The 141,934-nt window shown below is 48.9% G+C and overlaps 11 protein-coding genes across 11 annotated transcripts; 10 read left to right on the top strand and 1 right to left on the bottom strand.

Annotated features, from left to right (window-relative positions):
- Positions 1-5,421: 5,421 nt before the first annotated feature.
- On the bottom strand, positions 5,422-6,369 carry LOC112544294 (olfactory receptor 52E8-like). The gene has a single exon (XM_025180231.2). It carries the CDS (start codon positions 6,367-6,369, stop codon positions 5,422-5,424), a length of 948 nt encoding a protein of 315 aa, XP_025036016.1.
- A 15,008-nt stretch (positions 6,370-21,377) lies between these two features.
- Positions 21,378-22,319, top strand: LOC102452036 (olfactory receptor 52K2-like). The gene has a single exon (XM_006114207.1). The coding sequence runs from the start codon at positions 21,378-21,380 to the stop codon at positions 22,317-22,319; it is 942 nt and encodes a 313-aa protein (XP_006114269.1).
- An 8,156-nt stretch (positions 22,320-30,475) lies between these two features.
- On the top strand, positions 30,476-31,417 carry LOC102451790 (olfactory receptor 52K2-like). The gene has a single exon (XM_006114206.2). It carries the CDS (start codon positions 30,476-30,478, stop codon positions 31,415-31,417), a length of 942 nt encoding a protein of 313 aa, XP_006114268.2.
- Positions 31,418-41,193: 9,776 nt separating this feature from the next.
- On the top strand, positions 41,194-42,135 carry LOC102451557 (olfactory receptor 52K2-like). Its single transcript, XM_006114205.4, has one exon. It carries the CDS (start codon positions 41,194-41,196, stop codon positions 42,133-42,135), a length of 942 nt encoding a protein of 313 aa, XP_006114267.4.
- A 9,365-nt stretch (positions 42,136-51,500) lies between these two features.
- Positions 51,501-52,439, top strand: LOC102451313 (olfactory receptor 52K2-like). The gene has a single exon (XM_006114204.2). It carries the CDS (start codon positions 51,501-51,503, stop codon positions 52,437-52,439), a length of 939 nt encoding a protein of 312 aa, XP_006114266.2.
- Positions 52,440-58,862: 6,423 nt separating this feature from the next.
- On the top strand, positions 58,863-59,804 carry LOC102451072 (olfactory receptor 52K2-like). The gene has a single exon (XM_025180230.2). The coding sequence runs from the start codon at positions 58,863-58,865 to the stop codon at positions 59,802-59,804; it is 942 nt and encodes a 313-aa protein (XP_025036015.2).
- A 10,082-nt stretch (positions 59,805-69,886) lies between these two features.
- On the top strand, positions 69,887-72,395 carry LOC102450832 (olfactory receptor 52K2-like). Its single transcript, XM_006114202.2, has 2 exons — positions 69,887-70,043; positions 71,403-72,395. The coding sequence occupies exon 2, from the start codon at positions 71,454-71,456 to the stop codon at positions 72,393-72,395; it is 942 nt and encodes a 313-aa protein (XP_006114264.2). The 5' UTR covers positions 69,887-70,043; positions 71,403-71,453.
- A 12,139-nt stretch (positions 72,396-84,534) lies between these two features.
- Positions 84,535-85,476, top strand: LOC102450597 (olfactory receptor 52K2-like). Its single transcript, XM_006114201.2, has one exon. The coding sequence runs from the start codon at positions 84,535-84,537 to the stop codon at positions 85,474-85,476; it is 942 nt and encodes a 313-aa protein (XP_006114263.1).
- Positions 85,477-98,882: 13,406 nt separating this feature from the next.
- Positions 98,883-99,824, top strand: LOC102450373 (olfactory receptor 52K2-like). The gene has a single exon (XM_014569065.2). The coding sequence runs from the start codon at positions 98,883-98,885 to the stop codon at positions 99,822-99,824; it is 942 nt and encodes a 313-aa protein (XP_014424551.2).
- Positions 99,825-114,834: 15,010 nt separating this feature from the next.
- LOC102450127 (olfactory receptor 52P1-like) lies at positions 114,835-115,782 on the top strand. The gene has a single exon (XM_006114199.4). The coding sequence runs from the start codon at positions 114,835-114,837 to the stop codon at positions 115,780-115,782; it is 948 nt and encodes a 315-aa protein (XP_006114261.4).
- A 13,464-nt stretch (positions 115,783-129,246) lies between these two features.
- Positions 129,247-129,828, top strand: LOC142818567 (olfactory receptor 52L1-like). Its single transcript, XM_075899131.1, has one exon. It carries the CDS (start codon positions 129,247-129,249, stop codon positions 129,826-129,828), a length of 582 nt encoding a protein of 193 aa, XP_075755246.1.
- The last annotated feature ends 12,106 nt before the right edge of the window (positions 129,829-141,934 follow it).

Here is a 141,934-nt window from a genome sequence, read left to right as displayed (position 1 = left end):
CATAAAGCCGGCGCCGCCATTTTTAAAAGCCGGCTAGTGCGAACCCCGTGCCACGCGTCTACACGCGGCACGGGCTAGATAGTTCGAACTAGCTAGCCATTCCGAACTATCTGTACGCCTCGTTCGAACTAGCGGGGTAATGTATGCATACCGAAGGCGTACAGATAGTTCAGAATGGCTAGCTAGTTCGAACTATCTAGCCCGTGCCGCGTGTAGCCGCGCGGCACGGGGTTCGCACTAGCCGGCTTTTAAAAATGGCGGCGCCGGCTTTATGCTAATGAAGCCCGGGAAATTCAAATCCCGGGCTTCATTAGCAAGTTCGGTATGCATACATTACCCCGCTAGTTCGAACTAGCGGGGTAGTGTAGACATACCCTTAGGTCCTTCAGGGCAGGGGCTGGCAGTGTGGGGAGTGCAGGAGTCAGGCCAGGGCCCTGAGGATGTGGGGGGACAAGGCAGGAGACTGGGGGTGTGGGGGTGCTGGAGTCAGGATGGGGGTTGAGGAGGGGCTTGGCAAGGGGCTGAGGATTTTGAGGGGTGCAAGAACAAGGGTGGTGGGGTGAGGAGGGATTTAGGCTGGGGGGTCCCATTGGGTGGGGCTTTATCTCCCCCAGTTGGTGGGGTCTTTTGCCCCATCTAGCTTCCCCAGCCAGTGGGGGCCTGCGAACCCCTCTATCCTCCGAGAGCAGCAATGGCCTTCCCTCCCCCCAGTCTCCTTGGCTAGCAGAGGCCTTCTCTCTCTCCCCCAGCCCCTCCATCCAGAAGTGGCCTTTCATGTCTCCCCAACTCCTGCAGCTAGCAGGGGTCTTTTCTCCCCCTAACTCCCTCCCCAACTAGCAGGGGCGTTTCTCTGTCCTCAGCCCCCTTCAGCTGGCAGGGGACTTTTCTCTCCCGCAAACCCTCCCCCCAGCTGGCAGGAGCCATACCGACCCTTTGGCTACAATTTTTTAACCAGTTACCAATCCATGAGAAGACCTTCCCTTTTATCCCATACCAGCTTAATTTGCATAAAAGCCTTTGCTGAGTGCTTTTGTCAAAGCCTTTCTCAACATCCATTGGATCCTTCTTGTTGTTGACTCCCTCAAAAATTCTGGTAGATTTGTGAAACGTGATTTTCCATTCCAAAAAACAGGTTTTATCTTCAATATAATCTGCAATATAATAGAGTACCGTATTTTAGCAAATATAAGTCATGGGTTATATTCATTTTTACAAACTCTGCATCCCCCTGCGGGATATACTCGGGTGCGGGATAGACAAAAATTATTTTACTCACCTGGTGCTGAGCAGCATGCTCACCCGCCCCTTCTGAAATGCAAGAGAAGGAAGGGACAATGGCTGTGTGACTGTATTATTGTGTTGCTTTGTGTGCTGTGTGTGGTTCCTACTGTCCTGGGAGCTGCAACATTGTCTGGAGGAGGGGGATGACTCGCTGCCCAGGGTGGCTGTGTGGACCAGTATATCTGGAGAGGCATGACTACAGGGAGACAGGAGAACTTTCTGCAGGCACAAGGGGCTGTTGCTAAGTGATCAGAGATCAGTTATTTTCACCTATAGCCGTCATCACCCCGTGCAGCACCTTTCCCTAAGACTCTCTGAAGTACCGAGCAACAGAAAGTCGCTATGAGCATGTCCCCGTCATACAAATGAGGCACAAGGGATGTCACTTGGCCAAGGTCACATAGCAAATGGCAGATACCACGCAGGAGTCCTGAGATCACTGGCGTAACCACGGTCTCTCTGTCAGTAGCTGGGTGCATGGCAAGCGGGAAATGGACTCATGGTGTTTCAGAGCCTCTTGGTGGGGCGGGTGTGATAGAATTAATTGGGACAGAACATGGGGGGGCCCCCGCTGTGCCCTCAGACATTCTAACCTTGTCTCCTTCTCATACTGTGAGGCTGTGACAAACTGCAGTCCTCCCCTGGTCATGCTCATGCAGGCAGGGACACACCCAGCTGTGGTCACGTGGATGCTTTCACTAGCCACTCATGAACGAACAATAAAGAGACTCCAGCCAGCTCCCACCAACTCCCCAGCCTAGGACCCCAGAGCTGTGGCACCTCGCCCTGGTCAGAAGCCTGGCCAAAGTAAGTGTATTCCCCAGTCTTTCCCTCCTTCAATGTGGAGAGGACAAAGCACCAGCTCTTGTTCTTCAGCAGATCTCTCTTCTGCACTTCAAGCAACACATGGCTTTGAGGGGGAAATAAAACAGATTTATTAAGTACAGAATGATTGATGTTAAGTAACTAAAAAGTAACAGCAAAAGGATCAAAGTTCATTTCCTAAGGGGATGGGGATCACAAAATCCCAAATTAAGTTCCACCTACTAGATAGGTACAAGCACCACCCCAGTGTTTCATGCACAGGCTAGAAATCCCTTCATCCTTCGACCCCATCCCCAGTTCAATCCTTGTTCCTCAAGGGTTTCCATTCCAGATGTTGTCGTGTGGGGAGCATGAGCCAAGCTGGTGATGTTCCTTCCCCCTGTCACAGCTCTGATTTGGAGGGAACTTTATTTTTCCAAGAAAAAGCCCCCAGCAGGGGAAAAGCACAGGTACAAGGTGCAGTCCAGTATCACATGACCTGGTCACATACCCATGGATGCTTCAGCGATTCGTAGTAAGGGTCATTGCCCCTATAACGACCAGAATGTTCACAGGAAGATCCACCAAACGGGGATACGACTGTTCTAATGATTCGAGTATTTCCTAATGAATGTTTCATCTACCACGTGGGTGTTTCTCAGAACCAAACACATCTGAAATACTGTGACATCGTCAATATTCCTAACTTTAGGTACACAGGTGATACATGCATGGACATAGATTAATCATGTTCAGCAATCACAACTCTTCCACCGATACCGTACACCCTACATTTTTATAAAACACAGCCTAATTATATCGCCATGGAAAATTTGGAGGTGCTGGGGTGATACTTTTGGGTACATAAAATCACATCTTCTCCCTTACTTTACTGCAGGAATATTTGTCATTGATTAAAGCAGAGGCAGTGTGCTCGGAGCCCTCTTAAGTTTGGCCCAACAACTCCCAAGCTTTGCAAACATTGCAGATTTATCTGCGGGTGTTCTTTTAATGTTCTGTGCTCCTCTGAACACTTTGACAATTGGCCTAGTGATAGGGAATGCCAGCAAGTGTGCCTTCTCTCAGTTGTTAGAAAACTCTCTCTGTGTCCATGCAACATAGTCAGCGATGGTATTTTCCCATCTGGTGACAACTCTATAGAGATATTCATCAATGGCATGAGATGGTGTGCCTCAGTTTCCCCTTTCACAGGGCAGACCAGGTTAATTATGGCTTCCATCCTGTGGCAAACTTTGAGCCTCTGTTGAGCTGTTAGCTGAAAAACAATGTCCCTAAAAGATTTCTTGTTCACTACTTCTAATATTTGTAGAAGCGTTTCCCAAAATCATGCGTATTATCCCTTTTCATAGGATTTACCATGAATACCTAATCCTTTCTCATAAGATTTTCAATTAGCAGCAAACTTTTCATCATGAGATTTAACCAATACACAAAAATCTTATACCCGAACTAGGAATTTCCCAGAGTTTTCGTAATACCAGACCTTCTCTTTTGACTTTTTGGTTTGTTCAATACACATTGTATCTTTCAATGCCTCCTTGAAGCTTATCATATGTTTAATTACTGGTTTTGCTTTCTCCTCAGTGTCCCTTTCAGTATGGGACCTCAGGTAAAATTTACGTGGGGTCCCTACTCTAAAGTATGGCCCTCCCCCTTCCCTGTTTGCCAGATGGATCGTTAGCATGTTCAGAAGAAACCTTTTTTTTTTCAGCAGGATCTACATACTCTCTTAATAGGTAGAGTTCCTTTTCAGAAGAAAGTCAGCAACAAAGTCATGAAAAGTCAGAACCAAGATTGGAGGACTCTCCAGCTCATCTCTACCTCCACAAAGTCAATTTACCTATTCCTTTTTCTAACTATGTTAGGGTATGTCTACACTACCCTCCTAATTCGAACTAGGAGGGTAATGTAGGCATACCGCACTTGCAAATGAAGCCCGGGATTTGAATTTCCCGGGCTTCATTTCAATAAGCCGGGCGCCACCATTTTTAAATCCCAGCTCGTTCGAACCCCGTGCCTCGCGGCTACACGCGGCACGGGGTTCGAACGAGCCGGGATTTAAAAATGGCGGCGCCTGGCTTATGCAAATGAAGCACGGGAAATTCAAATCCCGGGCTTCATTTGCAAGTGCGGTATGCCTACATTACTCTCCTAGTTCGAATTAGGAGGGTAGTGTAGACATACCCTTAAAGTCCTGGCCTTCACAACATCCTCTGGCAAGGAATTCCACAGGTTGACCATGCATTGCATGAAGAAGTACTTCCTTTTGGTTGTTTTAAACCTGCTACTGGGCTAGAAGGGCCATTGATCTTTCCCAGTATGATTATAGTGATCTTCTTATATAAATACCAGAAATATTTGCTCTCCACTGTAAAGCACTAGACCAGTGGTCCCCAACCATTTAAGGTTGCCGGGCACCAGGGGGTGTGGCTGTTCGCCCGCTGGGTGCCAGAGGGCGGGGCCCCCCCCATAGCCGCACGCCAGGGGGCGAGGCTCCCCCATACGCCCGGGGCCAGCGCCCCCCCCAAGCGCCGCGCGCCCGGGGCCAGCGTTCCCCCCATGCACCGCGGTACTCCTGGGGCCGGTGCTCACCGTGCGCCAAGTGCCTGGGGCCAGGCCAGCCCCGAGCACTTGGCGGGCACACACAAATGCCCCTGCGGGTGCTATGGCACCCGCGGACACCATGTTGGGGACCACTGCACTAGACCATTCCATGCTCCCAGATATAAAACTCAGAAGTCCTGATGGGTGTGTTTCTCCCTCTGCAGAGTTAGCAACTAAGTAAGAATATATATTAATTTTTAAAACAAAAACCTGTGTTTAAAGTGACTTGCCTCAAGATGTCAGACTATATTAGTAACAAAGCTGGGGATGTGTAATATTTATTTTTCTTTCATTTATATGGGAGTTAGATACAGTGCTCCTGTCAGCTAATTGCTAAGTAACCCACTAAATCAAAATCTGAAAGGGCAGCCTTCCATCTAGGCAGAGGAGGGACACAGAGATGATCCAGTGAGTGACAGGGTCAGGGAAGATAAAAGCAAGCACCACTGTCTGGGCCTTGTGGGGGGAGATGCAGAGCAGAAATAGGACATTGAGGGTCCCGTTACCAGCAATTAAACAGGTGTCAACTCAGTGAGTTGTACATTGACCGATTCCACAGTTTGTCCCACTAACACAGCACAGTTTGATCAGGAAAGAGTTTCATCTCTCCTTGACTGGCAGTCAGTGATTCAGAGAAGAGGGCCCAGCACCATGTCAGAAGTCAGCTCTGTACAGAACTCATTCTGAGAGCCAGAGCATCAGGGGAAATCTTTAGGTTCCTTTATTAGTAAAAAGTCGGAGGATCCTGTCCCGGATCTGTTTGGTCCTCACACCAAAAATGATGGGGTTTAACATGGGGGGCACCAGGAGGCACACATTGGCAAAGAGAACATGGAAATTCAGGGCCACATTATGGCCAAACCGATACGTGAAGACAGAGAATAGACCTGGGATATAAAAAGCTAATATGGCAAAGAGGTGGGAGCCACAGGTCCCAAAAGTCTTGAGCCGGGCATCCTTGGTGGGGAGGCTGAAGATGGCCCTGAGGATCCGAGTATAGGACACAGTGATAAAAAACACATCCAGACAAATCACCATGTTTGCCACAAAGAGGCCGTAGTAACTACTGAGGCGGATGTCGGCACAGGCCAGATTCACCACAGCGATGTGCTCACAGCAGGTGTGAGGGATGATGTTGGTTCTGCAATATGGCCACTGCCTGGCCAGCAAGGGACAGGGAAGTGCGAGTATGCTGCCACGCAGCAGTATGGCCAGTCCCATCTTCACAATGATGGGGTTTCTCAAAGTGGTGGAATGTCTCAGGGGATCGCAGATGGCCACATAGCGATCAAAAGCCATGGCCATGAAGATCCCAGACTCCATAGCAAAGAAGGTGTGAATGAAGAACATCTGGGTGAGGCAGGCATCAAAATCAATCTCCCTGGAATTGAACCAGAAGATGCTCAGCATTTTGGGTAGGGTGGATGTACACAGGATGAGGTCAGTGGCAGCCAGCATACAGAGGAAATAGTACATGGGCTCATGGAGGCTTGGATCTGTCTTCACAATGAACAGGATGACGAAGTTCCCCAAGAGGGCTATGATGAACATGGTGCAGAAGGGGATGGAGATCCAGATGTGGACCACTTCCAGGTCAGGGATGCCCAGCAGGATGAAGGTGGAGGGGTGGGTGAAGAAGGTTGTGTTGGAATCTGACATGGAGTATGGGAGCACGTTTCCAACTCTGAGTAACAATAGAATACTTCTATGTACCATAGGCTCCCCTGTGCTCCTGTACTTGCCCGGAGTCTAGAGTGATGGTCACAATACAAATGCCTGGATGGAGAGAAAATGTTAATATAAGACTCTGATTCCACAGTCAAGAAAGTAGAGAACTTTGGAAAAAAAACTTTTAGATCAATAGCTAAGTGAAGGCAGCAGCTGGTGACTGGAGGAAGCAAAGTATAGCTAAATGGGTTAGCAAGCAATACAAAATAGCAATACGGTAAATAGTTAGCAAGTAATACAAATGGGAAGTTATGAAAATTTGTAAGGGACGTTCAAAACATAAGGGAAAAAAATTCATGCTGGGTAGTGCGAAGGATACCAGAAAAGGAGGTTATTAAGTCTGGTAAGAAGTAATGGAATCCTAGAAAAGGATTAGGGTAATTGCTAGAGGGAGAAAGGAAACTTATTAAAGTCTCAAGAAAAGTCTCAAGGTATGTCTACACTAGCCCTCTAGTTTGATCTAAGGAGGCTAATGAGGGTGACCGAAATTGCAAATGAAGCAGGGGATTTAAAAATCCTGCACTTCATTAGCATGTTACCAGCCAGTTGCCATTTTAGAAATTGACTAGCCCGAAGTAACTGCCCGCATCTACACACGGCAATGAAATGGGATTCCGAATGAAAGCCCTAAATCGACTTAGCTGGTAAACCTCATTGCAGGAGGAATAACAGCTAATTTGATTTAGGGCTTTAATTCGTAATCCCGTTTCACTTCTGCGTGTAGAGGCGGGCAGTTACTTCGGGCTAGTCAATTTCTAAAATGGTGACTGGCCGGGAACATGCTAATGAAGCACAGGATATTTAAATTCTGCACTTCATTTGCAATTTCGGTCACCCTCATCTAGCCTCCCTAGATTGAACTAGGGGGCTAGTGTAGACATACGCTCAGAGGGGTAGCCATGTTAACCTGTAACTAACAAAAAACTAAAAACAAAAAACAAAAAACAAAAAAACAACAACAAATGGTCCTGCAGCACCTTAGGGCATGTCTACACGACATGGCTCCATCGACAGAGCCATGTAGATTATCTTTGTAGGCAAAGGGAAATGAAGCGGCAATTTAAATAATCGCCGCTTCATTTAAATCAAAATGGCTGTTGCGCTGTGCCGATCAGCTATTTGGTGGCACAGCACTGTAGTCTGGACACCTACGCGTATGAGAATATTTCCAAACTACCAATGAACATCAGTCTGAACAACCAGATCCCCCCTATCAACACCAAAAGAAAAATAATTCTATATGGACTCCTCCTGACGGTCGGAATTACAATCTGGATTTCTATATACAATGCTTCCGCAACAATGCACAGACTGACATTATTCACAAACGACAACAAATGACATACAATCTCAGCCTTGCTGAACACTATGCTATCCAGAGTCTCAAAAACAACCCGGACGTTATAGTCAAACCAGCTGACAAAGGGGGTGCTGTGGTCATTATGAATAAATCCGACTAAGACCAGGAGGCAACTAGAGAACTCTTCAACACCACATTTTACAGACCTCTCTCCTCTGCTCCCACTACAGAATTCCGAAAGAAACTACACTGTTTCTTTAAAGAACTCCCTACCTCTACTCGGGACCAAATCCACACAGAAACACCTTGTGAATCCCGACCAGGATTGTTCTATCTGCTTCCCTAAATCCATAAACCTGGACACCCTGGACGTCCCATCATCTCAGGTATCGGCACGCCACCACTGGATTATCCAGCTATGTAGATTTTCTTCTCAAACCCTATGCAACCAACACTCCCAGCTATCTCTGAGACACTACTGACTTCCTGAGAAAACTACAAAACATCGATAACCTCCCTGATAACACCATCCTTGCTACCATAGATGTAGAAGCTCTCTACACCAACATCCCACATGAAGACGGATTACAAGCAATTAGAAACACTATCCCAGAGAATACCATTGCCAATCTGGCAGCAAACCTATGTAACTTTGTTCTCACCCACAATTATTTCCAATTTGGGGACAACTTATACCTCCAGATCAGCATCACAGCCATGGGCACCTGCATGGCCCCACAATACAGTAACATCTTTATGGCTGATTTAGAACAACATTTCCTCAGATCCCATCCCCTTTTACCCCTTCTCTACTTCTGCTACATCTATGACATCTTTATGATCTGGACCCATGGCCAAGAAACACTGGATGCATTCCACAGAGACTTTAACAACCTATACCCTGCCATCAATCTCAGCCTGGACCATTCTACACAAGAGATCCATTTCCTGAATACCACAGGACAAATCACCAATGGTAAATTAGATACCACTCTCTACAGAAAACCCACTGACTCATACAGTTACCTACATGCCTCCAGCTCCCATCCAGAACACACCATACGATCCATCGTCTATAGCCAAGCCCTTAGATACAATCACATCTGCTCTAATCCTACTGACAGAGACCAGACACTTCAAGATCTCTACCAAGCATTTATAAACCTTAATTACCCACTCGGAGAAATAAAAAAATTAATTGAAAGAGCCAGACGAATACCTACAAACCATCTACTTCAAGACAGACCCAAGAAAACCAACAATAGAACACCACTTGTCATCACCTATAGCCCCCAACTTAAACCCGTCCAACACATTATCAATAAACTACAACCTATACTGGAAGAGGATACTACACTCCGAGAGGCTCTGGGAGACAGACCTATAGTCCCCTATAGACAACAACCTAACCTCAGGATGCTTCTTACCATCAACCACAGGACATACCACATTAATATCAACCCTGGAACTTTCCCTTGCAGCAAACCCCATTGCCAGCTTTGTCCAAATATTTACTCTGCTGACACTGTCATTGGACTGATCCATATTAGTTATAAGATCAAGAACACATATTCCTGTTCATCCAGAAATATAATTTATGCCATCATGTGCCAACAGTGTCCGTCTGCTATGTATATTGGACAAACTTCTCAGATACTTTGCCAAAGAATCAATGCACACAAAACAGACATCAGACAGTTTCACAAAGTAAAAACAGTTTCTTGCCATTTCAACCAGACTGGGCATCATCTCAATGACCTCACTACATGCATCCTGCTTCAAAGAGACTCTAACACCAAATTACAAAGGGAAGCCTCAGAACTGTCATTCATGCTTAAATTTGACACTTTACGAATTGACCTTAACAAAGATGCTAATTATCTTACCCATTACAAAGATAGCTTCCCCAATTATTACCCCAATATCATTATCTCATAGACACTAACCTCCCCTCCTCCCCCCGTTACTCCCCCTCTGTTCTAAAATCTGATTTGTCAATTTTATATTTTTTTACTGTTTGTTATTGTATCCCTTTGGTATATATGGTTGTGCCAATTTTCTTCCACAATTTGATCTGAGGAAGTGGGTCTGGCCCACGAAAGCTCATCCCCTAATAAACCGTCTTGATAGTCTTGAAAGTGCTGCATAGTCCTGTCTTTTGTTTCAGCAAGACCAGACTAACACAGCTACATCTCTATTACAACTCCAATGAATGGAGGCTGGAGAAAAGGCCTGGCTGTGAGAGTCTTAAAGAGCTTTATCCATTTTCTTATCGAAAAGACCATCATACTGAGACTTTTAAGGGGAAAATCTGTGGGTACTCATGGTCTCTGAACTCTAGCAGAGAAAGGCAGAGCCAGGGCCAATGGCTGAAAGATGAAACCAAAAACATTCCAGTTGCAAATAAGGGCCAAATGGTCAGCACTGAAGGTGAAGAGTCTTCGGAACACACTGGGAAGGGAAAAGCGGGATTCTCCAACTCCTCCCATCTGCAGATCGAGACTGGAGGCTTTCCTGGAAGAGCTGCTTTTGGGCTTGTTCACACTAAACACCCCTTCCATCATTCCCCAGTGTAGACCCTACTTCCACTGACAGCAGAGGTTCCCTCATCAGCATGGATCACCCACCTCCCTGCGATGCAATAAATAGGTAGAGGTAAGAATGTTTAAGGGGGATAAAGGATCTTTCAGAAAAGACTTTATTTTCCGAAAGATCCGCGTCTAGACTGGAGGCCATCAGCCAGGGTGGGCAGGAATGAAGGGAACAGAGTGAGGTTCTGTCCCATGACACTGGAGCAAACTCATCACATGTGAGAAGGGCCCTGGGATGTGCAGTGCCTGTGCAGCATAGAAAGCTCCGCAGACTGACTCTGTCCCCCCTCACACCCACGTCGCCCTGGGTTCCTTGAGCACGGGAGCTCCTCAGCCGGAGCTGGTACCTGTGAGCGCTGAGAGGGACTTGTCTTCCCTGGGAATCACCTCAGGTGGCCGAGTGCTGTGACACTCTCAGCCCCGCGTCTGCTGTATCATTCAACACGGGCAGCCGCGCAACATTTATAACGTAGCCCTGTGCAATCCCGGGGGGCTCACTCAGCGTCTTGTGGGGAAGAGGCATCTGGTAGCAAACAGGCTGGAGAAAAGCCCCTCTGGGCATATAGGCTAATTATGCAGCTTTCAGAGTAAACAGTAATTTAGGGGCCTTCCCAGAGAAAATGAGAATTAGTGCGTTCTATTGTGAGTCATGGGGGGATTGGCTGCTCTGAGCATGTGTGCATATTAAAAAAGTATAGTTAATTAATATACAAACTACAGTTCATGTGAGCTCTCCATAGGGCCTGATACCCTGTAAATGCCAGAGTGGATGGGTAGATTGTAGACAGTCAAATTTGGATAAAGCTGACTGTAATAAAGAAGTTCCGTGGGACACTTCTCAGAAGGTCTATTCAGAGTGAATTGCTTAGAGACAGGGCTACTTACAGTCCGAGACTGGGGCTCCTCCACTGTAAAGCAGCAAATCGGTCCCAAAGAGCACTTCCATTCACCACACAGGCTAGCAAGAAACTGTACAAGCAACAGACAGTACCCCCGTGTCCTCACCAGCACCCTTCTATATACAGAGGAGAGGTTGTGACAAACAACCCTACCAAATGAAAAGGTTCTTCTGCTCCCAAAAGACCTGCCACTTTCCAAGATAACAAAGATCTTACTCAGAAAAAAAAATATGCTGGGCCAGTCCTATAGAATCTAACATCGAAAGGTTTATTTGTAAAAAGAAAGAAAGAGATGATGAGAGTTAAAATAGTGAAAGGAATCAGGGTATGTCTACACTACCACCCTAGTTCGAACTAGGGTGGTTAATGTAGGCATTCGAAGTTGCAAATGTAGCCCGGGATTTAAATATCCCAGGCTTCATTTGCATCTTGCCAGGCACCGCCATTTTTAAATCCCCGTACGTGCAGACTCCGTGCCTGCGGCTACACACGGCACGGAATAGGTAGTTCGAATTAGGCTTTCTAATTCAAACTACCGTTACTCCTCGTGGAATGAGGTGTATCGGTAATTCGAATTAGAGAGCCTAATTTGAACTACCTACTCCGTGCCGCATGTAGCTGCGGGCACGGAGTCCGCACTAACGGGGATTTAAAAATGGCGGCGCCTGGCAACATGCAAATGAAGCCTGGGATATTTAAATCCCGGGCTACATTTGCAACTTCGAATGCCTACATTAACCACCCTAGTTCGAAACTAGGGTGGTAGTGTAGACATACCCTCAAATACTTACACCCATGGCAAAGCTCTGAGTGCAGGCTTGTAGCAATTTGGAATAAACGGCTGGCTTAAGTCAAGTCTCTGGAGCACATCCTCCATTAGGATGTGTTGTCAGTCCTGTAGTCACCCTTCATGTCATAGCAAAGGTCCCCTTAAGATGAGAAGCCAGACTGAAGACAATACGGAGGAACCTTCAGGGCCCGTTGTATTTCATAGGCCATGTGGAGGGAATCTTTTCATTCTCTGTGGAAAAGCACAGCGATAAAATGGAGTTTGTCACACGAGCAAGTCATCTGTCTACACATGACACAGTTCTTTACAGGTGGAGGACGCTGCTTTGTAGCCTGAGCTAAGATTTTGTGTTAATTCCTAATGACCACCTGTAATGGACTGGTCTCTTGCACCCCGCCCACGTTCGGGGGGGCAATAAAGTCCCCTCGTACCGAGGGACCACTGACCCGCCTTTTGGTATGGCGGCCGGGGCCAGTCGCACGGTGGGTCGCACGGGGGGACCGGGGAGGGGACTCGGGCCCTCCCTCTCTCCGAGTCCCAGCCCAGGGCCCTAAGGCAGGGGGAAGGTCTCCCTTGCCAATGGAGGGAGTGGAGACCCCTTAACCCTCCATTCACGGGGTCCACGGCCCTGCCCTGGGCCTTCTCTCCCCGGTTCGGGTCAGTCAACCTCCCCATCGCGGCGAGAGACTCACCGCATGCTGCCGCCTCCGAGCCTCCACAGGGGTTTTCGGCTTCTCCGGTTCTCCCCCCGACTCCTGTTCCTCCTGGCCCTTTTGAAAGGGCCGCCATTCCGCATCCCCCCTAGACTCCGCCCCCGGCTGCGTCACCCGGCTCCCCGGGAGTCCCGGGGTTACGTCACAGGTGATGTAATCTGAGTGCGCTGGTCTGGGCTGCGGCCCCACCGCCACGGCCGTATCCGCAGCGGGCGGAGCGATCTCGGGCTCCCCCGCGGCTCCCCCGCCGCTCCTGACAGTGTGGGGCAGCGGGATGGGACCGGCTGCCTCGTCACACACCTCCCCCCTTAAATCCTTTCCTAGTCCTGCTGCCCCCTCCTTCGCCCTTTCCGGTACCCGCAAAAAACAGTCTGCATTCGCATTAGCGGTGCCAGATCGGTGTTTTACTGTAAATTGGTATGGTTGCAGACTTAGATACCATCTTAATATCCGAGGGTTCGTATCCTTCATACTTCGGATCCATTGCAGGGGCGCATGGTCCGTTACCAAGGTGAATTTGCCGCCTAGAAGGAAATAGCGTAACGAGTCAACGGCCCATTTAAGGGCTAGGGCCTCTTTTTCTATTGTTGCGTATCCCCTTTCTTGGGGGAACAGCTTACGGCTCAAGTATAATATCGGGTGTTCCTCCCCTTCCTCCTCTTGGGCTAGCACTGCTCCCACCCCGAGGTCGGATGCGTCTGTTTGCAGAATAAACGGTTTGTTAAAGTCAGGCTGGATTAGTACCGGGGCGTGAGTTAGTGCGTATTTCAGTTTTTTAAAGGCCGCGTCACAGTGCTCCATCCACCTTACACGTTGTGGTTGCCCCTTGCCTGTCAGATCGGTCAGGGGGGCGGCTATTGAAGCAAAATTGTCCACGAACCGCCGATAGTAGCCGGCCAGCCCTAAGAATTGGCGTACTTGCTTTTTCGTGGTCAGGACAGGGTATTCCTGTACTGCTTGGACTTTACCCAGCAGGGGCTTAAGCTGCCCTCGTCCCACCGTATATCCCAGATAGGATACTTCTGTTTTCCCGAAGTGGCACTTTTTTGGGTTAGCTGTCAAGTTCGCTTGTTGGAGTGCCCCCAGTACGGCTGTTATGTGGCCCAAGTGCTGCTCCCAGGATCCGCTAAAGATAATAATGTCATTTATGTAAGCCACAGCATACTCTTGGTGGTCCCTCAGGATATGGTCCATCAGCCTTTGAAAGGTGGCCGTGGCCCCATGTAAGCTGAAGGGCATATTCACAAACTGATACAGCCCGAATGGAGTGGTGAAAGCCGTCTTGGCTTGGGCCCCGGGGGACAGGGGGATCTGCCAGTATCCCTTCGTAAGGTCTATGGTTGAAAGGTAGTGGGCCCTCCCCAATCGGTCTAGCAACTCATCTATGCGGGGCATGGGGTACGCGTCGAACCTGGAGATCGCGTTTACCTTGCAAAAGTCAATGCAGAATCGGGTGGATCCGTCTGCCTTCGGTACCAACACTATTGGGCTTCGCCATTCGCTTCGCGACTCCCGGATCACCCCCCACTTCAACATCGCTTGGAGCTCCTCCTTCACCACACCCCATAGCTTGCGCGGTAACGGTCGCAGGTGGTCACGCACCACCTTACCTGGCTCGGTTATGATGTCGTGGCATATCCCCTGGGCTCGTCCCGGCTGGCTGGTCAATACCCCCTGGAATTGTTGCAGCGTGTGTTTCACCTGTTCCCGCTGGGTCTCCGAAAGCGTCTCCTCAATCCTGGCCTGATCGCTGGCTATCTCGGGTTCTCCCCAGGGCCCGAATTCGATGTCGGTGGGCCGAGGGTCGATCAGGAGGGCTTCCCGGGGGTTCCACTTTTTCAGCAGATTTACATGATACACCTGCGTTTCCTTCCGGTTGCTATTGATCAAGACTTCGTAGTCGGCGGGACCTACCTGCCGCACTATTTTGAAAGGTCCCTGCCACCGGGCCAGTAATTTGGACTCCCCCTTTGGGAGTAATAGTAACACAGGGTCCCCTGGTGCGAATGTCCGGGCCTGGGCTCTACGGTTGTAATGGGCCCGCTGCCCCTCCTGGGCTTTTAGGAGATTTTCGCGTGCCCCTTCGGCCAGACCCCGGAGGCTCCTTCGTAATTTCTCTATATACTGCGCTACCCCAAGGGCCGGGGTTACTTGTTCTTCCCACCCCTCTCTTACCAGGTCGAGGATCCCCCGCGGGCGTCGCCTGTACAGTAGCTCAAAGGGGGAAAACCCGAGTGACGCTTGGGGTACCTCTCGGACCGCGAACATTAAAGCGGGCAACAGCTTATCCCAGTCCCGGGGATCGTCTGTGACGAACTTACGTAACATCCCTTTTAGTGTCCGGTTGAAATGTTCCACGACCCCGTCCGTCTGAGGATGGTAAACGGATGTTCGGAGCTTCCGCACCTGGAGGAGTCTACATAGTTCCGTCATTACTTTGGACATTAGGTTAGTCCCCTGGTCAGTCAACAACTCCTTTGGCAACCCCACTCGGGAGAATACCCTTACCAGTTCCTCTGCTATCGCGGTGGCTGTAGCCTTCCTCAGGGGGACCGCTTCGGGGTACCTGGTTGCGTAATCAATGATGACTAAAATATATGCATGCCCCGGCTCGACTTCTCTAGCGGCCCTACCAAATCCAACACGATGCGCTCGAATGGGGTCCCCACGATGGGGAGGGGAATGAGGGGGGAAGGAGGCACTTTGGACGTGGAAGTTTGCTGGCACTGGGGGCAAGAGGCACAGAAGTCTTTAACGTCTTGGTAGACCCCCGGCCAATAAAATCACTTGAGGATTCATTGCTGCGATTTTTCAATTCCCAAGTGGCCCGCCCAGGCGTGGTCGTGGGCTAACTCCATTACTTTCCACCTGTATGGCCAGGGTACGATCAGCTGCCGCCTTTCCTCCCCTCCTGCTTCCTCGGGGGTGACGCGGAACAGGCGGTCCTGGTGTACCTCAAAGTGGGGCCCTGGGGTCTTTTGCCCTCCCCTTCCCTCTGCCGCCCCTATCTGTGCCCACGCGTTCCGGAGGGTCGGGTCTTCCCGCTGTAGAGACACGAAGTCCCCTTCATCTAATCCCAGGTGGGGTGTTGTCGCCTGCGCGTCTAGCTGGGGTCCGGTCCCGGTCAATGGTCCTGCCACCTCCTCTCCGTGGGCCACTAGAACCTGCCCATCGTGTACTTTCCCCTTCGGGTTCCCCGGCGTCGGCCCCCAGTCACTCAGTAAGCGGGCTAACCTCAGCCAGTCTCTTCCTAGTAATGCGGGGTAGGCTAGTTTGGGCGTGATTGCCACCTCACAAGTGCCTTTCACCTGACCATCGTCAATCACCGCCCGTGTTGTGGGGTAAGAGTGGATGTCCCCGTGGACACACCGCATGTACACCCAGGGGCCCCGAGGTTTACGGGGCTTACGGACGTCGGCCCTTATTATCGTTTGGCCGCATCCTGAGTCTAGCACCACTCTCACCCGCCGTCCGTCCACCCGTATCCCATGTGTTATTTGTGCACTATCCCAGTTACCCCCCTTTACCTTCCCCGCGGGTCCTTGTCCGAACGTGCAGTCCATGAGTGGGCAGTCCTTTCTGTAGTGCCCTTCCTGACTGAACTGGAAACACACCCCGCGGGTTCCGGCCTCGGGCCTTGGGTTCCGCTCCGGCTCGGGGTGAGATCTGTCTGTACTGGGCATCGGCCCCTCCGGGTGGCTCCCCTCCCCTCTCCCACCATCATTCCTCCCTTCCCCCACCCCAGTTATGTGAAATAAACATACGTTTTTGTTTGAAAAACAGGAGTCTTTATTTGACAGTAGGTAGGGAGGGGAAAGGGGAAGGGGGGGAGGGTGGAAGAAGGCCCCAGTGGGGCATGCAAGGGAGAGGTCAGTCCTCCTTCACCTGGAAGCTCTCCCGCAGGGCTTCTTGGATCCGGACGGCCCCCCGCTGGGCTTCCAGGATGGCGGCGGTGCGGGGGCTGACCGTAGTGTCCAGGCTGGCAGGAAAGCCTCCCCCTTTCACTCACACAAATTGTGGAGCACACAACATGCTGCCACCACGGGAGGGATGTTGTGCTCGGCCAGGTCCAGACGGGTGAGGAGGCATCGAAAGCGGGCTTTCAGTCGCCCGAAGGCCCCCTCCACCACGATGCGGGCCCTGGTCAGCCTGGCATTGAAGTCCTGGTGGGAGGGATTGAGGTGCCCCGTGTAGGGCTTCATCAGCCACGGCTGCAGTGGGTAGGCGGCATCCCCCACCAGGCACACGGGCATGTCTACGTCCCCGACCCTGATGTGGCGGTCGGGGAAGAAGGTCCTGGCCTGCAGCCACTGGCACACGGAGGAGTTGCGGTACACCCGGGTGTCGTGTGCTTTGCCGGACCAGCCCACATTAATGTCCGTGAACTGGCCCCAGTGGTCACACACGGCCTGCAGGAGGATGGAGAAGTACCCCTTGCAGTTGACGTACCGGGACGCCTGGTGTTCCGGGGCACGGATGGGGATGTGCGTCCCGGCGATGGCCCCACCGCAGTTGGGGAAGCCGAGGGCGCCGAACCCCCGGATGATGGCGTCCAGGTCGGCGAGGCAGACCACCCTGTTGAGCAGCACCCGGTTGATGGCCTTGACCACCTGCGGAGAGAGACACAGCAAAGCGCCAATCAGTGGGGCGCCCGGGTGGCTGGGAGCGTTCGTGCCCTGGCAGTGCCCCGCACCCCACTCCCGGAAGCAACCCCCCTGGCGGTGTGTAGTACGGCAGGGACAGACCGACCCCTCCGGTGTGGGGCGCTTTCGCCTCTTCCCAGCCCTCCTTTGTCCCTGGGGCGGCCCATCCCCTTCTCGCAGCCCCCCTCCCCTCCCGGCGCAGTGGCCGACGAGTGCCGTACCTGCATGAGCACCGCTCCGACGGTGGATCTCCCCACGCCGAACTGGTTCCCGACGGATCGGTAGCTGTCCGGCGTGGAGAGCTTCCAGAGGGCGATGGCCACCTGCTTCTGGAGGGGGATGGCGGGCCTCATGCGAGTGTCCCTTCTGTGCAGGGCAGGGGCGAGCCACTCGCAGAGCTCCAGGAAGGTGTCCCTCCTCACCCTGAAGTTCTGGGTCCACTGTCGGTCCTCCCAGCGCTCCAGGACGATGCGGTCCCACCAGTCGGTGCTGGTGTCCAGACGCCTGACGCGGTGGGGCACGCCGGTGCCGGGGCGCCGCCGCGGCTCCTCCACGGCCCCCAGGGTGGCCAGGCGGAGAGGCAGGGGGCTGACGTGCACCAGGAGGTGCCAGGCAGCCTTGAGCCATTGGTGGCAGGCTTGCAGCAGCAAGTCCAGAAAGTGCACCAGAAGGTGCAGGGCGAGCTCTGGCTCCATGTTGCCACCTGCGGCGGCCCCCCCGAAGGGAAGCACCGACACAGACGGGCACAGAGACCAACGCTTTGCTGTCCCTCGGCGAGGTTGGCAAGCAAGCAGGAAAAGCTGAGAACCAGCTGTCCGGAGGGGTCCCTTTAAGCACGAACCTCAGATAGCCTCAGACAGCAGCCACACAAAGCAACTACTGACCTGATGCCCTGCCAGAACCAGTTTCAGCCGCCCTTAAATGCCCCCCTGCGTCCAATCAGTGTGGACGCGCTAGTTCGAATTAGCAAAACGCTAATTCAAACTAGTTTTTAGTTCTAGACGTGTTAGTTCGAATTAGTTTAGTACCACCTCCAGGAATTAGGTGATTTGACCTTGCCTCCCAGTTTTGCCCTGACCCTCCTTTCTCTCTGCCAGTATAGCCCACGCTCCCTCCCATTTCCGACTCATCTCCCAGGTCTCCATATTCTCCACTTTCCTGTGGTCTTTGCTTATCTGTCCCCATCGAACCTATTTTAAAGCCCTCCTCACCAGGTTAGCCAGTCTTTGTGCAAATAGGGTCTTCCCCTCCTTGAAAGGTGAATACCATCTCTGCCCAGCAGTCCTTCCTGGAATAGCATCCCGTGGTCAAGGAAGCCAAAGCCCTCCTGGCAACACCATCCTCGCAGCCAGGCATTACCTCCAGGATGCAGCTGTCTCTGCCCAGGCCCTTACCTTTGACGGAAAGGACCGAAGAGAATACCACCTGTGCTCCAAACTCCAATACTCCAAAGTTGGAGTACTGTGTCCAGTTCTGGGCACCGCATTTCAAGAAAGATGTGGAGAAATTGGAGAGGGTCCAGAGAAGAGCAACAAGAATGATTATAGGTCTAGACAAACTGACCTATGAAGGAAGATTGAAAGAATTGGGTTTGTTTAGTTTAGAAAAGAGAAGACTGATTCATTGGTTCTGTTAATCTTATTCCTATGTCTGTATCTTTTTTAATTAAACTTATACATCTTAGCCATGTACTTGTATTTCCAATGCTTGCTTCTGGGGGACGTCGACAGGTGGCTTGGACGGGCTATTCTCAAAGGATTGCTGGTTAAGGAGTGAATAGAGGCACTTGATTGACAAAAAGTCTTCGAGGGTACGTCTACCACTACAGCGCTAATTCGAATTAGCTTAGTCTACCACCTCCAGAAAATGAGCAATTTCCAAACAGCCCTGAAGAGATACCAGTAATGTCATCTGCTGCCAACCCGTGTCTGAGCTCCCCTTCCTAAGCCAGCTAATAGAGAAAGGTACTTCAGAACCAAGCCCTGGCCTCACCAGGATGGAGAGAGGGTCATGTAGGACTCAGGCCGCTGCACAGGCCAGGCCAAACCAGTAGATGGAGCTGGCTGGACCCAGGGGCAGTAAAGGGCATCGTCACCTGGCCTATGGGTCACAATGCCAGTCACATTTGCAGCAACTATCGGATGTTGTGGTTTTGGCCACAAAATAGCCATGTAAGATTTTCTTGAATCCACATCTGTGAGTGGCTCCAGGAAGGTGCAGGCTGCTACATTTCATCACCTTCAGCAAACCCAGCCTGGCTTTTAATTGGTTTGATAACAAGGAGCATTTTCTCTCTTGTCTCTGCTTGTCCCTGGCAGGTTGCATCCCCAGCTCCCACGGGGCACCATACACCCGAAAAGCAGAAGCCTGTTTGTTTATCTCACACTCTCTGCTGAGCTGTACCTGCTCAGGGGAGGCCCAAACCCTGCTGGGATTGCACAGCGATGGCTATAAACCTCCCTGCCCAGCTCTCCTCTGGCCCAGCACAGAGCCGCTCCGGACACTGCCCACTGCCACGTCAGCCCCTCTCTGCTGCGCAGGAGCTGGGTGAGTGCAGGGCTTGGCAGCCCAGAAATGACCCCGGTTAATGGTCACACAATAGCCCAAAAGAAGCAGAGAGCTGAGATGAGTGAGGGGGGACCCTGCAGGTTGTCACAAGTGAGGGAAGCTCAGAGCGGGTGGCTGAGAGCCACGTCCGCATGGCTGGTCTGCAGGAAAAGTACTTAGCCTGGGGACACTCACGGTTCCATTCCCCTTTAACTGCACAGAAGGTCAGGGCTGTGCATGGGGGCTTGGCAGAGAAATGTGAACGCAGGAGTGAATTTCTCTCTCTTTCATGGAGCCCAGCAGGCTTCCCAGCTCTCCTCCCTGTGGCAGAGTCCCCGGTATATTCAGGCAGGGCGGGTGGGGTCATATTTTGTGTCCAGATTGTTCCCTGTGAGGTCTGATTCCCCTCTCACAAAGTGGCTGCTCCCTTGGTCGCATTGGATTCAATGGCAACCGCTAGTATCTGGCTGAAGGCAGAATTTGGCTGGCAGCTTATTGTCAGCGTGATAGTTAATCCATCCATGTTAGGTTGAAATTGGTATGACGACGTCTGCAGGCATCTTCTGCCCTGAGACACAGCGGTGTCTTGAAATACGGGATTAGTTCAATGGGTTGACATTGGACTCTGTGCCTCGCCTTCTGTCTGCTAGGAGTCTGCTCTCCAGCAACGGGTGTGAGCAGTCCACATCCCCCGTGTGTGCGGCAGCAGGGATCACCCTGGGATGGTCTGTCATTTCTTGTCTGTAGAACAGCAGTACACAGACGCTGTAATAAGTAGCTCTCTGCCCAATTCTCTCTTGGTGTATCTAGACGAAGTTTCGAAAAAACTTCCCCTGCATCTAGACGGCTGCTGCATTCTTTTGAAAGTAAATCGAAAGGACGCGGCAGTTTTTTTAAAGGCGGAAAACCTCGTTTTACGAGGAATAATGCCTTTTTTTCGAAAGTGCTCTTTCGAAATAAAGGCGCTATGGAATGCAAACTGTGCTTTTTTGAAAGAGAGCATCCAAACTCCTTGGGTGTTCTCTTTCGAAAAAGTCTAGACGCTCTTTTTCGAAAGAGGCTTTTTTTGAAAGTATCTTCGAAAAAGCCTCTTTCAAAAGAGGCTTGAAGTCTAGAAGTAGCCTCGATGAGCTTCCTGCAAAAGGTAAAAGGTCTCAGAGTGCCATGCAGATGCTCCTATTTCACTTTCAGAAGGTACTTTCTGTACTTTGTAGTGATTTGAGTAAGAGAAGAGGACAGAAGAAACCCACCACCGAGCCCCCACTTACTGCTAAAACCTCTGTAATCAGACAGGAATGTCTGAACTGGAGAACTCAAGACGTGGTTACTATTGTAGCGTAGGATAGATGTAGAACTTGTCATGTTCACATCCACCAATTAATGACTGTGTAATGGTTAGTTACAGGGGCAGGAAGCAGTCATGCCAGCAAACTGAACATACCCAACTGGGCTCAGCATGGCCACTTCCAACTGGACCACACCTCACCCCTCCACCTTCATCCTCCTCGGCATCCCGGGGCTAGAGGAAGCCCATGTCTGGATCTCCATCCCCTTCTGCTCCGTCTACATCCTGTCTATCGTGGGGAACTGCCTCCTCCTGGCTGTGATCAAATCCGAGCCGATCCTCCACGAGCCCATGTACCTTTTCCTCGCCATGCTGGCATTTGCCGACCTGGTTATCTCAACTACCGCCGTGCCCAAAACCCTCTGCATTTTCTGGTTCAGGGACCAGGTTATTCATATTGATGCTTGCCTGGCGCAGGTGTTTTTGATTCACACACTTACTACCATGGAGTCCGGGTTCATGCTGGCCATGGCCTTTGATCGCTACATTGCCATCTGTAACCCACTGCGACACTCGGACATCCTGACCAGTCGGGTCATAGCCCAGATAGGGCTTGGTGTTGTGGTGAGAGGAGCCGTGTTACTTGGCCCACACCCGTTCATGCTCAAGCAGCTCCCGTATTGCACAACCAACGTCATTTCTCACACCTATTGTGAGTTCATGGCACTCGTAAAACTGGCCTGTGTGGATACCACAGCCATGAGAGCCTATAGCCTGCTTGTGGCGTTTCTAACAGCAGGGTTAGATTTTATCCTCATCATTCTGTCCTACATCTTGATCCTCCGGGCCGTCTTCCGCCTGCCCTCCAAGGAGGCCCGGCGCAAGTCCCTCAGCACCTGCAGCTCCCACGTGTGTGTCATGATAGCGTTCTACACCCCCGCCTTCTTCTCCTTCTTCTCCCACCGCTTTGGCCACGTGGCTCCTCATGTCCACATCCTCATCGCCAACATTTACCTGCTCTTCCCTCCCATGATGAACCCCCTCATCTATGGGGTGAGAACCCCGGGGATCCGCCAGAGATTGCTCTACATCCTGGGTCTCAAACGAGCCTAGAGTCCTACATGACAGGTCAGCAGCAGTGGAGCAAGGACCATGCAGCTGACTCTGGGCCCACAAGGCCAGGGATCCAAATAGTTCAGTCACCCCCTGCTATGGAAACCCACCTCATCTTGGGTGAGCAGCAGGGATAAGACACACATTCATCTGAGTTTGCAGGAAACCCCCTTTTCATTGTTCTGGTTCAGCATTTCCACCCGGCCCATAGAATCATACAATCCTAGGATGGCCTGGTGCTAAGGCCAGCAGAGCTCCAGCTGTTCACACCAGCTGTTGCATGGGCTCGGATGTGCTAAGGATTTGGCCAACAGGACTTCACAAAGAGCTGGTTCTGCAGCATGGAGGGCACTAGGAGTTTTGCCCCATTTCCTGCTGTTATGAATAGGAGCTGCAAGGGAGAGTTTGCCTTATCTGGAGAGCGAGGAAAGTGTTAAGCTAACTGTGGACATGTACGTGAGGGAAGGGGCTTTGGGCATTCTACCAATAAAATGCAGATAAGAAATTTCAAATGAGAGAGAGGTTGTTTTAGGACGGTGGGTTTTGGTTTTGGTTTTTTTGGTGCAAGCAGCAGTTTTTCCCCATGGAGTAGGAGAGATGGACTCTCCCAGAAACAGACTCCTTGAATTAATTGAAATGTGTAAGTAGGGGAAAAATTAGATAGTCCGCCAGGTTTTATTGTTTTCCTTGTTTGGGGGTTTGGAAATCATGTCTGAGCTCATTAATTGTTTTTTCTCTTCTCTTTTGTAACTAAGAATTACAGCCCAGAGAGAATCCCTGAGTCTATTTCAATCCATGGTTTTTAACGCCCAGTCATTTACTATGCTTTCAACAGCAATCTTGTTTTAATAATAAAAGTGTTTTCTTTTTGTTTTGGTCAACTGGTGTCGGTTGATTTTTGTGTCCTTAAACCTATGTGCCTAAGTGAAACCAGGTTACCCAGGAGAAGCAGAGTCCTACTGATCTCTGCCTATTATCCCAACTCCAAGCAAAATGGAAGTTGGGGCAGGCTGGAGAGCTTTGCCTCAGGACAGTGATTCCGAGTGGTTTCTTCTCTGGAAAAGAGTTTATTTTATATTTTTAGATAAACTTGGTGGTGTCAGATCAGAATATTTCTTTTTGGATCTCAGGGAAACTCAGGCCAGATAAGTTTGTTCCTGGGAATTACAGAGACAGGTTCTAATAGATTTTATTTCTTCTAGCGGGCCCCCATATCTACTCTTGAAGTGCCAGATTAGGGAACTGAGCCATGACACCTGCCTCACACAGGGGGCAGAAAATCCTAGAATCCAAGGGTCAGAAGAAACTTCAGAAGTCATCAAGTCCAGCCCCCTGTCCAAAGCAGGACCAACCCCAACTCAATCATCCCAGCCATGGCTTGGTCAAACCAGGACTTATAAACCTCGAGGGATAGAGATTCTACCCCCTCCCTAGGGAACCCATCCCAGTGCTTCCCCACCCTCCGAGTGAAATAGTTTTCCTAATAGCCAACCTAGACCTCCCCCACGGCAACTTGAGAACATTGCTGCCAGTGAGCTCAGAGACTTAACCTATAAGATGCTGGGCAATACACAGCTTCTCTGTCCCATGAGCTTCAATCTGAACAGACAAAATGGACTCCAGGCACTTTAATTTCCAGCTTTTCGACCCACTCCCTACCACACTCTCTCTCATGCCCAGCCCTCTGCACCTTTCCCTGCTGCCCTGCATCGACCTTATCTCAGAGCTGGCCTGGTTTCAACACAGGGTTTGGGTGGGTGTCTCCACACAGGTCCAGCTCCCCATTTTCTAGCAGTATGTGCAATTCCCTAGTCATCTGCTGTGCTAGCATAATGCCAACAGGCAGAACAGAACCTGGGATCTCTGGAACTCATGAGAATTCATGAGCTTCTGCCATCTGAGCTCAAATCCAGCTGGATTTGAGCTGAGGCTGTAGAGCAAACTCATTCTCTCTCTATGTGGTCTAGGTGCCAGTACATGGGACAGTGATCCACAACCAGCAGGTGTGTGGGTTACAGCAGCCTTCATGTCATCTGGAGCAGAAACGTCTTTTCCAAGCATGCCGGCACTTCTGTAACCCCAGAGTCTCTTTCAGGGCCAGGCTTTTTACTAACCTCTTCTGTTTGGCTCTCATGGTAGATGGGAATCCAGCCTGCTCCTGTACCCAGTTCTGGCCAAACGCAAAGTATCCTGGGAGTCAGTCTGCTCAGGGAAAGAATGGGAATTGTGGGCTACAGCAGAGAACGCTGGGAAGGTAGCAAGGAGCTAAATCATATCCCTGTTTTCACTAAGTTCCCTGGCAGACAGCAAGAGCTGTGCTGAAAACGGCCTGGGATCGTGCAGGCTGCTCTCTGGAGGATAAGAGAGAACTGGGATGGAGAAAGGATGGGGTCTCTCTGCAGCAAAGAGCTCTGGGAAGAAGACTATGGCCGGGGCTGGGTGGAAGCGTAATTACTGGCTTTTGGGAAGGGTGTGGAAGCAAGGATTGAGGAGGGGAGGAGTCTCCGCACACTGAGAGAAGAGGAGAACAGGGCTGGGGACTGGCAACAAGAGGGTTTCTGACTGGATGTGCAGGAGGCACCAAACATGGCCTGTAACCACAGAGGCAAGAGGAGACCACAAATCAGATTGATTCAGGGCCCCGGGCTCCATCACTGGGGGTTCCATTTTAGCAAGGGCAGAAATTCAACAGTACCCTGGGATAACAACAGGGGGCATTAGGGAAGCCGGGATTATTTCCTGTGTAGCCAGTGGCCAGACAGGCAGATGATTCTAGAAGAACAGCGGGTTGGAAAGTTTTCTAGGAAACAGGGGGTGTCTTTACTCTGGGCAGCCGGTGCCCAGACAGATGCTGGAGGAAGAATCACCTGTTGGCTTTGCTGACTCACCAGGTCAAAGCAATTCCCCTGGTATGGCCATGGGCAACCGAGTCATTGCATAATTACTCCCTTGTTGGACAATGGTTGTTGCTGGTTACTGGATCTCCACCTGGACATCTCCTTTGTTGTTATCATGGAAGTGATAATATCTGGGCAGTTCTCAACTCCCAGCATAGTTTAATGACAAACACACAACACTTATCTCATGCCATACACAATCATACATTAAGCTAAGACAGTGGATTTCAGCAGTCCATAATCTGGACAAGAAAGGGAATGTGAATGACATGCTTGAATTTGACACTTTACACCGGGGTCTTAACAAAGACACTAATTATCTTACCCGTTACAAAGATAGCTTTCCCAATTATCACCTCTAATATCATTAGCTCATAGACATTTACCTTCCCCGCTCCCATTTCCCCTCTGTTCTGAAATGTGATTTGTCATTTTTCTATGTGTTCACTTTTTTTTGATTGTATCCCTTTGGTATATATGGTCATGCCTATTTTCTTCCACAATTTGATCTGAGGAAGTGGGTCTGGCCCACAAAAACTCATCATCTAATAAACCATCTTGTTAGTCTTTAAAGTGCTACATAGTCCTGTCTTTTGTTTCAGCTAGACTAGACTAACACAGCTACATATCTATTACTATAAATAAAGAACAAGTTAAAAATCACTTAGAAAAGTTAGATGTCTGCAAGTCACCAGGGCCTGATGAAATGCATCCTACAATACTCAAGGGCTGTGTCTACACTGGCATGAATTTCCGGAAATGCTTAAAATGGAATGCTATTCCGTTTTCAGTTTTTCCAGAAAAGGAGCATCTACATTGGCAGGCTGCTTTTCCGGAAAAGCCCTTTTTCCGGAAAAGCATCTGTGGCCAATGTAGACGCGCTTTTCCGGAAAAGACTACTGGGCTGTCTACACTGGCCCTTTTCCGGAACAGTGTTCCGGAATAAGGACTTATGCCCGAGCGGGAGCAGAATAGTTTTTCCGGAAATGCGGCTGATTTTGTACAGTAGAGCATCGTTGCTTTTCCGGAAATTCAAGGGCCAGTGTAGACAGCTCGCAGCTTATTCCGGAAAAGCGGCTGATTTTCTGGAATAAGTTGCCCAGTGTAGACACAGCCAAGAAGCTGATAGAGGATGTATCTGAACCTGTAGCTATCATCTTTGAAAAGTCATGGAAGACAGGATAGATTCCAAAAGACTGGAAAAGGGCAAATCTAGTCCTCATCTATAAAAAGGGAAATAAGACCAACCCAGGAAACTACAGACCAGTCAGTTTAACTTCTATGCCAGGGAAGATAATGGAGCAAGTAATTAAGGAAATCATCAGCAAACACATGGAAGATAGTAAGGTGATAGGGAACAACCACCATGGATTTGTAAAGAACAATTCATGTCAAACCAATCTGATAGATTTCTTTGATAGGATAACGAGTCTTGTGGATAAAGGAGAAGCAGTGGACATAATATACCTAGACTTTAGTAAGGCATTTGATATGGTCTTGCATGATATTCTTATCAATAAACTAGATACAACTTAGATGGGGCTACTATAAGGTGGGTGCATAACTGGCTAGATAACCATTCTCAGAGAGTAGTTCTTAACGGTTCACAATCCTGCTGGAAGGGTATAACAAGTGGGGCTCTGAAGGGGTCTGTTTTGGGACCAGTTCTGTTCAATATCTTTATCAACAATTTAGATATTGGCATAGAGAGTACACTTATCAAATTTGCAGATGATACCAAGCTGGGAGGGGTTGCAACTGCTTTGGAGGACAGGGTCATAATTCAAAATGATTTGGACAAATTGGAGAAATGGTCTGAGATAAATAGGTTGAAGTTTAATAAAGGCAAATGCAAAGTGCTCCACTTAGGAAGGAGCAATCAGTTTCACACATACAAAATGGGAAGCGACTGTCTAGGAAGTACTGCAGAAAGGGATCTAGGGGTTATAGTGGACCAACAGATAAATATGAGTCAACACCGTGACACTGTTGCAAAAAAAGCAAACATGAATCTAGGGTGCATTTACAGGTGTATTGTGACTCAAGAAGTCATTCTTCCGCTCTACTTTTCATTGATTAGGCCTCAATTGGAGTATTGTGTCCAGTTCTGAGCACCACATTTCAAGGAAGATGTGGAGAAATTGGAGAAGGTTCAGAGAAGAGCAACAAGACTGATGAAAGTTCTAGAGAACATGACCTATGAAGGAAGGCTGAAAGAATTGGGTTTGTTTAGTTTAAAAAAGGGAAGATTGAGGGGGTGACATGAGAGCAGTTTTCAGGTATCTAAAAGGGTGTCACAAGGAGGAGGGAGAAAACTTGAACAAGAAGCAATGGGCTTAAACTGCAGCAAGGGAGGTTTCAGTTGGACAATAGGAAAAAAGTTCCTAACTGTCAGGGTTGTTAAACACTGGAATAAATTGCCCAGGGAGGTTGTAGAATCTCCATCTCTGGAGATATTTCAGTCCTAGTATTCTATCATAGTATTCTATGATACCCTAGAAAGTTTAGCTGAGACAGCAATGTTGGCTGGAGGTGATTGCTCGTGCATGTGTCGCTGATGTCACTTGCTTCCCATATAAGCTACATCTACACAAGGAGGGTTTGCCAGTAAAGCCGTCATGCCCTGATTGAATCTTAAAACTGTCATGGGGTGTGGGAACTAATCGCTTGTGTAGTCACTGAGCAGCTAGTGAGTTGGCAGCAGGATCCTGTACTTGCAATGAAGCTGCTGCTTTCCATGTTCCCCTGATCCCAGGCCTGGTAGAGTGGGACAGGCCTGACAACTGCACCCTGGAGCCAGCACCAGCTCAGAGACCATGGTGGCCCTATGGGAGACTCCAGTCCCAGCACAAGTCCTTCCTCCCTCCACTCACTAGGGACTCCCTGAAGCCAATCTCATGCATGGCCAGGCAGCCACAGCTCATGAAGACCTCCTACTGTTGGGTGGGCCCATCCCACACCTGAGTTAGCCAGAGCCGGGGCAGTGAGCAGCTGCGATGAATGGGGGAGGGGGATAATGCCCTTTTCTGAACGTGACAGCCATTCCGTTAACGAAACTGGCCTCACTAACTTGAGACGAACTCAAATTGTCTTGCCTGCAAGGGGTAAGCCACAGAGAGTGGGATCTCCAATTGGAAACCTTGACCTTCCTCTTCCAGTTGTGCGAGCAGAGCCGAGCCTGGAGGGTCATGAATGAAGCCAGTGAACCAGGCATGGAGAATCCAGACACATCCATGTCTAGGCAAGGTCTAACTCTTGAAGCAACAGATACGTGAGTAGAACAGGGAATATTTAGTCAGACGTGATTAGGGTATTTTTGTTATTTCTGGTTTGTTTCTCTGTGCTGAGCACATACAACTACCCCTCAGACTGAACTTTCCTAACTAATCCCCAGGGAAGCAAGTCTCTGAGTTTTAATTTTTTTCCAGTTGCTCTGGATCACCTAACAGCCAAGTAATGTTTCACCAAGTGTGTGAGGTTGGTGTCTGTTGTTGTCGTTGCTATTACAAATCACTCCTGTAAGACAATGATCTGGTTTCTGTGTCCTAGAAGGTGGGAGCTTCGGTGTGCTCAGGCCTACTGCAAAGCCAACCTAGCAAGAGAAATCACAGCTCTCAAGCTCCCTCCAGACGGGTTGAGGATGTCTCATGGGAGGGAATTCCCAAGTGCGCCTTCCTGGGCTTCAAAGAGGTGTTTGCAGTTGGGTGGCAGTGACAATACCAACCCAAAGCCAGGGAATGTGGCACAATGGAGAATAGTTAACACAAGCTTTTAGGGACAAGATGTTTTAAAGTCTCCTGGGACCCTCAACTTCAGCCACTGGAGTGCCAGAGTGGGGAACGGCCTTGAGAGAGGCCTTCTCACCTGGCGCATATGGTCACAATGCCACTCAAGTTAGTAGCAACAGTCAAATGTTGAGGTTTCTGCCACCAAATGGCAGACAGCGATTTCCTTGCAGCTGGATCTATGAATGACTCCAGGAACGTGCAGAACGTCAATCAGATCCTAGAGTTCAAGCCCCTTGGCAACCACTGGACTGCTTCTAATTGGCTTTATAATTAGGAGTGTTTTTCCTCTTATCTCTACTAGCCCTCAGCATGTTGTCTTCCCCTGACAACACCATATGTCCAGCAGGGGGAAAGCAGGGGCCTGTTTGTCTGTCTCACACTCTCTGCTGAGCTGCAGCTGCTCAGGGGAGGCCCAAACCCTGCTGGGATTGCACAGCGATGGCTATAAACCTCCCTTCCCAGCTCTCCTCTGGCCCAGCACAGAGCCGCACCAGACACCGCCCGCTGCCCACGGCAGCCCCTCTGCTGCACAGCTGGGTGAGTGCAGGGCTTGGCAGCCCAGAAATAACCTTCGTTAACAGCCCCTGCCTCACGTAAGAGCTCAGAAAATGCACAGAGCTGAGATGGGTGAGGAGGGACCCTGCAGGTTGTCACAAGGAAGTGAAGCTCAGAGAGGGGCAGGCTGGGAGCCACGTCTGTGCGGCAGGTCCGGGGAACACTCACGGTTCCATTCCCCTTTAATTGCACAGAAGGGCAGAGTGTCCAGTGTGGCTTGACTGGGAAATGTGAACTCGGGAGTGAATTTCCCTCTCCCCAGCAGGCTTCCAGCTCTCCCCCTTGCAGCAGTCACCTGTATGTTCCGGGCTGGATGGGAGGTCTGATAATATGTGTCCAGGCTGTTCCCTGTGAGATCTGGCTCCTGCCTAGGTCGCATTGGATCCAATGGCCACCAATTGCACTCGGCTGGAGGCAGAATTTGGCTGGCAGGTTCTTGTCAGTGTAACATCGAATCCATCCATGTTGGGTTGAAATTGTGATGACAATGTCTGCAGGAAGTTTCTGCAGACACTGAACATGGGATCAGTTCAATACGTTTACACTGGCCTCTGTGATTCAGCTTCTGTCTGCTGGGAGACAGCAAGGATCGCCCTCGGGGTTGTCTGTTGTTACTTGTCTGTAGAACAGCAGTACTCAGAAGCCGGAATTAGCAGCTCTCTGTCCAATTCTCTCTATGCCTTGCCTACAAAGGACACAAGGAAATGGAATACCGAGCCCTCGTTAACTGCTAAAACCTCTGTAACCAGAGAGGAATGTCTGAACTGGAGGACTCAAGACGTGGTTACTGTTGTCTCATAGGATGGAAGTAGAACTTGTCATGTTCACATCCACCAATTAATGATTGTGTAATGGTTAGTTACAGGGGCAAGAAGCAGTCATGCCAGCAAACTGAACACACCCAGCTGGCCTCAGCATGGCCACTTCCAACTGGACCACACCTCACCCCTCTACCTTCATCCTCCTCGGCATCCCGGGGCTAGAGGAAGCCCACGTCTGGATCTCCATCCCCTTCTGCTCCGTCTACATCCTGTCTGTCGTGGGGAACTGCCTCCTCCTGGCTGTGATCAAATCCGAGCCGAGTCTCCACGAGCCCATGTACCTTTTCCTCGCCATGCTGGCCTTCGCCGACCTGGTTATCTCAACGGCAGCTGTGCCCAAAACCCTCTGCATTTTCTGGTTCAGGGACCAGGCCATTCATATCAACGCTTGCCTGATCCAGGTGTTTTTGGTTCACGCGGTTGGTACCATAGAGTCCGGGTTCATGCTGGCCATGGCCTTTGATCGCTACGTCGCCATCTGTAACCCGCTGCGACACTCGGACATCCTGACCCGTTCAGCCATAGCCAAGATAGGGCTTGTCGTTGTGGTGAGGGGCGCCATGTTACTGTGCCCACACCCATTTCTACTGAAGCAGCTCCCGTATTGCACAACCAACATCGTTTCTCACACCTATTGTGAGTTCATGGCACTTGCGAAACTGGCCTGTGTGGATACCACAGCAATGAGAGCCTATAGCCTGCTTGTGGCATTTCTAACAGCAGGGTTAGATTTTATCCTCATCGTTCTGTCCTACATCCTGATCATCCGGGCCGTCTTCCGCCTGCCCTCCAAGGAGGCCCGGCGCAAGTCCCTCAGCACCTGCAGCTCCCACGTGTGTGTCATGATAGCGTTCTACACCCCCGCCTTCTTCTCCTTCTTCTCCCACCGCTTTGGTCACATAGCTCCCCACGTCCACATCCTCATCGCCAACATTTACCTGCTCTTCCCACCCATGATGAACCCCCTCATCTACGGTGTGAGAACCCCAGGAATCCGCCAGAGATTGCTCCACATCCTGGGCCTCAAACCAGCCTAAAGTTTCACAAGACGGCTCTGCAGCAATGGAGCAAGGTCCATGCAAATCACATCAGGAAGGCCAGGAATGCATGTGGGTTCGTCACCCCTGCTGCGGAAACCCACCTGAGCCTGGCTGGGCAGCAGGGCTAATAAACATGCTTGTTGGGTTTGGAGCAAAACCCAGCTCCCCCTTTTCAATGTTCCCACTCAGCATTTCCACCTGGCCCATAGACTCCTAGAATCCATGGGTGGCCTGGTGCTGAGACCATTGGGGCTCTGGACGTTCACACCAGCTGAGGCTCAGGCCCGGCTGTTGCTATAGTAACAGGATATTGCAAAGGGCTGGGCCTGCTGCATGGTGGCCACTAGGAGTTTTGCCCCTGTCTCCTGGCTCACAGCGAGGGCAGAACATCGTAGAATCCTACAATCCTGGGGTTAGGAGTCATCATGTCGAGCCCCCTGCCCAAAGCAGGACCAAATCAGGCCAGCCAGGGCTTGGTCAAACTGGGACTTCAGAACCTCTAGGGATGGAGATTCCACCCCCCTCCCTAGGGAACCCAGCCCAGTGTTTCCCCACCCGCCTAGGGAAATAGTTTTTCCAAATATCCAACCTGGACCTCCCCCACTGTAACTTGAGACCGTGTATTCAGTGTCTCAGCCTGTGAGATGCTGGGCAATACAAAACTAGAGACCTTCCCTCTTCCAGGTGCTTCAATCTGAACAGACAAGATGGACCCTGGGAACCTTCATTTCCAGCTGTTGGATCTCCCCCTGCGCCCCCCTCCGCACTCCGCCCTGCTTCCTCTGCTAGTGCCTTCTCTCAGATCTGGCCTGAGTCCAAGCCAGGCATTGGCTGGGTGTCCAGACATGGATCCAGCTCCCCATTTCCTAGCAGTATTTGCCATTCCCCAGTTATCGGCTGTGCTAGCCCTCATCCCACACGGAGCAGAAACTTCTTTAGCCAGCATGCCGGCACTTCTGGGGCAGGCTTTTTAACCACCTCTCCTGCTGACTCGTAATATAGACAACAATCCAGCCTGCCCTTTTGCCCAGTGCTGGCTGTGGGTGCGGCATTCTGGGGGTTGGTCTGCTCAGGGAAGGAATGGGAATCGCAGGCTGAAGCAGAGAATGCTGGGAAAGGTGCCAAGGAGCAGAGACCCCCGGCAGACAGTAAGAGCTGTGCTGAAAACCGCCTGGGCAGGAGCAGGCTGCTCTCTGGAGACTAAGGGAGGTCTGGGATGGAGAAAGGATGGGGTCTCTCTGCAGCAAAGAGCTCTGGGAAGAAGGCTATGGCTGGGCTGGGTGGAAGTGTAGTGACTGGCGGCTGGGCAGGGTGTGGAAAGGAAGGATCGCGGGACAATCTCCAAACAGGGAGAGCAGAGGAGAACCGGGCTGGGGACTGGCAACAAGAGGGCTTCCTGCAGGCTGTGCGGGAGGCGTCAGGCATGGCCAGTAACCACAGAGGACAGAGAAGACCACAAATCAGATTGATTCAGGGCACCGGACTCCAGTATTGGTGGAGGCATGTAAGCGGGGGCAGGATTTCCCCAGCACCCTGGGGTTGCAGCAGGGGGCGCTAGAGAAACCTGGGTGAAGCCAGTACCCAGAGAATGAGACTCTGGGTGGAGAACAGCGGGTTGGAAAGTTGCAGAGAAAACAGGGGAGTTGTTTGCTGAGGACAGCCAGTGCCCAGGCAGACGTACACTGGAGGAAATTCTGACAGGAAATCGGGGCTGTGGTGACGGAAGGCGGCTGGGATTGTTGGTGGGAGAAACAAGAGGAGCATCTGGTCATTACTGCCAAAGGCAGGCTGTGATTCCTGGAGGGATGGAGAGACACAGGGGCCATGATTGCAAGCTGCCTGCGGCTTCAGGCAATTTAAAGTGAGTGGAGACGGGCAGATTTTAACAAGGTCCAAGCTTCCCACGGTGGCTGCAGGAAGCAATGATGGCAAAGGCCGGCGGGAGGGTGCCAGACCTGGGATACAATGTCTGTTTCCCAGCTGTATTCCTCTGACAGGGGGTTTGTGGTAGCGGGCAGGTTAATTGCTTCTCTCCAATTCAAGCGCAAGAAGATATTGGTCCTTCCAGCCCAGTCTCTGGTCTCCCAGCAATCCAGAGGTTTCACGGGCAATGAACAGAACCATTTTCCAGTGGGATGGTTGTCCAATCCCAGCCTCTGGGAGGCAGAGATATGGGGGCGCCCAGAGTATAGGGCTGTGTCCCTGCCAGTCTGGCCAATTACCACTGATGAACTTGTGCTTTTTAAAACTGTTTTATAGTTCTATCTTCCGTATTATCCACTGGCAAAGAGTTCCACAGGTTGACGGTGTGCTGGGACAAGCAGGAACACCCTTTCATAACCTCACCTGGGAGACAGGGAATCTCCTCTGCCCTCCGGGCCAGAGGTGGGCTGTTCTGGGTGCTGGGTGCCAGGATGTTAATTAGAGGAAGGAAAATTCCTGGGTACCAGCCATCCTCAGGTGCAGGGAGCTAACCCTTGGTAGTGCTCAGCTTGCAGCCACTGATCAGCTGTGGTACCTTGGACCCCAATATAGAAGATGACACACTCTGAGCACCCTGGCTGCTCCCCGAGACTGCTGGCTGCCATTCACTCCGCAAGGATGGCGGGGTTACTGACTCATCAGGCCGACAGAAATGCCTCCTCCCTCCAAGAACCTTTACAAAGGGCCACCCAGGGCTGCTGGCCCATTACTGACACCAGTATACGAGCCTGCACGGGGAGAGCCCCTTGTCCTTTTTCCAGGGGCTGCCTATTTGTGCCGACACCTGGCTCCCTGGAGGACAGCCAGAGGGGGCAGAGTTCAGCTCTGGGAACTAAGACAGGCGCCCCCTGCAGGGATTCAGATCGATAAGGCGTAAGCGATCGGCAAAAGGGCAGAATAATTATCAAAGGAAAATAGAAGGAAGCATGCAGTCTGATTGGTCCCCCTTATTAGATTAGTCATGGGGTGGAGGAAGAAGAAAATCATATGGCCTATGTCAGGGGTGGGGACACTTTTATTGCCTTGAGGGCCAATGAACCACAGAAAACACCATCAGGGGCCACACACTAGAGAGAAGCAAAGGGACAAACCGCTCACCGAGAAGCCGCTCCCCTCGCACCGCAGAGCATGGGAGAGGGAGAGTCAGGCTAGAGGATTTTGTGTGCTCCAGCCCTGTGGGTGGGTAGCAGAGAGATTGGAGTGCCAGCACAGGGTGATCTCTGTGCTTTGGGGGATGGCTCCAGGCAAGCTGAGGGCTGCCTCTGAGGCTGAGGTTCCCCATCCCTGGCCTACGTCTTTTATTTTACAGCCTCAGCCCATGCCCTGAGGAAGCACACATCCAGGCATGTCTGGTAGGCTTTGCTGGCTCACGAGGCCAGGCCAAGCAATTCCCTTGGTATTGCCATGGGCAATCGAGTTGTGGCATTATTACTGCCCTGCCGGATGATGCTTGTTGTTAGTTATTGGACACCTACCTGGCTATTCGTTGCCTCCTTTGGTGTTGTCACGGAGGTGATCCTATCGGGGCTGTTCCTCCACTCCCAGAACAGTTTGATGACAAATCCACAACACTTCCCTCATGCCCACTGATGATACACCTATTTAGATAAGACCGTGGGATTCAGAAATTCATAATCTTTGCTAGGATACCTTACATGACATGCTATATGTGAAATATCATCAATATATGCAAGTGATGAATTTGATGTTCCAATGTCCGACCTATGGCCTATCGAGTAGCCAGTGCCAAGTGCTTCAGAGGGGATCAACAAAAGAGGTCATCTTGAAATGATCCATTCCTATCACCCATTCCCACGTTCTTACAATCAGGTGCATAGGGAGACAATCTCTGCCCATTCTGTCTAATAGCCATTGAAGGATTTATCCTCCCTGAATTTATCTAGCTCTTTCTGGAACTCTGATACAGTTTTGTCTTCATAACCACCTTCTGGCAAGGAGTTCCATAGATTGACTGTGTATTTTGTCTTAAACCTCCTGCCTTTTAATTTCAGTGGGTGATCTCTTGTTCTGGGATTATGAGGAAGAATAAATAACACTTTGATCAATTAAAGAACATGACCAACATCTTAAAAACAATAGCAAGGATTTTTTTAAGTATGCCAACCACAATGGAAATGACATTTATCCCAAAGAGAATTATGGAAACATTCATAGAGGACACGATATAAACTTCCATACAGTATTCCATACAGAACATAGAATTGAAGAGTAGCAGCATTATTAATATCCAACATCATTGTTTCTTAGAAAATAAGTCTTTTCAAACAAACTACATATTTTGTTTTGATGACATCACACATTCATCTTGACAAAGTGAATTGTGCTGAATAATATACTTATGCATTGAATCATTGGAGTTAGTTTGGTATAGAACTCTGCGATTTAAAAAGCACTATGACAGTCAATGTGGCCCAAATCAAATGAGCTATAAGTTGAATAACTGAGACTTTGCAAGGAGGACTTGTAAACTGGAAAGCATCAGCCAATCAGAGTGTGTCTAGTGAAGTGATGTGTCCATGGGCCAATGTTCATTTGTAAAATATTCAGGATAGACAAACGAAAAATGGTGGATTGGTAAACAACGATGAGAACAACGGAGTCAATGACCTGGATCACTGCCTCATTGATTAAAATGCCAGAAGGGATTGTAGTGCTAACCTAGGTGACCTCGTGTATATCAGAGGTCACAGGATTTCCCTATATCCAATTTTTGTGAGAATGGCAGTGTGGGTCCCTTGGAAGATGTGTTTTCACACAAATGTGAAGTTCCAATCTAGGAACAAAGACTGTAGGTGACGTTAGTAAGATAGAAGGTGTCCTGCCAAGGAGTGACTCTGAGCAGGACGGAGGAGGCACAGTAGCTACCCAAAGCAATGTGAGCTCCCAGGCTGCTGCAACAGCAAAAGCAGACAATCCACAGATGCACAAGAAGGAAAACCTGAAGTAGAAGTAGGGACATGGTACAGCTTCTCAATAGGGCCATTACTGTGAGCTGTTGGTGGAATACTGTCCCCAGTTCTGGTGGCTACAGTTCAGGAAGCAGGTTGAGAACTTGCAAAGGGATGTATCATAGCCTAGCATGTCCAGAAAATGAGCAATTGTCCAACCAGCTCTGAAGAAGTAGCAGTGATGTCATCAGCTGCCATCCAGTGTCTGAGCTCCCCTTCCTAAACCAGCTAATGGAGAAATGCCACCTCAGCGCCATGCCCTGGATGGACCATGACTGAGAGAGACCTAGGATGCCCCAGCATTCGGGCAGCTCTGCACATGGTTCAATAACATTGCCCGCAGAAAAGTGTTTGTGCATGTGTCGTGTATGCCACTTGCTTCCCATATAAGCTACATCTACACAAGGAGGGTTTGCCAGTAAAGCTGTCAAGCCCTGATTGCATCTGAAAACTGCCATGAGATGTGGGACCTAATCGCTTGTGTTGTCACTGAGCAGCTAGTGAGCTGGCAGCAGGATCCTGTACTTGCAATGGAGCTGCTGCTTTCCATGTTCCCCTGATCCCAGGCTTGGTAGAGTAGGACAGGCCTGACAACTGCACCCCGGAGCCCGCACCTGCTCAAAGACCATGGAGGCCCTATGGGAGATTCTGGTCCCAGCACAAGTCTTTCCTCCCTCCACTCACTAGGGACTTCCTGAAGCCAATCTCGGGCATGGCCAGGCAGAAACATCTTGGGAAGACCTCCTACTGTTGGGTGGGCCCGGCCCGCACCTGAGTTAGCCAGAGCCGGGGCAGTGAGTAGCTGCGATGAATGGGGGAGGGGGATAATGCCCTTTTCTGAATGTGACAGTCATTCCGTTAACGAAACTGGCCTCACTAACTTGAGACGAACCCAAATTGTCTTGCCTGCAAAGGGGAAGCCACCATGTGTAGGAGCTCCCATTGGAAACAGTGACCTTCTTGTTCTGGTTGTGTGAGCAGAGCAGAGCCTGGAAAGTCAAAATCAGGAATAAGGGATCTTCTGGAAAAGGCTTTATTTTCTGAAAGATCCCTGTCTAGACTGGCCCTTTTTTCTGGCAAAGCCCCGAGCTGGAAAAACGCAGCAGCCATGTTCATGCAAATGGAGCAGGGAAAATTCAAATCCCGTCTGCATTTGCAATTCCGATTTGTCTCTTCTGCATCCCTTTTCCGGAAAAGGGGTGCAGTGTAGACACAGCCTCTGTGTTTTACTTTTCTTCCCCAGTTGCTCTGTATCACCTAGCAACCAAGTAGTTTCACCAAGTGTGTGAGGTTGGTGTCTGTTGTTGTCGTTGCTATTACAAATCACCCCTGTAAGACAATGGACCGGTTCCTGTGTCCTAGAAGGTGGGATGTTCGGTGTGCACAGGCCTAAGACTGCAAAGCCAACATAGCAAGGGAAATTACCGTACTCAAGCTCCCTCAAGGGAGAGGATTAAAAGAGTGTGAGGGTCCTTCATGGGAGGGAATTCCCAAGTGCGCCTTCCTGGGCTTCAAAGGGGTGTTTGCATTTGGGTGATGGTGACAATACCAACCCAAAGCCAGGGAATGTGGCACAATGGAGAATAGTTAACACAAGCTTTTAGGGACAAGATGTTTTAAAGTCTCCTGGGACCCTCAACTTCAGCCACCAGAGTGCCAGAGTGGGGAACGGCCTTGAGAGTCCCCTTCTGACCTGGCGCATATGGTCACAACGCCACTCAAGTATAGTCGCACCAGGGAAATGTTGAGGTTTCTGCCACCGAATGGCAGACGGCAATTTTCTTGCAGCTGGGTCTATGAATGACTCCAGGAACATGCAGAACATTAATTGGATCCTACAGTTCATACTCCTTGGTAAGCCCAGCACAGCTTCTAATTTACTTTATAATTAGGACAAGTATCCGAGGGGTAGCCATGTCAATCTGAATCTGCATAACCGACGAGATGGCCCGTAGTGACTTATAGACTAACCGATTTATTGGAGGATAAGCTTTCATGGTCTTCGCCAAAAAAGCTTAAGCTCCAATCAATCTGTGACTCCGTCAGGTGCCACAGGACCTTCTCATTGTTTATAATTAGGAGTGGTTTACCTGTTGTCTTAACTAGCCCTTAGCATGTTGCAATCCCCAGCTCCCTTGGGGCTCTGTATGCCCAGCAGGGGAAAATCAGGGGCCTCTTTGTCTGTTTCACCCTCTCTGCTGAGGTTCAACTGCTCAGGGGAGGCCCAAACCCTGCCGGGATTGCACAGCGATGGCTATAAACCTCCCCGCCCAGCTCTCCTCCAGCCCAGCACAGAGCTGCTCCGGACACCGCCTGTTGCCACGTCAGAGCCTCTCTTCTGCGCAGGAGTTGGGTGAGTGCAGGGCCTGGCAGCCCAGAAATGACCCTGGTTAATGGTCACACAATAGCCAAGAAGAAACAGAGAGATGAGGTGGGTGAGGGGGGACCCTGCAGGTTGTCACAGGTGAGGGAAGCTCAGAGAGGGGCACGCTGAGAGTCATGTCTGCATGGCTGGCCTGCAGGACTGTGACGAGCCAGGTGGATCCTCGCGGTTCCTTCCCCTTTAACTGCAGACAAGGGCAGGGCTGTCCAGTGGGGATTGGCTGGGGAACATGAATTGAGCGAATTTTCCTTTCCCAGCTCCCCTCGTTGGGGCAGAGCGCCCTGTATATCCTGGGTGGGATGGGAGGTCTGAAATTCGGTGTCCAGGCTGTTCCCTGTGAGGTCTAATTCCTCCCTCACTTAGCGGCTGCTGCCTCCGTCTCATTAAATCCAACAGCCACCAACTGCACGGGGCTGGAGGCAGAATGTGGCTGGTAGGTTATTGTCAGCGTAGCCTTGAATCTATCTGCGTTGGGCTGAAATTGTGATGACGATGTCGACAGGCAGCTTCTGCCTCTGTAACTGGGATTAGCTCAATGCATGGACAATGGCCTCTGTGATTCTCCTGTGTGCTGGGAGTCTGCTCTCCGGCCAGGTGTATGAGCGGTCCTCATCTCATGTGTGTGCGGCAAGGGATCGCCCTGGGGGTTGTCTGTGGTTCCTTGCTTGTAGAGCAGCAGTAGTCAGAGGCCGGAATTAGCAGCTCTCTGCCAAATTCTCTCTGGGTGTGTCTAGACTACAGGGCTACATCTAGACTGGCCCCTTCTCCGGAAGAGGCATGCTAATTTCGACTTTGGAATAGGGAAATCCGCGGGGGATTTAAATATCCCCCGCCGGATTTAAATAAACATGGCCGCCGCTTTTTTTCCGGCTCGGGGAAAAGCCGGAAAAGAGCGTCTAGACTGGCGTGATCCTCCGGAATAAAGCCCTTTTCTGGAGGATCTCTTATTCCTACTTGCAAGAGAAGGGGCCAGTCTAGATGTAGCCCTGTAGTCTAGACACACCCAGAGAGAATTTGGCAAAGAGCTGCTAATTCCGGCCTCTGACTACTTGCAAGTAGGAATAAGAGATCCTCCAGAAAAGGGCTTTATTCTGGAGGATCGCGCCAGTCTAGACGCTCTTTTCCGGCTTTTCCCCGAGCCGGAAAAAGAGCGGCGGCCATGTTTATTTAAATCCTGCGGGGGATATTTAAATCCCCCGCGGATTTCCCTATTCCAAAGTTCGAAATTAGCATGCCTCTTCCGGAGAAGGGGCCAGTCTAGACGTAGCCCGGGGTTTTGTAGACAAAAGTGGACTTTTGTCGACAAAACTATACCTGCATCCACACTGCCTTTGAGTTATATCGACATAACATCGACAAAACTCCTGAGTTTTGTCGACGTATGTAAACCTCATTCTACGAGGAATAACGCCTTTTATCGACAGAGTTCTGTCGATAGAAGGCATTATTGCATCTACACTGTCCTTTGCATCCACACTGTTATGTCAACAAAGCGGCTTGCTTTTTCAACAGAACTGGATGTAGTCTAGACGCTCTATGTCGACATAAGTTTTGTCGACAGATTCTGTCGACAAAACTTATGTCAACGTAAGCCTATAGTCTAGACCAGGGGTGCCCAAACTTTTTTTCAAAGAGGGCCAGATTTGATGAAGTGAACAAGCGTGAGGGCTGACCATTTTGCCTGACATTCTTTGAACCATTAAAATTAAATGCAAATTAACTATTTTATGCAAAGTTTATTGCAAACAGCATACTTTCCATTTCGTCACATGGATGACAAATCTAAACAGGTGTTAAATCACTCTGCCTTTCATATCTGAAGGCCAGATGAAAAAAAAATCCAGGAAGCTGAAATATATGTCAGGAACATTGTAAAGTACATTACATATTATTGGTAACAAAGGTTGTCTGTCAACTTTTAAGTTCAAAAAATATGAACAGGAACATAACACCAAGTATACATGTTGTGTCCAAATATATTTATAACTGATTTAGACCAACTGACATTAACTGAGATTTTACAATGTATTCATCTCAATACATATGGATTCGTTGGGGGCCATAAAAGATAGATATTGCCAAATTACCTGTGGGGCCGTATTAAACCGGAACACGGGCCGCAATTGGCCCGCGGGCCGGACTTTGGACATGCCTGGTCTAGACATACCCTATATGCCCTGCTTGCCAAAGGTAAAAAAGTAGTGATTTGAATAAGAGGAGAGGAGAGAAAAAAAACACCACTGAGCCCTCACTTACTGATAAAACTGCTGTAAGCAGGGAGGAATGTCTGTACAGGAGGACTCAAGACCAGGTTAGTCGCATAGGATGGATGCAGAATTGTTGTATTCCTATCCGCCAATTAATGACTGTGTAATGGTCAGTTGCAGGTGCAGGAAGCAGTCATGCCAGCACACTGAACACATCCAACCGGCCTCACCATGGCAACTTCCAACTGGACCGCACCCCACCCCTCCACCTTCATCCTGCTCGGCATCCCAGGGCTGGAGGCGGCCCACGTCTGGATCTCCATCCCCTTCTGCTCTTTCTACATCCTGTCTGTCGTAGGGAACTGCCTCCTCCTGGCTGTGATCAAATCCGAGCCGAGCCTCCATGAGCCCATGTACCTTTTCCTCGCCATGCTGGCATTCGCCGACCTGGTCATCTCAACTACAGTCGTGCCCAAAACCCTCTGCATTTTCTGGTTCAAGGACCATGCCATTCATATTGACGCTTGCCTGGCCCAGGAGCTTTTGATTCACGGCGTTACTAACATGGAGTCCGGGTTCATGCTGGCCATGGCCTTCGATCGCTACGTCGCCATCTGTAACCCGCTGCGACACTCCAACATCCTGACCAGTTGGGCCATAGCCAAGATAGGGCTTGGCGTTGTGCTCAGGGGGATCATGGTGATAGGCCCACACCCATTCCTGCTCAAGCAGCTTCCATATTGCACAACCAACGTCATTTCTCACACCTATTGTGAGTTCATGGCCCTCGTGAAACTGGCCTGTGTGGATACGACAGCCATGAGAGCCTATAGCCTGCTTATTGTTTTTCTAACAGCAGGGTTAGATTTTATCCTCATTGTCCTGTCCTACATTCTGATCCTTCGGGCCATCTTCCACCTGCCCTCCAAGGAGGCCCGGGGCAAGTCCCTCAGCACCTGCACCTCTCACGTCTGTGTCATGACGGCGTTTTATACCCCCGCCTTCTTCTCCTTCTTCTCCCACCGCTTTGGCCACGTGGCTCCCCACGTCCACATCCTCATCGCCAACGTTTACCTGCTCTTGCCTCCCATGTTGAACCCCATCATCTACGGGGTGAGAACCCCAGGGATCCGCCTGAGATTGCTCCATATCCTGGGCCTCAAGCCAGCCTAAAATCCCACATGAGGGGTCAGCAGCAATGCAGCAAGATCTGAGGAGGCCACATCAGCAAGGCAGGGAATCCACATGGCTCAGTCACACCCTGCTGTGGCCTCCCACCTGGGCCTGGCTGGGCAGCAGGGCTAATAAACATGCTTGTTGCATTTGCAGCCAAACCCAACTTCCCCTTTTCATTTTTCTCACTCAGCATTTCCACCCGGCCCATAGAACAGGGTGGACAATAAAAAAAACGCCGGGTTAGTCCCTGTTGGGCCACCACCATTACGTTTACCTGTGCCTCAGCACGTATCAGAGGATCTCAGCTCTGGTTGGCCATGAATCACCATTCATGGACTATGCGAACTACAGGAAGCACCACAGACTGGGACGCTGCTTCCCGCTACTTGAATTGGCTGTGAACAGCAATTTGCGGCCAGTCAGACCTGAGAACGTCCGATACCCATGGAGGCTCAGGTAAACATGGAGGTGGGGGGCCACCAGGGACTAACCCTGCGGACCGAATCTGGCCCACAGGCCGGAATTTGCCTACCCCTTCCATAGAATCCCAAAATCCCAGAGTGGCCTGGCGCTGAGGTCAGTGCATCTCTGGCCGTTCACACCAGCTGAGGCGCTGGCCAGGCTGTTGCTATAGTAACAGTTGGGCCCACAGGACTTCACAAAGGGCTGGCCCTGAAGCACAGGGGGCCACTAGGAGTTTTCCCCCATTTCCTGGCTCACAGTGCAGGCAGCAGATCATGGAATCGCAGAATCCCAGGGCTGGCAGTGACCTCAGGAGTCATGAAGTTGAGCCCCCTGCCCAAAGCAGGGCCAACCCAACTCAACCATCTCAGCCAGTGCTTGGTCAAGCTGGGACTGAAACACCTCTAGGGATGGAGATTCCACCCCTACCCTAGGCAACCCATCCCAGTGCTTCACCTCCCTCCTAGAAAAGTTGGTTTTCCTATTATACAGCCTAGACCATCCCCACCGCAAGTTGAGACCATTGCTCCTGGTGAGCTCAGAATCTCAGCCGGTGAGAGGCTGGGCAATACACAGTGAGAGATCTTCCCTCTCCTATGAGCTTCAATCTGAACAGACCAGATGGTTTCTGAGCACCTGCATTTCTCGCTGTTTTGGGTCCCTACCACACGCTCGCTCTTCCGCAGCCATCTGGGCCTGTCCCTTTGCCCTGCACCCTATACTAGTGCCTTACGTCAGAGCTGGCCTGACTCCAACCCAGGCTTTGGGTGGGTGTCCAGACACAGATCCAGCTCTGCATTTCCTAGCAGCAACTGCTTGGGCTGTGCTAGCCCTTCCGCCACACGGACCAGAAACTTCTTGTTCTATCACTTCTGGGGCAGGCTTTTTAACCACCTCTCGTGCTGACCCTCATTGCAGACAACAATCCAGCCTGCCCTTTTGCCCAGTTCCGGCTGTGGGTGCGGCATTCTGGGTGTTGGTCTGCTCAGGGAAGGAATGGGAATCGCAGGCTGAAGCAGAGAATGCTGGGAAAGGTGCCAAGGAGCAGAGACCCCTGGCAGACAGTAAGAGCTGTGCTGAAAACAGCCTGGGCAGGAGCAGGCTGCTCTCTGGAGACTAAGGGAGGTCTGGCATGGAGAAAGGATGGGGTCTCTCTGCAGCAAAGAGCTCTGGGAAGAAGGCTATGGCTGGGCTGGGTGGAAGTGTAGTGACTGGCGGCTGGGCAGGGTGTGGAAAGCAAGGTTTGGGGGACAATCTCCAAACAGGGAGAGCAGAGGAGAACCGGGCTGGGGACTGGCAACAAGAGGGCTTCCTGCAGGCTGTGCGGGAGGCGTCAAGCATGGCCAGTAACCACAGAGGACAGAGGAGACCACAAATCAGATTGATTCAGGGCACCGGACTCCAGTATTGGTGGAGGCATGTAAGCGGGGGCAGGATTTCCCCAAAACCCCGGGGTAGCAGCAGGGGGCGCTAGAGAAACCTGGGTGAAGCCAGTACCCAGAGAGTGAGATTCTGGGTGGAGAACAGCGGGTTGGAAAGTTGCAGAGAAAACAGGGGAGTTGTTTGCTGAGGACAGCCAGTGCCCAGGCAGACGTACACTGGAGGAAATTCTGACAGGAAATCGGGGCTGTGGTGACGGAAGGTGGCTGGGATTGTTGGTGGGAGAAACAAGAGGAGCATCTGGTCATTACTGCCAAAGGCAGGCTGTGATTCCCGGAGGGATGGAGAGACACAGGGGCCATGATTGCAAGCTGCCTGCGGCTTCAGGCAATTTAAAGTGAGTGGAGACGGGCGGATTTTAACAAGGTCCAAGCTTCCCACGGTGGCTGCAGGAAGCAGGGACGGCAAAGGCCGGAGGGAGGGTGCCAGACCTGGGATACAATATCTGTGTCCCAGTTCCCACCCTCTGACAGGGGGTTTGTGGTACCAGGTAGATTACTTGCTTCTCTCCAAAGCACAAGATCAAGGGTCAATCTCTCAGCAATCCAGAGGTTTCACAGGCAATGTACAGAACCGTTTTCCAGTGGTACGGTCATCCAATCCCAGCCTCTGGGACGCAAAAATGTGGGGCACCCAGAGTATGGGGCTGTGTCCCTGCCAGTCCAGCCAATTAGCACTGCTGGACTTGGGCTTTTTTATAACTTTTGTATAGTGGGGTTGCAACTTTTGGGTGGGGTTGCAACTTCTTTGGAGGATAGGGACATAATTCAAAATGATCTTAGCAAGTTAGAGAAATGGTCAGAGGTAAACAGGATGAGGTTTAATAAAGAGAAATGCAAAGTGCTCCACTTAGGAAGGAACAATCAGTTCCATACATACAAGATGGGAAGCGACTGTCTAGGAAGGAGCATGGCGGAAAGGGATCTAGGGGTCATAGTGGACCACAAGTTGAATATGAGTCAACAGTGTGATGCTGTTGCAAAAAAAGCAAATATGATTCTAGGTTGTATCAACAGGTGTGTTGTAAGCAAAACTCGTGAAGTCATTCTGCCGCTCTACTCTGCACTAATTAGGCCTCAGCTGGAGTACTGTGTCCAGTTCTGGGCACCACATTTCAAGAAAGATGTGGAGAAATTGGAAAGGGTACAGAGAAGAGCAACAAGAATGATTAAAGGTCTAGAGAACATGACCTATGAAGCCAGGCTTCATGAACTGGGCTTGTTTAGTTTGGAAAAAAGAAGATTAAGGGGGGACATGATAGCGGTTTTCAAATATCTAAAAGGGTGTCACAAGGAGGAAGGAGAAAATTTGTTCCTCTTGGTTTCTGAGGACAGGACAAGGAGTAATGGGCTTAAAGTGCAGCAAGGGAGGTTTAGATTGGACATTAGGAAAAAATTCCTAACTGTCAGGATGGTCAAATATTGGAATAAATTGCCAAGGGAGGTGGTGGAATCTCCCTCTCTGGAGATATTTAAGAACAGGTTAGATAGACATCTGTCAGGGATGGTGTAGACGGAGCTTGGTCCTGCCTTGAGGGCGGGGGGCTGGACTCGATGACCTCTTGAGGTCCCTTCCAGTCCTATTATTCTATGATTCTATAGTTCTGGCTTCCCGATTAACCCCTGGCAAAGAGTTCCAGAGGTTGACGGTGTGCTGGGCCAAGCAGGTACAGCCCCCATACCCGCATCTGGGAGTCAGGGAATCTCCCCTGTCCCATGCCAGAGCTAGACTGTTCTAGGTGCTGGGTGCCAGCATGGGTTCCCATTCCCATCCATCCATTGCTAACTAGCTGAGGGACGATTCCTGGGTACCAGCCACCATCAGGTGCAAGGAGCAGGCCCTAGATAGTGCTCGGCCTGTAGCCACTGATCTGCTGTGTAATCATGGCCCTCAATGGAGCAGGAGACACAGTCTGGGCACCCTGGCTGCTTCCTGAGGCTGCCGGCTGCATCTCACTCTGCAGGGAAGGGGGGTTACTGACTCATCAGGCCGACAGAAAAGCCTCCTCCCTCCAAGAACCTTTACAAAGGGCCACTCAGGGCTGCCGGCCCATTACTGACACTAGTGTACAAGCCTCCTCAGGGGAGGGTCCCTTGCCCTTCCTTCAGGGGCTGGCTATTTGTGCAGACACCTGGCTCCCTGGAGGACAGCCAGAGGGGGCAGAGTTCTGCTCTGGGAACTAAGATAACTGCCCTCTGCAGGGATTCAGATCCATAAGGTATAAGTGATCGGCAAAAGGGCAGAACCAAAGGACAATAGAAGGAAGCATGCAGTCTGTATGGGTACATCTACACTAGCTCGTTAGTTCGAGCTAGGTAGGGTAATTAGGGCAATCGGAGTTGCAAATGAAGTCCAGGATATTTAAATCCCTGGCTTCATTTGCACGTTCCTGGGTGCCGCCATTTTTAAATCCCCCTTAGTCTGAACTCCATGCCCGCGGATACACACGGCACGGAGTAGGTAGTTTGAATTAAAGATCCTAATTTGAATTACCGTTACTCCTCGTACCCTGTGATTCCCCTTAAGAAACTAGGCAATATTGGGACTAAGCAGTTTTCTCTCAGCCTCCGGCCAATACAGGTTAATAAAGGGACCAGCATTTTCATTGCTGCCAGCTTGCATGGGGTGGAGGAAGAAGAAAGTCGGACGGTCTGTGTCAGGGCTGGAGACACTTTTTTTGCCTCGAGGGCCAATGAACCACAGAAAACACCATCGGGGGCCACACACTAGAAAGAAGCAAAGGGAGCAACCGCTCACTGAGAAGGAAAAGGGCCCTCCTCACATTCCTTTCACACAGCAGAGCCTGGAGGTGGGGGGGGGGGGGGGCAGGCTAGAGGATTTTGTGTGCTCCAGCCCTGTAGGTGGGTAGCATGGAGGCTGGAGTGCTAGCACGGAGGGATCTCTATGCTTTGGGGGATGGCTCCAGGCAAGCTGGGGGCCGCCTCTGAGCCTGACGTTCCCCACCCCTGGCCTACATCTTTTATTTTACAGCCTCAGCCCATGCCCTGGGGGAGCACACATCCCGGCATGTCTGGTAGGCTTTGCTTGCTCACTAGGCGAGGCTAAGCAATTCCCCGGGTATTGCCGTGGGCAAGCGAATCGTGGCATTATTACTGCCCTGCCGGATAATACTTGTTGTTGGTTATTGGACACTTACCTGGATATTGGTTGCCTCCTTTGGTGTTGTCACAGAGGTGCTAGTATCAGGGCAGTTCCTCCACTCCCAGCATAGTTTAAGGACAAACACACAACACTTCTCTCATGCCATACACACTAATGACACACCTATTTAGATAAGACAGTGAGCTTCAGAAATTCATAATCTGTGTTAGGATACCTTACATGACATGCTTTATGTGAAATATCCCCAATGTATGCAAGTGATTAATTTGATGTTCCAATGTCAGACCTATGGCCTATCAAGTAGCCAATGCCAGGTGCTTGAGAGAGAATGAACATAAGAGGTAATCTTGAAATTATCCATTCCTATCACCCATTCCCACGTTCTTACAATCAAGTGCAAAGGGACACGATCCCTGCCTATTCTGGCTAATAGCCTTTGAAGGATGCATCTTCCCTGAATTTATGTAGCTCTTTTTGGAATTCTGATACAGTTTTGGTCTTCACAACCATCCTCGGCAAGGAGTTTCATAGATTGACTGTGTATTGTGTGAAGAAATACTACTTTGTTTGTCTTAAAACTGCTGCTTTTTAATTTCAATGAGTGACCTCTAGTTCTCGTGGTTTGAGGAAGAATAATCAAACTTTAATCAATTAAAGAACATGACCATCATCTTAAAGAAAATAACAAGGATTTCTTTAAGCATACCAAGCACAATGGAAATGATATTTATTGCAAAGAAAATTATGGAAACTTCCACATAGGACACAATATAAATTTCCATATAATATAGAATTGAAGGGTAGCAGCATTATTAATATCCAACATCATTATTTCATAGAAAATACTTTTTTTCAAATAAACCTCATATTTTTTCTGAAGACATCACAGATTTGTCTTGAAAAAACTAATTGCCCTGAGCAATAGACTTATTCATTGAATCATTGCAGTTAATTTGGTATGGCACTCTGATTTTAAAATAGCACTATGTTGGTCAATGTAGCCCATGTCAAATGGGTTACAAGCTAGATAACTAAGACTTTGCGAGGAGGAATTGTAAATTGGAAAGCATCAGCCAATTGGAGTCTGTCTAGTGAAGTGATCCAGTGTTCAATGTCTTTTGTCCAATGTTTATTGGTAAAATTTTCAGAAAACACACAAAAAAAAATGGTGGATTGGTAAACAATGATGGGGACAATCGAGTCAATGACCTGGGTCACTATTTCATTGACTAAAATGCCAGAAGGGATTGTAATGATAACCTATGTGACCTCATGCATATCAGAGGTCACAGGATTTCGCTATATCCAGTTCTGTGGAAACAGTAGTGTGGGTCCCTTGGAAAATGTGTTTTCACACAAATGTGAAGTTCCAATCTAGGAACAAAGACTGTGGGTTACATTAGTGAGATGGGAGAAGACGTCCTGGCAAGGGGTGACTCTGAGCAGGACGGAGGAGGCCCCGTAGCTACCCAAATGAAAGTGAGCTCACAGTCTGATGCTATGGCAAAACCAGACAATCCTCAGACGCACAAGAAGGGGAACCTGAAGTCGAGGTAGGGACGTGGTACAATCTCTGGATTGAGCTATAACTGTGAACTCTTGATGAAATACCGTGCCCAGTTCTATTGGCCCCACAGCTGGAGGCAGGTTGACACCTTGCAGAGGGTTCATAGCATAGCCTAGCACATCCAGAAAATGAGCCATTTCCAACCAGCTCTGAAGAAATACCAGTGATGTCATCAGCTGCCCTGCAGTGACTGAGCTCCCCTGAGCTAATGTAGAAATGCCACCTCGGCACCAGGCCCTGGCCTGACCATGACGCAGAGAGACCCAGGATGTCACAGCTTTCAGGCCGCGCTGCAGACAGTTCTATAACGTGCTTCTCCGTTTAAGGTGTTTTGGGCAGGGGCTGCATGAGAAACTTTAGCTGGTGCAGCCCTTCTGAGTAACAGGGGAGTGTCTGTAACATTTCTAGATGCAGAAAGCCCTAGTGCAGACACGAGAACAGTTTAGCAGCACAGTTCTCCTGCCTGCGATGGAGGCTTTCAACTTACATAGGAGCCACACTGCGATTGTGTAAAAGGAACATACTCTGAGTGGGAAGCAGGGCCCTTTACCTTCCAACAGGGGCTACATGCTCCCCCTCATCCTCCCAGTTTCAGGCTGGAGGCGGCAGAAGGAATTGGTCAGCCCAAACTCAGAGAACCCTGGTGGATTTAAGGAGACACCGGAGGCGTAGCACAAGCCCTGCCCTGTCCACTGGGTACCTCCTAGGCCCAGCCTGTGACATGGCCTGGCAGCCACAGACTGAGAACTCCTCGTCACCCGGCCTGTGGGTCAAAATGCCGGTCACATTTCCAGCAACCATCAGATGTTCCGGTTTCGGCCACCAAACAGCCGTGTAAGATTTTCTTGCATCCAGACCTGTGAATGGCACCAGGAAGGTACAGCATTTCAATGGGCTGCTGCATTTCATCCCCTTCGACAAACCCAGCCTGGCTTTTAATTGGTTTGATAACAAGGAGCATTTTCTCTCTTGTCTCTGCTGGTCCCTGGCGTGTTGCAAACCCCAGCTCCCTCAGGGCGCCGTACGCTCAGGCCCTGGGAAAAGCAGGGGCCTGTTTGTCTCTCTCACCCTCTTTGCTGAGCTGCAGCTGCTCAGGGGAGGCCCAAACCCTGCTGGGATTGCACAGTGATGTCTATAAACCTCCCCGCCCAGCTCTCCTCTGGCCCAGCACAGAGTCGCTCCGGACACCGCCCACTGGCACATCAGCCCGTCTCTGCTGCACAGGAGCTGGGTGAGTGCAGCGCTATGGATCTGTTAAATAACCCTCGTTAATGGCCCACAAGAAGCAGAGAGCTGAGATGGGTGAGGGGGGACCCTGATGGTTGTCACAAGCGAGGGAAGCTCAGAGAGGGGCAGGCTGGCAGGTTGCAACCAAACAGGCATGTAACATTTTCTTGCATCCACACCTGTGAATGGCCGGACGTCGGGTCTGCAGGAAAGGTGTTTAGCCTAAGGGACATTCATGGTTCCATTCCCATTTAACTGCACAGAAGGGCAGGGCTGTCCAGCCGGGCTTGGCAGGGAAATAGGAACTCAGGAGTGAATTTTCCTCTCCTCAGCAGGCCTCTAGCTCTCCTCCTTGTGGCGGAGTCCCCTGTACATTCTGGGAGGGTGGATGGTCTGATATGCAGTGTCCAGACTCTTCCCTGTGAGGTCTGATTCTCCCCTCAAAAAGTAGCTGCTGCCTCGGTCGCATCGGATCCAACAGCCACCAATTGCACCGGGCTGGAGGAAGAATTTGACTGGCAGGTTATTGTCAGCGTAGCATTGGATCCACCCGTGTAGGGTGTAATTGTGATGATGATGTGCACAGAATCTGAGATCCTGCCTCAGACACTGAGGGTTCGTCTAAACTACATGCCTCTGTCGGCAGAGGCATGTAGATTTGTTTGTTTGGAAAAGGTAAATGAAGCCGCGATTTAAATGATCGCAGCTTCATTTACATTTACATGGCTGCCGCGCTCAGCTGACAAACAGCTGATCAGCTGTTTGTCGGCTCGCGCGCTAGTCTGGACGTTCCCCCTGTCGACATCAAAGCCCTTTGTCGGCAGCCCCGGTAAACCTCATTCCACGAGGAATAACGGGGCTACCAACAAAGGGATTTGATGTCGACAGGGGGAACGTCCAGACTAGCGCGCGAGCTGACAAACAGCTGATCAGCTGTTTGTCGGCTCAGCGCGGCAGCCATGTAAATGTAAATGAAGCCGCGATCATTTAAATCGCGGCTTCATTTACCTTTGCCTATGTGTCTAATCTACATGCCTCTGCCGACAGAGGCATGTAGTCTAGACACAGCCTGAATGTGGGATTAGTTCAAGGCATTGACACCGGCCTCTGTGCTTCACTTTCCGTCAGCTGGGACTCTGCTCTCCTGCTAGCGGCGTGAGTGGTCCACATCCCCTGTGTGTGCGGCTGCTGGGATTGCTCTGGGGTTCTCTGTTGTTTGTTGTTTGTAGAACAGCAGGACTCAGGGGCCGGAATTAGCAGCTCTCTGCCCCATTCTCTCTTGCCCTGCCTGGAATGGACACACGTTTTTAAAAAAAAACCCACTACAGAGCCCTCACTCACTGCCAAAAATTCTATAATAGGAGAGTAATTGTCTGTACTGGAGGACTCAAGTCCAGGTTATGTAATTAGCACACAATAGAATAGAACTTCTCCTGTTCCCACAGATGGTTAATTATTGTTTAATGGTTAGTTTCAGGGGCAGGAAGCAGATATGAACTGAGCTGAACACACAACAAATTAAACACACCCGACTAGCCTCAGCATGGCAGCTTCCAACTGGACCACACCCCACCCCTCCACCTTCATCCTCCTCGGCATCCCGGGGCTGGAGGCGGCCCACGTCTGGATCTCCATCCCCTTCTGCACCGTCTACATCCTGTCTGTCGTGGGGAACTGCCTCCTCCTGGCTGTGATCAAATCCGAGCCGAGCCTCCACGAGCCCATGTACCTTTTCCTCGCCATGCTGGCATTCGCCGACCTGCTCATCTGCACCACCACCGTGCCCAAAACCCTCTGCATTTTTTGGTTCAGGGACCAGGCCATTCATATCGATGCTTGCCTCATCCAGGTGTTTTTGATTCATTCACTCACCACCATGGAGTCCGGGTTCATGCTGGCCATGGCCTTCGATCGCTACGTTGCCATCTGTAACCCGCTGCGACACTCGGACATCCTGACCCATCAGGCCATAGCCAAGATCGGGCTGGGTGTTGTGCTGAGGGGGATCATGGTACTGGGCCCGTACCCATTCCTGCTGAAGCAGCTCCCGTATTGCACTAACATCATTTCTCACACCTATTGTGAGTTCATGGCACTTGTGAAATTGGCCTGTGTGGATACCACAGGCCTGAGAGCCTACGGTCTGGTTGTAGCATTTCTAACAGCAGGGTTAGATTTTATCCTCATCATCCTGTCCTACATCCTGATCCTCCGGGCCGTCTTCAGCTTGCAGTCAAAGGAGGCCCGGCGCAAGTCCCTCAGCACCTGCAGCTCCCACGTGTGTGTCATGATAGCGTTCTACACCCCCGCCTTCTTCTCCTTCTTCTCCCACCGCTTTGGCCACGTGGCTCCCCATGTCCACATCCTCATCGCCAACGTTTACCTGCTCTTGCCTCCCATGTTGAACCCCATCATCTACGGGGTGAGAACCCCGGGGATCCGCCAGAGATTGCTCTACATCCTGGGCCTCAAGCCAGCCTAAAATCCCACATGAGGAGTCAGCAGTAATGGAGCAAGGTCTGTGCAGGCTACATCAGCTAGTCCAGGGATGCACATGGGTCAGTCACTCCCTACTGTGGAAACCCACCTCAGCCTGGCTGGGCAGCAGGACTAATAAACATGCTTGCTGGATTTGCAGCAAAACTTGGCTTCCCCTTTTCATTGTTGTCACTCAGCATTTCCACCCGGCCAACAGTATCACAGAATCGCTGGGTGGCCTGGCGCTGAGGCCAATGGGGCTCTGGCTGTTCACACCAGCGGGGGTGTAGGCCTGCCTGTTGCTATAGTAACAGGGTATCACAAAGGCCTGGCCCTGCAGCATGTGGGGTACAAGGAGATTTGTCCCATTTCCTAGCTCACAGTGAGGGCAGCACGTTATAGAATCAGAGAAACCTAGGGCTGGAGGAGACTTCAGGAGCCATCCAGTCCAGCCCGCTTCCCAAATGAGGGCCAACTCCAACTCAATCATCCCAGCCAGGGCTTTGTCAAGCGAGGACTTAACTTCTAGGGATGGAGATTCCACCCCCTCCCTAGGGAACCCATCTCAGTGCTTCACCAGCCACCTAGGGAAATCGTTTTTCCTAATATCCAACCTAGATCTTCCGCACTGCAACCTGATCAGGGCCTCAGCCTGTGAGATGCTGGGCAATACACCTCTAGAGACCCACTCCCTACCACACGCTTTCTCATTCACCTCCAGCTAATTTATGCTATCATATGCCGAAAGTGTCCGTCTGCTATGTACATTGGACAAATGTCTCAGACACTTCGCCAAAGGATCAATGCCCACAAAACAGATATCAGACAGGATCACAAAGAAAAAACAGTTTCTTGCCATTTCAACCAGAAAGGACACTGTCTCAGTGACTTAACTATCTGCATCCTACTACAAAGACCTTTTAAATCTGCACTTGAAAGGGAATCCTCTGAACTGTCATTCATGCTAAAATTTGACACTTTGTGTCTGAGTCTTAACAAAGGATCTAGTTATCTTACCCATTACAAAGATAGCGTCCCTAATTATCACCTCTAATATCATTAGCCCACAGACATTCACTTTCCCTCCCCCCCATCCTCCTTCTGTACTGAAATGTGATTTGTCCTTTTCATATGTGTTCATTTTTTTAATTTGTATCCTTTGGTATATATGGTTGTGACTATTTTCTTCCACTATTTGATCTGAGGAAGTGGGTCTGGCCCTCGAAAGCTCATCACCTAATAAACCATCTTGTTAGTCTTTAAAGTGCTACATAGTCCTGTTTTTTGTTTCAGCTACACCAGACTAAGACGGCTACATTTCTATTACTGCCCTTTTAAGAGGCCCTTTTGTTGTTGTTGCTGTTGTTCAACAACTTTTTTCCCTCGGCTCTTTGCGCTGTATCCACCACTGTTTCGTCTATAACATGTTGGCCACCCCGTCCCAGGACATGGAATTTCCCTTCATCCATTTCTGTGGGAACGGTAGCGTTGGCTCCACAGAATGTGAAGTCCTAATCCATGAACAAGGACTGTGGGTTACATTAGTAAGATGAAAGAAGGTGTCCTGCCAAGTGGTGACTGTGAGCAGGACGGAGGAGGCACAGTAGCTACCCAAAGAAATGTGAGTTCCCTAGCCGATGCTACAGAAAAAACAAACAATCCTCAGATGCATAAGAAGGGCAACATCAGGTAGAAGTAGGGACATGGTACAACCTCTCAGTAGGGCCACTACTGTGAGCCATGGGTGGAATACTGTCCCCAGTTCTGGTGGCCACACTTCAGGAAGTAGGTTGACACCTTGCAAAGGGTTTGTATCATAATCTAGCATGACCAGAACATCAGCCATTTCCAACCAGCACAGGAGAAATACTAGTTATGTCATCAGCTACCATCCAATGACAGCTCCCCTTCCTAAGCCAGCTATTGGAGAAATGCCACTTCAGCACCATGCCCTGGCCTGACCAGGATGTCCCAGCTTTTGGGTAGCTCTGCAGACAGTTCTCTAAGGAGCTTCTCTGATAAAGCTGTTTCATGTCAGGGCAACACGAGAAACTTTAGCCAGGACAGCCGTGCTGAGTAAAGGGATTGTTTGCAACATTTCTACCTGGTGAAATCCGTAGTGCAGACACGAGGAGGCTTTACCAGTAAAGCTGTACTGCCTGCAGCGGAGGCTTAAAACCGACATGGGGTGTCAGAACCAAACTTCCCCTGAGTTTGCAGCAAGTCCTATTATCTTCCAACAGGGGCTACATGCTCCCCATATTCCCTCACTCCCAAGCTGGTGGGTGGGGAGCAGTGAGCAGGATGGAGCCAGCTCAGAGAAACCTGGAGCATTTATGGGAGACACCTGAAGCCCCGCACTGGTCCCAGGCTCTGGCATGGCCAGGCAGTCACAGACTGAGAACTCCTCAGGGTCATGCAGGACTCGGGCTGCTGTACAGGCCCAGGCCAAACCTGCAGCTGGAGTTGGCAGGACCCAGAGTCAGTGAGGTGCATCATGGGGTGTAATGGACAGGAGGAGCACTGACCAGCTCCTGGTGACTAAGGGGTTAAACTCAGCAAAATTGTTGGCCATGGGGGCGGGAGAACCAATCGAGACAGAGGGTTGAAATTTGAACTGGATAGAGATTCCTTGCCTACTTTCTTTGTATGAGAGAGAAAAACCAGGAGTTGCGAGACATAGAGGTTGTGTCTAGACTGGCCAGTTTTTATGGAAAATCAGCCGTTTTTCCGGAAAAACTTGCCAGCTGTCTACACTGCCCGCTTGAATTTCCGCAAAAGCACTGACTTCCTACTGTAAGAAATCAGTGCTTCTTGCGGAAATACTATGCTGCTCCCGTTCGGGCAAAAGTCTTTTGGCGCAAAAGGGCCAGTGTAGACAGCCCAGATTTGTTTTCCACAAAAAAGCCCCGATCACGAAAATGGCGATCTGGTCTTTTTTGCGCAAAAGTGCGTCTAGATTGGCACGGACACTTTTCCGCAAAAAGTGCTTTTGCGGAAAAGCGTCCGTGCCAATCTAGACGCTCTGTTCCGAAAATGCTTTTAACGAAAAACTTTTCAGTGAAAAGCATTTCTGGAAAATCATGCCAGTCTAGACGTAGCCAGAATGATTTAAACCCAGGCAGGACTACCATGCCTCCAAGGAATTCAGGGCATGGGAGTGGGAACAAGGAAAGATTGGAAGTAAATGAAAAGTGGACCTAGTCATGATCAGGGTATTTTTCTTGATTCTGTGGTTTGGTTTGAACTGCTCTGTGTCGATCTCTGCCTCCCCATTTGCCATCTTGCATTGTGTCCTGAGACTTTTCTCTTTGTTCTAATTCGTTTTCCTTAGATGCTCTATAACATCTCGCAACCACGTCTGCTTTCTCACGTTTACCTTTTGTTTTGTAATAAAAATCACTTGCCTTTGACTGAGGGGTCAGGTCCCAGAGACGGCAGCTTGTTTTCTCTTTTCCTTTTTTCAAGCTTTTTTGGGGGCAAAAGAGCTTGGGGGACCTCTGGGGGAAGGTTTAAGTGTTCGTCCTTCTTAGGGATAAAAAAATCACTTGATGGTGGCAGCGATTCCCCAAAATCTGTGACTCTGGGGGGACATTTTTGGTAACCAGTGCCAGGAGAGGCAAAGTTTTTGTTTTATTTTAAGCTCCCTTGCGGGAGCTCGCCTTCTGCCCTCAGAGTGCCAGAGCGGGGCACAGCCCTGACATGGGGTCACAGTGGCAAACACATTGGCAGCAACTCTCAGAAGTGGTTTCAACCCCCAAACAGCCGTGAATGATTTTCTTGCATCCAGAACCATAAATGGCTCCAGGAAGGTGCCCCACTTCGACTGGCTGCTACATTTTCTCCCCTTCAGCAAACCCAGCCTGGCTTTTTGGTTTGATACCAAGGAGCATTTTCTCTCTTGTCTCTGCTGGTCCCTGGCGTGTTGCAATCCCCAGCTCCCTCAGGGCTCGATAGGCCCGAAAAGCAGGGGCTGTTTGTCTGTCTCACACTCTCTGCTGAGCTGTACCTGCTCAGGGGAGGCCCAAACCCTGCTGGGATTGCACAGCGATGGCTATAAATCTCCCCGCCCAGCTCTCCTCTGGCCCAGCACAGAGTCGCTCCGGACACTGCCCGCTGCCACGTCAGCCCCTCTCTGCTGCACAGCTGGGTGAGTGCAGGGTTTGGCAGTCCAGAAATAACCCTCGTGAATGGCCCCTGCCTCACACAAGAGCCCAGAAGAAGTACAGCACGGCGATGGCTGTGGGGGGACCCCACAGGTTATCAGAAGGCAGGGAAGCTTAGAGAGGGGCAGGCTGAGTGCTTTGTCCGGGCAGCAGGTCTGCAGGAATGTTGTTAGCCTGGAGGACACTCACGGTTCCATTCCCCTTTAACTGCATGGAAGAGCAGGGAGATCCAGTGGGGCTCGGCTGGGAAATGTGAACTGAGTGGGACTTTCCTCACAGGCTTCCTAGCTCTCCTCCTTGCCACAGAGTCCCCTGTATATTCTGGTAGGGTGAGTGGGGTGATATTCGGGGTTCAGGCTGTTCCCTATGAGGTCTGATTCCGCCCTCACAAAGCAGCTGCTGACTCAGTCTCATTGGATCCAACAGCCACCAACTGCATGGGACCGGAGATGGAATTTGGCTGGCGGGTGACGGTCAGCGTGTCATTGAATCCACCTGTGTTGGGTGTAATTGTGATGACGATATCCGCAGGCAGCTCCTGCCTCAGACACTGAGCGTGGGTTTAGTTAATGCATTGACACCGGCCTCTGTGCTTCACTTTCTATGTGCTGGGTGTCTGCTCTCCAGCAAAGTCTGTGAACGGTCCACATCCCCTGTGTCTGCGGCAGCAGGGATCACCCTGGGGGCTGTCTTTTGCTACTTGTTTGTAGAGCAGCAGTACGCAGAGGCCGTAGTTAGCAGTTGTCTGCCCAATTCTTTCTCTGTCCTGCCTGTAAAGGACACAAGATCTCAGAGTGCCATGAAGATGCTCTTATGTCCCTTTCAGAAGGCTTACTGCTGTGTGTAGTGCATTAACTGAGAGGAGAGAAGACAGAAAACAACCACTACTGAGCCCTCACTTACTGCTAAAGCCCATGTAATCAGGGAGGAATGTCTGACCAGGAGAATTCAAGAGCAGGTTACTGTTTTAGCACAGAATAGATGTAGCTCTTGTCATAGAATCATAGAATCATAGAATAATAGGACTGGAAGGGACCTCGAGAGGTCATCGAGTCCAGCCCCCCGCCCTCAAGGCAGGATCAAGCTCCGTCTACACCATCCCTGACAGATGTCTATCTAACCTGTTCTTAAATATCTCCAGACAGGGAGATTCCACCACCTCCCTTGGCAATTTATTCCAATATTTGACCACCCTGACAGTTAGGAATTTTTTCCTAATGTCCAATCTAAACCTCCCCTGCTGCACTTTAAGCCCATTACTCCTTGTCCTGTCCTCAGAAACCAAGAAGAACAAATTTTCGCCTTCCTCCTTGTGACACCCTTTTAGATATTTGAAAACCGCTATCATGTCCCCCCCTTAATCTTCTTTTTTCCAAACTAAACAAGCCCAGTTCATGAAGCCTGGCTTCATAGGTCATGTTCTCTAAACCTTTAATCATTCTTGTTGCTCTTCTCTGTACCCTTTCCAATTTCTCCACATCTTTCTTGAAATGTGGTGCCCAGAACTGGACACAGTACTCCAGCTGAGGCCTAACTAGTGCAGCGTAGAGCGGCAGAATGACGTCACGAGTTTTGCTTACAACACACCTGTTGATACAACCTAGAATCATATTTGCTTTTTTTGCAACAGTATCACACTGTTGACTCATATTCAACTTGTGGTCCACTATGACCCCTAGATCCCTTTCCGCCATGCTCCTTCCTAGACAGTCGCTTCCCATCTTGTATGTATGGAACTGATTGTTCCTTTCTAAGTGGAGCACTTTGCATTTCTCTTTATTAAACCTCATCCTGTTTACCTCTGACCATTTCTCTAACTTGCTAAGGTCATTTTGAATTATGTCCCTATCCTCCAAAGAAGTCGCAACCCCACCCAGTTTGGTATCATCTGCAAACTTAATAAGCGTACTCTCTGTCCCAATATCTACATCATTGATGAAGATATTGAAAAGTACGGGTCCCAAAACAGACCCCTGAGGAACTCCACTTGTTATCCCTTTCCAGCAGGATTTAGAACCGTTAACAACAACTCTCTGACTACGGTTATCCAGCCAATTATGCACCCACCTTATCGTGGCCCTATCTAAGTTATATTTGCCTAGTTTATCAATAAGAATATCATGTGAGTCCGTATCAAATGCCTTACTAAAATCTAGGTAAAGTCTAGGTTCCCACCAGATACTTAACGATTGTGTAATGATTAGTTGCAGGGGCAGGAAACAGTCATGCCAGCAAACTGAACACATGCAACCAGCCTCACCATGGCAGCTTCCAACTGGACCACACCCCACCCCTCCACCTTCATCCTCCTCGGCATCCCAGGGCTAGAGGAAGCCCACGTCTGGATCTCCATCCCCTTCTGCTCCGTCTACATCCTGTCTGTCGTGGGGAACTGCGTCCTCCTGGCTGTGATCAAATCCGAGCCGAGTCTCCACGAGCCCATGTACCTTTTCCTCGCCATGCTGACGTTTGCCGACCTGGTCATCTGCACCACCACCGTGCCCAAAACCCTCTGCATTTTTTGGTTCAGGGACCAGGCCATTCATATTGACGCTTGCTTGACCCAGGTGTTTTTGGTTCATGCAGTTGGTACCATGGAGTCCGGGTTCATGCTGGCCATGGCCTTCGATCGCTACGTCGCCATCTGTAACCCGCTGCAACACTCAGACATCCTGACCCATCAGGCCATAGCCAAGATGGGGCTGGGTGTTGTGCTGAGGGGGATGATTGTACTGGGCCCATACCCATTCCTGCTGAAGCAGCTCCCGTATTGCACAACTAATGTCATTTCTCACACTTATTGTGAGTTCATGGCACTCGTGAAATTGGCCTGTGTGGATACCGCAGGCCTGAGAGTCTATGGTCTGCTTGTGGCGTTTCTAACAGCAGGGTTAGATTTTATCCTCATCATCCTGTCCTACGTCCTGATCCTCCGGGCCATCTTCAGCTTGCCATCCAAGGAGGCCCGGCGCAAGTCCCTCAGCACCTGCAGCTCCCACGTGTGTGTCATGATAGCGTTCTACACTCCCGCCTTCTTCTCCTTCTTCTCCCACCGCTTTGGCCACGTGGCTCCCCACGTCCACATCCTCATCGCCAACGTTTACCTGCTCTTTCCTCCCATGATGAACCCCATCATCTATGGGGTGAGAACCCCGGGGATCCGCCAAAGATTGCTCCACATCCTGGGCCTCAAACGAGCCTAGAGTCCCACATGTCGGGTCTGTGCAGTCACCCCCGCTGTGGATCCCGCCTCAGCCTGGCTGGGCTGCAGGGCTAATAAAGATGCTTGTTGTGTTTGCAGGAAAGCCCGGCTTCCCATCTTCATTGTTCTTGCTCAGCATTTCTACCTGGCGCAGTGAGCTCAGAGTCGCAGCCTGAGAGATGTTGGGCAATACCCAGCTAGAGACCTTCCCTGTCCCATGATCTTCAATCTGAACAGAGAAGATGGACCCTGGGCACCTTCATGCCCAGTTGTTTACCCCCGCTCTACCTACCCTGTGCTCTTTCGTGCCCAGCTGGTTGTACCTATCCCGCCTGTCGTTCAACCTTTCAGACCCTTCTGATTGTACTTTACCACTGAGCTGGCCTAGCTCCAGCCCAGTGTCTCCACACAGATCCTGCTCCACATTTTCTGGCAGTATTTGCAATTCCCTAGTTATCTGCTGTGCTAGTGTAATGCCAACAGGCGGAACCAAACCTGGGAGCTCAGGAACTCAGTCCACGATGGCACTCTACTACTCGAGCTAAAAACCAGCCGAGTCTCAGCTAAGGCTGCAGAAGAAACTTCTTCTCTGCATAAGTGATCTCGGTGCCAGTACATTGGACAATGCACCACAGCCAGCAGGTATGTGGGTTACACCAGCCCTCACGCCATATGGAGCAGAAACTTCTTTTCCACGTATGCCGGCACTTCTGCAATCTTGAGTCTCCTTTCAGGGGCAGGCTTTTCAATAAATGTTAAATAATTAAATATTTAATAATAATTAAAATTGTTCTCCTTGGCCTCTGAGGACAGGGCAAGAAGCAATGGACTTAAATTGCAGCAGGGGAGGTTTAGGTTGGACATTAGGAAAAACTTCCCACCTGTCAGGGTGGTGAAACACTGGAGCAAATTGCTTAGGGAAGTTGTGGAATCTCCATCTGTGGAGATGTTTAAGAGCAGGTTGGACAGACTCCTGTCAGGGATGATCTAGACAGTGCCCGGTCCTGCCATTAGGGCAGGGGACTGGACTCAATGACCTCTCCTGGTCAGCTTCCAGTTCTAGTATTCTATGATTCTATAACCTCTCATGTTGTCTCTCATTGTAGACAGCAATCCAGCCTGCTTCTCTCAGCTGTGCACTTATAACTAGCCCTTTCCCTGTTACTTTTGAAACTGATCCACAGGGAAGCAATGCTCTGTGGTTTACTCTTTTATTATCTTTTTTCAATTGCTTTATAACACCTAGCAACCAAGTAATGTTTCATCCACATTGCTGGCTCCTCACCTTCACCACCAACATTTACTTGCTCTTCCCTCCTGTGATGAACCCCATCATCTCTGGGGTGAGAAACCTAAGGACCCAGCAGACTGTGTTCCATATCTTGACTATCAAGCCAGCCTAAAGGGTCACGTCATGGGTCAGAAGATGAGGAGCAAGGTCCATGCAGGCAAAGTTAAGGCCATCAAGTCTGGGGATCCAGGCAATTCACTCACCCCCTACTGCTGAAATTAACTTTAGTTTACTAGACGAGCAGGCCTAATAAGCATAAGAACATAAGAATGGCTAGACTGGGTCAGACCAAAGGTCCAACTAGCCCAGTGTCCTTTCTTCTGACAGTGGCCAGTGCCAGGTGCCCCCAGCAGGAATGAACAGAATAGAGAATCATTAAGGGTACGTCTAGACTACAGGCTTTTGTCGACAGAAGTTTTGTCGACAGATACTGTCGACAAAACTTCTGTCGACAAAGAGCGTCTACACTACATTCAGTTCTGTTGACAAAGCAAGCTGCTTTGTCGACATGGTAGTGTAGACGCAAAGGACAGTTTACATGCAATAACACCTTCTGTCGACAGAAACACTGTCGACAGAAGGCGTTATTTCTCGTAAAATGAGGTTTACCAGCGTCGACAAAACTGCTGAGTTCTGTTGACGTTATGTCGACAGAACTCAGCGGTAGTGTAGACGCAGTTATAGTTTTGTCGACAAAAGTCCACTTTTTTCGACAAAACTCTGTAGTCTAGACACACCCTGATCCCACCCATGCCCAGCCTCTAACAAACAACATTCCTAACCATCCTGGCTAATCACCATTACTGGAACTAACCTCCATGAATTTATCTCATTCTTTTTTGGATCCTGATAAATTCCTGGTCTTCACAACATCCTCTGGCAAGGAGTTCCACAGTTTGACTGTGCGCTATGTGAAGAAAAACTTCCTTTTGTTTAGTTTAAATCTGCTACCTATTTAACTTAATTTACTTTACACATGCTTGTCTGTATGTCTGCAGCACACTCTGGCTTCACATTTTCACCACTCCGGAGCATCATTCTAGTTGGTCAGTTCCACTGGGCCCAGTGAGATGGGCGCCACATCAGCAAGGTCCTTTACAACGTGCTGTTAAGGATCCTCACTGCGACATGAGAGATTCAGGCCAAACAGACAAGAAGGATTGTCTGTGGAGAATGAAGCGCTGCTGCCACTCCACGTCACAGTTGGGGGTGAGGTCCAGGGTGCTTAAGGAGTTGCCCAAAGTCGATAAACAAAGCCAGCTATTGTTCTGTGCACCAGCTAACTTGCTCCCATGAGGCTGAGGAGGAATGGTTCCATGGGGGCAGTTTATCCCCAGTTGACCCATTTGGGAGGTCTTGTGCCCTAGTCTGGTTACTCTCAGGCAGAGAAGACTGGAAAAGAGAGGACTACAGCCGGAGCTGGGGAAACCAAATCTGATCCCTGGTCTGAAGCCTTAAGCACAATGCCAGGCCCCTGATCAATCACATGGAAAATCTATGTGCCCCCTGCACATGCCCTTTCACACCAGCCCCTCTCCCCTGCCATGCCCCCTCTAGGAATCTTTCCCTGATTCTCAGGCCAGCAGGAACATGTCTAAGTAGCTCATCTGCCCCTTGCTTTGGGACACTAGCCAAGGCCTAGAAAAGGGGCAGGAGGGGTCTCAATACATGAAGGAGGTTTGGGAAGAAGACTTTGACTGGGACTTGGCAGAGGCCTCGGAGAAAGAATGGGGGGAGAGGGGCAGGTGCATGAACTGTGCGTAGAGGAGAATGGGACTGGCAACAAAAGGGTTTCCAGCAGGACGCTGGATAACTCAAGAGTGCAGCAGTTTAGCACTGAATCTCACGGCCAACTACTAGATAGGGGACCATGTCAGTCTCCTCCCCTCTCCACCATCCTCTCTCAGGGAGGTTTGCTGAATGTTCACCTCTCAGCCCCACATCCCTGGTAGGGGCTGGGCACCGGTTGGTATCACTGTCCCAGCTCCTGAGTCAGTGCCTGGAACTTTTAGTATGTCTGGCTCTCCATGGTTTCTCCTGGGGGCAGCCAGTTGACTGTATCTCGGTCCCACGTTGTACTCATAGGGACCAAGCAACGGTCTCCCTCTCTCTGCCTCATTCCCATCACAGGGGCCGGTCATGCGATGGAGTCTCTCAACGCCATTTCCCACACAGCGGCCAACCAAGTGTCTACATCTCTCGGTCCCATTTCCCTGACAGGGGCAGGGCATGTGTCTGAGTCTTTCTGTTCATTCCCTTCATGAGGGCAGCGGGTGTGTCTGTGTTTCTCAGCCCCCTTTCCCTCACAAGGACCTCAGAGAGGGTGGGCATATGTCTTCGTCTCTCAGCTCTCTTCCCCTACTACGGCCCAGGCATACATTGGTGTCTTTCAGCCCCATTCTACTCACAGGAGCCAGTAGGGTTGCCAACTCTTCTGAACTAGAGAAACTAGGCACCATTATGGTAAATAGGGATGCCATGTTGTGGCAATGGCATCTAGTCCAGGAAAGTTGGCAGTGTTAGGAGCAAGGCAGTTGTATGTGTCTTTTAGCCCCACTTCCCTCACAGAGGTTGAGCATGGGAAGGAGGTGGGCAGCTCTTGGTGGAGAAAGAACAAGTTATAACTATTTAGAAAAGCTAGACACACACAAATCCATGAGTCTGGATTTAATGTATCTGAGAGTACTGAGGGAGTTGGCAAATGTCATTGCAGAGCCTTTGGCCATTATCTTTGAAAACTCATGGAGATGAGGAGAGGCCCCGAATTATTGGAAAAATGAAAATGATAGTGCCCATCTTTAAAGAAGGGAAGAAGGACAATCCAGGGAACTACAGACCTGTCAGCCTCACCTCAGTCCCTGGAAAAATCATGGAGGGGATCTTTAAGGAATCCATTAGGAAGCACTTGGAAGAGGGGAAAGTGATCAGGAATAGTCAACATAGATTCACCAAGGACAAGACATGTCTCACCAATCTAATTAGCTTGTATGATTAGGTAACTGGCTCTGTGGACATGGGGAAATTGGTGGATGTGATATATCTTGATTTTAGCAAAGCCTTTGATACGGTCTTCCACAATATTCTTGCCAGCAAGTTAAGGAACTATGGATTGGATAAATGGACTGTAAGATGGATAGAAAGATGGGTAGACTGTCGGGCCCAATGGGTAGTGATAGATGGTTCAATGTATGGTTGGCAGTCAGTTTCAAGTGGAGTGCCCCAAGGACTGGTTCTAGGGCCAGTTTTGGTCAACATCTTTATTAATGACCTGGATGAGGGGATGGATTGCACCCTCAGCAAGTTTGCAGATGACACTAAGCTAGGGGGAGAGGTAGATACATTGGAGGGCAGGGATAGGGGGCCGAGTGATCTAGACAAATTGGAGGATTGAGGCAAAAGAAATCTGATGATGTTCAACAAGGACAAGTGTAGAGTCCTGCATGTGGGATGGAAGAATCACAAGCACCGTTACAGGCTGAGGACCAACTGGCTGAGCAGCAGTTCAGCAGAAAAGGACATGAGTGGATGAGAAGCTGGATATGAGTCAACAGGGTGCCCTTGTAACCAAGAAGGCTAATGGCATATTGGGGTGAATTGGGAGGAGCATTTCCAGCAGATCTAGAGAAGTGATTATGCCCCTTTAGTCAGCATTGGTGAGGCCATATCTGGAGTATTCTGTCCAGTTCTGGGCCTCCCACTATAGAAAGGATGTGGACGCATTGGAGAGGGTCCAGCGGAGGGCAACCAAAATGATTAGGGGGCTGGAACACTTGACCTACACCAAGAGGCTGAGGGATTTGGGCTTATTTAGTCTGCAGAAAAGAAGAGTGAGGGGGGATTTGAGAGCAGCCTTCAATTCCCTGAAGTGCTGTTCCAAAGAGGCTGGAGAGAGGCTGTTCTCAGTAGTGACAGATGGCAGAACAAGAAGCAATGGGCTCAAGTTACAGTGGGGGAGGTCTAGGTTGGATTTTAGGAAAAACTATTTCCCTAGGAAGGTGGGGAAGCACTGAGATGGGTTCCCTAGGGAGGGGGTGGAATCTCCATCCCTAGAGGTTTTTATGTCTCGGCTTGATCTGGCTGGGTTGATCTGGTTGGGTTGATCCTGCTTTGGGCAGGGAGCTGGACTCGATGACTCCTGAAGGTTTTTCCCGCCCTAGGGTTCTATGAGTCTACGTGCCAGTGCCAATCAAACTTGCTCCTCTCACAGGTGCCAGGCATTAGTCTGAATTTCTCTGGCCTCTTGCCTTGCCAAAGGCTGAACATTTGTGAGTGTTACCTCTGTGCCATTGTACTTGGTTCTCCTCAGAGGGGCTGGGTGTACGTCTGTGTCCCTTAGTCCCCTTCTCCACACCGGTGTTAGAGGACTTTCCTTCACCCTTTGCCCTGGTATTTGTCACACTGACAGTAAGCTGTAGACTCAACCTCTAAAGTGCAGAAAGCACCATGTTATCGGAGTTAGTTTCCAAGCAAGCATATTCCTGTAAGCAGAGTCTGAATGCACACTCCAGTGACCTCATTTGCATGGGCACACCCACCCTGCCTAGATGCAAAGCACGTTGGCATTGCTTGCCCCAAAATGATCACTTTTGGCTGGTGTTGGCCCCCCAGTCTCCTTGTAATTGGGGCAGAAGTAGTAATGTGTTGTGTGAATTGAGAACTGCAAAACTGTACCCAGCAGACCCTGATGAAGGGATTCACATTTAACTTAAGAGCACTTGCCATGGAGTTGAGAGTGGGTATGGGGCCTCGTCTGAGAGAATATAGATAATATTCGAGCCTTTTTTTTATTTAGGGGCTAATAAATGAGTGAGTTTAGATTCCATTGAGAATCTTGTCACATGCAGCAGTACTGAAATCACTGCTGCCGCGTTCTGAGCAGTAGGCCCACGTTGGGTTAGTGTCTTTGATGCAAGAAGACTTTCCTGTGTGTGCCAGTAGTGAGACTCCCCGCAGCAGCTGAAACCCCTGAGACCTGGGTTGCGTGGGGGGCAGGGCGTTGATGATATCTTGGTGAATGGCTGGCATGAAAGTTTGGCCAGCAGGGTGGCAGGTGGAGAAGCACAGGCAATGGGATGGCCAGCAAGGGTGGTGGTCAGGAGCAGCCAGCAGGGTGGCTGGCATTGACAAGTGGCCAGCAGGCTCAAGCAACAGAGCATCTACGATGGCTCCTTACCCCCTTGTGGCTAGGCTGGGAGGTGAATTCTGCAAATGAACTTCTGAACTTTGGGGCTCCACTGATGAAGGACAGTGGTTGAGGTGCAGAGAAGAAATGGGACAGATAGGACGGGCATGTGTTCGTGTCTTTAGGCCCTGTTCCCAACACAGGTCACAGGTTTGGGGTGTGTGTCTGCATCTCTTCACCCTGCTCCCCTCACAGGGGCCAGGCGGGTGTCTGGGTCTGCCAGCACCGTTCCCCGCACGGGAGCCGGGTGTGTCTGTATGTCTCTGCCCCATAGCCCCAGGGGCCAGCCATGTGTCTCTATCTCTCAGCCCCATTTCACTCACAAAGGTTGGCATTTAGTCGAGAAGGGTTAGGGCCCCTCAGAGAAGCCAGGTGTATGTCTGTGCTCTTGGCCTTGTTCTCCTCACCTGGGGACACTATGTGTCTTCGTCTCTCAGCTCTGTTGCCCTCACAGAGCCCAAGGGTGTGTTTGTGTCTCTTAGGGTATGTCTACACTACAGCGCTAATTCGAACTAACTTAGTTCGAATTAGTTAATTCGAACTAAGCTAATTCGAACTAGCACATCTAGAACTAAAAACTAGTTCGAATTAGCGTTTTGCTAATTCGAACTAGCGCGTCCACACTGATTGGACGCAGGGGGGCATTTAAGGGCAGCTGAAACCGGTTCTGGCAGGGCATCAGGTCAGTAGTTGCTTTGTGTGGCTGCTGTCTGAAGCTATCTGAGGGTCGAGCTTAAAGGGACCCCCCCCGGACAGCCGGTTCTCAGCTTTTCCTGCTTCCTTGCCAACCTCGCTGAGGGACAGCAAAGCGTTGGTCTCTGTGCCCGTCTGTGTCGGTGCTTCCCTTCGGGGGCGCCGCCGCAGGTGGCAACATGGAGCCAGAGCTCGCCCTGCACCTTCTGGTGCACTTTCTGGACTTGCTGTTGCAAGCCTGCCAGCAATAGCTCAAGGCTGCCTGGCACCACCTGGTGCACGTCAGCCCCCTGCCTCTCCGCCTGGCCACCCTGGGGGCCGTGGAGGAGCCGCAGCGGCGCCCCGACACCGGCGTGCCCCACCGCATCTGGCATCTGGACACCAGCACCGACTGGTGGGACCGCATCGTCCTGGAGCGCTGGGAGGATCGACAGTGGACCCAGAACTTCAGGATGAGGAGGGACACCTTCCTGGAGCTCTGTGAGTGGCTCGCCCCTGCCCTGTGCAGAAGGGACACTCACATGAGGCTCGCCATCCCCCTCCAGAAGTTCTTTTTCTTTTTTGGGACCCTGATACAGTTTTGGTCTTCACAGACATCCTCTGGCAAGGAGTTCCATAGGCTGACTGTGTTTTGTGAAGAAATATTACTTTGTTTGTTTTAAACATGCTGCCCTTTAATTTCCAGGGCTGATCTCTAGTTCTTGAATTATGTGGAGGAATAAATAACACTTTGATGCATTAACATACATGACCAGAAGGATAAATGCAAAACAAGGATTTCTTATGAATATCAGGAACAATGGAAATGACATTTATCCCAGACAAAATTATGGAAACTTCCATACAGGACACGGTCAGTACAGAATTGAAGGGTAGCAGCATTATTAACATCCAGCATTACTTTTCATGGTGTTTTCTGATGACATCACACATTTGCCTCAACAAAGTGAATTGTGCTGAATAATATACGTATTCATTGAAGCACTGGAGTAAATCAGGTATGACAATCTGATTTTCAAAATCAGTCTAACAGTCAATGTGGGCCATATCAATCAGGCTACAAGCTGGTTAACTGAGACTTTGCAAGAAGGAATTGTAAACTGGAAAGCATCAGCCAATGGGAATGTGTCTTGTGAAGTGATGCATCCATGGGCCAATGCTGTTTGCTGGAAAATTTTTCAGAAAACACAAACAAAAAATGGTGGCTTGGTAAACAATGATGGGGACAACTGAGTCAATAACCTGGGTCACTGCCTCATAGATTAAAATGCCAGGAGGTTTTGTGCATGTCCGAAGCCACAGGACTTTCCTTCGTCCATTTCTGGGGGAACGGTAGCGTTGGTCCCTTTGAAAATATTTTTTCACACAAATGTGAGGTCCCAATCCAGGAACAAAGACTGTGGGTGACATTAGTAAAATGGGAGAAGGTGTCCTGCCAAGGGGTGAATCTGAGCAGGACGGAGGAGGCACGGTAGCTACCCAAAGGAATGTGAGCTCCCTGGCCAACACTACATTAAAAAAAACCAGACAATCCTCAGATGCACATGAAGGGGAATGTGAAGTAGACGTAGGGACGTGGTTCGACATCTCAGTAGGGCCATTACTGCGAGCCGTTGGTGGAATACTGTCCCCAGTTCTGGGGGCTACAATTCAGGAAGCAGGTTGAGAACTTGCAAAGGGATGTATCATAGCCTAGCATGTCCAGAAAATGAGCAATTGTCCAAGCAGCTCTGAAGAAATACCTGTGATGTCATCAGCTGCCATCCAGTGTCTGAGCTCCCCTTCCTAAACCAGCTCATGTAGAAATGCCACCTCAGTGCCATGCGCTGGCCTGAGCCATGACAGAAAGACACCCAGGATGTCCCAGCACTTGGGTAGCTCTGCAGACAGTTCTATAACGAGCTTCTCTGTAACGAGAAACTTAGGTGCTTGTTTGCAACATTTCTCTCTGGAGAAATCCATGGTGCAGACACGAGGAGGCTTTACCAGTAGAGATCTATGAACTTTTCATTGCTGTTTAACTTATGTTCTCATTTTTGTGTGGTTCCCTTTCTGAAATTAAATGCTAGTGTTGAGTTCCCACCACAGTGTTGTTAAATTTTATTACATTGTGGTCACTATTTCCTAGTGGTTTGCTTAGGATTATTTACCTCTTGAGCCAGATCCTGTGCTCCACTTAGGACTAAATCAAGAATAGCCCCTCCCCTTGTGGGTTCTAGAACCAGCTGCTCCAAGAAGCAGTCATTTAAGACATCAAGAAATTGTATCTCCGCATCCAGTCCTGAGGTGACGTGTACCCAGTCAATATGGGGATAGTTGACATCCCCACTTACTGAGTTTTTTATTTTGATAGCCTCTCTATCTCCCTTAGCATTTCATGGTCACTTTCACTGACCTGATCAGGTGGTTGATAATAGATCCCTACTGCTATATTCTTATTATTGGAGCAGGGAATTACAATCCATAGAGATTCTGTGGAACAAATTTAAAATTTTTACTTAATTTGATTCTACATTTTTTTTCACGTATAGTGCTACTCCTCCACGGCACAACCTGGTCTGTCCTTCTGATATATTTTGTATCATGGTACAACTGTGTCCCATTGATTGTCCTCATTGCCTATTATATCAATATCCTCCCTTAAAACTAGGGACTCTAGTTCACCCATTTTATTATTTAGACTTCTAGAATACAGATCCATCAATGGTTCCAGGAAGGTGCAATACTTGAATGGGTTCCCACATTTCATCACCTTCAGCAAATGCTGCCTGGCTTTTAATTGCTTTGATAACAAGGAGCGTTTTCTCTGTTGTCTCTGCATGTCCCTGGCATGTTGTAATCCCCAGCTCCCTCGGGGCACTATACGCGCAGAGGGGAAAAAACAGGGGCCTGTTTGTTTGTCTGTTTCACACTCCCTGCAGCACTGCAGTTTCTTAGGTGAGACCCAAACCCTGGTGGGATTGCACAGCGATGGCTATAAACCTCCCCGCCCAGCTCTCCTCCGGCCCAGCACAGAGCCGCACCGGACACCGACCGCTGCCCACGTCAGCCCCTCTCTGCTGCGCAGGACCTGGGTGAGTGCAGGGCCTGGCAGCCCAGAAATGACCCTTGTGAATGGCTCCTACCACACACGAGAGCACAGAGCTGAGGTGGCTGTGGAGGGGGAGGGGGAATCTGCAGGTTGTCATAAGCGAGGAAAGCTCAGAGAGGGGCATGCAGGGAGACACATCCGGACGGCAGGTATGTGGGAAAGATGGTTAGCTCGCGGGACACTCACAGTTTTATTCCCTTTTTCCTGCACTAAAGGGCAGGGATAACCAGAGGGGCTTGGCCGGGAAATGTAAACTCAGGAGTGAATTTTCCTTTCCTACATGGATCCCCAGCAGAGTTCCCAGCTCTCCTCCTTGTGCCGGAGTTCCCTGTATACTCTGGCAGGTGGGTGGGGTCACATTCTGTTTCCCACCCCACAGAATAGCCCAGAAGAAGCACAGTGCCGAGATGGGTGAGGGGCGACCCTGCAGGCTGTCACAAGGCAGGGAAGCTGCGAGAGAGGCAGGCTGAAAGCCACGTCTGGCCGGCAGGTCTGCACCAATGTTATTAGCCGGGGAGACACTCACGGTTCCATTCCCCTGTAAATGCACAGAAGGCCAGGGAGACCCAGTGGGGCTTGGCTGGGACACGTGAATTGAGTGGGAATTTCCCCACAAGCTTCCCCATTCTCCTCCTTGTGGCAGAGTCCCCTGTATATTCTGGGTGGGATGGGAGGTCTGATATTTAGACCATCACAAAACGGCTGCTACGTCAGTCTCATTGGATCCAACGGCCACCGACTGCATTGGGCTGGAGGCAGAATTTGGCTGCTGGGTCATTGTCAGCATAACATTGAATCCACCCGTGTTGGGTGTAATTGTGATGACAATGTCCTCAGGCAGCTCCTGCCTCAGACACTGAACGTGGGTTTAGTTCGATGCATTGACACTGGCCCCTGATTCACTCTCTACGTGCAGGGCATCGGCTCTTCTACAAAGTGCGTGAGCGGCCCTCACCCTATGGGTGTGCGGCAGCAGGATCACCCTGGGGGTAGTCTGTGGTTACTTGATGGTAGAACAGCAGTACACAGATGCCGGAATTAGCAGCAGTGTGCCCAATTCTCTCTATGCCCTGCCTGCAAAGAATACAAGGTCTCAGAGTGCCGTGCGGATGCTCTTAGGTCACTTTCAGAAGGCTTACTGCTGTGTGTAGTGCATTAATTGAGAGGAGAGAAGAGAGAAATACCACTACTGAGCCCATACTTACTGCTAAAACCTCTGTCACCAGGGAGGAGCATCTGTGTTGGAGAACTCAAGAGCAGCTTACTGTTTTAGCACAGCATAGATGTACGTCTAGTCATGTTCCCATCAGATGGTTAATGACTGTGTAATGGTTGGTTACAGGGGCAGGAAGCAGTCATGAAAACAAATTGAACACACCCAACCGGCCTCACCATGGCAGCTTCCAACTGGACCACACCCCACCCCTCCACCTTCATCCTCCTCGGCATCCCGGGGCTGGAGGAAGCCCACGTCTGGATCTCCATCCCCTTCGTCTCTGTCTACATCCTGTCTGTCGTAGGGAACTGCCTCCTCCTGGCTGTGATCAAATCCGAGCCGATCCTCCATGAGCCCATGTACCTTTTCCTCGCCATGTTGGCCTTTGCCGACCTGGTCATCTGCACCACCACCGTGCCCAAAACCCTCTGCATTTTTTGGTTCAGGGACCAGGCCATTCATATTGACGCTTGCTTGACCCAGGTGTTTTTGGTTCATTCAGTTGCTACCATGGAGTCTGGGTTCATGCTGGCCATGGCCTTCGATCGCTACGTCGCCATCTGTAACCCGCTGCGACACTCGGACATCCTGACCCACCAGGCCATAGCCAAGATGGGGCTTGTTGTTGTGCTGAGGGGGATGATTGTACTGGGCCCATACCCATTCCTGCTGAAGCAGCTTCCGTATTGCACAACTAACGTCATTTCTCACACTTACTGTGAGTTCATGGTGCTTGTGAAACTGTCCTGTGTGGATACTGCAGGCCTGAGAACCTATGGTCTGCTTGTGGCATTTCTAACAGCAGGGTTAGATTTTATCCTCATCATCCTGTCCTACATCCTTATCCTCCGGGCCGTCTTCCACCTGCCCTCCAAGGAGGCCCGGACCAAATCCCTCAGCACCTGTAGCTCCCACGTCTTCATCATGATGACATCCTACACCCCCGCCTTCTTCTCTTTCTTCTCCCACCGCTTTGGCCATGTGGCTCCCCACGTCCACATCCTCATCGCCAACGTTTACCTGCTGTTCCCTCCCATGATGAACCCCATCATCTACGGGGTGAGAACCCCGGGGATCCGCCAAAGATTGCTCCACATCCTGGGCCTCAAACGAGCCTAGAGTCCCACATGTCGGGTCTGTGCAGTCACCCCCGCTGTGGATCCCGCCTCAGCCTGGCTGGGCTGCAGGGCTAATAAAGATGCTTGTTGGGTTTGCAGGAAAGCCCGGCTTCCCATCTTCATTGTTCTTGCTCAGCATTTCCACTTGGCGCAGTGAGCTCAGAGTCTCAGCCTGACAGATGTTGGGCAATACCCAGCTAGAGACCTTCCCTGTCCCATGATCTTCAATCTGAATAGACCAGATGGACACTGGGCACCTTCATGCTTACCCCCCCACACACTTCCCCTGTGCTCTCTCGTGCCCAGCTGGTTGTACCTATCCCACCTGTCATTCAACCTCTCAGACCCTCCTGATTGTACTTTACCACTGAGCTGGCCTAGCTCCAACCCAGGGTCTCCACACAGATCCTGTTCCCCATTGTCTAGCAGTATTTGCCTTTTGGCGTTACACTAGTGCAGTAGATAACTAGGGAATTGCAAGAAATTCCACAGGTTGACTGTGTGCTGTATGAAGAAATATTTCCTTTTGTTTGTTTAAATCTGCTACCTATTTAATTGAATGTACTTTAAACATGCTTGTCTCTGTGCCTGCATCACACTCTGGCTTCCCATTTTCACCGCTCCAGAGCATCGTTATAGCTTGTCAGTTCCACCGGGCCCAGCGAGACGAGTGCCACATCTGCAAGGTCCTTTACAACGTGCTGTTAATGGTCTACACTGCCACATGAGAGATTCAGTCCAAACAGATGAGAAGAATTGGCTGTGAGGAACGATGTGCTTCTGCCACACTGTGTCGCACATGAGGGTGAGGTCCAGGGTGCTCAAGGAGTTGCCCAAGGTCTACGAACAAAGTCAGCTATTGTTCCACATACCAGCTAACCACTACTATGGGGCTAAAGAGGAACAGTTTCATTGGGGCAGTTTATCCCCAGTTAAGAACATAAGAACATAAGAACGGCCGTACTGGGTCAGACCAAAGGTCCATCTAGCCCAGTATCCTGTCTGCCCACAGTGGCCAGCACCAGGTGCCCCAGAGAGGTTGGACCGAAGACAATGATCAAGCAATTTGTCTCCTGCCATCCCTCTCCAGCCTCTGACAAACAGAGGCCAAGGACACCATTTTATCCCCTGGCTAATAGCCTTTTATGGACCTAACCTCCATGAATTTATCCAGCTTCTCTTTAAACTCTATTATAGTCCTAGCCTTCACAGCCTCCTCTGGCAAGGAGTTCCACAGGTTGACTACCCGCTGTGTGAAGAAGAACTTTCTTTTATTAGTTTTAAACCTGCTCCATTCGGGAGGTCTTGTGCCCTAATCCGGTTACTCTCAGGCAGACTAGACTAGGGTATGTCTACACTACCCCGCTAGTTCGAACTAGCGGGGTAATGTATGCATACTGCACTTGCTAATGAAGCCCAGGATTTGAATTTCCCGGGCTTCATTAGCATAAGCGGGGAGCCGCCATTTTTAAATCCCCGCTGCTTCGAACCCCGTGTAGCGCGGCTACACGGGGCTTGAACTAGGTAGTTCGGACTAGGTGCCTATTCCGAACTACCGGTACTCCTCGTGAAACAAGGTGTACCGGTAGTTCGGAATAGGCACCCTAGTCCGAACTACCTAGTTCGAGCCCCGTGTAGCCGCGCTACACGGGGTTCGAAGCAGCGGGGATTTAAAAATGGCGGCTCCCCGCTTATGCTACTGAAGCCCGGGAAATTCAAATCCCGGGCTTCATTAGCAAGTGCGGTATGCATACATTACCCTCCTAGTTCGAACTAGGAGGGTAGTGTAGACATACCCTTAGAGAGGACGACAGCCAAAGCTGGGGAACCCAAATCTGATCCCTGGTCTGGAGTCTTAAGCACAAGACCAGGCCCCTGATCAATCACATGGAAAATCCATGTGCCCCCACATATGCCCTCTCACACCAGCCAGCAGCCCCTCTCCTCTGCCATGCCCCCTCTCATCCCGCCACACCCCCTCTCAGAATCTTTCCCTGGTTCTCAGGCCAGCAGGAACATGTCTAAGTAGCTCATCTGCCCTCTGCTTTGGGACACTAGCCAAGGCCTAGAAAAGGGGTGGGTGGGGGGTCTCTCTACAGCAAAGAGCTTTGGGAAGGAATTTTTTGGATCCTGATAAATTCCTGGTCTTCACAACATCCTCTGGCAAGGAGTTCCACAGTTTGACTGTGCGCTATGTGAAGAAAAACTTCCTTTCGTTTAGTTTAAATCTGCTACCTATTTAACTTAATTTACTTTACACAGGCTTGTCTGTATGTCTGCAGCACACTCTGGCTTCACATTTTCACCACTCCGGAGTGTCATTCTAGCTGGTCAGTTCCTCTGGGCCCAGTGAGATGGGCGCCACATCAGCAAGGTCCTTTACAACGTGCTGTTAAGGATCCTCATTGCCACATGAGAGATTCAGGCCAAACAGACGAGAAGGATTGTCTGTGGAGAATGAAGCGCTGCTGCCACTCCACGTCACAGTTGGCGGTGAGGTCCAGGGTGCTTAAGGAGTTGCCCAAAGTCGATAAACAAAGCCAGCTATTGTTCTGTGCACCAGCTAACTTGCTCCCATGAGGCTGAGGAGGAATGGTTCCATGGGGGTAGCTTATCCCCAGTTGACCCATTTGGGAGGTCTTGTGCCATAGCCTGGTTACTCTCAGGCAGAGAAGACTGGAAAAGAGAGGACTACAGCCGGAGCTGGGGAAACCAAATCTGATCCCTGGTCTGAAGCCTTAAGCACAATGCCAGGCCCCTGATCAATCACATGGAAAATCTATGTGCCCCCTGCACATGCCCTTTCACACCAGCCCCTCTCCCCTGCCATGCCCCCTCTCGGAATCTTTCCCAGGGTCTCAGGCCAGCAGGAACATGTCTAAGTAGCTCATCTGCCCCTTGCTTTGGGACACTAGCCAAGGCCTAGAAAAGGGGCAGGAGGGGTCTCAATACATGAAGGAGCTTTGGGAAGAAGACTTTGACTGGGACTTGGCAGAGGCCTCGGAGAAAGAATGGGGGGAGAGGGGCAGGTGCATGAACTGTGCGTAGAGGAGAATGGGACTGGCAACAAAAGGGTTTCCAGCAGGACGCTGGATAACTCAAGAGTGCAGCAGTTTAGCACTGAATCACACGGCCAACTACTAGATAGGGGACCACGTCAGTCTCCTCCCCACTCCACCATCCTCTCTCAAGGAGGTTTCCTGAACGTTCACCTCTCAGCCCCACATCCCTGGTAGGGGCTGGGCACCGGTTGGTATCACTGTCCCAGCTCCCGAGTCAGTGTCGGGCACTTTTACTGTGTCTGGCTCTCCATGGTTTCTCCTCGGGGCAGCCAGGTGACTGTATCTCGGTCCCACGTTGTACTCATAGGGACCAAGCAACGGTCTCCCTCTCTCTGCCTCATTCCCATCACAGGGGCCGGTCATGTGATGGAGTCTCTCAACGCCATTTCCCACACAAGGGCCAACTAAGGGTATGTCTAGGCCGCCCCTCATTCACACAGAATTATTTTGTTTATTGTAACAACATGAACACAACAAGGACAAAGAATCACAGTCCTCTGAGTTAAAGTTTGTATGGAATATTGTAGAAAAGAAGCTAAACACTGACATCAAGTCACTGAAGTTAGACCTACTGACTTCCTCTAGGAATTACCACTTAAAGCCCAGACAAAGGTAACCCCTGAGGCATAGCTGTCATCTGTTAAACAATGGCCGTTGCTAACTTGCCCTCATTTAAGTATTATTAACCAGGTCCTTAAAGACAAAATAAAGCTTCCCAATTGTGCATCATTCCCTGAACAAACCCCCTGTGACGTAGTGGGGGTACTTGCTGGGCTGTGGTGACCCCTGCTGTCTGGAGCAAGACCCAGCAGGGAAAACCTCACTATGCAAAGGTAGTGCCAAACTTGTTGAACCAGTGGCCAGACACCCCCCATGGAGAGGAACAAAGGAAGGTGGAATGCTGCCCTGACTGGGGGGCAGGGCTGGAAGGGAATTTAGTTAGTTACTGTCTGGGAGCATGGAGGAGAGCCTAGGGAAAGAGGCTGGAGTTTAGGGGCCCAGTCTCCCCCATCTCAAGGGGGCCTGAGGCATCCTCGCCCAGCTCTGTGACCAGATTACATCTGTGCTGTGCTGTATCCTGGAGAGGCAATACACTTCCTCTATTCCACCGGCTGGTGCAGTCTGTTTGTGCCATTTCGGGGTGCAGGAGACGGGGGACCCCCAACGCGCCGTCACACCCCCGTCCTAGAACCAGGACTTGTGTTAATAAGACCGAGATTATCAGTCCTTACCTCTGTAGTGTTCCATACTTATCACGTCAAAGTCCAAATCGCCCTAGATAATATTGGGCAACAGTGTACTAGCCTCACTAAATTAACTACCCAAATTAGTAAAAGAGGGTATGTCTACACTACCCCCCTAGTTCGAACTAGGGGGGTAATGTATGCATACCGAACTTGCTAATGAAGCCCGGGATTTGAATTTCCCGGGCTTCATTAGCATAAAGCCGGCACCGCCATTTTTAAAAGCCGGCTAGTGCGAACCCCGTGCCACGCGGCTACACGCGGCACGGGCTAGATAGTTCGGACTAGCAAGCCATTCCGAACTATCTGTACGCCTCGTTCCACGAGGCGTACAGATAGTTCGGAATAGTTTGCTAGTCCGAACTATCTAGCCCGTGCCACGCGGCTACACGCGGCACGGGGTTCGCACTAGCCGGCTTTTAAAAATGGCGGTGCCGGCTTTATGCTAATGAAGCCCGGGAAATTCAAATCCCGGGCTTCATTAGCAAGTTCGGTATGCATACATTACCCCCCTAGTTCGAACTAGGGGGGTAGTGTAGACATACCCCAACTTCCCAAACAAAAGCATGGTTTAACTGACACTATTGCAAGTTAGTTTAGAGCAAGAAATTGTATTTGTAACACTTTTGTTATAGCCCAACAGTCTGAAAAACGGCACCGCATAGAATCCAAGTTAGCAAATGCAATAATATCAAATGCCCGAGGCAGTTTAGACACTAGCCATGCCGGCCAGCTCATCCTCAGTAGCCTGAGAGAGTTGTCTAGTTCAGTATCAACATCATTAGACATAACCAGATACCTAGATCAACAACTTGTGGAATTGCTCATTAATACAAAATTAAAGGATTTAGAAGATCAGTGTTAGAGACTTAAGCAAGCCTCAGCTATCATACTCCAAGCAATTGTAAGTGACTTACTGGAGGGCCGAGTTCATCCTGCTCTTACAAAAGTGATAAGGCCTTATCTTCCCCAGACAGACCCATGGATATGGGGACATAGAGAATCCATGCAGGTACAGAGACCTGGCTGGACAAGTAGTAGTATAACCTTCCAGCTCCTAACTCCTCTAGGTATACCCCATGTGCAATCAGCCAGAATAGTAACTGGTCTATCGGTACCTAAACAGGGTCATGTGGTAAGAGTGGAAGGTATCGCATATTCCGAAGGCCCCAGAGGTGCATTGTTTCCCCGAGATTGCTGTACCCACTCTGCTAAGGAAGTTTTGTGCACCTGCCCTTATAACGCCATGACAAATCTGTCTAGGTTTGAAGTGGCCGTCACAGAGACACCTGCACATACCGAGCTGATCCAAATGAACAGTACTTTCTAGTGTTTAACTGCCCAGACTAACCACTCCATTCAGTTAAATGCCCCTCCTCATATCCATCTGTGTGCATTGCAGTCCCTCACAGGGCAGTCCTAACTGTAGATGGAACGCGACTGTACCGTACACCAGCTATATTCGGTAGCTTTACTTAGACCCCTGAGTGGCACAGCGGAAGTAAGTACCTAGAGGAGGGTTTACTAGCCTTGCAGGCAAAGATTGATGAGTTAGTGGCCAATGCCCAAAAACATATCAAGGCTAGCCGTCTGAGGTACACACAGATAAGGAAACACCGGGGACCATGCCCAACACCTACCTCTGAGGCACTTGACCAGGCAGTAGAGGTCAAACCTAAATCATAGGCAGTGCCAGTAATGTGATGAAGTACCCTGGGGGTAGATTTAGGTAGTGTTTTGCCAAGTTATGTGTGTAGTTTCAATCATAACATTCATACTGGTACTAGTATTGTGCTGTCGCTTCCAGCGCAGAATGAACACTCTGAAATTACTGTATTTGACCTGGCGGGTCAGAGAACCCTAAGGTCAAAAGGAGGGAACTGTAGGGTAAATTGAGGCAGCCCTAAATGTGCTAGTAGGCCTCTAAACAGCATGACTCCATCCTGGGATTAGGCCTGGGAACACCACAGTCAGGATAAGAGCTGCAGGCAGTAAAACAACCCTGGGCACCATAGCAGGCTGAGGGTATGTGTGAGGGTATGTGTACACTACAGCGCTAATTTGAACTTACTTAGTTTGAATTAGTTAATTTGAAGTAACGCATCCAGACTAAAAAACTAGCTAATTCAAACTAGCATGTCCACACAGAGTGGACCCTGAACCGAGGTTAAGGATGGCCGGAAGCAGTGCCGGCAGGGCATCAGATGAGGACTTAGAGTGAGGTGCTGCTGTCTCAGGCTAGCCAAGGGCTGCGCTTAAAGGGACCCGACCCCGACCCCGGACAGACAGTTCTCAGGGGTGCCCCACTTGCACATCACAGCACTAATTTGCATCCCTTTTACGAACGAATAGCAGCCTGGGAGTTTCTTGCAGCCGGATCTAGGAATGACTCCAGGAAGGTGCATCACTTGCCTGAGTTCCTACATTTCATGTTCCTCAACAACCCTGCCTGGCTTTTAATTGGTTTGCTAATAATGAGCTTTCACCGCTCTCTCTGCTGGTCTCTGGCTCATTATCCTCCCCAGCTCCCTTGGGGTGCCGTACGCCCAACAGGGGAAAAGCAGGGGTCTGTTTGTCTGTGTCATGCTCTCAGCTGAGCTGCAGCTCCTCAGGGTAGGCCCAAACCCTGCCGGGATTGCACCACAATGGCTATAAACCTCCCTGCCCAGCTCTCCTATAGCCAAGCACAGAGCCACTCCGGACACCGTCCGCTGCCCACGTCAGTCCCTTTCTGCTGCACAGGAGCTGGGTGAGTGCAGGGCTTGGCAGCCCAGAAATAGCCTTGTTAGCGGCAGCTGCCCTGCGTGATAACACAGAGGAAACACAGAGGGGGATCCCACAGATTGTCCAAGACCCGGGAAGCTGAGAGAAGGGCAGGCGCCAGGTCCGGGGAGGCAGCCTAGAGAGCCACACGCCTGGAAGGCTGGTCTGCAGGAAAGGTGCTGATCCGGGGAATTCCTCTTCAATTGCACCCAGGCCTATTCATTGGTTTGGAGCTGGGAAACGTGAATTCAGAGTGAGTTTCCCTCTCCTACATGCAGCTGCGTTTTAGGGTTGTGTCTCTCCCAGGGTGTGTCTAGATGGCATGGCTCCATCAACGGAGTCATGTAGATGAGGCAGGACGACAAAGGGAATGAAGTAGCGATTTAAATAATCGTCGCTTCATTTACATCAAAATGGCCACCGCGCTTTGCCGATCAGCTGTTTGTCAGCACAGCGTGGCAGTCACGATTGGGATCTGCTAATCCCAGAACACTTTGTCGGCAGATCCTTTATTCTTCGTGAAATGAGGCTTCTAGACTGCAGCGCTGTGCCAACAAACATCTGATTGGCACAGCGCGGCGGCCATTTTTATTTAAATGAAGTGGAGATTATTTAAATCGCCGCTTCATTTCCCTTTTTCGAGTAAACTAATCTACATGGCTCCATCAACAGAGCCATGTAGTTTAGACGTACCCCCCGATGTGTGATACCAGGTTTCCTCAGCCACAATTCACTAACACAGCAGAATGTCACAGAATACATTTGGAGGCAGGCTAATGGAAGCAGGGTTGGAGAATCACTGGTGTAGACTCCTCTAATAATAAACATTGTAAAAAGGAACAGCTTAACAAATGAATAATAACAAGTTTTACATGTTTTAAAAAAGGAAGTAACTTGGGAGTAATCCTGGGTAGTTATCGTGGGAGTCAAATTTTCCTCACTTCTTTACTTCCTGGCAGGGTGGGGTTTGGCCAGTGTTCATCTGTTGCTGATTGCTCAATACCCCTCAGAATATAAGAAAATATCGGGGATGATCTAATCCGATTGGTTAAGTCTGTGTGCACTTACAACTAATGAACTGTTAGACAAGAGCAGGCCTCCTTAGCTCCTGGATCAAACAGATTTCCTGAACTCTTGCTGAGTTATTCCTTACGCAGCCTGAAATGAAAGATCTGTTGCCCCGCGGGGAGTTTTGGGAACCTCTGCTCACATATTTTGCTGAGGCTCACCAGGAGTGGTGTAGGGACGCAAATGATTTGACTCCGGTTAGGCCACCTCTGGATTATTTCATCCAATTCTGGGCCGCCCACTACAGAAAGGATGTGGGCGCATTAGAGAGAGACCAGCAGAGGGCAACCGTAATGATTCGGGGGCTGGAGCACATGACCTACGAGGAGAGGCTGAGGGATTTGGGCTTCTTAAGTCAGCAGAAGAAAAGAGTGAGGGGGGATTTGATAGCAGCTTTTAACTCCCTGAAGGGGGTTTCCAAAGGGGCTGGAGAGAGGCTGTTCTCAATAGTGAGATATGGCAACACAAGGAGCAATGGGCTCAAGTTGCAGTGGGGAAGGTCTAGGTTGGATATTGGGAAAAACTCTTTCCCTAGGTGGGTAGGGAAGCACGGAAATGGGTTCATTAGGGAGGGGGTGGAATCTCCATCCCTAGAGGTTTTAAAGTCCCAGCTTGACAAAGCCCTGGCTGGGTTGATTGAGTTGGGGTTGGTCCTGCCTTGGGCAATAAGGGCTGGACTCGATGACTCCTGAGGTCTCTGCCAGCCTTGGGATTCTAGGATTAATGTGAGTCCTTTATTTTACTTACCATAAGTGTGGGGGCTGGAGTGAGACATGTTTGCACCCTGTGATTTTCTCCACATGGGTCTGTGAGGTGATTTGCAGCCATAATCAGCTGTTGGTGCGTGGGCTCAGGTCAGCTAATACAGTTAAGTTTTAAAAAGTATTAAAAGGAGAGGAGCCCCCTGGGGAAAATGAAATCAGGGAAGGGTTTGAAATAACAGCGGAGAATTTCTATACAGAAGTGTGGGACTGGCCCTCGGAAAGCCTTTAGGTGCCCTGGAGAACTCTTGAAGTGATGCTTGTAATGGGAATCTGGGACTGGCATAGGAAAACAGAGGGATCTTAAAGTTAAGGCAAAAAAATGAAAGCTGCTCTACAGGGTTCCTGAACTGGAGCAGCAACATTTAACTAGGAGTTAGAGGCAAAAATGTAAAAAACCAAGAAAAAAAAATATATTTTTAAATGTAACTAATTTGACAATAAAATCTGAAACTCTCTACGACACAGCCTCATGCAGGCAATGCAGCTGGTAGCTATGTTGAAGCAAGTGGTAGAAGCATAGAAGAAGAAGAAGTCATGTGCTCCAGCCCCCTAATCATTTTGGTTGCCCTCCGCTGGACCCTCTCCAATGCGTCCACATCCTTTTTGTAGTGGGGGGCCCAGAACTGGACACAATACTCCAGATGTGGCCTCACCAAAGCCGAATAAAGGGGAATAATGACATCTCTGGATCTGCTGGCAATGCTCCTCTTAATGCAACCTAATGCATCCATTGGTCCATGAGGATGCGGGGCTGTAGGTTGTCAGGAGGTGTTCCATCCACCCACCACTGCTCTGGGAGACGCATATCTCTCCCAGACATCGCCTTGAATATAATCACTCCATGCGATGCTCCAGATCCCTGGATAGCCAAAAGGATAAATGGCAACGTCTGGTCCCAATCCCTTCCTTGCGGGTTTATTACTTTTCGGAGCGCTGTCTTGGCCTGAACCTTGGGGGGTGTCCTACTATATGTAGCCTTTGTATAATCCCAAACACTTGGCAGATTCCTTTTGTGATTTCCCCAACAAAGTGGGGTCCTATCTGTAGTGAGGGGTCCAGAACTGGACACAATACTCCCGATGTGGCCTCACCAGAGCTGAATAAAGAGGAATAATCATTTCTCTAGATCTACTGGCAATGTTCCTCCTAATGTACCCAAATTTGCCATTAGCTTTCTTGGCTACAAGGGCGCCTTTTTGACTCATATGCAGCTTCTCACCCACTGCAATCCCCAGGTTCTTTTCTGCAGAATTACTGCTTAGCCAGTCGGTCCCCGGCCTGTAACAATGCTTGGGATTCTTCAGTCTGAAGTACAGGACTCCGCACTTATCCTTGTTGAACCTCATCAGATTTCTTTTGGCCCAATCCTCTACTTTGTCTAAGTCACTCTATCTCTACCCTCCAGCATATCTACCCCAGCTTGGTGTCATCCGCAAACTTGCTAAGGGTGCAACCCATCCCCTCAGCCAGACTATACATGAAGTTGCGTAACAAAATCACACACAGGTCTGACGTGTGCAGCACACCACTTGACACTAGCTCATCATTCACCCATTGATCACTACCCACTGAGGTGGAGGATGTAGCCAGCTTTCTATCCACCTACTTCCTTAGTTTTCTGGTAAGGGCACTTTGGGAGAGCATGTAGAGCTCATAACAAATATTTGCTAACAAAATTAAAACCAAGTTGCCTATAAAACTGTCATTTAAGTGCAAAGAACATTTTTTACTGTTACAAATCACAAAATAATTAGAATTGGTTACAGAGAGACTAATGGAAACTTTACAAGCTTCTGATTCTAATTGTTGTGAGCAAGACATGAGATGTCATTCTTCCGCTCTACTCTGCGCTGGTTAGGCCTCAGTTGGAGTATTGTGCCCAGTTCTGGGCATCGCATTGCAAGAAAGATGTGGAGAAATTGGAGAGGGTCCAGAGAAGAACAACAAGAATGATGAAAGGTCTAGAGAACATGACCTATGAGGGAAGGCTGAAAGAATCGGGTTTGTTTAGTTTAGAAAATAGAAGACTGAGGGGATACATGATAGCCATTTTCAGGTATCTAAAAGAGTTACATAAGGATGAGGGAGAAAACTTGTTCATCTTGGCCTCTGAGGATAGAACAAGAAGCAATGGGCTTAAACTGCAGCAAGGGAGGTTTAGGTTGGACATTAGGAAAAAGTTCCTAACTGTCAGGGTGGTCAAACACTGGAATAAATTGCCCAGGGAGGTTGTGGAATCCCCACCCCAGGAGATATTTAAGAGTAGGTTAGATAAATGTCTATCAGGGATGGTCTAGACAGTATTTGGTCCTGCCGTGAGGACAGGGGACTGGACTCGATGACCTCTCGAGGTCCCTTCCAGTCCTAGTCTTCTATGATATACTATGGGTGGTACTTTGAAACTGTTCGTTTAAAATTTAAAATTTAAATTTAAAATGTGTTTTTTTTAAACTGTCCGACCCTTTTGCAAACAACTTAATACAAAATTCTATGACGTGTATTTAATTTCTGGAACTTCCCTATAAGTGTAATCGACGCAACATGACTTTGCCCAGTCAATGACAGGTCTCACTGGCTAGTGTTGCTATAAAAATACCATATAAGTAGCATATCCGGATAAACTCATCCGCAACATCTTGTGAAAGACGAATATGAGTGTAGATGGGCTTTGAGTCAAGAATTTATCCCCAAGATTTGAATGGGGGTGCACAGATGCAGAGGAGATTCTTTTAGGAGATGTTGAAGTAAGGGCTAAGGAAGCCCATGAGGGCCAAAAAGCAATTTATCCCCTTCAAAAATAAAAGCGGAGAAGATGGCTGCAGTTACTACTCCAGATAAGTGTATAATGGACACTGCCTATCTCCTAGGACTGGAAGGGACTTTGGGAGATGAAGTCCAGCTCCTTACTTTCACAGCAGGACCAAGGACTATCCCTGACAGAGTTTTGCCCCAGATGGTCTCCTCGAGAATTGAATTCACAATGCAGGGTTTAGCAGACCAACATTCAAACCACTGGGCTATCTCTCAGATGCCAGGCCCTAGGAGAACAAAGGGGACACACATAAATAAATAAGTAACTATATAACTAAAATGACAGACCACTTAAGGGGTAAAATGAAGTCTCCTAATAACATCTGGCTGACAGACAGCACAGTCTATTTTCAGGCAAGTCTATTTTCTAGTTACAGGAGCAAGAAGCAGCCATGTTGTGGATCTGAACACACCCAGCTGGCCTCAGCATGGCCACTTCCAACTGGACCACACACCACCCCTCCACTTTCATCCTCCTCGGCATCCCAGGGCTGGAGGAAGCCCACGTCTGGATCTCCATCCCCTTCTGCTCCGTCTACATCCTGTCTGTCATGGGGAACTGCCTCCTCCTGGCTGTGATCAAGACCGAGCCAAGCCTCCATGAGCCCATGTACCTTTTCCTCGCCATGCTGGCCTTCGCCGACCTGGTCATCTGCACCACCACCGTGCCCAAAACTCTCTGCATTTTCTGGTTCAGGGACCAGGCCATTCATATCGACGCTTGCCTGACTCAGGTGTTCTTGATTCACTCACTTACCACCATGGAGTCTGGGTTCATGCTGGCCATGGCCTTCGATCGCTACGTCGCCATCTGTAACCCGCTGCGACACTCAGACATCCTGACCCATCACGCCATAGCCAAGATAGGGCTTGCCATTGTGGCGAGGGGGGCTGTGTTACTAGGCCCACACCCATTCCTACTGAAGCAGCTCCCGTATTGCACAACCAACATAGTTTCTCACACCTATTGTGAGTTCATGGCGCTCGTGAAACTAGCCTGTGCTGACACGGTGGCCATGAGTGCCTACAGTCTTGCCATAGCGTTTTTTGCTGGTGGCGTAGATTTTCTCCTCATCGTCCTGTCCTACATCCTGATCCTCCGGGCCATCTTCAGCCTGCCCTCTAAGGAGGCCCGGAGCAAGTCCCTCAGCACCTGCACTTCCCACATCTGTGTCATGTTTCTCTTTTACTTCCCTGCAATTTTCTCCTACCTTTCCCACCGCTTTGGCCACATGGCTCCCCATGTTCACATCCTCATCGCCAACTTTTACCTTCTCTTCCCTCCCATGATGAACCCCATCATCTACGGAGTGAGAACTCCGGGGATCCGTCAGAGGGCTCTGCACATTTTGGGCTTCAAACCAGCCTGATGGACCATGAGATGGGTCTGCAGCTTGGGTATAAAGTCTATGTAGGAGACATCTGGATACCCGGACATGTTGGCCCTGATAACTCAGTCACCCTCATGTTGTGGAAAACCACCTCTGCTTTGCCGAGCAGCAGGGATAAATAAACACTCTTGTCTACATCTGCAGCAAAACATGGCTCTGATTCTTCACCACTCTTAAACATCCTTATTATTTGTTATTTCCATCTCACCCAGCGAGATCCAGGCTTCGTTGTGCAGGATGCTGTGTGATGTATAGCTAGATACCACCCCTGCCCGGTAGCCCGTCTCCATCTCAGTATCCCCCTTCTGTCTCAGTAGCCTGTCTCCATCTCGGTAGTCCATCTCCATCTCATTTTGCCTAGCAATGGTTAATGAGAAAGACAAACTTTCGGGCTTTCACAGCTTTTTCAACAACACAAGTTGCTCCAGTCAAAGACATTACATCTTCCAGCTGATTTCTCTAATTTCCTAAGAATGATCCAACTATAACACCACATTCAATACCCGTACGAAACAGTTAAGTATCCATAACATTAAGCATTATAATCTGTTGTAGAGCCCAGATTGAGGGGTGGGGAATCTACAAGGGGCTGCCTTGCTGTACCGTCATTCCCAGGGAACAAGTTTTAGAGATTGTAGCCACGTTAGTCACTTTCAGCAAAAACAGCGAGGAGTCTTGTGGCACCTTCCAGACATTTTTTTTGGGCCGTAAGCTTATGTGGGCTGGATTTGTTCGGTGCATTTAGTGGAAACATCAGTTTAGTAGAGGACTAGTGGTATCCAGATCAATTCAGTCAGGGAGAAGATGGCCCGTTGCTGAGAAGGTGTGAATGCCTGAGGAGGGAAAGTTACTTTTTGTAGGTTCCAGAGGGGCAACCATGTGAGTCTGTTTCCGCAAAAACAACAACAGTAGCACTTTAAATACTAATGCATTCATTAAGATATGAGATCATAAGCTTTCGTGAGCTACAACTCACTTCTTCCGAGGAAGGAAGGAAGAGAGGGAGGACGGGAGGGAGGGACTCCATTTTGATAGTGAGCTAGCCACTCCCAGTCTCCATTCAGATCCAGTCTGATAGGGAACGTCTACACTGCAGAGGAAGATCAAAGCAGCTGCTGTTGATTTCCAGGGTTCAAATTAGCGGTCTAGTGAAGACAGCTAATTGAAACCAAGCAGGTTGATGTCGGTAACCCTCAGTCACTAGAAGTAAGGGAAGTCGAAGAGTGAGTGTTCTTCCTTTGACTTCCTGCTCTGCAGACAGAGACAAAAACCAAGTTAAGCTACTTCGACTTCAGTTACGCAATCAACATAGCTGAAGTTGTGTAGTTTAACTTGACTTTGTCTTGTAGTGTAGATGTACCCATAGTGTCTGTTCTGCATATGAATTCCAGCTCAGCAGTTTCATGCGGAATTCTGATTTTGACTTTTTTGAGGGGTGGAGTTGCTTGTTTTTCTGAAGTGCAGCTCACCTCTTCTCCCGTACCACCACTTCCACATTTCTCTCCCTTCTGGGATGTGTTCAGCTGCTGTTAGTAGCAGGGGAGGGTGCCTCTCATCTTGTCCTGACCGCATCCCATCCCACAATTTGGGTGGAGTGTCGGACCACAGGTCCAGTGGCCAGGTTTACCACAGAGTTTGCAGTTCTCTAGTTTCCAGCTAGGCTAGCCCTCATCCCATACTGAGCAGAATCTTCTTTCCCTGGTCATTTCTGCAGTTCCCTTGAGGAACAGGTGTTTTAAGAGCCTGTTATGCTGACCCTTATCTGTAGAACATGATCTGGCATACCTCAGTGCCCAATTCTGTCCATAAATATAAGCCTTCCACCCGCTGACACCAGCCCCGACTGCAGCCATGTAGCTAAAATGTGGTTCTCAAATGTTTGTCTAACAATATCATAATGATATGCCATGAAGGGTACCTCAGTGTACCCTGCCAGCCACCCTTTCTGACCAGCAGAAAATAATGGCCTCCTGCCATTGGTAGTGATGCATCTGCTTGTGTCCGTCAGTGATGTCCAGGTCACATAAACACTCCTGCCAGAGGAGCAGATTGACAGCCTTGGAAGTGAATCAAATCCCCCCCAAACCCTGGGGAACAACGAAATAAGTGGGACCCTCTATGGGACAACTCCCTGAAAGCACAAAGGTTCGAAGGGCAGAACAGCCACCTGAAGACAAACATTTCTGTCAATATGATTGATTGCAACACTGTGCTGCAACATCCGCAGACTGAAATGGGAGCTGAGAATGATAAGAGTGAGTAACTTTGAAATGGGTTTTAGGGAATGTCCTGTCAACCATCTGTGGAGGTTTGTAAGTCCCGGCTTGACAAAGCCCTGGCTGGGATGATTGAGTTGGGGTTGGTCCTGCTTTGGGCAGGGGGTTGGACTCGATGACTTCTGAGGTCTCGGACAGCCCTGGGATTCTATGACGAGCCTCAGAGTCCCAAAATCATGCGTGACAGATCCTAGATCCCTCCTCAGTCCCAGCTATCTGGGTTGGTCCAAGCCTCTGATCGGTAATTTTAACATTGTCTGTGAGCATGGCTGCATGTGTACGCACTGTTGGAAGCAAAAGATTTTTCTGTGTTTAGGCGGCTAACAAACACCTTTATTGATCAATAAGGCACAAAGTGAGCCAAACATGAGCCCGGCAGAGCTGGGCCCAGTAAGGCTGCTCAACACAATCAATCCTAGTATTTCATACCCTTAACCAAACAAGTCTGATGCCAGGGCATTCATTAACTCATTCCAACAGCTCATCCTCCTGGCCTTTCTCACATCGGTGAAGGTCTGTTAACTCTCTAGCATACATGCAAAAGCGAGAAACTTAAATGGCTTCTGTTCTATGAAGTGGCTTCTAGCTAAATATGAAATGGTTTCCAAAGCACTTATACTGATTTCTTGATTATGTCCTGAATAAGCTTGTTGTATTGGCTTTTACCCTGAAAAGATCCAGTCTTCTGGATTTAGATCACTTCAGAACTGTTGCTGCAAATAACAATGGGCCTGATCGTCTTCCTACATCCATTATTACTTGTTACACGCTGCTTAGAATCATAGGGAATGATTTGACTACATCCCTCTGTCACCAGAGGGATGTAAATTAGACATACTGACATTGCAAATGAAGTGGACATTTTAATCTCCCGTGCTTCATTTGAATAAAAATGGCTGCCACTTTTTGCCAAGTCAGCAGTTTGTCGGCAAAAAGCAGCTGTCAAGACAGGGATTGGGCGACAAAGAAAGCATGGCAGGGACTAGCTTGGGTGGGAAGACATTTGGGCAGATATTTCTGTGGTTAGGCGAGGTACAATGCAAGAAGATGACCTACTGCTGGGATTACCCTCTCCTTGGTCTTCCTCTTCCTCCTAATATACTTGTAGAACATCTTTTTGTTACCTTTGATGCCTCTAGCTAGCTTGAACTCATTTTGTGCCTTTGACTTTCTAACCTTGCCCCAGCATACCTGTGGGCTGTGTCTACATTGGCACCCTTTTCCCGAAAAGGGATGCTAATTGGAGATTGCCTATCTCCTAGAACTGGAAGAGACCTTGAAAGGTCATTGAGTCCAGTCCCATGCCTACACAGCAGGACCAAGTACCACCCCTGATGAATTTTTGCTCCAAATCCCTAAATGGCTCCACAAGGATTGAACTCACAACCCTGGGTTTAGCAGGCCAATGCTCAAACCACTGAGCTATCCCTCCCCCCTTTAAAGAAATGAATGGAAATCGCCTCTTTCCTAGAGCTGGAAGGGCCCTTGAATCCAGTCTCCTGCCTTCACAGCAGGACCAAGTACCATCCCTGACAAATTTTTGCCCCAAATCCCCTCCATAGGGATTGAACTCACAACCTTAGGTTTAGCAGGTCAATACTCAAACCACTGAACTATCCCTCCCCTCTAATGAGACACTTCAGAATTGCAAATGCCGTGGGGGATTTAAATATCCCCCGCGGCATTTGCATGAACATGGCTGCCGCTTTTTTCCGGCTCGGGGTTTTGCCGGAGAAAAGCACCAGTCTAGTCGGGATCTTGCGGAAAATAAACCCTTTTCCAGAAGATCCCTTATTCCTACTTGAAAGTTCTTTAGCCCTACTTGAAAGTAGGAATAAGGAATCTTCTGGAAAAGGGTTTATTTTCCGCAAGATCCCGTCTAGACTGGCACTTTTCTTCGGCAAAATCCCCCGCAGCATTTGCAATTCCGAAGTGTCTCATTAGCATCCCTTTTCCGGAAAAGGGTGCCAATGTAGACACAGCTTGATGGAAAAATTATGTCTGAAGGAAGGTTCTGACTCTACAAACACTTTTACAGAACTGGGCCTCAAAGAACTGCCAAGTCTCCATGCTGCTGCCTGTGTTTTCCCCTGGTTTTTCCAATGGGATAAAAAAGAATGGACAACTCCAGCTGCTATCAATAAAACTAACTCATCGGCTCATATCTCTCATTGAGACCGACAGGGAAGAAATCAACACAAACATCCTCACTTTGCTCCTCAGAAGGCCCAAGCAAGAGAGTAAATCCCACAGATAAAACTAGAAGTTACAGAGATTTTGAAATGGGCAGAGACAGTCTTTGTAACCAAGGGTACTTCCGCCCAGCGGGGCTGTTGTACCTCGATGTCTTGTACCTCAGTACTTTTGGTGGTCTGAACTGTCTGTGACAGCGTTGTCTGGTCAAGATCGTCCTGGCGCATTCCTGACAGGACCTCTACTCCGTCACTGATGAGAAACTTTCGGGTGTGTGCGTAACAATCGGTACTCCCTTTATCTAGAGTGTTAGACCCCGTGCCCTTGGGTCAACACAGGAGATCTCTGAGAGGCCCCGGAAACGACAGATGCAGGCAAGGTTTGAAATCAATCGAGCAGGTTTATTGTCAAATGCGACGCTCTACCATCTGGTAACAGAGATCAGTACAATGTTACACCACTGGGTGCTATGGCCCGCGTTGACAAGGTACCAACACCGGGCAGGCCTATTGCCATATATCAGATATTAACAGCCGTTAGAGTTAAGCTACTGTGCATTCTGTAAGTTTAGGCAATGACACCTGCCGTTCAGGCGCCTAGTGCGCCCCCCCCCCCCCCCAAGGTTGGCCGGAGAGCACCCTTTGCGGTGTCCTTTTATAGACAGGTACAAACAACTTACATCATTTCTTTATGTACCAGGTTACCACCCTCTGTTGCCTACTGTGGAAGAAAACAAGCCTTCACTCTGTGTTGTGTTTAAGCAACAAGTTGCCAGAGGCAATATTGCAAGGGAAGATATCCATAAACGGCTCTTCAAATACAAAACAATTAAAAGCCAATATATATACCTTTCTATTACATATAAAATTAAACAATTACTTCCCTGCCCACTCAGTTCCCATAGGACACTGTCTTATCTCAAGGCTCTCACTGAGGTAAGCATTCCACTCTTATCAATATGGGAGAGACAGAAAGGCGAACACAGCGTCTCTTCTGGCTCTCGCGTTAGCAGGAGTCAGAGTGACCCAGACTCCTGCTCTGCTACTGACAAACCCTGAAATGGTTACCCAAATCCCCTTTCCCTTAGTCCTGCTTCCACACTACTTGCCCCTCACCTTATGGAAGGGGGGCTTACTTACTATCCTTCATGCTGTCAATCTCGACCCGGTCCTAAACCTAGGTTGGTCTGTGCATTAGTTTTTAGGGAGTCTTTGTACCAAGACATTTCTTATTAAGATGTTCCATTACTCCCCTTTGGCTGACAGTTTGTACCCAGAGCCTCCCTGTGTCCTTCCATGCACAACCAAACTTACACAATTACACAGTTATCAGTAGGGCCTCATTCTTGGCTCCTGTGTTACTGAACCAAAATCTTGCTCACTAGATTGCAGGCCTGTTGCTGCATTCATAGAATCATAGAATCATGGAATGCTAGGACTGGAAGGGACCTCAAGAGGTCATCGAGTCCAGTCCCCTGCCCTCATGGCAGGACCAAATACTGTCTACACCATCCCGGATAGACATTTATCTAACCTGCTCTGAAATATCTCCAGAGATGGGGATTCTACAACCTCCCTGTGCAATTTATTCCAGTGTTTCACCACCCTGACAGGTAGGAACTTTTTCCTAATGTCCAACCTAAACCTCCCTTGCTGCAATTTAAGCCCATTGCTTCTTGTTCTATCCCCAGAGGCCAAGATGAACAAGTTTTCTCCCTCCTCCTTATGACACCCTTTTAGATACCTGAAAACGGCTCTCATGTCCCCCCTCAATCTTCTCTTTTCTAAACTAAACAAACCCAATTCCTTCAGCCTTCACTCATGGGTCACGTTCTCTAGACCTTTAATCATTCTTGTTGCTCTTCTCTGGACCCTCTCCAATTTCACCACATTTTTCTGGAAATGCGGTGCGCAGAACTGAACACAATACTCCAACTGAGGCCTAGCCAGTGCAGAGTAGAACGGAAGAATGTCTTCTCGTGTCTTGCTCACAAAACACCTGTTAATGCATCCCAGAATCATGTTTGCTTTATTGCAACAGCATCACACTGCTGACTCATATTCAGCTTGTGGTCCGCTATAACCCCTTTCTGCTGTACTCCTTCCCAGACAGTTGCTTCCTATTCTGTATGTATGAAATTGATTGTTCCTTCCTAAGTGGAGCACTTTGCATTTGTATTTATTAAACTTCATCCTATTTATCTCAGACCATTTCTCCAATTTGTCCAGGTCATTTTGAATTATGACCCTATCCTCCAGATTAGTCACAACCCCTTCCAGCTTGGTATCATCTGCAAACTTAATAAGTGTACTTTCTATACCAATATCTAAATCGTTGATGAAGATATTGAACCGAGCCAGTCCCAAAACAGACCGCTGCGGAACCCCACTTGTTATGCCTTTCCAGCAGTATTGTGAACCATTAATAACTACTCTCTGAGTACGATTATCCAGCCAGTAATGCACCCACTTTATAGTAGACCCAGCTAAGTTGTATTTACCTAGTTTATTGATAAGAATATCATGCGAGACCATATCAATCGCCTTACTAAAGTCTAGGTATACCACATCCACCGCTTCTCCCTTTTCCACAAGAATTGTTATCCTATCAAAGAAAGCTATCAGATTGGTTTGATATGATTTGTTTTTTACAAATCCATGCTGGCTGTTCCCTATCACCTTGCCACTTTCCAAGTGTTTACAGACAATTTCTTTAATTACTTGCTCCATTATCTTCCCTGGCATAGAAGTTAAACTAACTGGTCTGTAGTTTCCTGGGTTGTTCTTATTTCCCTTTTTATAGATGGGCACTATATTTGCCCTTTTCCAGTCCTCTGGAATCTCCCTTGTCTTTCATGATTTTCCAAAGATGATAGCTAGAGGCTCAGATACCTCCTCTATCAGCTCCTTGAGTATTCTAGGATGCATTTCATCAGGCCTTGGTGACTTGCAGGCATCTAACTTTTCTAGGTGATTTTTAACGTATTCTTTTTTTATTTTAGCTTCTAAAACTACCTCCTTCCCACTAGCATTCACTATGTTAGGCATTCCTATAGACTTCTCGGTGAAGACTGAAACAAAGAAGTCATTGAGCATCTCTTCCATTTCCAAGTTTCCTGTTACTATTTCTCCCTCCTCACTGATCAGTGGGCCTACCCTGTCCTTGGTCTTCTTCTTGCTTCTAATGTATTCATAAAACATCTTCTTGTTTCCCTTTATTCCCATAGCTAGTTTGAGCTCATTCTGTGCCTTTGCCTTTCTAATCTTGCCCCTGCATTCCTGTGCTGTTTGCCTATTTTCATCCTTTGTAATTTGTCCTACTTTCCATTTTTTATATGACTCCTTTTTTATTTTTCATGTTACAGGCCTCTGTTTAGGCCTGCTGACTCCATGTTACTGACCCTCAACTTACTACTAAGCTACGCAATTTGAACGATGCTAATCACTTAGCTCAAGTTGAAAGAGCTTATTTCAAATTTGGGTGCATCTACCTAGCACTTATTTTGAATCAGGCCACTCTTCCTCCGACTTCCTTTCCTCCTTGTACAGTGAGGTTTACAGAAGTCAGAGTTAGAAGCCTGTTAGTTCAAATTTGTTTCAACATAACGGGCTTGCTGTGTAGATGCGCAAGGAGCTATTTTGGAATAACGCCCGTTATTCAAAAATAACGCTGTTGTGTGGAGGTAACCTAAAGGACACCTCAGCTGTGACACATGCATGTTGTGTAGTCAGGAAAAACAGGACAATTCAGAGACACTTAAGAGGCCTGTGGGGCCACTCAGATTCACAGCAACTAAGAAACATTGTAGGTTCTGCCACCACACAGCAGCCTGGGAGTTTCTTGCACCGGATCTAGGAATGACTCCAGGAAGGTGCATCACTTGCCTGGGTTCCTACATTTCATGTTCCTCAACAACCCTGCCTGGCTTTTAATTGGTTTGTTAATAATCATAGAATCATAGAATCATAGAATAATAGGACTGGAAGGGACCTCGAGAGGTCATCGAGTCCAGCCCCCCGCCCTCAAGGCAGGACCAAGCTCCGTCTACACCATCCCTGACAGATGTCTATCTAACCTGTTCTTAAATATCTCAAGAGAGGGAGATTCCACCACCTCCCTTGGCAATTTATTCCAATATTTGACCACCCTGACAGTTAGGAATTTTTTCCTAATGTCCAATCTAAACCTCCCCTGCTGCACTTTAAGCCCATTACTCCTTGTCCTGTCCTCAGAAACCAAGAGGAACAAATTTTCGCCTTCCTCCTTGTGACACCCTTTTAGATATTTGAAAACCGCTATCATGTCCCCCCTTAATCTTCTTTTTTCCAAACTAAATGAGCTTTCACCGCTCTCTCTGCAGGTCTCTGGCTCATGATCCTCCCCAGCTCTCTCGGGGTGCCGTACGTCCACCATGGGAAAAGCAGGGGCCTGTTTGTCTGTCTCACGCTCTCAGCTGAGCTGCAGCTTCTCAGGGGAGGCCCAAACCTTGCTGGGATTGCACCGCGATGGCTATAAACCTCGCCGCCCAGCTCCCCTCCGGCCCAGTACAGAGCCGCTCCGGACACCGCCCACTGCCACGTCAGCCCCTCTCTGCTGCGCAGGAGTTGGGTGAGTGCAGGGCCTGGCTGCCCAGAAATAGCTGCATGAGCATCCTCTGCCCTGAGTGATAACATAGAGGAAGCACAGAGCCGAGAGAGGTGAGGGGGGGATCCCACAGATTGTCTGAGACCCAGGAAGCTGAGAGAGGGGCAAACACTGGGTCCGGGGAGACAGCCCAAAGAGCCACACGCCTGGAAGGCTGGTCTGCAGGAAAAGTGCATAGCCTGGGGAAGCTCACGGTGTCATAACTCTTTAATTGCACCCATGGAGCAGTGTCATTCAGTGGGCCGGAGCTGGGAAACAAGAATTCAGGGTGAGTTTCCCTCTCCCAGGTGCAGCTTGGTTTAGGGCTGTGTCTTCCCCAGTGTGTGGTCAGGCTAAGTGCAGGGATACCAGGTGCCTTCAGCTATGATGCATTGACACAGCAGAGTTCAACAGGGTAAATTTGGAGACAGGCTAACAGAAGCAGGGTTGGAGAATTGCTGGTGTAGACACCTCCAATAATAAACATTGTAAAAAGGAACAGCTTAACAGGTATAATTACAATCTGTTTGGTCTATAGAAATTACTACTAAAAAGATCTACACTTTTTAAATAAGAAAGTAACTTGGGAGTAATCCTGGGTAGTTATCCTGGGAGTCAAATTTTCCTGATTTCTTCACTCCCTGGCAGGGTGGGGTTTGGCCAGTGTTCATCTGTTACTGATTACTCAATTCTCCTCAGAATATAAAAAATATCGGGGATGATCTAAACCGATTGGTTAAGTCTGTGTGCACTTACAACTAATGAACTGTTAGACAAGAGCAGGCCTCCTTACCTCCTGGATCAAACAGATTTCCTGAACTCTTGCTGAGTTATTCCTTATGCAGCCTGAAATGAAAGTTCTGTTGCCCTGCGGGGAGATTTGGGTCCCCTGCTCACATACTTTGCCGAGGCTCACCAGGAGTGGTGTAGGGACCCAACTGATTTGGCTCTGGTGAGGCCACATCTGGAGTATTGTGTCCAGTTCTGGTCCCCCGACTACAGAAAGAACGTGGGCACATTGGAGAGGGACCAGGCTCTCCTTGTAGATCCCTCAGCTTCTCCTCTTAGGTCATGTGCTCCTGCCCTCTAATCATTTTGGTTGCCCCTTGCTGGACCCTCTGCAAAGCATCCACATCCTTTGTGTAATGGGGCGGGGGGCAGAACTGGATGCTATACTCCAGATGTGGCCTCTCTAGTGCAGAATACGTTGGAGTAATCCCTTCTCTAGATCTGCTGGCAATGCTCCTCCTAATGCACCCTAATATGCTGTTAGCCTTCTTGGCTACAAGGGAACCCTATTGACTCATATCCAGCTTCTCATCCACTGTACTCCCCCGGTCTGCCAAATTACTGCTTAGCCAGAAGTCCCCCTGCCTGTAAAAATGTTTGGGATTCTTCTGTCCCAAGTGGAGGGATCTGTCCTTGTTGATTCTCATTAGATTTCTTTTGGCTCGATCCCCCAAATTGTCTAGTTCGTTCTGGACCCGATTCCTGCCCTCAAGCCTATCTGCCCCGGCTTGGTGTCATCCACAAACACATCCCCCTCATCCAGATTATGGATGAAAATGTGTAACAAAATTGCCCTCCGGTCTGACCCCTGGGGCACACCACCTGATACCAGCTAGACATTGTCCCATTGATCACTACCCGCTGAGCTGGAGTATCTAGCCAGCTTTCTACCCACCTAATTCCTTAGCTTGCTGGGAAGGGAACAGTGAGAGAGCATGTAAATTACAAACCATCTCCAAAGCACAGCGGAGCATGAAGTGTTTCTCTTGGAGCCTTAACACAGGAATCCCCAATACTTAAGAAGCTAAGAGCCACCATTGTGGGTCAGACCAAAGGTCTATCTAGCCCTGTGTCCTTCCTTTCAACAGTGGCCAATACCAGATGCCCCAGAGGGAGAGATCACAACAGGTAATCCTCATGTGATCCCTCCTCTGTCACCCACTTCCACACAGACAGAGGCTAGGGACATCATTCCTACCCATCCTGGCTAATAGCCATTGATGGACCTCACCTCGATGAATCTATCTTTTTCAATCCTATTACAGTCCGAGCCTTCACCACATCCTCTGGCAAGGAGTTCCATAGGTTGACTGTTCGTAGAACTGAGGCTGAGCCTGGGGAATGTAGGAGGCAAATTTGTGCACTTCTGAGCCATCACCTTATGGTCCCCTGCTTGGAACACTGGAAATGTAGCAAAAGCCCCAGCGCATGGCTCCAGTCCTGACCACCACAGTAGGGAAACAAGATAGTGAGATGGGGGCAGGCGGAACAAAAAAGTGGCTGGAAATTGGACCCTTTTTTCCTGAGCATGTTGGAGTGGCAGGGAAGTCATCTGGCCCATTAAATCAGAGCAGAGAGCAATCCAGAGTAGCTTGTTTGGTAAGCCCAGGTGTGGCTCAAAGAGGTCTCTGTGGCAGTTCAAAGCAGCGATTCTTTTTTCTCTGCTCGCACTCCAAACTCTCTCTGGAAGACCTGCCTGAAATTAGACTGGGACGTTTCTCAGGCAGCAAAGATTAGGAGACTTCATTTCACCTCTTAAGTGCTCTGTCATTTTATTTGTATATTTATTAATTTATTTATGTGTGTCCTCTTTGCCCTCCTAGGCTATGTCTAGACTGCAGGCTTCTTTCGAAAGAGCCTCTTTCGAAAGATCGCGTCTAGACTGCAGGCGGATCTTTCGAAAGAGCAATCCGCTTTTTCGAAAGAGAGCACCCAGCGAGTCTGGATGCTCTCTTTCGAAGACGGCCTCTTTACATTGAAGAACGCCTTCTTTCGAAAGAGGAACTTTCGAAAGAAGGCGTTCTTCCTCGTGAAATGAGGTTTACCGCCATCGAAAGAAAAGCCGCGTTCTTTCGAAATAATTTCGAAAGAACGCGGCTTGAGTCTGGACGCAGGGGAAGTTTTTTCGGGAAAAGGCTACTTTTCCCGAAAAAAACCCTGAGTCTGGACACAGCCCTAGGGGCTGGCATCTATAATAGTAGCTGCAGCCATCTTCTCCACTTTTAGTTAACTTTGAGCTACTTACATGCTATTTTGATAGCAGATGTGGCCCATCATTGTCTGGGCAAACTCATTTTGTGTCCATTACACTTATAGGGGAGTTACAGAAAGTAAATACAGATCATAGAATTTCTTATCAAGTTGCTTGCAAAAGGGAAGGACAATTATTTTAAAAAATAATTTTTTACATTTTAAATGTAAATGTTAAATTTAAAAAGATGTTTCAAATTACTACCCATAGTAAATGAGAATCAGAAACTTGTACAGCTTCCATTCTTCTCTCCATAACTAATTTGAATTATTTTGTGATTTGTAACAGTAAAAATGTTCTTTGCATTACGATGACAATGGAGTTTTGAAGGGCATAGATCCAGAGGAATTCTTGTAGGAGACAATGACGCAAGGGCTAAGGAAGCCCACAAGGGCAAAAAAAGCAATTTATCCCCTTCCAAAATAAAAGCGGAGAAGCTGGCTGCAGTTACTGATCCAGATGTCAGACCCTAAGGCTATGTCTAGACTGCAGGCTTCTTTCGAAAGAGCCTCTTTTGAAAGAGAGCGTCTAGACTGCACGGAGAAATTTCGAAAAAGGGGCTTGCTTTTTCGAAAGAAAGCATCCAGTGAGTCTGGATGCTCTCTTTTGAAGAAGCCCTATTTACATTGAAGAACGCCTTCTTTCGAAAGAGGAACTTTCGAAAGAAGGCGTTCTTCCTCGTGAAATGAGGTTTACCGCCATCGAAAGAAAAGCCGCGTTCTTTCGAATTAATTTCGAAAGAACGCGGCTTGAGTCTGGACGCAGGGGAAGTTTTTTCGAAAAAAGGCTACTTTTTTCGAAAAAACCCCTGAGTCTGGACACAGCCTAAGAGGGAAAACGAGGACACACATGAATAAATAAGGAAATATATACATTACATAACAGACCACTTAAGGGGTGAAATAAAGTCTCCTAATGGCTGAGAGACGGCCCTGTCTATTTTCAGACAGGGTTTTCCAGAGAGTGTGTAGAGCGAGCAGAGGAAAAAACCTACTGCTTTGAACTGACACAGAGCCCCCTTTTAGTGCCAGAAGCCTCTGTGATAACGGTGGAATGGCTGCAGTGTAAGAGCCAGGGATACGTGAGGTGTGACGGCGCTTGCATGTGCCATTCGCCCAGGACAGAAGCAGAACGAAGAGAGAAATACCATTTTGTCATGTGCCCATCGGCCCGTTAACAATGGTGTTAATGGTTAGTTACAGGAGCAGGAAGCAGACATACTGTGGATCTGAACACAGCCCACCGGCCTCACCATGGCAGCTTCCAATTGGAGCACACCCCACCCCTCCACCTTCATCCTCCTCGGCATCCCAGGGCTGGAGGCGGCCCATGTCTGGATCTCCATCCCCTTCTGCTCCATCTACATCCTGTCTGTCGTGGGGAACTGCCTCCTCCTGGCTGTGATCAAGACCGAGCCAAGCCTCCATGAGCCCATGTACCTTTTCCTCGCCATGCTGGCCTTCACCGACCTGGTCATCTGCACCACCACCGTGCCCAAAACCCTCTGCATTTTCTGGTTCAGGGACCAGGCCATTCATATCGATGCTTGCCTGACCCAGGTGTTTTTGATTCACGCCGTTAGTACGATGGAGTCCGGGTACATGGTGGCCATGGCCTTCGATCGCTACGTCGCCATCTGTAACCCTCTGCGACACTCAGACATCCTGACCCATCAGGCCATAGCCAAGATAGGGTTTGGCGTTGTGGTGAGGGGCGCCGTGTTACTGGGCCCACACCCATTCCTGCTGAAGCAGCTCCCATATTGCACAACTAATATTGTTTCTCACACCTATTGTGAGTTCATGGCACTGGTGAAATTGGCCTGTGCCGACACGGCGGCCATGAGTGCCTACAGTCTGGCCGTAGCATGTTTTGTTGGTGGGGTAGATTTAGTCCTCATCGTCCTGTCCTACATCCTCATCCTCCGGGCTGTCTTCAGCCTGCCCTCCAAGGAGGCCCGGAGCAAGTCCCTCAGCACCTGCAGCTCCCACATCTGTGTCATGCTGATGTTTTACTTCCCCACAGCTTTCACCTACATCTCCCACCGCTTCGGCCACATGGCTCCCCACGTTCACATCCTCTTTGCCAACATTTACCTGCTCTTCCCTCCCATGATGAACCCCATCATCTACGGGGTGAGAACTCCAGGGATCCGCCAGAGGGCTCTCCACATCTTGGGCCTTAAACCAGCCTGATGGACCATGAGATGGGTCCACGGCTTGGGAGTAAAGTAGGTGACATCTGGATGCCCAGCCTTGATGACTCAGTCACCCCCATATTGTTGAAAACCACCCCAGCTTTGCCGACCATCAGGGATAATAAACACTGTTGTCTGTGTCTGCAGGAAAACACGGCTGTGACACTTCACTGCTCTAGAGCATCTTTGTCAATTGTTATTTCCACCTGACCCAGTGAGATCCAGGACTCGTCATGCAGGGTTCTGTGCAGTGAACAGCTAGAAGCCATCCCCGCCCAGTATCCTGTCTCCATCTTGGTGTCCTTTCTCTATCTCAGTATCCTATCTCCATCTGGCTGTCCTATCTTCGTCTCCATGTCCTGTCTCCATCTCAGTGTCCTGTCTCGATCTCGGTGTCCTGTCTCCATCTCTGTGTCCCGTTTCCATCTCAGTGTCCTGTCTCCATCCTGGTGTCCCATCTCCATCTCTGTATCCCATCTCCATTTCAGTGTCCTGTCTCCATCTTGGTGTCTCGTCTCTATCTTGGTGTCCATGTTATTTGGCCTAAAAATGGTTAGTTAAGCATTATTTGCTGATATAGAGCCCGAATTGAAGGGTAAGGAATCCACAAAGGGCCGCTTCCACCAACTAGCTGCCTGTTCCTGCCAGCTGCCCTAATGACCATTTGTTCCTGCCAGCTGCCAACCCGCTGGCCGCTTGCTGCTGCTTCTGCGATGGGTGTGGCTCTGGGCCAAACCTAGTGATTTCTTTCTCAGTGATTTCAGCCTTTCGCCCACCACCTAGGCTGGCCAAAAGATTCCAGCCCCCACACCCTCTGAATAATATTTTAAAATAACAAAGAGACTTCTTATGGAGTCTGTTTTACGTCTATCTTTAGGACGAGTGGGAAGGAGAGACAGGTTAAACCGGTCTTACAGCTCATGTATGTAGCCTGCTGGCTCAATCTCCTTCCCCCAATACAATCCACGTGAGTCTGGAAGGGGGAGGCTTGTCCATCCGAGACTCTTTGCAATGACAGTGCCTCTCCTGCAAGCACTGGGGTCATATTCTACATTTCCAACATTTAGGGGTAGCATGCCCAGTGGCCCCACAACAGCCAAATTAGTTACAACACACAACATTCCACTCCAACAATTGACCATCCATCAGGTCTATAGAACTGACTGAACTGAATTTACATAACTACACCCCAGATTCCTCTCCCCTTCCAGCATGAGCTGTATTTCCACATCAACAGTTGAATTCCTTGCAGGGCGGAACAACTGAGTGAGCATAACTACACCCAGGGCTCCCTTCCCCTTTCATCTGCCTGCATTGGGAGCAGTGGTGCAGACCCTGTTAACACTTATCGCATCCGATTTGTGAAACTAGCCTGTGCCCAAGTAGGCCTGTGGCACACCAAGGCTGGTAGCATGCATGGCAGGGACTAGCTTGGGTGGGAAGACACTTGAGCAGATATTTCTGTGGTTAGGCGAGGTACAATGCAAGCAGATGATGTACGGCCGGGAGTTCCCTCTCTCTTGCTCCTAATATACTTGTAGAACATCTTCCTGTTACCTTTTATGCCTCTAGCTAGTTTGAACTCTTTTTGTTCCTTTGCCTTTCTAATCTTGCCCCTGCACACGTGTGTTGTTGACTTACATCCATCCTTTGTAATTTGACCTAGTTTCCACTTTTTATACGACTCCTTTTTGATTTTTAGATCCAAAGTGGTCTCCTCCCATACTTTTTATCTTCCCTGTTTAACAGAATAGTTTGCTTTTGGGCCCTTAATAATGTCCCTTAAAAAACTGCCAACTCTCTACAGTTATTTTTCCTCTTAGTCTTACTTCCCATGGGACCTTATTATAAATGTCTCGCATGATATTCTTATTGATAAACTAGGCAAATATAACTTAGATAGGGCCACGATAAGGTGGGTGCATAATTGGCTGGATAACCGTAGTCAGAGAGTTGTTGTTAACGGTTCTAAATCCTGCTGGAAAGGGATAACAAGTGGAGTTCCTCAAGGGTCTATTTTGGGACCCGTACTGTTCAATATCTTCATCAATGATGTAGATATTGGGATAGAGAGTACACTTATTAAGTTTGCAGATGATACCAAACTGGGTGGGGTTGCGACTTTTTTGGAGGATAGGGACATAATTCAAAATGACCTTAGCAAGTTAGAGAAATGGTCAGAGGTAAACAGGATGAGGTTTAATAAAGAGAAATGCAAAGTGCTCCACTTAGGAAGGAACAATCAGTTCCATACATACAAGATGGGAAGCGACTGTCTAGGAAGGAGCATGGCAGAAAGGGATCTAGGGGTCATAGTGGACCACAAGTTGAATATGAGTCAACAGTGTGATGCTGTTGCAAAAAAAGCAAATATGATTCTAGGTTGTATCAACAGGTGTGTTGTAAGCAAAACTCGTGAAGTCATTCTGCCGCTCTACTCTGCACTAGTTAGGCCTCAGCTGGAGTACTGTGTCCAGTTCTGAGCGCCACATTTCAAGAAAGATGTGGAGAAATTGGAAAGGGTACAGAGAAGAGCGACAAGAATGATTAAGGTTTAGAGAACATGACCTATGAAGCCAGGCTTCATGAACTGGGCTTGTTTAGTTTGGAAAAAAGAAGATTAAGGGGGGACATGATAGCGGTTTTCAAATATCTAAAAGGGTGTCACAAGGAGGAAGGAGAAAATTTGTTCCTCTTGGTTTCTGAGGACAGGACAAGGAGTAATGGGCTTAAAGTGCAGCAGGGGAGGTTTAGATTGGAGATTAGGAAAAAATTCCTAACTGTCAGGGTGGTCAAATATTGGAATAAATTGCCAAGGGAGGTGGTGGAATCTCCCTCTCTGGAGATATTTAAGAACAGGTTAGATAGACATCTGTCAGGGATGGTGTAGGTGGAGCTTGGTCCTGCCTTGAGGGCGGGGGGCTGGACTCGATGACCTCTCGAGGTCCCTTCCAGTCCTATTATTCTATGATTCTATGATTCTTACTTATCAGCTCTCTGACCTTACCAAAATCTGCCTTCCTGAAATCCATTGTCTCTATGCTCTTCTCTCTTCCACCATTCCTTAGAATCATGAACTCTGTGATTTTATGATCACTCTCACCTAAGCTGCCTTCCACTTTCAAATTCTCAACCAGCTTCTCCCTATTTATTAAAATCAAATCTAGAACAGCTTCCCCCTTAGTAGCTTTCTCCACCTTCTGAAATAAAAAAAATGGTCTCCGATGTAGTCCAAGAATTTATTGGATAATTTGTGCCTTGCGGTGTTAGTTTCCCAACATGTGTCTAGACATTTGAATTCCCCAATCATCACCAAATCCTGTGTTTTGCATGATTTTGTACGTTTTTTTAAAAGGAAGCCTCATCCACATCTTCTGCCTGGGTAGCTGGTCTGTGGAAGACCCCTAGCATGACATCACCCTTGTTTTTTTACCCCTTTTAACCTAACCCAGAGACTATCAACAATTTTGTTTCCTCTGACCAGCTCCACCTCAGTCCAAGTGTACATTTATAATATATAAGGCAACACCTTCTCCCTTTTCCCCCTGCCTTTCCTTCCTGAATAAGCTGTACCCTTCTGTACCAATATTAAGGTATGAGAGCACTGTCAGCTCACAGGGGCAGGGCCCAACAGGGCTGTGGATTTGCTTCAAGACAGAGTCGATTAGGGATAGATAGTTGCTTTTATTAATCTCACTATGTCACTACCATTACAAGCTTAATGCTGCCAGATGGTTACACAGCTACTGCAAAGTAATACACCAATAAGCACAGGCAGAGCAATGAATAAAAGAGTAAGAGGCACTTGGAAATGCTTGCACCCCTTCAATCTGTGGAGAGTCCCGTTCCGGTCATCTCGCACCCAGCTGCAGTGGATCCAGCTAGGGGGACCCAGGGCATCCTTTGAGGTCTAGGTCCCTGGTGAGATTCAGTGGGCACGGGACTCCCTACACTAAGGGTATGTCTAAACTACATGGCTCTGTCGACGGAGCCATGTAGATTTGTTTTTTTGGCAAAGGGAAATGAAGCGGTGATTTAAATAATCGCGGCTTCATTTAAATTTACATGGCTGCCGCGCTGAGCCAACAAACAGCTGATCAGGCATAACGGACAAGGCATAATGGGGATGTCGATAAAGGGCTTACAGGTCGGCGCGGGAGCATCCAGACTAGCGCGCTGAACCGACAAACAGCTGATTAGCTTCAGAGGGGTAGCCGTGTTAGTCTGAATCTGCAAAAGCGACAAGGAGTCCTGTGGCACCTTATAGACTAACTGAAGTGTAGGAGCATAAGCTTTCGTGAGCAAAGACCCACTTCGTCAGATACATGCATCTGACGAAGTGGGTCTTTGCCCACGAAAGCTTATGCTCCTACACTTCAGTTAGTCTATAAGGTGCCACAGGACTCCTCGTCGCTTTAGCTGATCAGCTGTTTGTCGGCTCAGCGTGGCAACCATGTAAATTTAAATGAAGCAGCGATTATTTAAATCGCGGCTTCATTTCCCTGTGCCTACAACCCTAATCTACATGGCTCCATCGATGGAGCCATGTAGTTTAGACACATCCTAGTTGTACTAGAGCTGTTTACCGGATGTGCACATACCTGGCTCAATGCCATCCTTATTACTCCTATGAATGGAGACTGAGGTCAAACTTGTTTACTGCTCAGTAGTTTCCCAGCTCAAAGCACGGCTTAAAGCTGAGAAAGACCAGCTGCTATTTGTGCTTGCAGGGTTCCAGGCTATGCTAAACTGGGTACAGCAGGGATGAAAACTTGCATCCCAAACCTGCTCAGCTGCAGGACCACGTATGACTTTTATGTGACAAGCATAAGCTTTCGTGAGCTACAACTCACAGCTTCAGATGCAGAAGAAAGAAAGAAAGAAAGAAAGAAAGAAAGAAAGAAAGAAAGAAAGAAATTGGGTTCACTTTTTGTAGTGAGCTAGCTACTCCCAGTCTCCATTCAGATCCAGTCTGCTAGGGTACGTATACACTGCAGAGGAAGATTGAAGCAGCTCCTGTCGATCTTACAGGATTTGAGAAGGGCACTCCAGTCGATGGTGGTAACCCTCATTTCACGAGGAGGAAGGGAAGTCAAAGGAAGAGTGTTCTTCATTCAATTTCCTGAAGTGTAGACTGTGTCAAAAGCCGAGTTAAGCTACTTCGTCTTCAGTTATGCAATTAACATAAGAACATAAGAACATAAGAACATAAGAACGGCCGTATTGGGTCAGACCAAAGGTCCATCTGGCCCAGTATCCTGTCTGCTGACAGTGGCCAGCACCAGATGCCCCAGAGAGGGTGGACTGAAGATAATGATCAAGCGATTTGTCTCCTGCCATCCCTCTCCAGCTCTGACAAACAGAGACCAAGGACACCATTTTATCCTCTGGCTAATAGCCTTTTATGGACCTAACCTCCATGAAATTATCTAGCTTCTCTTTAAACTCTATTATAGTCCTAGCCTTCACAGCCTCCTCTGGCAAGGAGTTCCACAGGTTGACTACACACTGTGTGAAGAAGAACTTTATTTTATTAGTTTTAAACCTGCTACCCATTAATTTCATTTGGTGTCCTCTAGTTCTTCTAGTTAGGGAACTAATAAATAACTTTTCTTTATCAGCCCTCTCCACACCACTCATGATTTTATAGACCTCTATCATATCCCCCCTCAGTCTCCTCTTTTCTAAACTGAAGTTGCGTATCTTAATTTGACTTTATCCTGTAGTGCAGACATACCCATAATGCCAGTTCTGCAAATGAACTCCAGCTTGGGAGTTTCATAGCAAATTCTGGTTTTGAAGGGGTTTTGTTTTGGGTGGTGTCATGATCACAAGGGTTAGCCAGCAGCCTGGGGACTAAGGGGTTCATTATACCTAAGCCAGGTATAATAGTCATAGAGATGCAGCTGTGTTAGTCTGGTCTAGCTGAAACAAAAGAGAGAACTATGTAGCACTTTAAAGACTAACAAGATGGTTTATTAGGTGATGAGCTTTCGTGGGTCAGACCCACTTCAATGTAGGTAGGAATTTCAAACTGGGACAAAGGCATTTTTGGGTTTCCCTCCTTTGTCTCGGTGCAGTTTCTCTCCAGCTACTGAGGGGGGGCAGACAGAATGTCTCTCTCCAAGAATAGACTCTTCACTCTTCTGTTAGGGTATGTCTACACTAGCCACCAAGTTCGAACTAGGGTGGCTAATGTAGGCATTCGAACTTGCAAATGAAGCCCTGGATTTAAATATCCTGGGCTTCATTTGCATGTTCCCAGGTGGGTGCCATTTTTAAATCCCCTTAGTTTGAACTGACTGCGCGCGGCTACACGCGGCAGACAGAAATTAATCCGAACTAAGTCCTTAGTTCGGATTAACTGTTACACCTCATTCCACGAGTCAGAAGTTAATCCGAACTATGGTGTGCCCAGATTCCACCGAAAAGATAGTATGTGGAAAATGCAAATGATCATATCACAAAGGAGAGGAGGAAATTCCCTGAGCTGGAAAAACACAAAAAATAGCTGTTAAAGACACGCCTCTGAGCCTGGAGAACACAGATCATAACCCTCTAGGAGAGCGGTGGGAAAGGTCCCATTGCTTGGAGAGGCGATCACATGGAAATCTCAGGATGGGGAGGTTGATTTTGCTGTATGGCCATAACCCTGGGGTTGGGAAATAGTTCACAGAGAGCTAGCCATCATATGAAGGTTGAAGAAGGAGTTGAATGACACGATAGGCATTGACAAAACCCAACTCCCCACACAGAAGGTACAGTATAAGTAAAACACTTTGAACACCTACCTACGATAACAATTTGGTGGTGGTGTTAAATTTCATGTTAAATGATGCAGAGTTTGGTGCCAATGCTGAATCTTAGAAGAAAGAATTTGTCACTGATGGTAAATCCTAGGAATATGGGTAACATGCATGATTCTTTTTAAATGCTTTTGGAAATCCTGGCAGCAGTAAACAAGAAGCCCCATATGGATAATGGTCCACTGTGCGGAAGGTAAAACAGACATACCACCTTGTAGCATTGATGAATATCTGTGCTGAGTTATCCCCAGTTGGAAAAACAAAGTAGTTAACCAAGTTGCACAAACTGAAATATTTTAGCAACCCAACTTCCTGCCTTTTAAAATCACTAGGTTTCTCTAAAAAGTGTTCAGAGGTTCACGAAACTTCTCAAGAACACTTGTGGGTAGCACTACCAGGTCTGCACCCCTGGAGACTTCTGTTGTCTAACCATTGAGGGTATGTCTACACTGCAACACTATTTCGAAATAACTAACACTATTCCAAAATAATTTAGTCCACATCTACACAGCAGGTGCATTATTTGAAAATAGTATCAAAATACTGCCAAGTTGGAGGACTTCTTACTCCGACTCCTCTTTGGATGAGGAGTAAGGGAAGTCGAAGGAAGTGTGCTCTATTTCAAAATAAGTGCTGTGTAGATGCTCCCAATTTCAAAATAAGCTATTTCGAAATAAGATACACAATTGACGTAACTCAATTTGCATAGCTTATTTCAAGTTAAGACCTGCAGTGTAGACCAACACGGAGAGGGCTTTATGCACACTGCCTCTACAGTACTCAGTGACTAACGCACCTGTAGTAAACTAAGGAACATTCTAATATCCTCATATTTGCAATGGCAATGTGATTATGAGGTGTTTTAAGACATGATTTGGGGGATATGATTACCCTCTCTGTGTTCATATATCTTTTTTGTTCGTAAAGTTACAAATACTGAGGCTACGTCTACAATGGCAGCTTCTTGTGCAAGAACTGTTTTGCAGAAGAGTTCTTGCCCAAAAAGTCTTCCACAAGAGAGCGTCTACACTGGCATGTGCTTTTGCGCAAGAGATGTGCTTTTGCGCAAGAGCGTCTATGGCAGTGGGGACGCTTTCTTGCGCAAGAAAGCTCTGATGGCCATTTTAGCCATAGGGGTTTCTTGCGCAAGAAATTCATGTTGCCTGTCTACACTGCCCTCTTGCACAAGAACTCTTGCACAAGAGGGCTTATTCCTCATGGAAGAGGAATAACTCTTCCGGAAGAAGCCCTGTTTTCCAATGCTAGACTGTAAATTGTTTGCGCAAGAACGCATGTGCAGGGTAGACACCTGGCAAGTTTTTGCGCAAGAACAACTGTTCTTGCGCAAGAAGCCGCCAGTGTAGACGTAGCCAATGAGCATCAGGATCTCAGATTTGTTGGCTCCTAGTTTACAGACAAAAGTGTGCTTCCATCCAGTCTAGCCAGCACCTTGTGGATGAACCATTCAAGGTAATGGCTCATTAAAAAACACATTTGAGTTTTGAACGATTATATCTCCATTTGATGGGTGTTCTTGTCAATGGTCCATCCAGGATATGGGTAATGGACCCTGATATGGGTCATCAAAGGATATAAGGGTGTGTGACCAGATCATGTGACACTGGACTCCATCTTGCTTCTGTCCTTTTCCACTATCTGTGCTGGAGGGTTTTGATTGGAAAAATGCCGTTCCCTCCTCATGTCAGAAGTATAAAAGGTGGAAGTGGCATCATCACTTGGCATCACTCCCTGCATAACTCAACACTTGGAAACACCTCAGGAACTAGGCCTGAGCCAGGGCTGAGGCCCCCGGCCTGAAGGGATTTTCAGTCTGTGAAAGGAAGATGGCTGGACTCTGTATGCCATCGGGGGGACACTTCTTGATTCAAATCCTGTCTAGGGTATTGTGGTTTTGTTTATTCGTTAGGTAACCAACATTGATCTGTACACTCTTACGTACAGTCATTTACAATCTGTATTACTGTACTCAAGAAATCTGTTTTACATTATTTTAACCTAAAACAGTGTGGTGTTTGAAATCCGTAAGGGAATTCTGCTTAGGGACATGGGTTGGTGTTTTGTACTCTCCACACGGAGGGGAGGATGGGGTGGATAGGATCATAAGCTTACTCTGGTCAGTCTTTTGACCAGGACAAGAAGCAACAGTGCTGAGATCCTAGTTTGGGGATCTGAAGGGAACTGGCTGGAGTTTCTCTATTGTTGGATCCTGAGTGGCTAGAGGAAGCATCCATGTAACTACTGGTGGGGCTACCCCTGTTTGGGCATGTGCGAGACCTAGAGAGGATTGAGACTTCCTATAGCCACAGAGTGAATGGGGTCCCGGATTGGTATGCTAGAGGGGTTGGCTGTATCCCAATTCCAGGTTGTACACACCGACAAAGTCCATCACATGCACCCAAAGCACAGTCCATATCAAACAGCGTGTCTGTTTCCACCTTGTCATGCTTTCAATTCCTCACTGAGCGTGTGTCTAAACTACATGGCTCCATTAATGGAGCCATGTAGATGAGGCTGATTGGCAAAAGGGAAATGAAGCCGTAATTTAAATAATTGCGGCTTCATTTAAATTTAAATGGCTGCCGCGCTGAGCAGACAAAGAGTTGATCAGCTGTTTGTCGGCTCAGCAGACTAGTCTGGATGCTCCCGCGCCAACCTGAAAGCCCTTTATCGACCTCCCCGTTATGCCTCGTAGGATGAGGTTTACCGGGGAGGTCGATAAAGGGCTTTCCTGTCGACAGGGGAGCATCCAGACTGCCCCGATCTGCCAACAAACAGCTGATCGGCAGAGTGGGATAGCCATTTAAATTTAAATGAAGCCACGATTATTTAAATCGCGGCTTCGTTTCCCTTTGCTGAACAAACAAATCTACATGGCTCTGTTGACGGAGCCATGTAGTCTAGACGTACCCACAGGGTACACCTACACTGCAATGGCATGTAGGGATACCAGCCATATCCCAAAACAGCTACCCCACGTCTTTTGAACGTGTCCACTATTGTGAAATATAGCAGATGTTTTATTTCAGCATCCCTGTAAACCTTGTTGCACGAGGGATAAGGGATGTCTCGAAATAGTGTTTCGTTTAGAAATTTGGCACTGTGTAGATGCGCCAAATTTCAAAATAGCCTATTTCGAAAAAGAATTGCAATAAGATATGCAATTTGCATAGTTTACCTCTCTCTATAATGGGGTAAGTTCAGAGAGATTTTCCTTTGCTAGGTGCTTTCAATGAAAGTTGCTGCCTGGTAGGAACATAGCTACTGATGAAAATTACAGACCTCTGATCCCTTAATGACAGCCTTGTGGGGCTGCAGAAGTAATGTGTACCTCCCCTTATTCATCTTTCTTCAGATCTGTGTCTCTACTGTCTACCCTGAAGCCTCAGAATTGACAGAGCATCAGACCCGATGGGGATCTAGGCGTTCTCCCTCGTTTTCTTACTCATCAGCGCTAATTTTAAAATATACACGGAGCAGCCAATTCCTCTCTGACTCTCAACTCCCTTTAGGGAAGTCCCTTAATTACTGTTTACTCTTAACGTTGGACAATCAACACATGAGCAAAGACACGGGCAATAAGCTAACCACACTGGGATTGCACAGAGCAGTATTATAAATGGCACACAACCCTGTGCCGGCTTTCGGCAGGAAAGGCTGCTGCTGACGCTGGGCTGAGAGAGGTGCGGGACCCGGCTACCTAAGGGGGATTCCCAGGGAAGACGCTTCCGTCACAGGATTCACAGGTACCATCTCTTGCTGGGGAATCCACCTGCTTGACAACCCCAGTGCAATGGGGAGATGGGAGAGAGAGTCCGTCTCTGGTCTTTTCCTCTCTGTGCAGTACTTAAACATCCCAAGGACCTTGCCACAGTGGATACATTTGCTCCAGTATCACTGGTACTCCTCCACACTGGCCAAAATCTATTGTTTCTGTGCACTCCATCTCTCCATCTCCATCTCTCCCTCCCTCGGCTACTGGTCTCCAGCCTGAAAGAGGCTGCATTTCAGTGGCCCAGGGCATCCTTCTGGAGAAAAGATGTTAGTAGAGGTAGAACACAAGGCCAAATGCTGAGGCTGTGGCCCATGGTTTCCTCAAACCCCACGGAGGCACAGTTCCCCTTGGAGTCAGAATGGAGTAAAGCACTCAGGAGCTCTGTGTGTTAGTGGCCAGACATGGTCACCTGCCAACAAAGTGCTGAGTCGGCAAAAGGCGGCATCCATTTTTATGCAGATTAGGCGCGGGATATTTAAATCCCTGCCTCCTTTGCAATGTCGACCTGCGTAATCTGCATCCCTCTGCCAACAGAGGGATGCAGTCTAGACATACCCGTAGAGAGGCAAGGGCTGGAATATTTAGAAGACATTTTTTCAGCCTGGGCAGGACAGCCCGTCTCCTCACTCCCTTAGAGAAGTCAACTGAACGGTTACGCCGGAAATGTTGCAAAAACAGTGGAGACCGACGCACACACCCAGCATGGGAAATGCCAGTACCCATGCTTAAACCTGGCAACTACTAAAGCAACTGAAATAAGCCCTTCAAATGGAAGGTGTCAAACAGCCTTAACCAGCGGTGATACCTCCAGTACCATCCACAATGTCCAAACCGTTTCTGAATCTCAGTCAGCTACGTTTTTTGGTCCAATAACACAAGTGGCAAGGATTTGACAGACCAAATATGGACGACATAAAAGAAAAATCTCTTCTCAGTAGTATATGGTCAGACTTCCAATGGCATTGAATGTTCCCCTGTCCTTGTGTTGTGAGGCACAGAAAATAGAGATGTCAGACCTACTTTCTTTATCGATAGGTTAATGGGGTTCAGGGTCACAAGTGATAGTTAGATCATCCCGTCTGAATTCCTGTATAACCCTGGCTGTTAAATTTCACCCAGTTTACTAAGTACTGAGCTCCATGACTTGTGATTGACTAAGACCTGAAGCTGCAGGAGGATTTCTCATTATAGACTCAAGGTGAGAATGGACCATAAAGATCAGTGAGCCCTGGTCCACTCTGCCAAGCCCGTTATTTTGAAATCTGTCCTGCTTTCCTCGGTGAGTAACGCTCATTTTGAAATAGTTATTCCAAAATAATGGTTGTGTGGATGCTCCACTTATAAATTCGACCTAAGGGGGTTTATTTCGGAATAATGCCCTAGTGTAGACCAGGGCAAGATTTGTCATGTGTAAATCATCCAGGACAGATGAGCATCCGGCTTCTATTAGAAAACCTCCAGCGAAGGAGCTTCCACAAACTCCTGAGGCATCTGTTCCATTGTCCGCCTGGTTTTACAGTGAAATTTTTCCTGAAATTTCACCTCAATCTGCTATTGTGCCATTGCCTGTTGTCTCACGAGCTATGGGGAAAGAGAACAACTTCTTTCCATCCTTTTATGGCAGCCTTTCCCAATTTTCTTTTTCCAATTTAAGCATATACAGTTCCTTAAACATTTGTTCCTATTCCATCTCTTTGATCCTCTTTGTCTCACCTCTGGATCCTTCCCAGTTACTCTATCTCCTTCCTATTTATTGGTGAACCAAACTGGACACACTACTCCAGCTCAGGCCCAACCGTCTCTGAAAAGAGGAATATTAACACCTCCTGTGGCCTGTATCCTATAGCTGAGAATGAAAACTACAATTGCATCCAGGTTTTTGCACTGTTTCCTAACATTGTCAAATCTTTTTTTTAAAACATTCCTTATTTTCAATTGTTTCATTGTTACACAGAACGAGCCTGTGTTTGCCTTCTCTTCAGACTGAGCTGTGTGAGTCATTGGTCAGTTGGTAACTCTGGTGTTTGCATCTCTCAGGCTACATTGTAGATGCCGTTGGAAATCTTCCTTCACTGCTAACACACTGGGAAACATTTCATTACCTCCGGTGATATCAGTGCCTCGGTTTGCTTCTTTCCCAGTGAAGAACAAAATAATTTCCTCCATACACATTCCTTTTCTGCAACATTAACAAGTTTCCTGTCTCCCTGTAAGAAATGGCCTAAAAGAATAGGACTTCTTTTGTTCTTAATATCTTACAATATCATTTAGAAATTTATGACTGTCCATCTGTTTGGGGGTCCATTTGTTCAAGAACTCCTCCTAAACCGTCTGAGCTAGGGCCATCAAATTTGGTAGGCAGCTTCCTCTTATCATGACTTAAAGCCAGGTTATGGTTTGGTTGTGCCAGGAAAATGGGATGTGCCTGGAATGTGGTAGTTTCTCATAAAGTGGAAAAGGAGGGATCTAGTAGAAGGGACGGTTATACTGCAGAATGACCACAAGGGGCCAGGGATGGAGCTAGCTGAGAGTTTGTCTATTTGTTTTTGTGTCTGTTTGTCTGCGTGCCTGTCTGTCCTCCAGCCATGGGACATGTACCCCTTCCCCGGCTGTGCCTGCTGGAGCTGCAGTGGCCATGGACAGGCACCTTTCACCTGTCCCCAAACTGCTATAGTGAGAGAGGGCCAGCTGTGCCCTTTCTTCCTGGGGCAGCCTGAGTACTGAACCCTTCATCCACAGCCCCACCCCAAAGCAATGATTTAAATGAAGAAAAACAAAACTTATTTGAGTTAAGGACCCGAGCAATGTTGGGTAAATCTACAATGTAATAACTTCCTTTTTGTGATCCTTAACCGTGCCACAAATGATTTTTCCTAAATACTTTACCATCCCTTATCAATTTTCTTAACTTCCAACTTGTATTGCTGACTCTCTATTCTCTGTTCTCCCTATTCCTTACGTATTGCTGCCTTCCTCCTACTACCTGCCTTCACTTTTGACTCGAGACTGGATTTTTAGCCAACATTATCCACATTCTAGACAGCGGAATCATGATTTTTAGTCAATTCTTCTTCAAGAATTCCAATTTTCAGTCCCATCTTCCTTTCTGAATTTTTCCTCCCCATCAGACTGTTTGCTAATTTGCCTCGGCTTTGGGGAAATCGTCTCTTTTGAAGCACTGTCTATAGATATTGCTGCTTTGGAACAGTGCTCTGTGCATCCATTTGAATGGAAAACATGCCAGTTTTATTTTGCTCTCCTCTCTCTTATGGCCCATTCCCCATTGTCGTAGCCTGTCTTGGTAACCCCCTCTCTATCCACTACATCCCTTAGAGAGAGCGTGTGAGCAAAATGGAGAGCATTTCCACATCACAGTATTCTCATTTCAGTTTGTTAGGCTTCCATGCATTCTGTTAGGCCACTCCTGCAAATGAACAGGTTTTTCTGAGGGGAGGCAGGTCAATGTCACTCGGATTCTAGTTACGATGCTACACCCTGACGTGTCCTGGCAAAGGTTTGGGTTTCTTTCTCCGCTCTCAGATTTTGAGCTGCCAGGTGAATAAGGAACTCCCTACAGCAAGAGTTCTCTAGCTTGGGTTTCATTGCAATATGGAACAATGATGGATAGCCAATATCCACACTCGTGTTTCCTCCTGGTGCCTGTTACGGTTTCCCAGACCACAACACAGCCTATGGCTGTGTCGACACTGGCCACTTATTCCGGAAAAGTAGCTGCTTTTCCGGAATAACTTGCCAGCTGTCTACACTGGCCCCTTGAATTTCCGGAAAAGCACTGATGATTTACTTTAAAATTGTCAGTGTTTTTCTGGGAAAACTATGCTGCTCCCGTTCAGGCAAAAGTCCTTTTCCAGAAAAACTGTTCCGGAAAAGGGCCAATGTAGACAGCACAGTAGTCTTTTCCGCAAAAAAGCCCCTATCGCGAAAATGACGAAAAGCAGAAAAAGCGAGTCTAGATTGGCACGGACGCTTTTCCAGAAAAAGTGCTTTTCCGGAAAAGCATCCTGCCAATGTAGACGCCTTTTTCCGGAAATACTTATAACGGAAAACTGTTCCGTTTGAAGCATTTCTGAAAAAGGATGCCAGTGTACATGTAGCCATAGGGATTGTTGACTTATGGAGCATCACCAAATATAGACAGGAATTGTTCAGAGTTCATTTCTCTAAATAATAAATTATTTTCAGTGTGTGCAGACTGATGAATTAACTTCATCCCTTAGAACAGCCTCCAACTCTTTATGTGGTGTCTCATATTTACATTGTCTCCCTATCCAGGAATTTGTACTGCCACCATCACTCTACACTCTGGGTGAATACAAGAAGTCCCAGGAACATACAGTACATGCAGAAGACACTATTTTGCCTCCATTGGACACCTTCTTCTCGACTCCATGTCAGATTCCAACGCAAGTGACTTCACCAACCCCTCCACCTTCATCCTGCAGGGCATCCCTAGTCTCGAGAGGTTCTACGTCTGGATCTCTATCCCCTTTTTTGTCATGTACGCCATCGCTATCTTGGGGAACTTCACCATCCTGTTCATCGTGAAGAGGGAGCCGAGCCTCCATGTGCCCATGTACTATTTCCTCTGCATGATGGCCGTCACCGACCTGGTCCTGTCTACATCCATCCTGCCCAAAATGCTGAGCATCTTCTGGTTCAATTCCAGGGAGATCGATTTCAGTGCCTGCCTCACCCAGATGTTTTTCATTCACTGCTTCACAGCGATAGGATCCGGGATCTTCGTGGCCATGGCTTTTGATCGCTACGTGGCCATTTGCCATCCCCTGCGACATTCCACCATCCTGACAAACCCAGTAGTGGCCAAGGTAGGTCTCACGGTGGTCCTACGTGGCAGCATTCTCACACTCCCACAACCCTTCCTGGCAAGGCAGTGGCCATATTGCAGAACCAACATTATCCCCCACTCGTACTGTGAACACATCACCCTGGTGAAGCTGGCCTGCGCCGACATCCGCATCAGTAGTTACTACGGCCTTTCTGTAGCTGTCTTGGTGACCAGTCTGGATATATTTTTCATTGCTCTGTCCTATGCTCTGATCCTCAGGGCCATCTTCAGCCTTCCCACCCAGGAGGCCCGGCTCAAGACTTTTGGGACCTGCGGCTCCCACCTCTGTGTCATTTTAGCTTCTTATAGCTCAGCTCTTTTTTCCTTCCTCACACAGCGATTTGGCAGAAATGTGCCCCTACATTTCCATATTCTCACTGCCAACATGTACCTCCTGGTTCCTCCCACACTAAACCCCATCATTTACGGTGTGAGGACCAAACAGATCCGGGGCAGGCTGCTCCAGCTCGTAACTCATAGAGGGATCTAAAGTGTTCTCCTCTTGCTCTGCCTCTCCAACTGATCACTTTGCAGAGCTGCTGTTGATATTGTTCCGGGCCCCTTTTCCTGACTCACCTACTGGACAGTCGTAAGACATTAAACCTTTTCCTGAACTTAATGTTCTGTTAGCATGAGAAACTGGGGAATCACCTTACGTATAGCTAACCATTATGCTGCCTTTCTAATTGATTTTAACCGCACCACCCAAAATTCCACCTCTTTCCCCATCTAGGGCATGTCTACACTAAAAAAGTTTTTTGAAATAACTAAATTCAACTTAATAACTCCTGATTTTACAAAATCAAACAGAAAAGAAAGACTGTGCTGAACATGTCCCCAGGAAGGAAGCTACACAACCAAGCCTGTTATTCCGAAATAGCGGGCCACTTATTTTGAAATCTGTACTCCTGATTCCCTCGAGGAATAATGTTAATTTCAAAATAGTTATTTCAAAATAGCAGTAAGGTGGACAGGTCAGTGCCGCTATTTTGAAATAACTGCTCCTCAGAGTAATTCGAACAAATTATTCCCCAGTGCTTCTTGGGGCTGTATGTTCGAGCTTCTTGGGGCTGCCTCGGACTAATTTCAAGGCTTCCCTGGAAAGTAGACACGTTTGTTTAATTTTGTTAAATCGGGTGTTATTATATTGTATTTACTCATTTTGAAATCATTTCCTAGTGTAGACATGGCCTCAGGGTGCCCTATAAGCCCTTTTTGGTCCTTCTTATAAAGAACACAGAAGAGGATTCCAGTCCAGCAGCCTCCTCTCTGCTTGCAGGCTACTCACTCCTTGCTCAATCAGTGCTCAGATCTCGCTGGGGGCAGAGGGCACCAGAAGGTTCTCCCAACATGCCGCTGTATATAGGCCATAACTTGTGGTTTCCAGGGCTGCAGCTGAAGCCCACTAGATCTTGTGCGACACCTATTTCACTATTCCTGTGTTTAGCACTAACGTTATTTGTGATCCAACAGTCACCAAACTGATTACAGTGAGTGAAAGATCACGCCACCTGCTGACTGTGCTGCAGACAGGAACAACTGTACTTACATAAGTGGCGAGGAGTCCTGTGGCACCTTATAGACTAACTGAAGTGTAGGAGCATAAGCTTTCGTGGGCAAAGACCCACTTCGTCAGATGCATGCTTCTGACGAAGTGGGTCTTTGCCCACAAAAGCTTATGCTCCAACACTTCAGTTAGTCTATAAGGTGCCACAGGACTCCTCGCCGCTTTTGCAGATTCAGACTAACACGGCTACCCCTCTGATATTTACATAATCCCCCCCAGAGTCTCCTGCCCCCTTCCTAACTAGATATCAGAGAAGCATTCATCATTTGGGGGAGTTCGTCCAGGATCCTGGGTCAAGACCTCTTGCAAAAACATCTTGAGTGACCAATTTAGTTGGGAAAACAAATGCGTTTATATGTTTTAGGGCATCACAGTTCTTGGGCTTTGCCTTATGTTCTTGTGTTCGGCAACCAAGTGTTCCTTTTCTATGTCATTCACTTTTCCCTCAACAGAACCCTCCTCCCAGTTTCTAAGGTCGAATGTGCAAGTTCTTTGGGCAGTGACTCAGCAGCTGAAGCGTTGCCTGATGAGGAGGGGACAAGAGCCCCATGTTAACCATTGGAAAAGGTTGTCCCTTGCTATGCAAATCTCCTATCAAAACTTTTTTTTTGTGGGCGGGGGGACATCCCAATATTTCGGGAAGAGAAGTTTGAACTAAAATACTCCTGGCGTGCGTCATACTGGATTCTGGCAAATGTAGTAAGATGAGGGTCTATAACCTAAAATCAGCAGGCCTGAAACCCAGTGAGCAAGACTTTGGCTCGATGAAACTGTGAGCAGGAAAGAGTCTTGGTTAAAGAGAAATAGTACGGGTGAGGTCAAGTATAAAGAACGCCACACAGTGCCAGGCACAGACCGTAAAACACATCCCAGAGGGGTCATATCAGAACACTTCCTTAAGAATCATCTTGGTACCACCGACTCCCCACAAATAACATACATACCCACCCAGGTCCAGAACTAGGTCTGAATTGATAGCATGACGGATAGTAATGGATACCTCCCATGGGTTAGGTAAGGGGCGATAACTAGCTAACACAGGGTGACAACCTGGTACGTCATAAGAAAATAAGAACGACCATAATGGGTCAGACCAAAGGTCCATATAGCCCAGGGTCCTGTCTGCCAACAGTGGCCAGCACCAGATGCCCCAGAGGGAGGGAACGCAACAGGTAATCCTCACGTAATCCCTCCTCTGTCACCCATTTCTGGACAAACAGAGGCTAGGAGTGATGAGTAACTTTTTTGTACCTGTGTAGAAAAGTGCACCCCAAAAGGTGGTCATCGACTGACTTTGGGGGGGGGCAGTAGACTCCAGAGTGGTTAGTTGGGTGTTAGTCCATCGTCACTGCATACATAGGTGTAGTGACTCAGCTGCAAGTCTGTTCGCTGACAACTATTATTGTACGTTGCTTGGCAATAAACCAGGCCAGAAGCTTTGGATCCTTATCTGATTTGTAGTCTCTGGGGGCCCTCTCAGAGTCTGTTGTGTTGATTTATTCACATGGTTAACGCATTAGATCAGGGAGCGCGCGCACACATGCAGTTGAAAGTTTATCATCATTGACGGAACAGAAGACCCAACAGGAACCTATAGGCATGGATGACTGATGAGAGCAAGTTAAGATGTCTAGTACAGAGGCTCAGCATTGAAACTCACTAACACATTTGTAAGTGTAGGGGGCTCTGAGGACGGTTACTGTCAGTTCCTTAATTCCCACCAGCAAAGGGATGAGAAAGTTTCATGGAGGGTAGAGAGGCTGCTTCACAGACTGGTCCAACCAGGAGCAGTGACCGCCAAGAAGATCGATCAGACTAGACTGGCTCAGTTTACTCGAGAATCTCAATATCAGAACACAATTCTAGTCCATTTCTGATTCAGAGAAAGACGTAGTTCCCAGTTGACAAAAGAGGTCAGAGAGGAGGAGAGGCAGGCTGCCAATGAGTGTTGGGAATCCCAGCTGCTGGAATCAGCTAGCACAGCATTCCTGTGCATGTCCGGTCTACTGATGGGCAGCATGTGCCAGGATCTTGCCCAACAAGTGTAGATCCTGAAAGCTGCAAAGCACAATATAAGAACTAGGGGCCACCAAATTAAATTAATGGGCAGCAGGTTTGAAACAAATAAAAGGAAATTCTTCATACAGCGCATAATTAATCTGTGGAACTCCTTGCCTGAGGAGGCTGTGAAGTCTAGGACTGTAACAGGGTTTAAAAGAGAACTAAATACATTCATGGAGGTTAAGTCCATAAATGGCTATTAGCCAGGAGGGGTAAGGAATGGTGTTCCTGGCCTCTGTTTGTCAGAGGGTGGAGATGGATGGCAAGAGAGAGATCGCTTGATCATTACCTGTTTGATTCACTCCTTCTGGGGCACCAGGCATTGGCCACTGTCAGCAGACAGGGTACTGGGCTGGATAGACCTTTGGTCTGACCCAGTATGGCCATTCTTATGTTCTTATGTTCTTATTGACAGAGCTGAGACTTCCCAACATACAGAACCCCTGGCTGTAGCGATGCAGAAGTCAGCATTCAGAGACACCATCCCACAGGGCAACTCCTCGTTCCACGAGGAGTAACAGTAGTTAGGATTAGAGAGCCTAATTCGAACTACCTACTCCGTGCCACGTGTAGCTGCGGGCACGGAGTCCGCACTAACGGGGATTTAAAAATGGCGGCGCCTGGCAAGATGCAAATGAAGCCTGGGATATTTAAATCCCGGGCTTCATTTGCAATTCCGGTTGCCTACATTAACCACCCTAGTTCGAACTAGGGTGGCAGTGTAGACATACCCTAATTTACTTGCTTCTGGCGACAGAGGCACGTAGTCTAGACATACCCTGAGAGTCCTTGGCCTGCGTGGCCTTAGCTTGGATGAACACCCCTACCCAGGCTATGTCTTAGTGCACCTGTAGTGCCCAGAGGACATTGCTGGAGTAAGAGAAGAGGTGGACACAGCTGCCTTAATACATGCCATCCCTTAAGGAAGCTCTCATGTGTCTGAGTTGATAGGGACCCGGTCCAGTCTCTGCAAAATGCTCATGATTACTGGAGATGACGGGCAAATACCTACCCCCCCCCATGAGCCATATGGTTTGTCTAAGCTACCAATGGGAGCACCGAGGTACTTGGATATGACCCCCTGAGTAGAGCCTGCAGAGATGGAGTAAGACATGCTTGTCCTGAGAACCCGGATAGCAATGGAGGACTGGCCATGACAGAGCAGCCGGCGGGAGGAGAGCTCCCCGAAGACGTGATCGTCCTCCCGGAACCATTGGGCACCTTGACTGTGGAGTACTCAGTGACTAGCACTCTGCAGTACACTAAGGGCTGAGGGGTGGCTCTCGGTGTTTAGAGCAACACCCCCGAAATTAACCATGGTTATGTCATCAGGATGCGTTTCAAAGTATATTATACAAGGTACTCATGGAATAGATAGGGTTGATTCTCCCTCATTCTTGCTGGCCACAGGGAGTGTGCCTTGGGGGCAAATGTCTGGGTGGGGCTAGCTCTGGAGTTGGAAACTGAGGCAGCAGCAGGTGATGCCACAAAGGAGCAGACACCAAGCTCAGGTTGGGAAGGGTGGGTGGAGTTCAAGTTTTCACAGGGTCCTCCCTCTGCCCTTTGGGTGCCCCCAGCAGCCTGTGTGTCCCGGGTGCCTGCTGAACAGCAAGAGAAGGGTGGGGGAGAGGGGTGGGGTCTATTCCTCCTAACCCCTCTTGCCAGGGCTCTAGATCCCTCCTGCACCTCCTCCCAGTATATACTTTCAGTATATACTTAAAAAACAATAAATGGTCTGGTAGCACTTTATAGACTAACAAAACATGCAGATGGAGAAGTGGGCTGTGCCCACGGAAGCTCATGATCCCATCGACATGTTTTGTTAGTCTACAAAGTGATACCAGACCATTTGTTGTTTTTTAAGTTTTTCCTGTGCCAGACTAACTCGACTATCCCCTGAAGCTTCTGAACAATATTTACTGACTGTGGAAAGGACAATCAAAAGCTGTTGTCACCAACCTGTCGATCGAGATCGACTGGTCAATCCTGGGGGCTCAAGCAGTCAATCGCGAGGCTTTTGGGCCCCCCCCCTTGCTGCCCTCCACCCCCAAGATGAATGCTGAGCTGATGCTATCTCCAGGGACAACAGAGGTAGCGCAGGCTTCCAGCAGGGGCGGGGGGAGTTCTGCAGCTGCAGGCCAAGTCCTGGAAGTGCATGGGCTGCTCTTCCTTTCCCCCCGCCCCAACAGCCAGCACGGTACCTAAAACGCTGGTCCGTTGCGCGCTGGGGACTTTGTTCCCCTGCTGCCCTCTTCCGCACGGGGGAGGGGGTGGGGATCTGGGACTGCACCGGCTCCGGCTGCTCGGGCGGTTTGCACTGCCATGGGGAGTGGAGGAGCAAGGCGCGCGCTGCGCTGCCTGAGGAGTTAGTGCTGGTGCTGTCCAGGACTCCCCCTCTTCTCCCCTGCCCCTCACAGGAAGGCAGCGGAGGAGCAAAGTCTCCAGCATGCTGGCTCCAGCTGGCTCATTCCGGGACTCTCCCTTCCGCCGTTCCCACCCCACACAGGAAGGCATCAGGCGCATGATGGACCAGTATTTCAGGTACCGCCCTGCTGTTCTGGGGACGGGGGAGCAGCCTGGGCATTTCCTGGGCCTTGGTGAGCAGCTGCGGGATCCCCAGGTACCGGTCCCAGTCCCCTCTCCCTGCTCAGACCCACAAGTACCCTGCCCCAGCACCCACTAGCAACCTGTCCCTTGCCCCACCCTGCCCCAGCACCCATTGGAACCCTGCCCCAGCACCCTGTCCCCTGCCCCAGCCCCCTGCCCTGGCATCCCCTGGTACCCTGTCCCCTGCCCCAGCACCCACAAGCACCTTGTCTCCTGCCCCAGCAACCATTGGCACCCTGCCCTGGCACCCACTGGCATCCAGTGACACCCTATCCCCTGCTCCAGGACCCTGCCCTGGCATCCACTGACACCCTGTCCCCTGCCCCAGGCTCCTGCCCTGGAACCCCCTGGTACCCTGTCCCCTGCCCCAGCACCCACAAGCACCTTGTCTCCTGCCCCAGCAACCATTGGCACCCTTCCCCGGCACCCACTGGCACCCAGTGGCACCCTATCCCCTGCTCCAGGCCCCTGCCCTGGTACCCACTGACACCCTGTCCCCTGCCCCAGGCCCCTGCCCTGGCACCCACTGACACTCTGTCCCCGCCCCCACCAGCACAGTTAGGGCCGCATTAGTGAGGCTAGAAGGGTTGGGAGGGGCTGTGTTTTCGTATCTCACTTGTGTGGCCCTGACGGACTTTTCTGTGGGTCAGTGACCCCTGATTCAAAACAGGTTCCCTGCCCCTCTCATAAATAAAGACCATGCTGAAATCTTTTGTGTTGGACAGTATATTTTATTTCAAAATGAAGCCTGACCAACAAGACCCCCACTAGGGCCAAGCCCTCATCTGGGCACATCTGGTATGTAGACATGAGTGAACAGTGTTAGGCTTGCAAAAAGTGCACACCTAAATTTGGGCTTGCATTAGCAGGAATGGTGTAAAGGAGACACGAGAAGTCATATTGCCTCTGCTTTGCTCTCCTGTGCGGATTCAGCCTCAGGGGGAGTATTGTGTCCAGTTCTGGGCCCCGCTTTTCAGAAAAGACGTGAACCCGCTGGAGAGAGTCCAGAGAAGAGGAGCAAAAAACGTTTAAAGTTCTAGAAACCTGGATCCTTGAGGGCCTGTTGAAAATACTGGGTTTGTTCAGTTTGGAAAAAAGCAGATGGAGAGGGGACATGACAGAGGTTTTAAAACCACTAAAAGGATGTTACAACAAGGAGGGAGAGGCTGTTTCTATTTCTCTCTGGAATGGGCCCAGCATAAGGGGACCTAAAGTGAAAGGACCGTGTGGAAGAATCCACAGCACCAGTAACGATTAAAAGTAATCAACACAACCGTCCAGCCCAGACAAGCTGAGCCTGGCTTGGCCGTTGGCTGCAGATGAAGGCCGTATCAGCCTTGCCAGCTGCAGAGTGTTAGTAGCTTCTGTATCACTGCCCTGAACTAGCACAGCTTGTGGATGACAGTGCTCAGGGTCAGTCCAGAGAGGAGAATTTGTTCAGTCTCATTCCAGTGCACAATCCCCCACCCTCCAGAAACTCTGTACAGAGCAATGCCCCCCAAGAGCCAGAGGGACAGGCATAGGGGATCCAAGCCCCTGCAGCCGGGGCAGGGCTGGAAAGTCTGGCTCAGCCTGGCACATTCAATTCCAATTCCCCCTGGGAGATACAGGGAGGGAATGAACCGAGAGGAACAGAACAAACCCAGCGCCAATGCCCATCCGATCCCTGTTCTGCCTGTAGGGAAGGTGCTGCCCAGTATGATGATAGATCTGGATGAGGATCCCTGATTCCTGACCCCTTAGTGACAGCCCCACGGGCCTGCGGAAAGTGTTGTGTCTCCTGTCAGTCTTCTGGCTCCAGATCTCCCTGTGTCCGGTCTGTCCTGCATGCCTGGGCGTTCACACGGGACCAGACCCCAGCAAGAAGCCTCATTCTCCCTGGTGCCTGTCCTTCCCTAATCAGCATAGTTCTGAAATACTCAAAACGCACCGAGCAGCCAATTCCTCCCTGACCCAGCCCAGAGCCCAGGACTTCTCCTCTGCCTGGGGGAGGCCCCTTAATTGCTGTTTACTGCTACAGCTGGGTAAGGAGCCCAGAAGCCCAGACAGGCGGGTCTCCTGCCTCTTTACACCCCCCCCCCCCAGGGTCTGAGCAAAGCCCCCTGGGACTGCAAACATCTCAGTGATAAGCAGTGCCCGCGCCTGTGTCAGCTCTCAGCCTAGGCTGCTGGTGGTGATGGAGTGAGAGATGCGGGACGCGGCTGCCTGAAGGGGATTCCCAGAGAAGACACTTCGGTCTCAGCATTCCCAGGTATCCATCCATTGCTGAGGGGCTCCCCTCTCCACAAACCCAGCGCTACGCAGGCGCGACGGCCCAGGCAGGGAATGCGGGGTCCTTCCTGCTCTGCATTAGCTATTAACATCCCGGAGGCCCTGCCACAGGGGTGAGTCTGCACAAAATGTCCCTCTTTTCTGTGCACCCTGCCTGCCCCAGCGGGTGCCCCCCAGCCCTGAGACTGGCTGCATGGCCGTGGTACAGGGCGTCCTTCCGGGAGAGAGGATTAGCAGATGTAACATACAAGGTGGAATTCCAAGGCCCTGGCCCAGGGTTTGTTCAAGCCTCAGAATTTCCCCTTAATCCTATTTTGTGGGACAGTAAATATAAAGACCTTTCTGCTTCATTTACTGGTAGATTCGCCAGGCTTACGGGAGCATGGACTGTTACGCAGAACGAACGGCCCCTGAGAGGTCAAGAAGTCCAGTACCCTCAACGCAGGGAGGCCAAAGAGCCATGTAGAGCATCCCTAACGGTGTTCGTCCAACCTGCTCTTTAAACGCTCCCATGATGGAAATTCCACCACCTCTGTAGGCTGTTTACTCCAATACTTCCCTGTCCGGACAGTTAAGTCGTTTTTCCTAATGTCCAACCTCGACCTCCCTTGCTGCTGTTTAAGCCCGTTGCTTATTTGTCTATTTTCTGGGATTAAGGGGAATAATTTTGACCCACACCTCCTCCCTTTCCCCCTGCCTGTCTTCCTGAGCCAGCGGCACCCGCTCTTCCAATATTCCATTCACCTGTTTATCAGTGGCATAGTCCCACCACATCTCTGTGATGCCAGGTCTCTCTTGGACCTGCTGTATAATACAGAGCAGTAAATTTCACCCTGCTGCCCCAGGAGCGAGTCCCTGTACTTGTCTGTCACTCAGGCCCAATGCACTCTAGGACTTGACACTGTAGAATTAGAGAGCCATGAGGTCAGACCCCTGCCAAGGTATGGGATGTCTTTTGTTGTAATTTTGACTAGGCAGCCGGCCGGCTGGCCAGCATCCGAAACCTTCTTTTCCATCGTCCTCTTGTTCCTCCAGCTAGGCAGTTGTCCCAGAAATTGCATTTTAATCTGCTCTGCTAGAGTTCAAACCCGCTGTCTCCTTCCCTGGCCTCTGTGGCAAGAGAAAACAGCGTTTCCCCACCCCTTTTGCATCAGGTGTTGAAGTATTTGAAGTCCCCCAAGTCCTGCCTTAATCTCTGGTTTTCAAACTGAAGACACCCAGTCCGTTAGCTGTCCCGTGTATCTGGCATTGCAGCCTTTGAACACTTTGTGGCTGGCCTCGGTAGCTTTACCATTTCCCCCCAGACCTCCTGTACTGCAGTGACCACGCTGGACCCAGTTCCCTGGCACGGGGCTGACAGGAGCTGAGGAGAGTGGTCCTCTTGCCTGTCGTGGCTGGCCCGCTGAGCCGCCAACAATACGCTGCATTTTCCTTTTTAGAAACAGCAGTAAAAGAAAAAATTCACCCCCGGGAGATACAGCTCTGTCAGCCTAACGGCAGCGTAAACAGCATGCAGTCCGCACATTCTTCTCTTGAGCTCGCTCCAAACTCTCAGGCAGCACCCCATTTTTACTAGTTGCCATAAATGAATGCACTCCTTTAAGTCTCTTAGGGTATGTCTACACTAGCTCGTTAATTTGAGCTAGGTAGGCAAATGAGGCGACCGGAGTTGGATAATGTTGCATGTTTGTATTAAAGCATTTTGTTTGCCTGGGCTCAGCTCACCAAACGCTCCAGGTCAATCAACGTACCTGCCCTGGCCCCCTCATGACACCACTCAGCCAGTCTCCGGGGCATTCACAAATTGCATCTTTTTTTATGTCCAGATTATTGAGGAAAATATTGAACAGCACGAGGCCTAGGACTGATCCCTGCAGAACCCCACTAAAAACCACCCCATTCTCTGACAATTGCCCAGGGACAGCAGCTTTCTGAGACCGCTCACTTAGCCTGTTTTCCGTCCACTTTGCCTGTGCTCTGCTGAAACTGCACAGTGTTCATCTATAAGTCAGTATTTATCCACAGGCTAGTGAAAGCCTCACAGATATTGATGTTTATTGAGTCTGCATGGTTCCCTTAATCAACCAAATGTGTCCTGTCATTAGAGGACTTTACAAGACCTGCAAAAGCGGCGAGGAGTCCTGTGGCACCTTATAGACTAACTGAAGTGTAGGAGCATAAGCTTTCGTGGGCAAAGACCCACTTCGTCAGATGCATGGAGTGGAAATTTCCAGAGGCAGGTATAAATATGCAGGCCAGAATCAGGCTGGAGATGACCAGGTGGATCCAACCAGGGAGGATGAGGCCCACTTCTAGTAGCTGATCTCGAGGTGTGAATTCCAAGAGAGGAGAAGCTGCTTTTGTAGTTAGCAAGCCATTCACAGTCTTTGTTTAATCCAGAGTTGATTGTGTCAAACTTGAAGATGAACTGTAGCTCAGCAGTTTCTCTTTGTAGTCTGGTCCTGAAGTTTTTTGCTGTAGGATGGCTCCCTTTAGATCTGCAATTGTGTGTCCAGGGAGATTGAAGTGTTCCCTTACAGGTTTTTGTACATTGCCATTCCTAATATCAGATTTGTGTCCATTGATTCTTTTACGTAGGAACTGTCCAGTTTGGCCGATGTATATAGCAGATTACTAATGATGCGTTGGAGAGGTTTTAGCTGGGGACTGTAGGTGATGGCCAGTGGTGTTCTGTTGGTTTCTCTCTTGGGCTGGTCCCGTAGCAGGAGGCTTCTGGGTACATGTCTGGCTCTGTCAAACTGTCTCCTCACTTCCTCGTGTGGGTATCGGAGTTTACAGAATGCTTGTTGAAGATCTTGTAGGTGTAGGTCTCTGTCTGAGCGGTTGGAGCATATGCAGTTGTACCTCAGTGCTTGGCTGTAAACAATGGATCATGTAGTGTGTCCGGGATGGAAGCTGGAGGCATGTAGGTAAGCATAGCGGTCGGTAGGCTTTCGGTATAGGGTGGTATTGATGTGACCATCACTTATTTGCACCGTGTCACAGTGCAAATAAGTGACATAAGCCTACCGACCACTATGCTTACCTGCATGCCTCCAGCTTCCATACCTGCCTCTGGAAATTTCCACTACATGCATGTGACAAAGTGGGTCTTTGCCCACGAAAGCTTATGCTCCAGCTCTTCAGTTAGTCTATAAGGTGCCACAGGACTCCTCGCCACTTTTGCAGATTCAGACTAACACGGCTAGCTCTCTGATACTTTACAAGACCTGTTTTCCATTAACCCTGCCCTTCACTGATATTAATTATACCAGCCTCATTAAATAAAAAGACTCTTCAGCTTCCAGAGGATCAGCCACAAACCCAGGCTAATATAGAACTTAGAATATTAACAAAAATTATGCTGCAACAATCCCTTAAGAAACAAAAATGTAAACTTTTTTTTATAAGAAAGAAAGAAAGAAAGAAAGAAAGAAAGAAAGAAAGAAAGAAAGAAAGAAAGAAAGAAAGAAAGAAAGAAAGAAAGAAAGAAAGAAAGAAAGAGACTGTTGAAGGCTGTAGAAGGGAAGCCTCTGGAGCAGCTGGGATGGGTTGGGAGACCTTTGTTGAGTGCTTCAGTTCTGAGCAAGGATCCTCCTGAGAGGAGAAGTAGGATAAAGGGAAAATGAAGGGATTTCTGTGGCTCTTCCTAAATTCTCAGCTACATGGAGGGAATCCCATTGTCCTCACTGTGGAAAAGCATTTCCCAGCATGGAGTGTGTTGTCATTTGGGCAAGTCACCTAGAATTTCAGGGCTGGAAGAGACCTCAGAAGTCATCGAATCCAGCCCTCTGCCCAAAGCAGGACCCGCTTCAATTAAACCAACCCAGCCAGGGCTTTGTCAAGTCGGGACTTAAAAACCTCTAGGGATGGAGATTCCACCCCCTCCCTAGGCAAACCATCCCCGTGCTTCCCCACCCTCCTAATGAAATAGTTTTTCCTAATATCCAACCTAGACCTCTCCCACTACCAATTGAGCCCATTGCTCCTCGTTCTGTCACTTGTCACCACTAAGAACAGCCTCACTCCAGCCTCTTTGGAACCTCCTTTCTGGAAGTTGCAGGCTGCTCTCAAATCCCCCCTCACTCTTCTCTTCTGCAGATAAAGTAATCCCTCAGCCTCTCCTCGTACGTCATGAGTCCCAAACCCCTCACTGTTATCTGCCCACGCATGAGTCACTTCTTTGCAGGGGGATCCCATGTCCCACATTGAAGATGGAAGGTGGGCAGCAAAGTCCATTCAGTGTAATTTTGAGCCTCCTGTGGTTCATTGTCCATCAACAGGAAATACAGACACACGGCTCATGCCCAGGTCTCCAACTAAAGACCCAGGCAGGCACACAAATAGCATAACCAGAGCCTGTGAATCATCTGCTTTTTACAGGCCTCTCACGTGGCATGTTTTGTACAAAACTTGTTGCAAACACATCACACTACATGCCACACTTGGCATGTTCGAAATTCCAGGTCATGCCATCACATGGGGACCAGAACATTGTCTGTGCTTTGGGCAAGGATTTCCATGGAGCAGCCATCAGTGATCACTAGATCTATCCCTGAGGGGTGTCCTATTTGAGAGGTTCCCCTTACATAGGTCTTCTCACAGATTCTATCCACATTCTCTTATGTAGAGCAGGCAGGAGAATGGGGAACTCCAAAGAGCACAGAGTCTCTGCTCTGGGGGTCCTTACTGGGTAGCAATGAGGGATAACCAGGATCCACACTCCTCCCCTTGAGCGCACATTAAGCTATCCCACAAAATGAGGTTTCCCCACTATTGACACGTCAAATATAGAACGGCTCTTAGTGGGGCCAAAGACTCGTGGTTCATTTCTCTGAACAGTGGAAATGTCTTTTCTGTGTGTGTGTGTGTGTTTGAAGAGCAGGCAACTAGCTGCAGCCATGAAAACAGCCACATTGTGTCTCTTGTTAACATTGTCTCTCCATCCAGCTGTTGGAACTGCGACCATCACTCAAGAGCCAGGACATATAAAGGAAATCAGGGGAACGTACAGTAGATGTAAGAGACACCGTTCTGCCACCAAGTGGAACACGTTCTCATCCATGACATATTCCTCTACCTTACTCCATGTCCTATTTCAACTCAACCGACTTCACCAACCCCTCCACCTTCATCCTGCTGGGCATTCCTGGCCTGGAGATGGTCCACGTCTGGATCTCCATCCCCTACTCTGTCATCTACACCATAGCCATCTTGGGCAACTTCACCATCCTGTTCATTGTGAAGAAAGAGCCGAGCCTCCATGAGCCCATGTACTATTTCCTCTGCATGCTGGGTGCTAGCGACCTGGTCTTGTCTACGTCCATTCTGCCCAAAATGCTGAGCATCTTCTGGTTCAATTCCAGGGAGATCGATTTCAGTGCCTGCCTCACCCAGGTGTATTTCATTCACTGCTTTGCACTGATGGAGTCTGGGATATTAGCAGCCATGGCTTATGATCGCTATGTGGCCATCTGCCATCCCCTCAGACATTCCACCATTCTGACAAACTCAGTGGTGGCCAAGATTGGCCTAGCCGTGCTGCTGAGCAAAGGCATATTCGTATTGCCCTACCCCTTCCTACTGAGGCAATGGCCATATTGCAGAACCAACATCATCCCTCAGCCTTATTGTGTACAAATGGCCGTGGTGAAGCTGGCCTGCACCGACAGCCGTGTCAATAGTTACTACGGCCTCTTTGTGGTGTTCTGTGTGATGGGTCTGGATGGGATTTTCATTTTACTCTCCTACGTGCAGATCCTCAGGGCCATCTTCATCCTCCCTACAAAGGACGCCCGACTGAAAACGTTTTTAACCTGTGGCACACATCTCTGCGCCATTATAATCTTTTACATCCCAAGTGCCGTCTCCAACATCATGTCTCGTTTCACACTGAATTTTCCCCAACATGTCCATGTTCTCCTTGGCAACATGCACTTCCTGCTGCCTACCATGCTAAACCCCATCATCTACGGGGTGAAGACCAAACAAATACGGGGCCGGCTGCTCGGGCTGTTTACTCATAAATAGTGTAAAGTTTTCTCCTGGGGCTCTGGCTGTCACACCAAGTTTTGTGCAGCTCTGGCTGTTGCCCTGGTGCTGGGCTTCGTTCCTTTAATCATTTATTTTGGTGTCTAACCGATATTACATCCTTTCCAGACCTTGCTGTGCTGCGTCAGGTTGACAAATTGTAGAGTCATAGGGCTGCCACCTGTTGAATTGCTGACAGCTGGAACCCAAGACCCTGTCTCTTCTCTGCCTGTTTCCCCAGGGGCTGTGTCCTGTCCCACCTCTTTCTCCAAACACCCCTCTGCCTCTACTTCACCTAGTCTGCTGTGTGCCAGGTTCTGTCTCCACCATCCTCTAAGCGTTGTCCCTGTTTTTAATAACCTCTGCCTGCCATCACTCACTGGATCTTCTCCACCTCTATCTGGCTGCAGCTGGGCCCCCTCTGCTCTGAGGCTGAGATGGTAGCAGTGTTTCCACTAACATTTTTCATCCTTAGGTGGTATGAAATTTCTTTTGGATGCCTTGAAATTTCTTATTTGGAGCATGAATATTGAGGTAGCGTGTAGATGAGCACCACAAGTAAAAACAAACCCACCCTACAAATTTATTTTAAACAGTCCATGAGTGTGGAAGTAAATATATTAAAACAAAGAATAGTGAACAAGGAGCACTGCTTACGATGTTTATTTAATATGAAATCAAATGAAAAGAAAATAATGCTACCCTGGGAGTACACATATCCTCATCCTTTCTAACAACTCAACTTAGAAAACAAACCAAAATGCATCTGATCCACATGTAGTACAGTTTTAAGATGATAAACAAATCTATGAGTCAACTAGAAATAGTCATGCTGTCTTTGTAAAACTGGTACAATATTTACTGACACTGGAAAGGTGAGTCAAAGGGATTCAAGCAGGCTAATACAGTTTCTCTGGGGAATGTTTAGGATCCATGCTATACAAGAACAAGTGAAACAGAGACATATACAAACAGATAAATGTTCTGTTATTAACTTTAATCTTGTGTGTATCACCAACTCAAGAGTAGAAGCCACAGAGCAAATTCACAGATGGCTTTAGGGGTTATAGACAGAGCCACGTTTCAAGGAGCTTGGTAATAATGTTTCATCCAACAGCTAATATCAGACCTTCTACTTGTTACTACTGAATTTTATGAGGCAGAACTGTATCAGATTGCAAAAATCTGGCCTTACTGTTCATAATACGCCATGTATTAATTAGTAACATAGGATTTTTTAAGAAATCATTGAGATCAAAGTTTTAGATAGCTGCAACTTTCCAAAAAAATTGTTAAAGAATCTTTCTCCTTCCTTAAGCCATTAATTTCTATATTGATACCAGTGATAGAAATGTAGCCGTGTTAGTCTGGGGTAGCTGAAGAAAATGCAGGACAATGTAGCACTTTAAAGACTAACAAGATGGTTTATTAGATGATGAGCTTTCGTGGGCCAGACCCACTTCCTCAGATCAAATAGTGGAAGAAAATAGTCACAACCATATATACCAAAGGATACAATTAAAAAAAATGAACACATATGAAAAGGACAAATCACATTTCAGAACAGGAGGGGGATGCAGAGGGTGGGGGGGAGGAAGGAAGGTAAGTGTCTGTGAATTGACGATATTAGAGGTGGGCAGAGTGGGATGTTTGTGTGTTAATGGTATTAGAGGTGATAATTGGGAAAGCTATCTTGGTAATGTGTAAGATAGTTCAAGTGTTTGTTCAATCCTCTTTGGAGAGGGTCGAATTTTAACATGAATGACAGTTCAGAGGATTCCCTTTCAAGTGCAGATGTAAAAGGTCTTTGTAGCAGAATGCAGGTGATTAGATCATTGAGAGAGTGTCCTTTCTGGTTAAAATGGCAAGAAACTGTTTTTTCTTTGTGATCTTGTCTGATATCTGTTTTGTGGGCATTAATCCTTTGGCGAAGTGTCTGAGATGTTTGTCCAATGTACATAGCAGACGGACACTTTCGGCACATGATAGCATAAATTATATTTCTGGATGCGCAGGAATCTGTGTTCTTGATCTTATAATTCACTTGGTTAGGTCCAAGAATGGTATCAGCAGAATAAATATGTGGACAAAGCTGGCAACGGGGTTTGTTGCAAGGGAAGGTACCAGGGTTGGTATTAGTGTGGTATGTCCTGTGGTGGTTGGTAAGAATCATCTTGAGGTTAGGTGGTTGTCTATAGGAGACTATGGGTCTGTCTCCCAGAGCCTCTTTGAGTATGGTATCCTGTTCCAGTATAGGCTGTAGTTTATTGATAATGTGTAGGACAGGTTTAAGTTGGGGGTTGTAGGTGATGACAAGTGGTGTTCTATTGTTGGTTTTCTTGGGTCTGTCTTGTAGTAGATGGTTTCTAGGTATTTGTTTGGCTCTTTCAATTTGCTTTTTTATTTCTTTGGGTGGGTAGTTGAGGTTTATAAATGCTTGGTAGAGATCCTGAAGCTTCTGGTCTCTGTCAGTGGGATTAGAGCAGATGCGGTTGTATCGAAGGGCTTGGCTATAGACGATGGATTGTGTGGTGTGTTTTGGAAAAAACAGTTTCTTGCCATTTTAACCAGAAAGGACACTCTCTCAATGACTTAACCACCTGCATTCTGCTACAAAGACCTTTTACATCTGCACTTGAAAGGGAATCCTCTGAACTGTCATTCATGTTAAAATTCGACACTCTCCAAAGAGGATTGAACAAACACTTGAACTATCTTACACATTACCAAGATAGCTTTCCCAATTATCACCTCTAATACCATTAACTCACAAACATCCCACTCTCCCCACCTCTAATATCGTCAATTCACAGACACTTACCTTCCTTCCTCCCCCCCACCCTCTGCATCCCCCTCCTGTTCTGAAATGTGATTTGTCCTTTTCATATGTGTTCATTTTTTTTAATTGTATCCTTTGGTATATATGGTTGTGACTATTTTCTTCCACTGTTTGATCTGAGGAAGTGGGTCTGGCCCACGAAAACTCATCATCTAATAAACCATCTTGTTAGTCTTTAAAGTGCTACATTGTCCTGCATTTTGCTTATATTGATACCAGGCACCCAGAAAAAGGTGGCCTTTTCCTATGTCATTTGGCCTATATCAGCTCACCATGGGTGTGTCTAGACTACAGAGTTTTGTCGACAAAAGTGGACTTTTGTCGACAAAACTATACCTGCGTCTACACTACCGCTGAGTTCTGTCGACATAACGTCGACAGAACTCAGCAGTTTTGTCGACGCTGGTAAACGTCATTTTATGAGGCATAACGCATTCTGTCGACAGAGTTTCTGTCGACAGAAGGTGTTATTTCATGTAAACTGTCCTTTGCGTCTACACTACCATGTCGACAAAGCAGCTTGCTTTGTCGACAGAACTCAATGTAGTCTAGACGCTCTTTGTCGACAGAAGCCTGTAGTCTAGACGTACCCTATGATGCCATTTGGGTTGGTTCTCCAGTTGGCTCATGAACCAAACCGCGAGCTCCCATCATTCCAATGCAACTGAATACATTGACAATAATTTCATCTTGCCAGCCTGTTCTGGGTCCTGGGGGATGCAGCCTGGAGTGTGAACTTAGCATGTATCTTTAATCCTTCCTCTGGAGAGGGCTTGAAAAAAACTCTATTTTTTCTTAATAGCTGGTCTTGCAGACTTAGGCACACAGAGAACCTCCTGCATTCTGGGACACAGGAAACAGATCAGTGTCTTAAAAACGTGATTTTTATTTTTTTTTGAAACAACCATGCTGGGTGAAACATTACTTGATTGCTAGGTGTTACAGAGCGACTGAACAAAGTAAGATTCAAACAAAGAGAATTGCTTCTGTTTGGTACGTTGGGGTATGTCTACACGACAGTACTAATTCGAACTAACTTAATTCGAATTAGTTAATTCGAACTAAGCTAATTCGAACTAGTACATCTAGAACTAAAAACTAGTTTGAATTACCATTTTGCTAATTCGAACTAGCATGTCCACACTGTGTGGACCCTGAAGTGAGGTTAAGGCTGGCCGGAAGCAGTGCCGGCAGGGCATCAGATTAGGTCTTAGAGCGTGGAGCTGCAGTCTCAGGCTAGCTGAGGTCTGTGCTTAAAGGGACCCGACCCCCACCCCGGACAGACAGTTCTCAGGGGTTCCCTGCTTGCAAAGCAGTCCTGGCTTGGAGTGCCCTGAGTGCCCACACGCGGAACATCACACCACTCGGCCATTAGCCCGGCTGCACTTGCCACAGGCTGCCATCCAGGGGTGGGTCAATCGGGGGGCTGCAGGAGAGCTTCCACCCCGAGGAGCCGCAGACCCACCCCAGTCCTCCCCAGTAGGGGCTCGTACCCCATTCCTCCCTCACCACCTTCCACTAACCCCTCCCTAGCCCCCCTTCCTGATGTACAAAATAAAGGACTCGTGTGTTCAAAAGTAGAAACTCTCTTTATTGAACAAAACTTGGGGAGACTGGGAAAAGGAGGTGGGAGAGGAGAAGAGAGGGGGTGGGAGAGGGGAGGGCAAGTAAAATGATCAGGGGTTTGGAACAGGTTCCATATGAAGAGAGGCTAAAGAGACTGGGACTTTTCAGCTTAGAAAAGAGGAGACTGATGGGGGATATGATAGAGGTCTATAAAAGCATGAGTGGTGTGGAGAGGGTGCATAAAGAAAAGTTCTTCATTAGTTCCCATAATAGAAGGACTAGAGGACACCAAAGGAAATGAATGGGTAGCAGGCTTCAAACTAATAACAGAAAGTTCTTCTTCACAAAGCAAATAGTCAACCTGTGGAACTCCTTGCCGCAGGAGGCTGTGAAGGCTAGAACTAGAACAGAGTTTAAAGAGAAGTGAGATAAAGTCATGGAGGTTGGGTCCATGGAGTGGTATTAGCCAGGGGGTAGAAATGGTGTCCCTGGCCTTTGTTTGTGGAAGGCTGGAGATGGCTGGCACGAGACAAAAGGCTTGGTCATTGTCTTTGGTCCATCCCCTCCAGGGTACCTAGTGTTGGCCGCTGTCGGCAGACAGGCTAAAGGGCTAGATGGACCTTTGGTCTGACCCAGTACGGCCATTCTTATATTCTTATGTTCTAAGCTCAGGGCTCAGGGTCGGGGGTCTCACTGGACCACCCTGATTTTCATGCAAACCTGCTCCTGGGTGGCCAGGCTGGCAGCTATCCTGCCCTAGATGGCCACTTTCCTATGCCTAGTGCGGAGGTCGTGGATGAGGTCCACGATGTCCGCATTAGACCAGGCGGGCACCCGCCTCTTCCGGCTATGGGCAGGCTCCTGGCAGCCGGCAGCCTGGTCCTGGGAAGAGGCGGAGGGCTGGGTGGCAGCGGGTGGCTGGTTCGTGCCGTGCCAGGTGCAGGGTCTGCTGGCTGGGTGCTGGCAGGCTTGTACCTGGCACAGGCACCGTAGCCAGCCCGTGGCCCTTTAAGGGCTCCAGGGCTGGGAGGGGGGCCGAAGAGTTTCCCTGGTGGTGCCCAGAGTGGCCACCAGGGAAAGCTGGGGAGGGCTAGCCTCCAGCTAGTTTGAATTAAGTGGCTATACAGCCCTTAATTCGAACTACTTAATTCGAACTAGGCTTAGTCCTCGTGGAATGAGGTTTACCTAGTTCGAATTAAGCGCTCCGCTAGTTCGAATTAAGTTCGAACTAGCGGTTTGCCTGTGTAGCGCCTATCAAAGTTAGTTCGAACTAATGGCTGTTAGTTCGAATTAACTTTGTAGTGTAGACATACCCTTACAGTGTAAGGGGAGACAGAGAAATCAAACAATCCCTTAAATAAGAGCAACGAGAATGATGAAAGGTCTAGAGAACATGACCTATAAGGGAAGGCTGAAGGAATTGTGTTTGTTTAGTTTAGAAAGAGAAGATTGAGGGGGGGACATGATAGCGGTTTTCAGGTATCTAAAAGGGTGTCATAAGGAGGAGGGAGAAAACTTGTTCATCTTGGCCTCTGAGGATAGAACAAGAAGCAATGGACTTAAACTGCAGCAAAGGGAGGTTTAGGTTGGACACTAGGAAAAAGTTCCTAACTGTCAGGGTGGTCAAACACTGGAATAAATTGCCCAGGGAGGTTGTGGAATCCCCATCTCTGGAGATATTTAAGAGTAGATTAGATAAATGTCTATCAGGGATGATCTAGACAGTGCTGGGTCCTGCCATGGGGGCAGGGGACTGGACTCGATGACTCTCGAGGTCCCTTCCAGTCCTAGTGTTCTATGATTCTATGATTCTATGATAAGGAAATAGCCTGATTGCATCTGACTAAACATTCGCTGATCTACTCACATATCTGTTGTTCCAAGGTTTAGTTCTTCCCTAGGCATGGATGTAGCTGGAAACATTGAGTCCTGGTTTAATTTAAGTCTCCCAGGCGTTCTTCTGGTCACACAAGAGTGGAACAGGAAGGGTGTTTTCAATTTGAAAGCTCACACTCTGTTTCCATCGGCTTTCCTGGTTTCCTTCCAACTCATTTCTTGCTTTCTTGCAATTTTGAGTATCACTGGTTATGTTTTTAACCATCACAGGCAAGATAATTAGTGTTGGGATTCAACAGTTAACCACTGTGAAAAGACTTTAGTTTAATGAATGGCTAGAATGTTCAGAAAAGGGTATTAGCCTTCCCATTCATCGCCGTTCTTTTAACCTTCTTTGAATGTGAGAAACCTGGAAATGCAGATTTTATAATATTGATTCCTAGAAGCTGCTGTTTACCATCCACCAGGGTTATCAGTCGACTGGAAAGACAATCATATGGGCTGAGTGCTTCATCGTGCAGCTCTAAACATACAGTACAGAAAGTCGTATTAAACATTTTTCATTACCTGCATCATTATGAAGAGCGTTACCATCTAGAAAAAAAGAGCATTAGCACTCTGTGGATTTCCTGTTTTTAATAATCTTAAAATTGTCTCCTCATTTTCCTAATCCCTGCTAGCAATGGATTTGTCGCTGATGCCTTTTGCTTCCCTTATCAACTTTCTGTATTGCATAGTGTCTCTTTTCTGTCAGCTCCTAAACATTTCCCTTGTCTTAGAAGCCCTGATGGATGATCTATTCCAATCAGTGGAGAAAGGGCAAACAACTATGCACACTCTTGAAAGCCATGTGTTCCCAGCTGTGTGCTGGGGCAGCCACAGCTCAATTGCCTGCTCCCACTAGCCTCAATCGAGTCCCCCAAAGACACTTCTGACAGCCAGGCCAGGGCTGTGCATTGCAGCTGCCTCACACCCAGCCAGCAGGCCATTCACAGTGTGTTATTCCCCCACCTCCTTGCTTATCCCCATGTCTGTCCTTAAAGGGATCTGTAAGCTCTTTGGGACAGGGGCTGTTTCTACTTCTCTTTTCAAAGGGCCCAGCACAAGAGGCCCTCAACTCAAAAGGAGGCTCCGGAGGCTCCCACAATCCAAATACTGCTCATAAGTAATAAACACAATAGTCCAACCATGTCAGGGTCCGGCTCCACCCAGCCGCTTCTCTGCCTTTGGCTGCCGTTGAGGATCAAACACCCTCACCAGCTACAGACGGTTAGTAATTGGAATACAGGCGGATACGGGGCCCCTGTTCCTTTCAGAGAGGAGAATTTGTTCAATCTCATTCCCGCGCTCACTTCACCAGGGGCTCCGAACCAGAGAAATATCCCCGATTAGCCAGAGGGGCAGGCAGAGTCCACCTTAGGGTATCCAAGTGCCCTCCAGCCAGGGCAGGGCTGGAAAGTCTGACACAGCCTAGAACATCCGATTCCAGTTCCCACTGGGAGACACGGGGAGGGAATGGACCGAGAAGCAGAGAACAAACCCTGCGCCAACACCAATCCGCTCCCTGGCCTGCCTGTAGGGAAGTTACTGCCCTGTATGATGATAGTTCTGGATGAGGATCCTTGATCCTTAATCCTGTAGTGACAGCCCCATGGGCCTGCGGAAAGTGTTGTGTCTCCTGTCAGTCTTCTGGCTCCAGATCTCCCTGTCTGTCCAGCACCCCTGGGCGTTCACACAGGACCAGACCCCAGCAAGAAGCCTCATTCTCCCTGGTGCCTGTCCTTCCCTAATCAGCATAGTTCTGAAATACTCACAAACGCACCGAGCAGCCAATTCCTCCCTGACCCAGCCCAGAGCCCAGGACTTCTCCTCTGCCTGGGGGAGGCCCCTTAATTGCTGTTTACTCCTACAGCTGGGTAAGGAGCCCAGAAGCCCAGACAGGCGGGTCTCCTGCCTCTTTACAACCCCCCCCCCCCCAGTGTCTGAGCAAAGCCCCCTGGGACTGCAAACATCTCAGTGATAAGCAGTGCCCGCGCCTGTGTCAGCTCTCAGCCTAGGCTGCTGCTGGTGATGGACTGAGAGATGCGGGACGCGGCTGCCTGAAGGGGATTCCCAGAGAAGACACTTCGGTCTCAGCATTCCCAGGTATCCATCCATTGCTGAGGGGCGCCCCTCTCCACAAACCCAGCGCTACGCGGGCGCGACGGCCCAGGCAGGGAATGCGGGGTCCTTCCTGCTCTGCGTTAACTATTAACATCCCCGAGGCCCTGCCACAGGGGTGAGTCTGCACAAAATGTCCCTCTTTTCTGTGCACCCTGCCTGCCCCAGCGGGTGCCCCCCCGCCCTGAGGCTGGCTGCATGGCTGTGGTGCAGGGCGTCCTTCAGGGAGAGAGGATTAGCAGATGTAACATACAAGGTGGAATTCCAAGGCCCTGGCCCAGAGTTTGTTCAAGCCTCAGAATTTCCCCTTAATCCTATTTTGAGGGACAGTAAATATAAAGGCCCCTCTGCTTCATTTACTGGTAGATTCGCCAGGCTTACGGGAACATGGACTGTTATGCAGAACGACCCTGAGACGTCACGAAGTCCAGTATCCTCAACGCAGGGAGGACAAAGAGCCATGTAGAGCATCCCTAATGGTGTTTGTCCAACCTGCTCTTTAAACGCTCCCATGATGGAAATTCCACCACCTCCCGAGGCTGTTTACTCCAATACTTCCCTGTCCGGACTGTAAGAAAGTTTTTCCTAATGTCCAACCTCGACCTCCCTTGCTGCTGTTTAAGCCCGTTGCTTATTTGTCTATTTTCTGGGATTAAGGGGAATAATTTTGACCCACACCTCCTCCCTTTCCCCCTGCCTGTCTTCCTGAGCCAGCGGCACCCGCTCTTCCAATATTCCATTCACCTGTTTATCAGTGGCATAGTCCCACCACATCTCTGTGATGCCAGGTCTCTCTTGGACCTGCTGTATAATACAGAGCAGTAAATTTCACCCTGCTGCCCCTGGAGCGAGTCCCTGTACTTGTCTGTCACTCAGGCCCAATGCACTCTAGGACTTGACACTGTAGAATTAGAGAGCCATGAGGTCAGACCCCTGCCAAGGTACGGGATGTCTTTTGTTGTAATTTTGACTAGGCAGCCGGCCGGCTGGCCAGCATCCGAAACCTTCTTTTCCATCGTCCTCTTGTTCCTCCAGCTAGGCAGTTGTCCCAGAAATTGCATTTTAATCTGCTCTGCTAGAGTTCAAACCCGCTGTCTCCTTCCCCGGCCTCTGTGGCAAGAGAAAACAGCGTTTCCCCACCCCTTTTGCATCAGGTGTTGAAGTATTTGAAGTCCCCCAAGTCCTGCCTTAATCTCTGGTTTTCAAACTGAACACACCCAGTCCGTTAGCTGTCCCGTGTATCTGGCATTGCAGCCTTTGAACACTTTGTCGCTGGCCTCGGTAGCTTTACCATTTCCCCCCAGACCTCCTGTACTGCAGTGACCACGCTGGACCCAGTTCCCTGGCACGGGGCTGACAGGAGCTGAGGAGAGTGGTCCTCTTGCCTGTCGTGGCTGGCCCGCTGAGCCGCCAACAATACGCTGCATTTTCCTTTTTAGAAACAGCAGTAAAAGAAAAAATTCACCCCCGGGAGATACAGCTCTGTCAGCCTAACGGCAGTGTAAACAGCATGCACTCCGCACATTCTTCTCTTGAGCTCGCTCCAAACTCTCAGGCAGCACCCCATTTTTACTAGTTACCATAAATGAATGCACTCCTTTAAGTCTCTTAGGGTATGTCTACACTAGCTCGTTAATTTGAGCTAGGTAGGCAAATGAGGCGACCAGAGTTGGATAATGTTGCATGTTTGTATTAAAGCATTTTGTTTGCCTGGGCTCAGCTCACCAAACGCTCCAGGTCAATCAACGTACCTGTCCTGGCCCCCTCATTACACCACTCAGCCAGTCTCTGAGGCATTCACATATTGCATCTTTTTTTATGTCCAGATTATTGAGGAAAATATTGAACAGCACCAGGCCTAGGACTGATCCCTGCAGAACCCCACTAAAAACCACCCCATTCTCTGACAATTGCCCAGGGACAGCAGCTTTCTGAGACCGCTCACTTAGCCTGTTTTCCGTCCACTTTGCCTGTGCTCTGCTGAAACTGCACAGTGTTCATCTGTAAGTCAGTATTTCTCCACAGGCTAGTGAAAGCCTCACAGATATTGATGTTTATTGAGTCTGCATGGTTCCCTTAATCAACCAAATGTGTCCTGTCATTAGAGGACTTTACAAGACCTGCAAAAGCGGCGAGGAGTCCTGTGGCACCTTATAGACTAACTGAAGTGTAGGAGCATAAGCTTTCGTGGGCAAAGACCCACTTCGTCAGATGCATGGAGTGGAAATTTCCAGAGGCAGGAATAAATATGCAGGCCAGGATCAGGCTGGAGATGACCAGGTGGATCCAACCAGGGAGGATGAGGCCCACTTCTAGTAGCTGATCTCGAGGTGTGAATTCCAAGAGAGGAGAAGCTGCTTTTGTAGTTAGCAAGCCATTCACAGTCTTTGTTTAATCCAGAGTTGATTGTGTCAAACTTGAAGATGAACTGTAGCTCAGCAGTTTCTCTTTGTAGTCTGGTCCTGAAGTTTTTTGCTGTAGGATGGCTACTTTTAGATCTGCAATTGTGTGTCCAGGGAGATTGAAGTGTTCCCCTACAGGTTTTTGTATGTTGCCAGTCCTAATATCTGATTTGTGTCCATTGATTCTTTTACGTAGGAACTGTCCAGTTTGGCCGATGTATATAGCAGTGGGGCATTGTTGGCACATGATGGCATATATTACGTTGGTAGATGTGCAGGAGAATGAACCAGTAACAGTATGGCTGATCTGGTTAGGTCCTGTGATGGTGACTGTAGGTGATGGCCAGTGGTGTTCTGTTGGTTTCTTTCTTGGGCTGGTCCCGTAGCAGGAGGCTTCTGGGTACATGTCTGGCTCTGTCAAACTGTCTCCTCACTTCCTCGTGTGGGTATCGGAGTTTACAGAATGCTTGTTGAAGATCTTGTAGGTGTAGGTCTCTGTCTGAGGGGTTGGAGCATATGCAGTTGTACCTCAGTGCTTGGCTGTAAACAATGGATCGTGTGCTGTGTCCGGGATGGAAGCTGGAGGCATGTAGGTAAGCATAGCGGTCGGTAGGCTTTCGATATAGGGTGGTATTGATGTGACCATCACTTATTTGCACCGTGTCACAGTGCAAATAAGTGACATAAGCCTACCGACCACTATGCTTACCTGCATGCCTCCAGCTTCCATACCTGCCTCTGGAAATTTCCACTACATGCATGTGACAAAGTGGGTCTTTGCCCACGAAAGCTTATGCTCCAGCTCTTCAGTTAGTCTATAAGGTGCCACAGGGCTCCTCGCCACTTTTGCAGATTCAGACTAACACGGCTACCCCTCTGATACTTTACAAGACCTGTTTTCCATTAACCCTGCCCTTCACTGATATTAATTATACCAGCCTCATTAAATAAAAAGACTCTTCAGCTTCCAGAGGATCAGCCACAAACCCAGGCTAATATAGAACTTAGAATATTAACAAAAATTATGCTGCAACAATCCCTTAAGAAACAAAAATGTAAACTTTTTTTTATAAGAAAGAAAGAAAGAAAGAAAGAAAGAAAGAAAGAAAGAAAGAAAGAAAGAAAGAAAGAAAGAAAGAAAGAAAGAAAGAAAGAAAGAAAGAGACTGTTGAAGGCTGTAGAAGGGAAGCCTCTGGAGCAGCTGGGATGGGTTGGGAGACCTTTGTTGAGTGCTTCAGTTCTGAGCAAGGATCCTCCTGAGAGGAGAAGTAGGATAAAGGGAAAATGAAGGGATTTCTGTAGC

The sequence above is a fragment of the Pelodiscus sinensis genome, chromosome 1 (assembly GCF_049634645.1).
Source record: "Pelodiscus sinensis isolate JC-2024 chromosome 1, ASM4963464v1, whole genome shotgun sequence".
Taxonomy (NCBI): domain Eukaryota; kingdom Metazoa; phylum Chordata; order Testudines; family Trionychidae; genus Pelodiscus; species Pelodiscus sinensis.
This window is presented reverse-complemented; position numbering and strand designations above follow the sequence as displayed.

Bases quoted from the DNA above. Each gene is read 5' to 3' on its own strand.
- LOC102452036 (XM_006114207.1), top strand. From the start codon at position 21,378: ATGGCCACTTCCAACTGGACCACACCTCACCCCTCCACCTTCATCCTC.
- LOC102451313 (XM_006114204.2), top strand. From the start codon at position 51,501: ATGGCAGCTTCCAACTGGACCACACCCCACCCCTCCACCTTCATCCTC.
- LOC112544294 (XM_025180231.2), bottom strand. From the start codon at position 6,369: ATGTCAGATTCCAACACAACCTTCTTCACCCACCCCTCCACCTTCATC.
- LOC102450127 (XM_006114199.4), top strand. From the start codon at position 114,835: ATGTCAGATTCCAACGCAAGTGACTTCACCAACCCCTCCACCTTCATC.
- LOC102450832 (XM_006114202.2), top strand. From the start codon at position 71,454: ATGGCAGCTTCCAACTGGACCACACCCCACCCCTCCACCTTCATCCTC.
- LOC102451790 (XM_006114206.2), top strand. From the start codon at position 30,476: ATGGCCACTTCCAACTGGACCACACCTCACCCCTCTACCTTCATCCTC.
- LOC102450373 (XM_014569065.2), top strand. From the start codon at position 98,883: ATGGCAGCTTCCAATTGGAGCACACCCCACCCCTCCACCTTCATCCTC.
- LOC142818567 (XM_075899131.1), top strand. From the start codon at position 129,247: ATGGCTTATGATCGCTATGTGGCCATCTGCCATCCCCTCAGACATTCC.
- LOC102450597 (XM_006114201.2), top strand. From the start codon at position 84,535: ATGGCCACTTCCAACTGGACCACACACCACCCCTCCACTTTCATCCTC.
- LOC102451557 (XM_006114205.4), top strand. From the start codon at position 41,194: ATGGCAACTTCCAACTGGACCGCACCCCACCCCTCCACCTTCATCCTG.
- LOC102451072 (XM_025180230.2), top strand. From the start codon at position 58,863: ATGGCAGCTTCCAACTGGACCACACCCCACCCCTCCACCTTCATCCTC.